At 57.2% G+C, this 121,896-nt stretch overlaps 3 protein-coding genes across 5 annotated transcripts; all 3 read left to right on the forward strand.

Annotated features, from left to right (window-relative positions):
* The first annotated feature begins 34,366 nt into the window (after positions 1–34,366).
* EPPK1 (epiplakin 1) lies at positions 34,367–61,477 on the forward strand. The gene is made up of 6 exons (XM_065751510.1): positions 34,367–44,221; positions 54,168–54,361; positions 54,671–54,771; positions 57,541–57,652; positions 57,826–58,015; positions 58,198–61,477. Exons 1-6 carry the CDS (start codon positions 34,432–34,434, stop codon positions 61,368–61,370), a joined length of 13,560 nt encoding a protein of 4,519 aa, XP_065607582.1. The 5' UTR covers positions 34,367–34,431; the 3' UTR covers positions 61,371–61,477.
* Positions 61,478–72,218: 10,741 nt separating this feature from the next.
* NRBP2 (nuclear receptor binding protein 2) lies at positions 72,219–91,993 on the forward strand. Of its 2 annotated transcripts, none has more exons than XM_065751507.1 (18): positions 72,219–72,380; positions 81,050–81,172; positions 81,346–81,447; positions 81,865–81,954; positions 82,254–82,294; positions 82,370–82,464; positions 83,080–83,103; positions 83,341–83,424; positions 83,920–83,975; positions 84,333–84,428; positions 85,422–85,554; positions 85,674–85,776; positions 85,906–85,956; positions 86,132–86,267; positions 89,851–89,904; positions 90,266–90,329; positions 91,131–91,186; positions 91,900–91,993. In XM_065751507.1, the coding sequence occupies exons 1-18, from the start codon at positions 72,264–72,266 to the stop codon at positions 91,966–91,968; spliced, it is 1,494 nt and encodes a 497-aa protein (XP_065607579.1). In that variant the 5' UTR covers positions 72,219–72,263; the 3' UTR covers positions 91,969–91,993. The 2 variants fall into 2 exon arrangements, with proteins under 2 accessions (XP_065607579.1, XP_065607580.1); XM_065751508.1 differs by having other exon boundaries at positions 81,346–81,441.
* A 4,033-nt stretch (positions 91,994–96,026) lies between these two features.
* On the forward strand, positions 96,027–120,995 carry PUF60 (poly(U) binding splicing factor 60). 2 transcript variants are annotated; one of them, XM_065751505.1, is made up of 11 exons: positions 96,027–96,093; positions 104,309–104,404; positions 105,980–106,069; positions 107,093–107,143; positions 111,116–111,277; positions 111,725–111,817; positions 112,667–112,880; positions 113,276–113,466; positions 117,657–117,792; positions 118,256–118,491; positions 120,563–120,995. In XM_065751505.1, the coding sequence occupies exons 1-11, from the start codon at positions 96,067–96,069 to the stop codon at positions 120,860–120,862; spliced, it is 1,596 nt and encodes a 531-aa protein (XP_065607577.1). In that variant the 5' UTR covers positions 96,027–96,066; the 3' UTR covers positions 120,863–120,995. The 2 variants fall into 2 exon arrangements, with proteins under 2 accessions (XP_065607577.1, XP_065607578.1); XM_065751506.1 differs by lacking the exon at positions 107,093–107,143.
* Positions 120,996–121,896: the final 901 nt, after the last annotated feature.

The raw sequence follows: 121,896 nt of genomic DNA on the forward strand, positions 1-121,896 counted from the left end.
GTGCTGTGCTGTTATGGATGATACATTTTGGGACAGCATGGTCGCTTGAGCTCGCAGCATTCCTCCAGGGGAATGGTGCGTGCAGAGAGAAGAAGAACATGTACTTGATTTAGCAACCAGAACAAGATCAAGAAAAGTAAAATGTTATACCGCGTAGGTCTTAGTGTACTTAAGTGATAATGTGTAACTAATCAAAGTTTTGTGTGGAATGCATTATGTAATCTAAAACTAACCAATCAGAAAGCACACATCATGAGTGGTGTGCATGATCTTTGTAAGAAAATACTATATAATAGGTACCAATTTAATAATAAATTTGAAGCTTGCTCACATTGAGTATGTGTATGCTTCCCCACGTCACTCTGGGTTAACCTTGGCTAAACGCGGCAAACACCTTGGTTTGCAACACTGTGCTGTGCTGTGCAGTGCTGTGCAGTGCTCTGCAGTGCTGTGCTGTGCTGTGCTGTGCAGTGCAGTGCAGTGCTGTGCAGTGCAGTGCTGTGCTGTGCAGTGCAGTGCTGTGCTGTGCAGTGCTGTGCTGTGCAGTGCAGTGCAGTGCTGTGCAGTGCAGTGCTGTGCTGTGCAGTGCTGTGCTGTGCAGTGCTGTGCTGTGCTGTGCTGTGCTGTGCAGTGCTGTGCTGTGCTGTGCTGTGCTGTGCAGTGCTGTGCTGTGCTGTGCTGTGCTGTGCAGTGCTGTGCAGTGCTGTGCTGTGCTGTGCAGTGCTGTGCTGTGCTGTGCAGTGCTGTGCTGTGCTGTGCAGTGCTGTGCTGTGCTGTGCTGTGCTGTGCTGTGCTGTGCTGTGCAGTGCTGTGCTGTGCAGTGCTGTGCTGTGCTGTGCAGTGCTGTGCTGTAAAAGTGCTGTGCAGTGCAGTGCTGTGCAGTGCTGTGCTGTAAAAGTGCTGTGCTGTGCTGTGCTGTGCTGTGCTGTGCTGTGCTGTGCAGTGCAGTGCTGTGCTGTAAAAGTGCTGTGCAGTGCAGTGCTGTGCTGTGCAGTGCTGTGCTGTGCTGTGCAGTGCTGTGCTGTGCTGTGCAGTGCAGTGCTGTGCAGTGCTGTGCTGTAAAAGTGCTGTGCTGTGCTGTGCTGTGCTGTGCTGTGCAGTGCAGTGCAGTGCTGTGCTGTGCTGTGATGTGCAGTGCAGTGCAGTGCTGTGCTGTGCTGTGCTGTGCAGTGCTGTGCTGTGCTGTGCTGTGCTGTGCAGTGCTGTGCTGTGCTGTGCAGTGCTGTGCTGTGCTGTGCTGTGCTGTGCAGTGCTGTGCTGTGCAGTGCAGTGCTGTGCTGTGCTGTGCAGTGCTGTGCTGTGCAGTGCAGTGCTGTGCTGTGCTGTGCAGTGCTGTGCTGTGCTGTGCAGTGCTGTGCTGTGCAGTGCAGTGCTGTGCAGTGCTGTGCTGTGCTGTGCTGTGCAGTGCTGTGCTGTGCAGTGCAGTGCTGTGCTGTGCTGTGCTGTGCTGTGCTGTGCTGTGCAGTGCAGTGCTGTGCTGTGCTGTGCAGTGCTGTGCTGTGCTGTGCTGTGCTGTGCTGTGCTGTGCTGTGCTGTGCTGTGCAGTGCAGTGCTGTGCTGTGCTGTGCAGTGCTGTGCTGTGCTGTGCTGTGCTGTGCTGTGCTGTGCTGTGCTGTGCTGTGCTGTGCAGTGCTGTGCTGTGCTGTGCAGTGCTGTGCTGTGCAGTGCAGTGCTGTGCTGTGCTGTGCAGTGCAGTGCTGTGCTGTGCTGTGCTGTGCAGTGCAGTGCTGTGCAGTGCTGTGCTGTGCTGTGCAGTGCTGTGCAGTGCAGTGCTGTGCTGTGCTGTGCAGTGCAGTGCTGTGCTGTGCTGTGCTGTGCTTTGCAGTGCTGTGCAGTGCAGTGCTGTGCTGTGCTGTGCAGTGCTGTGCAGTGCAGTGCTGTGCTGTGCTGTGCTGTGCAGTGCTGTGCAGTGCTGTGCTGTTATGGATGATACATTTTGGGACAGCATGGTCGCTTGAGCTCGCAGCATTCCTCCAGGGGAATGGTGCGTGCAGAGAGAAGAAGAACATGTACTTGATTTAGCAACCAGAACAAGATCAAGAAAAGTAAAATGTTATACCGCGTAGGTCTTAGTGTACTTAAGTGATAATGTGTAACTAATCAAAGTTTTGTGTGGAATGCATTATGTAATCTAAAACTAACCAATCAGAAAGCACACATCATGAGTGGTGTGCATGATCTTTGTAAGAAAATACTATATAATAGGTACCAATTTAATAATAAATTTGAAGCTTGCTCACATTGAGTATGTGTATGCTTCCCCACGTCACTCTGGGTTAACCTTGGCTAAACGCGGCAAACACCTTGGTTTGCAACACTGTGCTGTGCTGTGCAGTGCTCTGCAGTGCTGTGCTGTGCTGTGCTGTGCTGTGCAGTGCTGTGCTGTGCTGTGCTGTGCTGTGCAGTGCTGTGCAGTGCTGTGCTGTGCTGTGCAGTGCTGTGCTGTGCTGTGCAGTGCTGTGCTGTGCTGTGCTGTGCTGTGCTGTGCTGTGCTGTGCAGTGCTGTGCTGTGCAGTGCTGTGCTGTGCTGTGCAGTGCTGTGCTGTAAAAGTGCTGTGCAGTGCAGTGCTGTGCAGTGCTGTGCTGTAAAAGTGCTGTGCTGTGCTGTGCTGTGCTGTGCTGTGCTGTGCTGTGCAGTGCAGTGCTGTGCTGTGCAGTGCTGTGCAGTGCTGTGCAGTGCTGTGCTGTGCTGTGCTGTGCTGTGCAGTGCAGTGCTGTGCAGTGCTGTGCTGTAAAAGTGCTGTGCTGTGCTGTGCTGTGCTGTGCAGTGCTGTGCTGTGCTGTGCAGTGCAGTGCTGTGCAGTGCTGTGCTGTAAAAGTGCTGTGCTGTGCTGTGCTGTGCTGTGCTGTGCAGTGCAGTGCAGTGCTGTGCTGTGCTGTGCTGTGCAGTGCAGTGCAGTGCTGTGCTGTGCTGTGCTGTGCTGTGCAGTGCAGTGCTGTGCTGTGCTGTGCTGTGCTGTGCTGTGCTGTGCTGTGCAGTGCTGTGCTGTGCAGTGCAGTGCTGTGCTGTGCTGTGCTGTGCAGTGCTGTGCTGTGCTGTGCTGTGCTGTGCTGTGCAGTGCTGTGCTGTGCTGTGCTGTGCTGTGCTGTGCTGTGCTGTGCAGTGCAGTGCTGTGCAGTGCTGTGCTGTGCAGTGCTGTGCAGTGCTGTGCTGTGCTGTGCTGTGCTGTGCTGTGCTGTGCAGTGCTGTGCTGTGCAGTGCTGTGCTGTGCAGTGCTGTGCTGTGCTGTGCAGTGCTGTGCTGTAAAAGTGCTGTGCAGTGCAGTGCTGTGCAGTGCTGTGCTGTAAAAGTGCTGTGCTGTGCTGTGCTGTGCTGTGCTGTGCTGTGCAGTGCTGTGCTGTGCAGTGCTGTGCTGTGCTGTGCAGTGCTGTGCAGTGCAGTGCTGTGCTGTGCTGTGCTGTGCAGTGCAGTGCTGTGCTGTGCTGTGCAGTGCAGTGCTGTGCTGTGCTGTGCAGTGCTGTGCTGTGCAGTGCAGTGCTGTGCTGTGCTGTGCTGTGCAGTGCAGTGCTGTGCAGTGCTGTGCTGTGCAGTGCAGTGCTGTGCTGTGCTGTGCAGTGCTGTGCTGTGCTGTGCAGTGCAGTGCTGTGCAGTGCTGTGCTGTAAAAGTGCTGTGCTGTGCTGTGCAGTGCTGTGCTGTGCTGTGCAGTGCTGTGCTGTGCTGTGCTTTGCAGTGCAGTGCAGTGCTGTGCTGTGCTGTGCTGTGCAGTGCTGTGCTGTGCTGTGCTGTGCTGTGCTGTGCAGTGCTGTGCTGTGCTGTGCAGTGCTGTGCTGTGCTGTGCTGTGCTGTGCTGTGCAGTGCTGTGCTGTGCTGTGCTGTGCTGTGCTGTGCAGTGCTGTGCTGTGCAGTGCTGTGCTGTGCTGTGCAGTGCTGTGCAGTGCTGTGCTGTGCAGTGCTGTGCTGTGCAGTGCTGTGCTGTGCTGTGCAGTGCTGTGCAGTGCTGTGCTGTGCAGTGCTGTGCAGTGCTGTGCTGTGCTGTGCAGTGCTGTGCAGTGCTGTGCAGTGCTGTGCTGTGCAGTGCTGTGCAGTGCTGTGCAGTGCTGTGCTGTGCTGTGCAGTGCTGTGCAGTGCAGTGCTGTGCTGTGCTGTGCTGTGCAGTGCTGTGCAGTGCTGTGCTGTGCAGTGCTGTGCAGTGCTGTGCAGTGCTGTGCTGTGCTGTGCAGTGCTGTGCAGTGCAGTGCTGTGCTGTGCAGTGCAGTGCTGTGCTGTGCAGTGCTGTGCTGTGCAGTGCTGTGCAGTGCTGTGCAGTGCAGTGCTGTGCTGTGCAGTGCTGTGCTGTGCTGTGCAGTGCAGTGCTGTGCTGTGCAGTGCTGTGCTGTGCAGTGCTGTGCTGTGCTGTGCTGTGCTGTGCTGTGCTGTGCAGTGCTGTGCAGTGCTGTGCTGTGCAGTGCTGTGCTGTGCAGTGCTGTGCTGTGCTGTGCAGTGCTGTGCAGTGCTGTGCTGTGCAGTGCTGTGCAGTGCAGTGCTGTGCTGTGCAGTGCTGTGCAGTGCTGTGCAGTGCTGTGCTGTGCTGTGCAGTGCTGTGCAGTGCAGTGCTGTGCTGTGCAGTGCAGTGCTGTGCTGTGCAGTGCTGTGCTGTGCAGTGCTGTGCTGTGCTGTGCAGTGCTGTGCAGTGCTGTGCTGTGCAGTGCTGTGCAGTGCTTGTGCTGTGCTGTGCTGTGCTGTGCTGTGCAGTGCTGTGCTGTGCTGTGCTGTGCTGTGCAGTGCTGTGCTGTGCAGTGCTGTGCTGTGCAGTGCTGTGCAGTGCTGTGCTGTGCTGTGCAGTGCTGTGCTGTGCAGTGCTGTGCTGTGCTGTGCAGTGCTGTGCTGTGCTGTGCTGTGCTGTGCAGTGCTGTGCAGTGCTGTGCAGTGCTGTGCTGTGCTGTGCTGTGCAGTGCTGTGCTGTGCTGTGCAGTGCTGTGCTGTGTAGTGCTGTGCTGTGCTGTGCAGTGCTGTGCAGTGCTGTGCTGTGCAGTGCTGTGCTGTGCTGTGCAGTGCTGTGCTGTGCAGTGCAGTGCTGTGCAGTGCTGTGCAGTGCTGTGCTGTGCTGTGCTGTGCTGTGCAGTGCTGTGCTGTGCTGTGCAGTGCTGTGCAGTGCTGTGCTGTGCTGTGCTGTGCTGTGCAGTGCTGTGCTGTGCAGTGCTGTGCTGTGCTGTGCTGTGCTGTGCAGTGCTGTGCTGTGCAGTGCTGTGCAGTGCTGTGCTGTGCTGTGCTGTGCAGTGCTGTGCAGTGCTGTGCTGTGCAGTGCTGTGCAGTGCTGTGCTGTGCTGTGCTGTGCTGTGCTGTGCAGTGCTGTGCAGTGCTGTGCTGTGCAGTGCTGTGCTGTGCTGTGCTGTGCTGTGCTGTGCTGTGCAGTGCTGTGCTGTGCTGTGCAGTGCTGTGCAGTGCTGTGCAGTGCTGTGCTGTGCAGTGCTGTGCTGTGCTGTGCAGTGCTGTGCAGTGCTGTGCAGTGCTGTGCAGTGCTGTGCTGTGCTGTGCTGTGCTGTGCTGTGCAGTGCTGTGCTGTGCAGTGCTGTGCTGTGCTGTGCAGTGCTGTGCAGTGCTGTGCTGTGCTGTGCAGTGCTGTGCTGTGCTGTGCAGTGCTGTGCAGTGCTGTGCAGTGCTGTGCAGTGCTGTGCTGTGCAGTGCTGTGCTGTGCAGTGCTGTGCAGTGCTGTGCAGTGCTGTGCAGTGCTGTGCTGTGCTGTGCTGTGCTGTGCTGTGCAGTGCTGTGCTGTGCAGTGCTGTGCAGTGCTGTGCTGTGCTGTGCAGTGCTGTGCTGTGCAGTGCTGTGCTGTGCTGTGCAGTGCTGTGCAGTGCTGTGCTGTGCAGTGCTGTGCTGTGCAGTGCTGTGCTGTGCTGTGCTGTGCTGTGCTGTGCTGTGCAGTGCTGTGCAGTGCTGTGCTGTGCTGTGCAGTGCTGTGCAGTGCTGTGCTGTGCAGTGCTGTGCTGTGCAGTGCTGTGCTGTGCAGTGCTGTGCTGTGCAGTGCTGTGCAGTGCTGTGCTGTGCTGTGCAGTGCTGTGCAGTGCTGTGCTGTAAAAGTGCTGTGCAGTGCTGTGCTGTGCTGTGCTGTGCTGTGCAGTGCTGTGCTGTGCTGTGCTGTGCTGTGCTGTGCAGTGCTGTGCAGTGCTGTGCTGTGCTGTGCAGTGCTGTGCAGTGCAGTGCTGTGCTGTGCTGTGCTGTGCAGTGCTGTGCAGTGCTGTGCTGTGCAGTGCTGTGCTGTGCAGTGCTGTGCTGTGCAGTGCTGTGCTGTGCAGTGCTGTGCAGTGCTGTGCTGTGCTGTGCAGTGCTGTGCAGTGCTGTGCTGTAAAAGTGCTGTGCAGTGCTGTGCTGTGCTGTGCTGTGCTGTGCAGTGCTGTGCTGTGCTGTGCTGTGCTGTGCTGTGCTGTGCTGTGCAGTGCTGTGCTGTGCTGTGCTGTGCTGTGCTGTGCTGTGCAGTGCTGTGCTGTGCTGTGCTGTGCTGTGCTGTGCTGTGCTGTGCTGTGCAGTGCTGTGCTGTGCTGTGCTGTGCAGTGCTGTGCTGTGCTGTGCTGTGCTGTGCTGTGCTGTGCTGTGCAGTGCTGTGCTGTGCAGTGCTGTGCTGTGCTGTGCAGTGCTGTGCAGTGCTGTGCTGTGCAGTGCTGTGCTGTGCAGTGCTGTGCTGTGCTGTGCAGTGCTGTGCAGTGCTGTGCTGTGCAGTGCTGTGCAGTGCTGTGCTGTGCTGTGCAGTGCTGTGCAGTGCTGTGCTGTGCTGTGCTGTGCTGTGCAGTGCTGTGCTGTGCAGTGCTGTGCTGTGCAGTGCTGTGCAGTGCTGTGCAGTGCTGTGCTGTGCTGTGCAGTGCTGTGCTGTGCAGTGCAGTGCTGTGCAGTGCTGTGCTGTAAAAGTGCTGTGCTGTGCTGTGCTGTGCTGTGCTGTGCAGTGCAGTGCAGTGCTGTGCTGTGCTGTGCTGTGCTGTGCTGTGCTGTGCTGTGCAGTGCTGTGCAGTGCTGTGCTGTAAAAGTGCTGTGCAGTGCTGTGCTGTGCTGTGCTGTGCAGTGCTGTGCTGTGCAGTGCTGTGCTGTGCTGTAAAAGTGCTGTGCAGTGCTGTGCTGTGCTGTGCTGTGCAGTGCTGTGCTGTAAAAGTGCTGTGCTGTGCTGTGCTGTGCTGTGCTGTGCTGTGCAGTGCTGTGCTGTGCAGTGCTGTGCTGTGCTGTGCTGTGCAGTGCTGTGCTGTGCTGTGCAGTGCAGTGCTGTGCTGTGCTGTGCAGTGCTGTGCTGTGCAGTGCTGTGCTGTGCTGTGCAGTGCTGTGCAGTGCTGTGCTGTGCTGTGCAGTGCAGTGCTGTGCTGTAAAAGTGCTGTGCAGTGCAGTGCTGTGCAGTGCTGTGCTGTGCTGTGCTGTGCTGTGCTGTGCTGTGCAGTGCAGTGCTGTGCTGTAAAAGTGCTGTGCAGTGCAGTGCTGTGCAGTGCTGTGCTGTGCTGTGCTGTGCTTTGCAGTGCTGTGCAGTGCTGTGCTGTGCTGTGCAGTGCTGTGCTGTGCTGTGCAGTGCAGTGCTGTGCAGTGCTGTGCTGTGCTGTGCTGTGCAGTCCTGTGCAGTGCTGTGCTGTGCTGTGCAGTGCAGTGCAGTGCTGTGCTGTGCTGTGCTGTGCAGTGCTGTGCTGTGCTGTGCTGTGCTGTGCTGTGCTGTGCTGTGCTGTGCAGTGCTGTGCTGTGCTGTGCAGTGCTGTGCTGTGCTGTGCTGTGCTGTGCTGTGCTGTGCTGTGCAGTGCTGTGCTGTGCTGTGCTGTGCTGTGCTGTGCTGTAAAGTGCTGTGCAGTGCAGTGCTGTGCAGTGCTGTGCTGTAAAAGTGCTGTGCTGTGCTGTGCTGTGCTGTGCTGTGCTGTGCTGTGCTGTGCTGTGCTGTGCAGTGCTGTGCTGTGCTGTGCTGTGCAGTGCTGTGCTGTGCTGTGCAGTGCTGTGCTGTGCTGTGCAGTGCAGTGCTGTGCAGTGCTGTGCTGAAAAGTGCTGTGCTGTGCAGTGCTGTGCTGTGCTGTGCAGTGCTGTGCAGTGCTGTGCTGTGCTGTGCAGTGCAGTGCTGTGCTGTAAAAGTGCTGTGCAGTGCAGTGCTGTGCAGTGCTGTGCTGTGCTGTGCTGTGCTGTGCTGTGCTGTGCAGTGCAGTGCTGTGCTGTAAAAGTGCTGTGCAGTGCAGTGCTGTGCAGTGCTGTGCTGTGCTGTGCTGTGCTTTGCAGTGCTGTGCAGTGCTGTGCTGTGCTGTGCAGTGCTGTGCTGTGCTGTGCAGTGCAGTGCTGTGCTGTAAAAGTGCTGTGCAGTGCAGTGCTGTGCAGTGCTGTGCTGTAAAAGTGCTGTGCAGTGCTGTGCTGTGCTGTGCTGTGCTGTGCAGTGCTGTGCAGTGCTGTGCTGTGCAGTGCTGTGCAGTGCTGTGCTGTGCTGTGCTGTGCTGTGCTGTGCTGTGCTGTGCAGTGCTGTGCTGTAAAAGTGCTGTGCAGTGCTGTGCAGTGCTGTGCTGTAAAAGTGCTGTGCTGTGCTGTGCAGTGCTGTGCTGTGCTGTGCAGTGCAGTGCTGTGCTGTGCTGTGCAGTGCTGTGCTGTGCTGTGCTGTGCAGTGCTGTGCTGTGCTGTGCAGTGCTGTGCTGTGCTGTGCTGTGCTGTGCTGTGCTGTGCAGTGCTGTGCTGTGCAGTGCTGTGCAGTGCTGTGCTGTGCTGTGCTGTGCTGTGCTGTGCTGTGCTGTGCTGTAAAAGTGCTGTGCTGTGCAGTGCTGTGCTGTGCTGTGCAGTGCTGTGCAGTGCTGTGCTGTGCTGTGCAGTGCAGTGCTGTGCTGTAAAAGTGCTGTGCAGTGCAGTGCTGTGCAGTGCTGTGCTGTGCTGTGCTGTGCTGTGCTGTGCTGTGCAGTGCAGTGCTGTGCTGTAAAAGTGCTGTGCAGTGCAGTGCTGTGCAGTGCTGTGCTGTGCTGTGCTGTGCTTTGCAGTGCTGTGCAGTGCTGTGCTGTGCTGTGCAGTGCTGTGCTGTGCTGTGCAGTGCAGTGCTGTGCTGTAAAAGTGCTGTGCAGTGCAGTGCTGTGCAGTGCTGTGCTGTAAAAGTGCTGTGCAGTGCTGTGCTGTGCTGTGCTGTGCTGTGCAGTGCTGTGCAGTGCTGTGCTGTGCTGTGCTGTGCTGTGCTGTGCAGTGCTGTGCAGTGCTGTGCTGTGCTGTGCTGTGCTGTGCAGTGCTGTGCAGTGCTGTGCTGTGCTGTGCAGTGCAGTGCTGTGCAGTGCAGTGCTGTGCTGTGCTGTGCTGTGCAGTGCTGTGCCTGTGCAGTGCTGTGCTGTAAAAGTGCTGTGCAGTGCAGTGCTGTGCAGTGCTGTGCTGTAAAAGTGCTGTGCTGTGCTGTGCTGTGCTGTGCAGTGCTGTGCTGTGCTGTGCAGTGCTGTGCTGTGCTGTGCTGTGCAGTGCTGTGCTGTGCTGTGCTGTGCTGTGCTGTGCAGTGCTGTGCAGTGCTGTGCAGTGCTGTGCTGTGCAGTGCTGTGCTGTGCTGTGCTGTGCTGTGCAGTGCTGTGCAGTGCTGTGCAGTGCTGTGCTGTGCTGTGCTGTGCTGTGCTGTGCAGTGCAGTGCAGTGCTGTGCTGTGCTGTGCAGTGCTGTGCTGTGCAGTGCTGTGCTGTGCTGTGCTGTGCTGTGCTGTGCTGTGCTGTGCAGTGCAGTGCTGTGCAGTGCTGTGCTGTGCTGTGCAGTGCAGTGCTGTGCTGTGCTGTGCTGTGCTGTGCTGTGCTGTGCTGTGCAGTGCTGTGCTGTGCTGTGCTGTGCTGTGCTGTGCTGTGCTGTGCTGTGCAGTGCAGTGCTGTGCTGTGCTGTGCTGTGCTGTGCAGTGCTGTGCTGTGCTGTGCTGTGCTGTGCAGTGCTGTGCTGTGCTGTGCTGTGCAGTGATGTGCTGTGCTGTGCAGTGCTGTGCTGTGCTGTGCAGTGCTGTGCTGTGCTGTGCTGTGCTGTGCAGTGCTGTGCTGTGCTGTGCTGTGCAGTGCTGTGCTGTGCTGTGCTGTGCTGTGCTGTGCTGTGCTGTGCAGTGCTGTGCTGTGCAGTGCTGTGCTGTGCAGTGCTGTGCTGTGCTGTGCAGTGCTGTGCTGTAAAAGTGCTGTGCAGTGCAGTGCTGTGCAGTGCTGTGCTGTAAAAGTGCTGTGCTGTGCAGTGCTGTGCTGTGCAGTGCAGTGCTGTGCTGTACAGTGCTGTGCTGTGCTGTGCAGTGCTGTGCTGTGCTGTGCAGTGCAGTGCTGTGCAGTGCTGTGCTGTAAAAGTGCTGTGCTGTGCTGTGCTGTAAAAGTGCTGTGCAGTGCAGTGCAGTGCTGTGCTGTGCTGTGCTGTGCAGTGCAGTGCAGTGCTGTGCTGTGCTGTGCTGTGCTGTGCTGTGCAGTGCTGTGCTGTTCTGTGCTGTGCAGTGCTGTGCTGTGCTGTGCTGTGCTGTGCTGTGCAGTGCTGTGCTGTGCTGTGCTGTGCAGTGCTGTGCTGTGCTGTGCTGTGCTGTGCTGTGCAGTGCTGTGCTGTAAAAGTGCTGTGCAGTGCAGTGCTGTGCAGTGCTGTGCTGTAAAAGTGCTGTGCTGTGCTGTGCTGTGCTGTGCTGTGCTGTGCTGTGCTGTGCAGTGCAGTGCTGTGCTGTGCAGTGCTGTGCTGTGCTGTGCTGTGCTGTGCTGTGCTGTGCAGTGCAGTGCTGTGCTGTGCTGTGCTGTGCTGTGCAGTGCAGTGCTGTGCTGTGCTGTGCAGTGCTGTGCTGTGCAGTGCAGTGCTGTGCTGTGCTGTGCAGTGCAGTGCTGTGCTGTGCTGTGCTGTGCTGTGCAGTGCAGTGCTGTGCAGTGCTGTGCTGTGCAGTGCAGTGCAGTGCTGTGCTGTGCTGTGCAGTGCTGTGCTGTGCTGTGCAGTGCAGTGCTGTGCAGTGCTGTGCTGTAAAAGTGCTGTGCTGTGCTGTGCAGTGCTGTGCTGTGCAGTGCTGTGCTGTGCTGTGCTGTGCAGTGCAGTGCAGTGCTGTGCTGTGCTGTGCTGTGCAGTGCTGTGCTGTGCTGTGCTGTGCTGTGCAGTGCTGTGCTGTGCTGTGCTGTGCAGTGCAGTGCAGTGCTGTGCTGTGCTGTGCTGTGCTGTGCTGTGCTGTGCAGTGCAGTGCTGTGCAGTGCTGTGCTGTAAAAGTGCTGTGCTGTGCTGTGCAGTGCTGTGCTGTGCAGTGCTGTGCTGTGCTGTGCTGTGCAGTGCAGTGCAGTGCTGTGCTGTGCTGTGCTGTGCAGTGCTGTGCTGTGCTGTGCTGTGCAGTGCAGTGCTGTGCTGTGCTGTGCTGTGCAGTGCAGTGCTGTGCTGTGCAGTGCTGTGCTGTGCTGTGCTGTGCTGTGCTGTGCAGTGCAGTGCTGTGCTGTGCTGTGCAGTGCAGTGCTGTGCAGTGCAGTGCTGTGCAGTGCTGTGCTGTGCTGTGCTGTGCTGTGCAGTGCTGTGCAGTGCTGTGCAGTGCTGTGCTGTGCTGTGCTGTGCAGTGCTGTGCTGTGCTGTGCAGTGCTGTGCTGTGCTGTGCTGTGCTGTGCTGTACAGTGCTGTGCTGTGCTGTGCAGTGCAGTGCAGTGCAGTGCTGTGCAGTGCAGTGCAGTGCAGTGCTGTGCAGTGCAGTGCTGTGCTGTGCAGTGCTGTGCTGTGCTGTGCTGTGCTGTGCTGTGCAGTGCTGTGCTGTGCAGTGCTGTGCAGTGCTGTGCAATGCTGTGCTGTGCTGTGCTGTGCTGTGCTGTGCAGTGCTGTGCAGTGCTGTGCTGTGCTGTGCTGTGCTGTAAAAGTGCTGTGCTGTGCTGTGCAGTGCTGTGCTGTGCTGTGCTGTGCTGTGCTGTGCTGTGCAGTGCTGTGCAGTGCTGTGCTGTGCTGTGCTGTGCAGTGCACTGCTGTGCAGTGCTGTGCTGTGCAGTGCTGTGCAGTGCTGTGCTGTGCAGTGCTGTGCAGTGCTGTGCTGTGCTGTGCAGTGCTGTGCTGTGCTGTGCTGTGCTGTGCTGTGCTGTACTGTGCTGTGCAGTGCTGTGCTGTGCTGTGCTGTGCTGTGCTGTGCAGTGCTGTGCAGTGCTGTGCAGTGCTGTGCTGTGCAGTGCTGTGCTGTGCTGTGCTGTGCAGTGCTGTGCTGTGCTGTGCTGAGCTGTGCAGTGCAGTGCTGTGCTGTGCAGTGCTGTGCTGTGCAGTGCAGTGCTGTGCTGTGCAGTGCTGTGCTGTGCTGTGCTGTGCAGTGCAGTGCTGTGCAGTGCTGTGCAGTGCTGTGCTGTGCTGTACTGTGCTGTGCAGTGCTGTGCAGTGCAGTGCTGTGCTGTGCTGTGCAGTGCTGTGCTGTGCTGTGCAGTGCAGTGCTGTGCAGTGCTGTGCTGTGCTGTGCTGTGCTGTACTGTGCTGTGCAGTGCTGTGCTGTGCTGTGCTGTGCTGTGCAGTGCTGTGCTGTGCTGTGCTGTGCAGTGCAGTGCTGTGCTGTGCTGTGCTGTGCTGTGCTGTGCAGTGCAGTGCTGTGCAGTGCTGTGCAGTGCAGTGCTGTGCAGTGCTGTGCAGTGCTGTGCTGTGCAGTGCTGTGCAGTGCTGTGCTGTGCTGTGCAGTGCTGTGCTGTGCTGTGCAGTGCTGTGCTGTGCTGTGCTGTGCTGTGCAGTGCTGTGCAGTGCTGTGCTGTGCTGTGCAGTGCTGTGCTGTGCTGTGCTGTGCAGTGCTGTGCAGTGCAGTGCTGTGCTGTGCTGTGCTGTGCTGTGCTGTGCAGTGCTGTGCTGTGCTGTGCTGTGCTGTGCTGTGCAGTGCTGTGCTGTGCTGTGCTGTGCTGTGCAGTGCTGTGCTGTGCTGTGCAGTGCTGTGCTGTAAAAGTGCTGTGCAGTGCAGTGCTGTGCAGTGCTGTGCTGTAAAAGTGCTGTGCTGTGCTGTGCTGTGCTGTGCTGTGCTGTGCAGTGCTGTGCTGTGCTGTGCAGTGCTGTGCTGTGCTGTGCAGTGCAGTGCTGTGCAGTGCTGTGCTGTGCTGTGCAGTGCTGTGCTGTGCTGTGCAGTGCAGTGCTGTGCAGTGCTGTGCTGTAAAAGTGCTGTGCTGTGCTGTGCTGTGCTGTGCTGTGCAGTGCAGTGCAGTGCTGTGCTGTGCTGTGCAGTGCTGTGCAGTGCTGTGCTGTGCTGTGCAGTGCAGTGCTGTGCTGTAAAAGTGCTGTGCAGTGCAGTGCTGTGCAGTGCTGTGCTGTGCTGTGCTGTGCTGTGCTGTGCTGTGCAGTGCAGTGCTGTGCTGTAAAAGTGCTGTGCAGTGCAGTGCTGTGCAGTGCTGTGCTGTGCTGTGCTGTGCTTTGCAGTGCTGTGCAGTGCTGTGCTGTGCTGTGCAGTGCTGTGCTGTGCTGTGCAGTGCAGTGCTGTGCTGTAAAAGTGCTGTGCAGTGCAGTGCTGTGCAGTGCTGTGCTGTAAAAGTGCTGTGCAGTGCTGTGCTGTGCTGTGCTGTGCTGTGCTGTGCAGTGCTGTGCAGTGCTGTGCTGTGCAGTGCTGTGCTGTGCTGTGCAGTGCTGTGCTGTGCTGTGCAGTGCTGTGCTGTGCTGTGCTGTGCTGTGCTGTGCTGTGCAGTGCTGTGCTGTGCTGTGCAGTGCTGTGCTGTGCTGTGCTGTGCAGTGCTGTGCTGTGCTGTGCAGTGCTGTGCTGTAAAAGTGCTGTGCAGTGCAGTGCTGTGCAGTGCTGTGCTGTAAAAGTGCTGTGCTGTGCTGTGCTGTGCTGTGCTGTGCTGTGCAGTGCAGTGCTGTGCTGTGCAGTGCTGTGTTGTGCTGTGCAGTGCTGTGCTGTAAAAGTGCTGTGCAGTGCAGTGCTGTGCAGTGCTGTGCTGTAAAAGTGCTGTGCTGTGCTGTGCTGTGCTGTGCTGTGCTGTGCTGTGCTGTGCAGTGCTGTGCTGTGCTGTGCTGTGCAGTGCTGTGCTGTGCTGTGCAGTGCTGTGCAGTGCTGTGCTGTGCAGTGCTGTGTTGTGCTGTGCAGTGCTGTGCTGTAAAAGTGCTGTGCAGTGCAGTGCTGTGCAGTGCTGTGCTGTAAAAGTGCTGTGCTGTGCTGTGCTGTGCTGTGCTGTGCTGTGCAGTGCTGTGCTGTAAAAGTGCTGTGCAGTGCAGTGCTGTGCAGTGCTGTGCTGTAAAAGTGCTGTGCTGTGCTGTGCTGTGCTGTGCTGTGCAGTGCAGTGCTGTGCTGTGCAGTGCTGTGTTGTGCTGTGCAGTGCTGTGCTGTAAAAGTGCTGTGCAGTGCAGTGCTGTGCAGTGCTGTGCTGTAAAAGTGCTGTGCTGTGCTGTGCTGTGCTGTGCTGTGCTGTGCTGTGCAGTGCTGTGCTGTGCTGTGCTGTGCAGTGCTGTGCTGTGCTGTGCAGTGCTGTGCTGTGCTGTGCTGTGCTGTGCTGTGCTGTGCTGTGCAGTGCTGTGCTGTGCAGTGCTGTGCTGTGCTGTGCAGTGCTGTGCTGTGCTGTGCTGTGCTGTGCTGTGCTGTGCAGTGCTGTGCTGTGCTGTGCAGTGCTGTGCTGTGCTGTGCTGTGCTGTGCTGTGCAGTGCTGTGCAGTGCTGTGCTGTGCTGTGCAGTGCTGTGCTGTGCAGTGCTGTGCTGTGCTGTGCTGTGCTGTGCTGTGCTGTGCAGTGCAGTGCTGTGCTGTGCTGTGCTGTGCTGTGCTGTGCAGTGCTGTGCAGTGCTGTGCTGTGCTGTGCAGTGCTGTGCTGTGCAGTGCTGTGCAGTGCTGTGCTGTGCTGTGCTGTGCTGTGCTGTGCAGTGCTGTGCAGTGCTGTGCTGTGCTGTGCAGTGCAGTGCTGTGCAGTGCTGTGCAGTGCTGTGCTGTGCTGTGCTGTGCTGTGCTGTGCTGTGCAGTGCTGTGCTGTGCTGTGCAGTGCTGTGCTGTGCTGTGCTGTGCAGTGCTGTGCTGTGCTGTGCAGTGCTGTGCTGTAAAAGTGCTGTGCAGTGCAGTGCTGTGCAGTGCTGTGCTGTAAAAGTGCTGTGCTGTGCTGTGCTGTGCTGTGCTGTGCTGTGCAGTGCTGTGCTGTGCTGTGCAGTGCTGTGCTGTGCTGTGCAGTGCTGTGCTGTGCTGTGCAGTGCAGTGCTGTGCAGTGCTGTGCTGTGCAGTGCAGTGCTGTGCTGTGCTGTGCAGTGCTGTGCAGTGCTGTGCTGTGCTGTGCAGTGCTGTGCTGTGCTGTGCAGTGCAGTGCTGTGCAGTGCTGTGCTGTGCAGTGCAGTGCTGTGCTGTGCTGTGCAGTGCTGTGCTGTGCTGTGCAGTGCTGTGCTGTGCTGTGCAGTGCAGTGCTGTGCAGTGCTGTGCTGTAAAAGTGCTGTGCTGTGCTGTGCAGTGCTGTGCTGTGCTGTGCAGTGCTGTGCTGTGCTGTGCTGTGCAGTGCAGTGCAGTGCTGTGCTGTGCTGTGCTGTGCAGTGCTGTGCTGTGCTGTGCTGTGCTGTGCAGTGCTGTGCTGTGCTGTGCAGTGCTGTGCTCTGCTGTGCTGTGCTGTGCAGTGCTGTGCTGTGCTGTGCTGTGCTGTGCTGTGCTGTGCAGTGCAGTGCAGTGCAGTGCTGTGCAGTGCTGTGCTGTGCTGTGCAGTGCAGTGCTGTGCAGTGCAGTGCTGTGCTGTGCTGTGCTGTGCTGTGCTGTGCTGTGCTGTGCTGTGCAGTGCAGTGCTGTGCTGTGCTGTGCTGTGCTGTGCTGTGCTGTGCTGTGCAGTGCTGTGCTGTGCTGTGCTGTGCTGTGCTGTGCTGTGCTTTGCAGTGCTGTGCAGTGCAGTGCTGTGCTGTGCTGTGCTGTGCAGTGCTGTGCTGTGCTGTGCTGTGCTGTGCAGTGCTGTGCTGTGCTGTGCTGTGCAGTGCTGTGCAGTGCAGTGCTGTGCTTTGCAGTGCTGTGCAGTGCAGTGCTGTGCTGTGCTGTGCTGTGCAGTGCTGTGCAGTGCTGTGCTGTTATGGATGATACATTTTGGGACAGCATGGTCGCTTGAGCTCGCAGCATTCCTCCAGGGGAATGGTGCGTGCAGAGAGAAGAAGAACATGTACTTGATTTAGCAACCAGAACAAGATCAAGAAAAGTAAAATGTTATACCGCGTAGGTCTTAGTGTACTTAAGTGATAATGTGTAACTAATCAAAGTTTTGTGTGGAATGCATTATGTAATCTAAAACTAACCAATCAGAAAGCACACATCATGAGTGGTGTGCATGATCTTTGTAAGAAAATACTATATAATAGGTACCAATTTAATAATAAATTTGAAGCTTGCTCACATTGAGTATGTGTATGCTTCCCCACGTCACTCTGGGTTAACCTTGGCTAAACGCGGCAAACACCTTGGTTTGCAACACTGTGCTGTGCTGTGCAGTGCTCTGCAGTGCTGTGCTGTGCTGTGCTGTGCAGTGCAGTGCAGTGCTGTGCAGTGCAGTGCTGTGCTGTGCAGTGCAGTGCTGTGCTGTGCAGTGCTGTGCTGTGCAGTGCAGTGCAGTGCTGTGCAGTGCAGTGCTGTGCTGTGCAGTGCTGTGCTGTGCAGTGCTGTGCTGTGCTGTGCTGTGCTGTGCAGTGCTGTGCTGTGCTGTGCTGTGCTGTGCAGTGCTGTGCTGTGCTGTGCTGTGCTGTGCAGTGCTGTGCAGTGCTGTGCTGTGCTGTGCAGTGCTGTGCTGTGCTGTGCAGTGCTGTGCTGTGCTGTGCAGTGCTGTGCTGTGCTGTGCTGTGCTGTGCTGTGCTGTGCTGTGCAGTGCTGTGCTGTGCAGTGCTGTGCTGTGCAGTGCTGTGCTGTGCTGTGCAGTGCTGTGCTGTAAAAGTGCTGTGCAGTGCAGTGCTGTGCAGTGCTGTGCTGTAAAAGTGCTGTGCTGTGCTGTGCTGTGCTGTGCTGTGCTGTGCTGTGCTGTGCAGTGCAGTGCTGTGCTGTAAAAGTGCTGTGCAGTGCAGTGCTGTGCTGTGCAGTGCTGTGCTGTGCTGTGCAGTGCTGTGCTGTGCTGTGCAGTGCAGTGCTGTGCAGTGCTGTGCTGTAAAAGTGCTGTGCTGTGCTGTGCTGTGCTGTGCTGTGCAGTGCAGTGCAGTGCTGTGCTGTGCTGTGATGTGCAGTGCAGTGCAGTGCTGTGCTGTGCTGTGCTGTGCAGTGCTGTGCTGTGCTGTGCTGTGCTGTGCTGTGCTGTGCTGTGCTGTGCTGTGCAGTGCAGTGCTGTGCTGTGCTGTGCAGTGCTGTGCTGTGCTGTGCAGTGCAGTGCTGTGCAGTGCTGTGCTGTAAAAGTGCTGTGCTGTGCTGTGCTGTGCTGTGCTGTGCTGTGCAGTGCAGTGCTGTGCTGTGCAGTGCTGTGCTGTGCTGTGCTGTGCTGTGCTGTGCAGTGCAGTGCTGTGCTGTGCTGTGCAGTGCTGTGCTGTGCAGTGCAGTGCTGTGCTGTGCTGTGCAGTGCTGTGCTGTGCTGTGCTGTGCAGTGCTGTGCTGTGCTGTGCAGTGCAGTGCTGTGCAGTGCTGTGCTGTGCTGTGCAGTGCTGTGCTGTGCTGTGCTGTGCTGTGCTGTGCAGTGCTGTGCTGTGCTGTGCTGTGCTGTGCTGTGCTGTGCTGTGCTGTGCTGTGCAGTGCTGTGCTGTGCTGTGCTGTGCTGTGCTGTGCTGTGCAGTGCTGTGCTGTGCTGTGCAGTGCTGTGCTGTGCTGTGCTGTGCTGTGCTGTGCTGTGCTGTGCTGTGCTGTGCTGTGCAGTGCTGTGCTGTGCTGTGCAGTGCTGTGCTGTGCAGTGCAGTGCTGTGCTGTGCTGTGCAGTGCAGTGCTGTGCTGTGCTGTGCTGTGCAGTGCAGTGCTGTGCAGTGCTGTGCTGTGCAGTGCAGTGCTGTGCTGTGCTGTGCAGTGCTGTGCTGTGCTGTGCAGTGCAGTGCTGTGCAGTGCTGTGCTGTAAAAGTGCTGTGCTGTGCTGTGCAGTGCTGTGCTGTGCTGTGCTGTGCAGTGCAGTGCAGTGCTGTGCTGTGCTGTGCAGTGCTGTGCAGTGCTGTGCTGTTATGGATGATACATTTTGGGACAGCATGGTCGCTTGAGCTCGCAGCATTCCTCCAGGGGAATGGTGCGTGCAGAGAGAAGAAGAACATGTACTTGATTTAGCAACCAGAACAAGATCAAGAAAAGTAAAATGTTATACCGCGTAGGTCTTAGTGTACTTAAGTGATAATGTGTAACTAATCAAAGTTTTGTGTGGAATGCATTATGTAATCTAAAACTAACCAATCAGAAAGCACACATCATGAGTGGTGTGCATGATCTTTGTAAGAAAATACTATATAATAGGTACCAATTTAATAATAAATTTGAAGCTTGCTCACATTGAGTATGTGTATGCTTCCCCACGTCACTCTGGGTTAACCTTGGCTAAACGCGGCAAACACCTTGGTTTGCAACACTGTGCTGTGCTGTGCAGTGCTCTGCAGTGCTGTGCTGTGCTGTGCTGTGCTGTGCAGTGCTGTGCTGTGCTGTGCTGTGCTGTGCAGTGCTGTGCTGTGCTGTGCTGTGCAGTGCTGTGCAGTGCTGTGCAGTGCTGTGCTGTGCTGTGCTGTGCAGTGCTGTGCTGTGCTGTGCAGTGCAGTGCTGTGCTGTGCAGTGCTGTGCTGTGCAGTGCTGTGCAGTGCTGTGCAGTGCTGTGCTGTGCAATGCTGTGCAGTGCTGTGCTGTGCTGTGCTGTGCAGTGCTGTGCTGTGCTGTGCTGTGCTGTGCTGTGCAGTGCTGTGCTGTGCAGTGCTGTGCAGTGCTGTGCAGTGCTGTGCTGTGCAGTGCAGTGCTGTGCTGTGCAGTGCTGTGCTGTGCTGTGCTGTGCTGTGCTGTGCTGTGCTGTGCAGTGCAGTGCTGTGCAGTGCTGTGCTGTGCTGTGCAGTGCAGTGCTGTGCTGTGCAGTGCAGTGCTGTGCTGTGCAGTGCTGTGCAGTGCTGTGCTGTGCTGTGCTGTGCTGTGCAGTGCAGTGCTGTGCAGTGCTGTGCTGTGCTGTGCAGTGCAGTGCTGTGCTGTGCTGTGCTGTGCTGTGCAGTGCTGTGCAGTGCTGTGCTGTGCAGTGCTGTGCAGTGCAGTGCTGTGCTGTGCTGTGCTGTGCAGTCCTGTGCAGTGCTGTGCTGTGCTGTGCAGTGCAGTGCAGTGCTGTGCTGTGCTGTGCTGTGCAGTGCTGTGCTGTGCTGTGCTGTGCTGTGCTGTGCTGTGCAGTGCTGTGCTGTGCTGTGCAGTGCTGTGCTGTGCTGTGCTGTGCTGTGCTGTGCTGTGCTGTGCAGTGCTGTGCTGTGCAGTGCTGTGCTGTGCTGTGCTGTGCAGTGCTGTGCTGTGCTGTGCAGTGCTGTGCTGTGCTGTGCTGTGCAGTGCTGTGCTGTGCTGTGCAGTGCAGTGCTGTGCAGTGCTGTGCTGTAAAAGTGCTGTGCTGTGCTGTGCTGTGCTGTGCTGTGCAGTGCAGTGCAGTGCTGTGCTGTGCTGTGCTGTGCTGTGCTGTGCTGTGCTGTGCAGTGCTGTGCAGTGCTGTGCTGTGCTGTGCTGTGCTGTGCTGTGCAGTGCAGTGCTGTGCAGTGCAGTGCTGTGCTGTGCTGTGCTGTGCAGTGCTGTGCAGTGCTGTGCTGTGCAGTGCTGTGCTGTGCTGTGCAGTGCTGTGCTGTAAAAGTGCTGTGCAGTGCAGTGCTGTGCAGTGCTGTGCTGTAAAAGTGCTGTGCTGTGCTGTGCTGTGCTGTGCTGTGCTGTGCAGTGCTGTGCTGTGCTGTGCAGTGCTGTGCTGTGCTGTGCTGTGCTGTGCTGTGCAGTGCTGTGCAGTGCTGTGCTGTGCTGTGCTGTGCTGTGCTGTGCTGTGCAGTGCTGTGCTGTGCAGTGCAGTGCTGTGCTGTGCTGTGCTGTGCTGTGCAGTGCTGTGCAGTGCTTTGCAGTGCTGTGCTGTGCTGTGCAGTGCTGTGCTGTAAAAGTGCTGTGCTGTGCTGTGCTGTGCAGTGCTGTGCTGTGCTTTGCAGTGCAGTGCTGTGCAGTGCAGTGCTGTGCTGTGCTGTGCTGTGCAGTGCTGTGCAGTGCTGTGCTGTGCTGTGCTGTGCAGTGCTGTGCAGTGCTGTGCTGTGCAGTGCTGTGCAGTGCTGTGCTGTGCTGTGCTGTGCTGTGCTGTAAAAGTGCTGTGCAGTGCAGTGCTGTGCAGTGCTGTGCTGTAAAAGTGCTGTGCTGTGCTGTGCTGTGCTGTGCTGTGCTGTGCTGTGCAGTGCTGTGCTGTGCAGTGCTGTGCTGTGCTGTGCAGTGCTGTGCTGTGCTGTGCAGTGCAGTGCTGTGCTGTGCTGTGCTGTGCTGTGCTGTGCAGTGCTGTGCAGTGCTGTGCTGTGCTGTGCAGTGCTGTGCTGTGCTGTGCTGTGCAGTGCTGTGCTGTGCTGTGCTGTGCTGTGCAGTGCTGTGCTGTGCTGTGCAGTGCTGTGCTGTGCTGTGCTGTGCTGTGCTGTGCTGTGCTGTGCAGTGCTGTGCTGTGCAGTGCTGTGCTGTGCAGTGCTGTGCTGTGCTGTGCAGTGCTGTGCTGTAAAAGTGCTGTGCAGTGCAGTGCTGTGCAGTGCTGTGCTGTAAAAGTGCTGTGCTGTGCTGTGCTGTGCTGTGCTGTGCTGTGCAGTGCAGTGCAGTGCTGTGCAGTGCTGTGCTGTGCAGTGCTGTGCTGTGCTGTGCTGTGCTGTGCTGTGCAGTGCAGTGCAGTGCTGTGCTGTGCTGTGCTGTGCAGTGCTGTGCTGTGCTGTGCTGTGCTGTGCAGTGCTGTGCTGTGCTGTGCAGTGCTGTGCTGTGCTGTGCTGTGCTGTGCTGTGCTGTGCTGTGCTGTGCAGTGCTGTGCTGTGCAGTGCTGTGCTGTGCTGTGCAGTGCTGTGCAGTGCAGTGCTGTGCAGTGCTGTGCTGTAAAAGTGCTGTGCTGTGCTGTGCTGTGCTGTGCTGTGCTGTGCAGTGCAGTGCTGTGCTGTGCAGTGCTGTGCTGTGCTGTGCAGTGCTGTGCTGTGCTGTGCTGTGCTGTGCTGTGCAGTGCAGTGCTGTGCTGTGCTGTGCTGTGCTGTGCTGTGCAGTGCTGTGCAGTGCTGTGCTGTGCTGTGCAGTGCTGTGCTGTGCTGTGCTGTGCTGTGCTGTGCTGTGCAGTGCTGTGCAGTGCTGTGCTGTGCTGTGCAGTGCTGTGCTGTGCTGTGCAGTGCAGTGCTGTGCAGTGCTGTGCTGTGCTGTGCTGTGCTGTGCTGTGCTGTGCTGTGCAGTGCAGTGCAGTGCTGTGCTGTGCTGTGCTGTGCTGTGCAGTGCTGTGCAGTGCAGTGCTGTGCAGTGCAGTGCTGTGCAGTGCTGTGCTGTGCTGTGCTGTGCTGTGCAGTGCTGTGCAGTGCTGTGCAGTGCTGTGCTGTGCTGTGCTGTGCAGTGCTGTGCTGTGCTGTGCAGTGCAGTGCTGTGCTGTGCTGTGCTGTGCTGTGCTGTGCTGTGCTGTGCAGTGCTGTGCTGTGCTGTGCTGTGCTGTGCTGTGCTGTGCTGTGCAGTGCTGTGCTTTGCTGTGCAGTGCAGTGCTGTGCAGTGCAGTGCTGTGCTGTGCTGTGCTGTGCTGTGCTGTGCTGTGCTGTGCAGTGCTGTGCTGTGCTGTGCTGTGCTGTGCAGTGCTGTGCTGTGCTGTGCAGTGCTGTGCAGTGCAGTGCTGTGCTGTGCTGTGCTGTGCAGTGCTGTGCTGTGCTGTGCAGTGCTGTGCAGTGCAGTGCTGTGCTGTGCTGTGCAGTGCAGTGCTGTGCTGTGCTGTGCTGTGCTTTGCAGTGCTGTGCAGTGCAGTGCTGTGCTGTGCTGTGCAGTGCTGTGCAGTGCAGTGCTGTGCTGTGCTGTGCTGTGCAGTGCTGTGCAGTGCTGTGCTGTTATGGATGATACATTTTGGGACAGCATGGTCGCTTGAGCTCGCAGCATTCCTCCAGGGGAATGGTGCGTGCAGAGAGAAGAAGAACATGTACTTGATTTAGCAACCAGAACAAGATCAAGAAAAGTAAAATGTTATACCGCGTAGGTCTTAGTGTACTTAAGTGATAATGTGTAACTAATCAAAGTTTTGTGTGGAATGCATTATGTAATCTAAAACTAACCAATCAGAAAGCACACATCATGAGTGGTGTGCATGATCTTTGTAAGAAAATACTATATAATAGGTACCAATTTAATAATAAATTTGAAGCTTGCTCACATTGAGTATGTGTATGCTTCCCCACGTCACTCTGGGTTAACCTTGGCTAAACGCGGCAAACACCTTGGTTTGCAACACTGTGCTGTGCTGTGCAGTGCTCTGCAGTGCTGTGCTGTGCTGTGCTGTGCTGTGCAGTGCTGTGCTGTGCTGTGCTGTGCTGTGCAGTGCTGTGCAGTGCTGTGCTGTGCTGTGCAGTGCTGTGCTGTGCTGTGCAGTGCTGTGCTGTGCTGTGCTGTGCTGTGCTGTGCTGTGCTGTGCAGTGCTGTGCTGTGCAGTGCTGTGCTGTGCTGTGCAGTGCTGTGCTGTAAAAGTGCTGTGCAGTGCAGTGCTGTGCAGTGCTGTGCTGTAAAAGTGCTGTGCTGTGCTGTGCTGTGCTGTGCTGTGCTGTGCAGTGCAGTGCTGTGCTGTGCAGTGCTGTGCAGTGCTGTGCAGTGCTGTGCTGTGCTGTGCTGTGCTGTGCAGTGCAGTGCTGTGCAGTGCTGTGCTGTAAAAGTGCTGTGCTGTGCTGTGCTGTGCTGTGCAGTGCTGTGCTGTGCTGTGCAGTGCAGTGCTGTGCAGTGCTGTGCTGTAAAAGTGCTGTGCTGTGCTGTGCTGTGCTGTGCTGTGCAGTGCAGTGCAGTGCTGTGCTGTGCTGTGCTGTGCAGTGCAGTGCAGTGCTGTGCTGTGCTGTGCTGTGCTGTGCAGTGCAGTGCTGTGCTGTGCTGTGCTGTGCTGTGCTGTGCTGTGCAGTGCTGTGCTGTGCAGTGCAGTGCTGTGCTGTGCTGTGCTGTGCAGTGCTGTGCTGTGCTGTGCTGTGCTGTGCTGTGCAGTGCTGTGCTGTGCTGTGCTGTGCTGTGCTGTGCTGTGCAGTGCAGTGCTGTGCAGTGCTGTGCTGTGCTGTGCTGTGCTGTGCAGTGCTGTGCTGTGCTGTGCTGTGCTGTGCTGTGCTGTGCAGTGCTGTGCTGTGCAGTGCTGTGCTGTGCAGTGCTGTGCTGTGCTGTGCAGTGCTGTGCTGTAAAAGTGCTGTGCAGTGCAGTGCTGTGCAGTGCTGTGCTGTAAAAGTGCTGTGCTGTGCTGTGCTGTGCTGTGCTGTGCTGTGCAGTGCAGTGCTGTGCTGTGCAGTGCTGTGCTGTGCTGTGCAGTGCTGTGCAGTGCAGTGCTGTGCTGTGCTGTGCAGTGCAGTGCTGTGCAGTGCTGTGCTGTGCAGTGCAGTGCTGTGCTGTGCTGTGCAGTGCTGTGCTGTGCTGTGCAGTGCAGTGCTGTGCAGTGCTGTGCTGTAAAAGTGCTGTGCTGTGCTGTGCAGTGCTGTGCTGTGCTGTGCAGTGCTGTGCTGTGCTGTGCTTTGCAGTGCAGTGCAGTGCTGTGCTGTGCTGTGCTGTGCAGTGCTGTGCTGTGCTGTGCTGTGCTGTGCTGTGCAGTGCTGTGCTGTGCTGTGCAGTGCTGTGCTGTGCTGTGCTGTGCTGTGCTGTGCAGTGCTGTGCTGTGCTGTGCTGTGCTGTGCTGTGCAGTGCAGTGCTGTGCTGTGCTGTGCTGTGCTGTGCTGTGCTGTGCTGTGCAGTGCTGTGCTGTGCTGTGCTGTGCTGTGCTGTGCTGTGCAGTGCTGTGCTGTGCTGTGCTGTGCTGTGCTGTGCTGTGCAGTGCAGTGCTGTGCTGTGCTGTGCTGTGCTGTGCTGTGCAGTGCTGTGCTGTGCTGTGCTGTGCTGTGCTGTGCTGTGCAGTGCAGTGCTGTGCTGTGCTGTGCTGTGCTGTGCAGTGCTGTGCAGTGCAGTGCTGTGCTTTGCAGTGCTGTGCAGTGCAGTGCTGTGCTGTGCTGTGCTGTGCAGTGCTGTGCAGTGCTGTGCTGTTATGGATGATACATTTTGGGACAGCATGGTCGCTTGAGCTCGCAGCATTCCTCCAGGGGAATGGTGCGTGCAGAGAGAAGAAGAACATGTACTTGATTTAGCAACCAGAACAAGATCAAGAAAAGTAAAATGTTATACCGCGTAGGTCTTAGTGTACTTAAGTGATAATGTGTAACTAATCAAAGTTTTGTGTGGAATGCATTATGTAATCTAAAACTAACCAATCAGAAAGCACACATCATGAGTGGTGTGCATGATCTTTGTAAGAAAATACTATATAATAGGTACCAATTTAATAATAAATTTGAAGCTTGCTCACATTGAGTATGTGTATGCTTCCCCACGTCACTCTGGGTTAACCTTGGCTAAACGCGGCAAACACCTTGGTTTGCAACACTGTGCTGTGCTGTGCAGTGCTCTGCAGTGCTGTGCTGTGCTGTGCTGTGCAGTGCAGTGCTGTGCAGTGCAGTGCTGTGCTGTGCAGTGCTGTGCTGTGCAGTGCAGTGCAGTGCTGTGCAGTGCAGTGCTGTGCAGTGCTGTGCTGTGCTGTGCAGTGCAGTGCTGTGCTGTGCTGTGCTGTGCTGTGCAGTGCTGTGCAGTGCTGTGCTGTGCTGTGCAGTGCTGTGCTGTGCTGTGCTGTGCTGTGCTGTGCTGTGCAGTGCTGTGCAGTGCTGTGCTGTGCTGTGCAGTGCACTGCTGTGCAGTGCTGTGCTGTGCAGTGCTGTGCTGTGCTGTGCTGTGCTGTGCAGTGCTGTGCTGTGCTGTGCAGTGCTGTGCAGTGCTGTGCAGTGCAGTGCAGTGCTGTGCTGTGCTGTGTTGTGCTGTGCAGTGCTGTGCTGTGCAGTGCTGTGCAGTGCTGTGCAGTGCAGTGCTGTGCAGTGCAGTGCTGTGCTGTGCTGTGCTGTGCTGTGCTGTGCTGTGCAGTGCAGTGCTGTGCTGTGCTGTGCAGTGCAGTGCTGTGCAGTGCTGTGCTGTGCTGTGCTGTGCTGTGCTGTGCTGTGCTGTGCTGTGCAGTGCTGTGCTGTGCTGTGCTGTGCTGTGCTGTGCTGTGCTGTGCTTTGCAGTGCTGTGCAGTGCAGTGCTGTGCTGTGCTGTGCAGTGCAGTGCTGTGCTGTGCTGTGCTGTTATGGATGATACATTTTGGGACAGCATGGTCGCTTGAGCTCGCAGCATTCCTCCAGGGGAATGGTGCGTGCAGAGAGAAGAAGAACATGTACTTGATTTAGCAACCAGAACAAGATCAAGAAAAGTAAAATGTTATACCGCGTAGGTCTTAGTGTACTTAAGTGATAATGTGTAACTAATCAAAGTTTTGTGTGGAATGCATTATGTAATCTAAAACTAACCAATCAGAAAGCACACATCATGAGTGGTGTGCATGATCTTTGTAAGAAAATACTATATAATAGGTACCAATTTAATAATAAATTTGAAGCTTGCTCACATTGAGTATGTGTATGCTTCCCCACGTCACTCTGGGTTAACCTTGGCTAAACGCGGCAAACACCTTGGTTTGCAACACTGTGCTGTGCTGTGCAGTGCTCTGCAGTGCTGTGCTGTGCTGTGCTGTGCTGTGCAGTGCTGTGCTGTGCTGTGCTGTGCTGTGCAGTGCTGTGCAGTGCTGTGCTGTGCTGTGCAGTGCTGTGCTGTGCTGTGCTGTGCTGTGCTGTGCTGTGCAGTGCTGTGCTGTGCAGTGCTGTGCTGTGCAGTGCTGTGCTGTGCTGTGCTGTGCAGTGCTGTGCAGTGCTGTGCTGTAAAAGTGCTGTGCTGTGCTGTGCTGTGCTGTGCTGTGCAGTGCAGTGCAGTGCTGTGCTGTGCTGTGCTGTGCAGTGCAGTGCAGTGCTGTGCTGTGCTGTGCTGTGCAGTGCTGTGCTGTGCTGTGCTGTGCTGTGCAGTGCTGTGCTGTGCTGTGCAGTGCTGTGCTGTGCTGTGCTGTGCTGTGCTGTGCTGTGCAGTGCTGTGCTGTGCAGTGCTGTGCTGTGCAGTGCTGTGCTGTGCTGTGCAGTGCTGTGCTGTAAAAGTGCTGTGCAGTGCAGTGCTGTGCAGTGCTGTGCTGTAAAAGTGCTGTGCTGTGCTGTGCTGTGCTGTGCTGTGCTGTGCAGTGCAGTGCTGTGCTGTGCAGTGCTGTGCTGTGCTGTGCAGTGCTGTGCAGTGCAGTGCTGTGCTGTGCTGTGCTGTGCAGTGCAGTGCTGTGCTGTGCTGTGCAGTGCAGTGCTGTGCTGTGCTGTGCAGTGCTGTGCTGTGCAGTGCAGTGCTGTGCTGTGCTGTGCAGTGCAGTGCTGTGCTGTGCTGTGCTGTGCAGTGCAGTGCTGTGCAGTGCTGTGCTGTGCAGTGCAGTGCTGTGCTGTGCTGTGCAGTGCTGTGCTGTGCTGTGCAGTGCAGTGCTGTGCAGTGCTGTGCTGTAAAAGTGCTGTGCTGTGCTGTGCAGTGCTGTGCTGTGCTGTGCAGTGCTGTGCTGTGCTGTGCTTTGCAGTGCAGTGCAGTGCTGTGCTGTGCTGTGCTGTGCAGTGCTGTGCTGTGCTGTGCTGTGCTGTGCAGTGCTGTGCTGTGCTGTGCAGTGCTGTGCTGTGCTGTGCTGTGCTGTGCTGTGCAGTGCAGTGCTGTGCTGTGCAGTGCTGTGCTGTGCTGTACTGTGCTGTGCAGTGCTGTGCAGTGCAGTGCTGTGCTGTGCTGTGCAGTGCTGTGCTGTGCTGTGCTGTGCTGTGCTGTGCAGTGCAGTGCTGTGCTGTGCTGTGCAGTGCAGTGCTGTGCAGTGCAGTGCTGTGCAGTGCTGTGCTGTGCTGTGCTGTGCTGTGCAGTGCTGTGCAGTGCTGTGCAGTGCTGTGCTGTGCTGTGCTGTGCAGTGCTGTGCTGTGCTGTGCAGTGCAGTGCTGTGCTGTGCTGTGCTGTGCTGTGCTGTGCTGTGCAGTGCTGTGCTGTGCTGTGCTGTGCTGTGCTGTGCTGTGCAGTGCAGTGCTGTGCTGTGCTGTGCAGTGCAGTGCTGTGCAGTGCAGTGCTGTGCTGTGCTGTGCTGTGCTGTGCTGTGCAGTGCAGTGCTGTGCTGTGCTGTGCTGTGCTGTGCTGTGCTGTGCTGTGCTGTGCTGTGCAGTGCTGTGCTGTGCTGTGCTGTGCTGTGCTGTGCAGTGCAGTGCTGTGCTGTGCTGTGCAGTGCAGTGCTGTGCTGTGCAGTGCTGTGCTGTGCTGTGCTGTGCTGTGCTGTGCTGTGCAGTGCAGTGCTGTGCTGTGCTGTGCTGTGCTGTGCAGTGCTGTGCAGTGCAGTGCTGTGCTTTGCAGTGCTGTGCAGTGCAGTGCTGTGCTGTGCTGTGCTGTGCAGTGCTGTGCAGTGCTGTGCTGTTATGGATGATACATTTTGGGACAGCATGGTCGCTTGAGCTCGCAGCATTCCTCCAGGGGAATGGTGCGTGCAGAGAGAAGAAGAACATGTACTTGATTTAGCAACCAGAACAAGATCAAGAAAAGTAAAATGTTATACCGCGTAGGTCTTAGTGTACTTAAGTGATAATGTGTAACTAATCAAAGTTTTGTGTGGAATGCATTATGTAATCTAAAACTAACCAATCAGAAAGCACACATCATGAGTGGTGTGCATGATCTTTGTAAGAAAATACTATATAATAGGTACCAATTTAATAATAAATTTGAAGCTTGCTCACATTGAGTATGTGTATGCTTCCCCACGTCACTCTGGGTTAACCTTGGCTAAACGCGGCAAACACCTTGGTTTGCAACACTGTGCTGTGCTGTGCAGTGCTCTGCAGTGCTGTGCTGTGCTGTGCTGTGCTGTGCAGTGCTGTGCTGTGCTGTGCAGTGCTGTGCAGTGCAGTGCTGTGCTGTGCAGTGCAGTGCTGTGCTGTGCAGTGCTGTGCTGTGCAGTGCTGTGCTGTGCAGTGCAGTGCTGTGCTGTGCAGTGCAGTGCTGTGCTGTGCTGTGCTGTGCTGTGCTGTGCAGTGCAGTGCTGTGCAGTGCTGTGCTGTGCTGTGCAGTGCAGTGCTGTGCTGTGCTGTGCTGTGCTGTGCAGTGCTGTGCAGTGCTGTGCTGTGCTGTGCAGTGCTGTGCTGTGCTGTGCTGTGCTGTGCTGTGCTGTGCAGTGCTGTGCAGTGCTGTGCTGTGCTGTGCAGTGCACTGCTGTGCAATGCTGTGCTGTGCAGTGCTGTGCTGTGCTGTGCTGTGCTGTGCTGTGCAGTGCTGTGCAGTGCACTGCTGTGCAGTGCTGTGCTGTGCAGTGCTGTGCAGTGCTGTGCTGTGCAGTGCTGTGCAGTGCTGTGCTGTGCTGTGCAGTGCTGTGCTGTGCTGTGCAGTGCTGTGCAGTGCAGTGCTGTGCTGTGCTGTGCTGTGCTGTGCTGTGCAGTGCTGTGCTGTGCTGTGCTGTGCTCTGCTGTGCTGTGCTGTAAAAGTGCTGTGCTGTGCTGTGCAGTGCTGTGCTGTGCAGTGCTGTGCAGTGCAGTGCTGTGCTGTGCTGTGCTGTAAAAGTGCTGTGCTGTGCTGTGCAGTGCTGTGCTGTGCTGTGCTGTGCAGTGCAGTGCTGTGCTGTGCTGTGCTGTGCTGTGCTGTGCTGTGCTGTGCTGTGCAGTGCTGTGCTGTAAAAGTGCTGTGCTGTGCTGTGCAGTGCTGTGCTGTGCAGTGCTGTGCAGTGCTGTGCTGTGCTGTGCTGTGCTGTGCTGTGCTGTGCAGTGCTGTGCAGTGCTGTGCTGTGCAGTGCTGTGCTGTGCAGTGCTGTGCAGTGCTGTGCTGTGCTGTGCAGTGCTGTGCTGTGCAGTGCTGTGCTGTGCTGTGCTGTGCTGTGCAGTGCTGTGCTGTGCTGTGCTGTGCTGTGCTGTGCTGTGCTGTGCTGTGCAGTGCAGTGCTGTGCTGTGCTGTGCTGTGCTGTGCTGTGCAGTGCAGTGCTGTGCAGTGCTGTGCTGTGCTGTGCAGTGCAGTGCTGTGCTGTGCTGTGCTGTGCTGTGCAGTGCTGTGCAGTGCTGTGCTGTGCTGTGCAGTGCTGTGCTGTGCTGTGCTGTGCTGTGCTGTGCTGTGCAGTGCTGTGCAGTGCTGTGCTGTGCTGTGCAGTGCACTGCTGTGCAATGCTGTGCTGTGCAGTGCTGTGCTGTGCTGTGCTGTGCTGTGCTGTGCAGTGCTGTGCAGTGCACTGCTGTGCAGTGCTGTGCTGTGCAGTGCTGTGCAGTGCTGTGCTGTGCAGTGCTGTGCAGTGCTGTGCTGTGCTGTGCAGTGCTGTGCTGTGCTGTGCAGTGCTGTGCAGTGCAGTGCTGTGCTGTGCTGTGCTGTGCTGTGCTGTGCAGTGCTGTGCTGTGCTGTGCTGTGCTCTGCTGTGCTGTGCTGTAAAAGTGCTGTGCTGTGCTGTGCAGTGCTGTGCTGTGCAGTGCTGTGCAGTGCAGTGCTGTGCTGTGCTGTGCTGTAAAAGTGCTGTGCTGTGCTGTGCAGTGCTGTGCTGTGCTGTGCTGTGCAGTGCAGTGCTGTGCTGTGCTGTGCTGTGCTGTGCTGTGCTGTGCTGTGCTGTGCTGTAAAAGTGCTGTGCTGTGCTGTGCAGTGCTGTGCTGTGCAGTGCTGTGCTGTGCTGTGCTGTGCTGTGCTGTGCTGTGCTGTGCAGTGCTGTGCAGTGCTGTGCTGTGCAGTGCTGTGCTGTGCAGTGCTGTGCAGTGCAGTGCTGTGCTGTGCTGTGCTGTAAAAGTGCTGTGCTGTGCTGTGCAGTGCTGTGCTGTGCTGTGCTGTGCTGTGCTGTGCAGTGCTGTGCTGTGCTGTGCAGTGCTGTGCTGTGCAGTGCTGTGCAGTGCTGTGCTGTGCCCGTCCCAGTCTCTGCGGCACCTTTTCTGCTCTGGGTGCTGTTGGCAGTTCTGTCCTCTGTGCCCCTTCTGCTCCTCTGCCTGGAACATGGGGTGGGGCTGGGTCGGAGCGTCACCCAACGCCCACAGCACCAGCCCCGCGACGTGCAGAGTCCCCATCCCATCCCATCCCATCCCATCCCATCCCATCCCATCCCATCCCATCCCATCCCATCCCATCCCACCCCATCCCATAGTTCCCTTCCCTTCCTATACTTCCCACCCCACACCCTCCTTGCAGACAATGGGTACTGCCCCCTGTCCCCATTCCCACGTGGGGCAGCCACCCTGCGTGGGTCCCGGTCCCTCCTCAATGCCGTTGACCCTAAAACCGCCTCCGTGTGGGTCAGCGCCGGGAAGAGCCGGGGTGGGGGCGGGGAATGGGGGGGGGGACGGGTGTGGGTCCCATCCCCACGGCCGCCGCTCCCCGTGGGGCCGCGCGCCCACCCCACCCGGCGTGGGCCAAGCCCGGGAGTTGCGCAGTGCATTCCTGCACCGTGGAAACACCGTCCACGCCCCGGGGGGGCGGACCCACGCGCCCGCGAACCGCCGGCGCTGTGTGGGGGTTCATTGGCATCCACGAGGCGTCTCTGCCCCACTGCGGCCCCACACTGCGGCCCTGACAGCCCTACTCCAGCCCCACGGTGCGTCCCTGCCCCACCGTGGCCCCACACAACATCCCTGCCCCACTGCGGCCCCACACAGCATCCCAGCCCCACTGCAGCCCCACACAGCTTCCCTGCCCCACTGTGGCCCCACACACCATCCCTCACTGCCCCACACATCATCCCAGCCCCACGGAACACTCAGCCCCACTGCAGCCCCACACAGCACCCTGTGCTGTGCTGTGCTGTCTTATGCCATGCTGTGCCATGTCATGCCGTGCTGTGCCATGCCGTGCTGTGCCATGCTGTGCCATGCCATGCCGTGCTGTGCCATACCATGCTGTGTCATGCCGTGCTGTGCCATGCCGTGCTGTGCCATGCTGTGCCATGCCATGCCGTGCTGTGCCATACCATGCTGTGCCATGCCATGCTGTGCCATGCCATGCCATGCTGTGCCATGCCATGCTGTGCTGTGCCATGCTGTGCTGTGCCATGCCGTGCTGTGCCAACGCCGCGGGCTCGGGCCGTGCGTGGATACGGGCATCCCTCCAGACAACACACTCCCACGCGGCACAAACACTTCTCCATCCCTCCCCCCCTCCCTCACTCCTTCCCCATCCCCCCCCCCCTCCGCCCTTCTCCTCCTCCTCCTCCCTCGTCCGGGTGGGAGTCGCCATGGGGTGGGGTCCCCCTCTCTGTGGGGTCCCCCCCAGCAGTGTCACACCCCCAGAGTGAACACCGCGGGGTGGAGGGAGGGGGGGGAGAGCTGCGGGGGGAGGGGTGTGGGGCCGCTGTGGGGTGGGGACGGGGGGGCAGCAAATCCTGGGGGGTCGGGGGTCAGGGTGAGGGATGGGGATGGGATTGGGGTTGGATTTGGGTTTGGGGTGGGTGGTCAGGGTTAGGGTTAGGGTTAGGGTTAGGATTAGGGTTAGGGTTAGGGTTGGGGTTGGGGTTGGGGTCAGGGTTAGGGTTAGGGTTAGGGGTAGGGTCAGGGTTAGGGTTGGGGTTAGGGTTGGGATCAGGGTTAGGGTTAGGGTCAGGGTTAGGGTTAGGGTTAGGGTTAGGGGTAGGGTCAGGGTTAGGGTTAGGGTTAGGGTTAGGGGTAGGGTCAGGGTTAGGGTTAGGGTTAGGGTTAGGGTTGTGTTAGGGTTAGGGTTAGGGTTGGGATTGGAAGTTGGGTTTAGGGTTGCGGTTGGTTTCAGGACCGTGGTTGGGCTTTGTTCTGGGGTTAGGGCTGGGCTTCAGAGTTGGGGTTAGGGTAGGGATCAGGGCCGGGTTTAGGGTTCTGGGGACCGTTTTTGCACTCAGGGCACCGTTGTCATGGGGTTCGGTTTCAGGTGTCCCCAGACTCCACTCCCGTGGGGCAGTGCTGGTCTGCAGCCGGACCGCGGCATCGGGGACACCTCGGGCCCGGGGTGTGGGAGCGGGGTGGGGGGGTGCGTGGGGAGGGGCTGTCCCCGTCCCTCCAGTGCGGGGTTGGGCCGCTGTGTCATCCGTGGGGGCGGGGAAGGGAAAGGTATTAAACGCGTCCCGGTGCCGGGAAGGAAACCGCGACGGGAGACAGCGGGACCGTGGGCACCTGCGGGGCGAGCCCGAGCCGGGACCGCTTCGGGCAGGTAGGAGGAGGGGACGGCACAACGCTCCGGTACCGGGCGGGGGCAGCGGCACTGATCCCGACTCCCAGGAACGCCAGGAATGCGGCACCGCCCGCACCGGGGACTGCGAGCGTGGGAGCGGTGCCACGGGGGAAGGAGTCCGTCCCCTCCACCGGGGGCTCCGAGGGGCGGTGGGACCCGGGGCGTGGGTTAGGGTTAGGGTTAGGGTCCCCGTCGTCACCCCCCCCCCGCCCCCCCTTCCAGGTCATCCCCCTACTCCCCCAGCGTTGCCCCACATCGGCCCCAACCGGCGCCCGGAGCCGTCCCCCCCACCTCCTCCGCCCCTAAAAGGCCGCTCCCCCCTCCCGGCCGGACAATCCCGTCCCCGAGCACCGCGGTCAGGGGATCCGTGGGGCGCCGTGGGGCACGGGCGGGGGGGGTGGGTGTACACGCGTGTGGCGGTGGCCGCAGGAGCAGCGGTGTGCTGCTGGGGGGCGGGCAGTGTGAGCAGCACAGAGAGCCCGAGGGATGCGTGGGGCAGTGGGCACAGCGATGGGGGGAGGGATGGCCGGGGTAATGCATCCAGCAATGCATGGAGGAACTGCGTGCACCGGTACAGGTTGGGATGAGCTGCTGGAGAGGAGGAACGAGGACAGGGACCTGGGGGTCCCGGTGGGTGACAGGTTGGCCGTGAGCACTGTGCCCTGGTGGCCAGGAAGGACAGTGGGATCCTGGGCTGCATTAAGGAGAGCGTGGCCAGCAGGTCGAGGGAGGGGATCCTCCCCCTCTGCTCTGCCCTGGTGAGGCCTCACCTGGAGCACTGTGTGCAGTTCTGGGCTCCTGGTACAAAACAGACAGGGATCTGCTGGAAAGAGTGCAGCAGAGGGATACAGAGATGATAAAGGGCGTGGAACAGCTCCTGCATGAGGAGAGGCTGAGAGAGCTGGGGCTGTTCAGCCTTGAGAAGGCTCAGAGGGGATCTGATCCGGGTTTATAAATCGGACTCGATGATCTCTGGAGGTCCCTTCCAACCCCTGTGATTCTGTGATTCTGTGAATGCCAGAGCAATGCGTGGAGCAATGCACGGAGCAATGCATTCAGCCATGCCTGGAGCAAAGCCTGGAGCAATGCAGCTTGGAGCAATGCATCCAGCTATGCACAGAGCAGTGCAGCTCAGAGCAATGCAGCTCGGAGCAATGCACCCAGCACAGTTCAGAGCAATGCAGCTCGGAGCAATGCAGCTCGGAGCAATGCAGCTCGGAGCAATGCCCCCAGCAATGCACAGAGCAATGCAGCTCGGAGCAATGCACCAAGCAACGCACCCAGCACAGCTCAGCACAGCCCTGCTCACCGTCTCCAGGTCGTGCTTTGCAGGAGCAGCTCCAGGAGCCGCCCTGCCCGGGGCGGCCCTTACTCACAGTTTCCGTGATGCTGACGTCGTGCGAGGGAAGGGAGCAGCGTCCCCCACCCCACCCCCTCTTCTCCCACCCCCCCCCTCCCCCGCCCCACTGCCTCCTCCTCCCTCCCCTCCTCCTCCCCGTGCCCGAATCGGCGGCACCGAGCGCTGCGGCATTGGGAGCACTTTCCCCCCGGGGGGATCGGCACCGCCCGCGGGCGCTGCCCCACTCCGGGTTCTCCGTTCTGGGCTACGACGTTCAAAGGATCCGAGAAGGCTCAGCCCCGGGGGGAGGGCGTGGGGCGTGCCACGGACCCGCGGGGCACGGAGCCGTGGAAGTGTTGGGTTGGAGGAGTCCTTCACCAACACACATCCGCGGGTTGCAAAGCACCCCCTCCCCCCCTGCAGCGCCCACCCCCCCCACCAGCCCACGGCCTCGGACACCTCCAGGGATGGGGCACCTCCCCCCCTCTGGGGATCCCCACCTCCCCACATCTGCCCCCCTCTGTCAGCTGACGCCCGTTCCCCCCACTTTGCACAGCAGTTTCTATTGCTCGTGCAGCCCCCCCCCCCCTCCCCCCCCTTGCCCAGCAGCTCTCCAAACACGCGTGAGCTCGGCAGCGCCCTGCAGCATCCTCACGCATCCTGCACGGAGCCAGCGCTGCAGCTCAGGGAGCAGCGTGTGCATGCTTGCAGCAGCCCTGGCTCTTCGCAGCAGACGCACGGTGCTCAGCCCGTGGCTGCTCAGCCCGCTGCCCACCAGCTGCTTCTCCTTTTCTTCCCCACACACGGCTTGCAAAAAGCGCAGAAAAGCGGATTTCTCACCCATCTCACCCTTTCTCTTCCTTGACAGAGCTGTGAGCGGGACACGGTGCGGAGGGATGGAGTGCGACGCAGTGGTGAACGGGGCGGCCCTGAACGGGACAGCCCTGAACGGTCACGCTGAGCACGGGGACGTGCCAGGAGCAAACTGCCAGGGCACGGTCCTGGGCAAGAAGAAGGCAGCAGCAGCTGGCAGGGATGCAGCAGCTGGCACGGATGCAGCAGGAGCCAGCAGGGATGCAGCAGCAGCCGGCAGGGATGCAGCAGCAGCCAGCAGGGATGCAGCAGCAGCCGGCAGGGATGCAGCAGCAGCACACAGTGGAGGTGATGCTTTGGCAGCAGCGCCTGCCAGCATTGCTGGGGTGTACGTGGAGGCTTCGAAGAAAAGGATGAGCTTTTACGATGCCACCAGAGAGCACCTGCTGAGCCTGGAGCCGGCGCTCCTCCTCCTCGAGGCGCAGGCGGCCACGGGAGGCATCGCTGATCTGGTGGGTAAGTCACGCGTGCCCGTGGCAGAGGCCGTGCAGCTGGGGCTGGTGGGGCTGGAGATGAAGGAGAGGCTGCTGGCTGCAGAGAGAGCGGCCCACGGCTTCGTGGACCCCTACACAGAGGAGCAGATCCCCCTATTCCAGGCAATGCAGAAGGAGCTGATCGGGAAGGAGCAAGGTGTGCGGCTGCTGGAGGCCCAGATGGAGACCGGGGGTCTCATCGACCCGGCCACGGGCAGGCGGCTCCGGGCAGAGGCCGCCCGTGAGAGGGGGCTGCTGGGTGAGGAGATGGAGTGGCTCCTGTCCGACGGCGGCGAGGAGAGCAAAGGGTTCCTCGACCCCAACAGCATGGAGAGGGTGAGCTACGCAGAGCTCAGGGGGCGGTGCGTGGCGGATCCAACCTCAGGGTTCCTACTGCTGCCCCTGCAGCTCACCTTGGAGGGGCTCGGAGGGCGGGTGAGCGGCACGGAGCTGCGGGACGCCGGCATCATCGGCCCCGACGTGCTCAGAGCTCTGCGGGAGGGGAAGGTCACAGCCCGGGAGGTGGCAGAGGACGACGCGGTGCAGCGGTTCCTGCGTGGCACGAGGAGCGTGGCCGGAGTGCTTCTGCCCTGTGGGGAGCGGAGGAGCCTTTACCAGGCGCTGCGGGAGCACCTCCTGCTGCCCGGCGCTGCGCTGGCGCTGCTGCAGGTGCAGGCCTCCACCGGCAGCCTGACCGACCCCATCCACAACAGGACCTTCTCCGTCGATGAGGCCGTCAGGAGCGGCCTCGTCGGCCCCGAGCTCCACGAGAAGCTGTCTTCAGCAGAGAAATCCATCAGCGGGTACAGGGACCCCCGCACCGGGGAGATGCTGTCCCTGTTTGAAGCCATGAGCAGGGGTTTCGTGGCCAGGGAGCACGGCCTCCGCCTTCTAGAGGCTCAGATGGCCACCGGAGGGGTCATCGCTCCGGGCCGCCGCTTCCGCATCCCCGCAGACACCGCGTGCCGCTGGGGGTACCTGGATGAGAGCACCCGGCAGCTCCTTGCCAGCCCCCCCGAGGACACCAAAGGGTTCTTCCAGCCCAGCTCCCAGGAGAAGCTGAGCTACGCAGAGCTGCTGGAGCGCTGCGTCACCGACCCCAGCACCGGGCTCCTGCTGCTGCCGCTCGGTGACCGAACCGAAGGAACGCGGCTCTTCCTTGACCGCCGCACCCAAACAGCTCTGGAGAGCGTGAAGGTGCCCGTGGCTTTGGGCAGGTTCAAAGGGAAGACGGTGTCCCTCTGGAAGCTCCTCTTCTCTGACTGCATGCGGGACGAGCGACGAGCCACCCTCACCCGGCAGTACCTGGAAGGAACGCTGTCCACGCAGGAGCTGGCCAAGGCCGTCCGTGCCGCTGTTGAGGAAACGGCGTCTGCGGCCAACACCACCTTCGAAGGACTGCGGGGACGCGTGACTGCCGACCAGCTCCTGAGCTCCGAAATCATCAACAAGGACCTGTTCCAGAAACTCAAGGAGGGGGAGACATCGGCCAAGGAAGTGGTCAGCATGGACACGGTCAGGAAGTACCTGGAAGGGACGGGGAGCATCGCTGGGCTGCTGCTCCCCGACTCCCAGGAGAAGATCAGCATCTACCAGGCCAAGAGGAAAGGGCTCCTGAGGCCGGGGACGTCGCTGATCCTCCTGGAGGCGCAGGCCGCCACCGGCTTCGTCATTGACCCGGCGGCCAACAAGCGCTACTCTGTGGACGAGGCATTGAGGGCAAACGTCATCGGCCCCGACGTTTACGACAAGCTGCTGTCAGCGGAGAAATCCGTCACCGGGTACCGAGACCCCTGCTCTGGGGACAAGATCTCCCTCTTCCAGGCCATGCAGAAGGAGCTGATTGTGCGGGAGCACGGCATCCGCCTGCTGGAGGCGCAGATCGCCACCGGAGGCATCATCGACCCCGTGCACAGCCACCGCATCCCCGTGGAGGTGGCCTACCGGCGCGGGTACTTGGACAAGAAGATGACCGTCATCCTGTCCGACCCCAGCGACGACACCAAGGGTTTCTTCGACCCCAACACGGAGGAGAACCTCACCTACCTGCAGCTGAAGGAGAAGTGCGTGACGGAGCCGGGCAGCGGGCTCTGCCTCCTCCCCCTGAACAGCAGGAAGCGGCAGTTTGTGGACGCTGCCACGCGAGAGCTGTTCCTCAGCTCCTGGCTGCCTGTCCGCTTCGGGCGGCTGCGCGGGGAGAGGGTCTCCGTGTGGGAGCTGCTGACCTCCGAGTATTTCAGCGAGGGACGACGCCGGGAGATCTTCAACCACTACCGGCTGAGGAAGCTCAGCCTGGAGCAGATCCGGGCCATGCTGGAGGAGGAGATGAAGAAGTGGGCTCCCGTCAAGTTCCCGGCCCTGAGGGGCAGTGTCAGCGCGTACCACCTGATGGAGACGGGCATCATTGACAGGGCCCTGCTGGAGGAGGTGCTGGAGGGCTCCGTCAGCCCCGAGGAAGTCCTGCGCATGGACTCGGTCAGAAAGTACCTCTACGGCTCCGGCAGCATCGGGGGCATCGTGCTCCAGCCCTCAAACCAGAGGATGAGCATCTACGAGGCCATGAAGCAGAACATCGTGGTACCTGGAGTAGCCCTACCGCTCCTGGAGGCCCAGGCTGCCACCGGCTTCATCATCGACCCGCTGAGCAACCAGAAGCTCCGTGTGGATGAGGCCGTCAAGGAGGGCGTCATCGGGCCAGAGGTGCATGAGAAGCTGCAGCGAGCAGAAGAGGCGGTGTCGGGGTACAAAGACCCCTTCACGGGCAGAAAGATACCCCTCTTCCAGGCGATGAAGAAGGGTCTGATTGAGGACAAGCAGGCCATGCATCTGATGGAGGTGCAGATGGCAACCGGAGGCATCATTGACCCAACCTGCGGGCACCGCGTCCCCATTGAAGCCGCCCAGAAGCGTGGCTGCCTGGATGAGGACACGAGCAGAGCCCTTTCTGAGGCCAGTGACAGCACCAGAGCCTTCTGTGTCCCAGACAGCAAGGAGAACGTGAGCTATGCCGAGCTCATCCAGCGCTGCCAGAAGGACGAGGTGTCCGGCTTCCACCTGCTGCCTCTGCTGCAGACGGTCGCTCCTGCCTACACGGATGAGCAAATCCAGCGGCTCTTCCAGGAAACCACGGTGAAGGAAAAAGGAGTCTCCCTCTGGGCGCTCATCCACTCTGGGTACTTCACCGAGGAGCAGAGGAGGGACTTCGTGGAGAGGTTCCGGGCGAAGGAAACGTCACTGCAGCAGCTGGTTGCGCTGGTGCTCGCGCTGGTTGAGGAGATGGAAATGAAAGCCCGCACCCACGTCGTGCTGGGCGGTCTGCGGGGCAGCGTCCCTGCAGTCCGGCTGCTGGAGGCCGGCATCCTCACACAGAAGCTGTTCGAAGAGCTGGCTCAGGGTGCCCGCACTCCTGAGGAGGTGGCAGAAGTGAGCGACGTGAAGAGGTACCTGCAAGGCACGGGTAACATCGCTGGGGTGCTCGTGGAGGCGTCCAAAAAGAAGATGAGTATTTACGAAGCCATGAAGAACAACCTCCTCCTGCCCGGGGCTGCCTTGAAGCTGCTGGAAGCTCAGGCAGCCACGGGGTACCTCACTGACCCCAGCACGAGCCGGAGGCTCAGCGTGAAGGATGCTGTGCGGGCGGGCGTCGTCGGCGAAGAGCTCACTGAGACACTCCTCCGCGCGGAGAGGGCGGTGGTGGGTTACACGGACCCCTACACCGGGAGCCCCATCTCCCTGTGCCAGGCGGTCAGGAAGGAGCTCGTTCCCCTGGCCGATGCTGTGCCTCTGCTGGAGGCCCAGCTGGCCACCGGAGGGGTCATCGATCCCATCCACCGCCATCACCTCCCGCTCCAGGCTGCGTACAGGTATGGCTTCTTCGACGAGGACTTGAACCAAAGCCTCGCTCAGCTGAACGATGGCACCAAGGTCTTCTTCGATCCAAACACGAAGGAAAACGTGACCTACCAGCAGCTGAAGGACCGGTGCGTCCGCGAGGCTGAGACGGGACTCTGGCTCCTTCCTCTGTCCGAAAACGCGATGTTCTGCATGGATGACCACACCGTGGAGGTGCTGAAATCTGTGACTGTCTGCATCAACGTTGGGCGCTTCAAAGGGCAGACCGTGTCCGTCTGGGACCTCCTCAACTCTGAGTACATCTCGGACAGCCGAAGGAGAGAGCTGGTGCAGAAGTACAAAGATGAGAATATGGAGGCACTGCAAGAAATCGTAACCATCGTCACCACCATCATCAAAGAGACCGAGGCACAGGGCAAGAAGTTTGCGTTCAAAGGTCTGCGGAAAAAAGTGTCCGCCAGCGATCTCTTCCGGTCCCAACTGATTGACAAAAAAACTCTCGATGAGCTCAACCAGGGGAAGAAAACAGTCAAAGAAGTCACCGAAATGGACTCTGTCCGCGTGTACCTGGAGGGCAGCAACTTCATAGCGGGGGTCCTCATCCAGCCGAGCAATGAGAAGATGAGCATCTACCAGGCCATGAGGAAGGGCATCCTGAGGCCGGGCACGGCGCTGGTGCTGCTGGAGGCGCAGGCTGCCACCGGCTACATCATCGACCCGGAGGAAAACAAGAAATTCTCCGTGGAGGAGGCTCTGAAGGTGGGTCTCATTGGGGCAGAGATTTACGAGAAGCTGCTGTCAGCCGAGAGGGCCGTCACGGGCTACGTCGACCCCTACACCAAAGCACCCATGTCCCTCTTTGAAGCCATGAACCAAGGGCTGATCGTGAAGAGCCACGGCATCCGCCTGCTGGAGGCACAGATCGCCACTGGCGGCATCATCGACCCCGTGCACAGCCACCGCGTCCCCGTGGAGGTGGCCTACCAGCGTGGGTACTTTGATGAGGAAATGAACCGGGTGCTGTCTGACCCCAGCGACGACACCAAGGGCTTCTTCGACCCCAACACGCACGAGAACCTGACCTACATGCAGCTCCTGGAGAGGTGTGTTCAGGATTCGGAGACGGGCTTGCACATGCTCCAGGTCGTGCAGGAAGGGGGAAAATACTTCTACATTGATGAGCTGACAAGACAGGTTCTGCAGTCAAAGCGTCTTCCGGTGAAGGTTGGGAGATTCAAGGACCAAACACTGTCCGTCTGGGAAATTCTCTACTCTCATTACATCCCCGAGCAGAAAAGGAAAGAACTAGTGAAGCAATACATGTGCAAGGCTCTTACTATGGAAAACCTTATAGCTCTCATCCTCAAAGTCATTGAGGATACCGAGCAGAAAGGAGAAGCCCTCAAGGTGGAAGGGCTGCGGGGTGAGGTGTCAGCGTCAGAGCTGTTCAACTCTGAGATAATCGACAAGAGAACTCTGGATCAGGTGCAGGATGGGAGCCTGACGCTCGCCAGCCTCGCCAAGAAGGATGCGGTCAGGAGGTACCTGTACGGCACCGGGTGCATCGCGGGAGTCCTGCTCCCATCAAGAAAAGAGACGATGAGCATCTACCAGGCGCTGGAGAGGGGGCTGCTGTCCGAGCAGTGTGCGCTGGGGCTGCTGGAGGCACAGGCCGCCACCGGCTTCATCATTGACCCAGTGAAGAATAAGAAGCTCTCGGTGGACGAGGCCGTCTCCTGCGGGCTGGTGGGCAGCGAGATGCACGAGAAGCTGCTGTCGGCCGAGAGGGCCGTGACAGGATACACGGATCCACAGACAGGCGCTAAGATATCCCTCTTCCAGGCCATAAGGGGTAAGGTAGCAGCCAAGGAGCACGGCGTCCGCCTGCTGGAGGCGCAGATCGCCACCGGTGGCGTCATCGACCCCGTGCACTGCCACCGCCTGCCCGTGGAGGTGGCCTACCGGCGTGGCCACCTGGACGGGGACACGTTCCTGCTGCTTTCCGATCCCGACCATGGCAGCAAAGGATTTATAGACCCAAACGTGCACGAGAAAACCAGCTACAGTCAGCTCCTGAAACGGTGCTCCACAGACAGAGACACGGGGCTGTACTTACTGCCCGTCCTGCAGAAAGAAGAGGACTATTTCCACATCGATGAGCAAACCAAGAAAGCACTGGAGTCAACGAAGGTACAGGTGTCTGTGGGGAAGTACAAAGGGAGTGAATTGTCTTTGTGGGAACTACTCTGCTCAGAGTACATCACGGAAGAGAAAAGGAAAGAACTCGTGCAAAAATATAAAGAGGAATCCCACCGCGTCATACAAAGAATCATCGACATCATCTTAAATATCATCAAAGAGAAAGAGCAGAACAGAAGCGACGTCTGGTTCCAAGGCATCAGGCAGCAAATAACAGCGTCAGAACTCCTCAGCGCACAGATAATAACAGAAGAAACCATGGAAAAACTCAAGGAAGGAAAGGAGACCGCGCAAGAAATATCACAAAAGGAGAGCGTGAGAAGATACCTGGAGGGAACGGGCAGCATTGCCGGCGTGCTGGTGCCCTCCAAGGCCGACCCCGCCAGGATGGAGAAGATGAGCATCTACCAGGCCATGTGGAAGGGCATCCTGAGGCCGGGCACGGCCCTGGTGCTGCTGGAGGCACAGGCTGCCACCGGCTTCATCCTTGACCCAGTGAAGAACAAGAAGCTGTCGGTGGATGAAGCTGTCTCCTGTGGGATGGTGGGCAGCGAGCTGCAGAAGAAACTGCTCTGCGCGGAAAAAGCTGTGACGGGATACACCCACCCGTGCACGGGACAGAAGATGTCGCTCTTCCAGGCCATGCAGAAGGAGCTGATCGTGCGGGAGCACGGCGTCCGCCTGCTGGAGGCACAGATCGCCACCGGAGGCATCATCGACCCCGTGCACAGCCACCGCATCCCCGTGGAGGTTGCCTACCAACGTGGGTACTTTGATGAGGAGATGAACCGGGTGCTGTCTGACCCCGACGACGACACCAAGGGCTTCTTCGACCCCAACACGCACGAGAACCTGACATACACGCAGCTCCTGCAGCGCTGCGTGCCCGACCCAGACACAGGGCTGCTGATGCTGCACGTGATGGACAAGGGCTCCGTCCTCTTCCAGCTGAGCGAGGATGCCCGCAAAGCCCTGCAGAGTGCCCGCACCGCCGTCAGCATGGGGCTCTTCCAGGGCCAGAGCATCTCCGTCTGGGAGCTGCTCTTCTCTCGCTACGTCCCCGAGCAACGGAGGGAGGAGCTGCTGAGGAAGTACAAGGCGGGGACACTGAGTATCCCCGAGATGACCACCCTTCTCTCCACCATCGTTTCTGAGGCCGTGAGACAGAGCCATGGTCATGCCAACTCCAGCCAGAAGAGCACGCAGCAAGAGGGTCCAACTCCTGTCCAGAACGGTGATGCCAATGCCAGCAGTTCGCAGCAGGATGGCAAGCAGCACACAGATGTGGAGCAGGACATGGAGCAGGAGCTGGAGCTGGAGCGGGCCCTGTCGTCCCACACCATTGAGCTTTCTGCAGGTGAATTCCACAACAGGAAGGTCTCTCTCTGGGAGCTCCTCTTCTCCAAGTACGTGTCCGAGGCCAAGAGGCACGCGCTGCTGCACAGAGTCCGCGCCGGCAGCCTGACGCTGGCCGAGCTGGCCAGGCTCCTGGCCGTCCTGGTCCAGGAGGCGGTGGAGCGGAGCAGCAAGGTGACGTTCCGGGGCCTGCGGCGGCAGGTGACCGCCTCGGACCTGCTGGACTCGGGCATCATCGACAAGGACACGCTGGCCGACCTGGTGCAGGGCTCCAAGACGGTGGAGCAGGTGACGCAGATGGCCTCTGTCAGGCGCTACCTGGACGGCACGGGCTGCATCGCCGGCGTGCTGGTGCCCTCCAAAGCAGACCCCGCCAAGACGGAGAAGATGAGCATCTACCAGGCCATGTGGAAGGGCATCCTGAGGCAGGGCACGGCCCTGGTGCTGCTGGAGGCACAGGCCGCCACCGGCTTCCTCGTCGACCCGCTCAGCAACCAGAAGCTCTCCGTGGACGAGGCCGTGTCCAGCGGGCTGGTGGGCAGCGAGCTGCACGAGAAGCTGCTGTCGGCCGAGAGGGCCGTCACAGGCTACACCGACCCCTACAGCGGGGAGAAGATCTCGCTCTTCCAGGCCATGCAGAAGGAGCTGATCGTGCGGGAGCACGGCGTCCGCCTGCTGGAGGCACAGATCGCCACCGGAGGCATCATCGACCCCGTGCACAGCCACCGCGTCCCTGTGGAGGTGGCCTACAGACGTGGGTACTTCGACACAGAGCTGAACCGGGTGCTGTCTGACCCCGACGATGACACCAAGGGTTTCTTCGACCCCAACACGCACGAGAACCTGACCTACATGCAGCTCCTGCAGCGCTGCGTGCCCGACCCGGACACGGGGCTGCTGATGCTGCACGTGATGGACAAGGGCTCCGTGCTCTTCCAGCTGAGCAAGGACGCCCGCAAAGCCCTGCAGAGCGCCCGCACCGCCGTCAGCGTGGGGCTCTTCCAGGGCCAGAATGTCTCCGTCTGGGAGCTGCTCTTCTCTCGCTACGTCCCCGAGCACCGGAGGGAGGAGCTGCTGAGGAAGTACAAGGCAGGGACACTGAGCATCCCCGAGATGACCACCCTTCTCTCCACCATCGTTTCTGAGGCCGTGAGACAGAGCCATGGTCATGCCAACTCCAGCCAGAAGAGCACGCAGCAAGAGGGTCCAACTCCTGTCCAGAACGGTGATGCCAATGCCAGCAGTTCGCAGCAGGATGGCAAGCAGCACACAGATGTGGAGCAGGACATGGAGCAGGAGCTGGAGCTGGAGCGGGCCCTGTCGTCCCACACCATCGAGCTTTCTGCAGGTGAATTCCACAACAGGAAGGTCTCTCTCTGGGAGCTCCTCTTCTCCAAGTATGTGTCCGAGGCCAAGAGGCACGCGCTGCTGCACAGAGTCCGCGCCGGCAGCCTGACGCTGGCCGAGCTGGCCAGGCTCCTGGCCGTCCTGGTCCAGGAGGCGGTGGAGCGGAGCAGCAAGGTGACGTTCCGGGGCCTGCGGCGGCAGGTGACCGCCTCGGACCTGCTGGACTCGGGCATCATCGACAAGGACACGCTGGCCGACCTGGTGCAGGGCTCCAAGACGGTGGAGCAGGTGACGCAGATGGCCTCAGTCAGGCGCTACCTGGACGGCACGGGCTGCATCGCCGGCGTGCTGGTGCCCTCCAAAGCAGACCCCGCCAAGACGGAGAAGATGAGCATCTACCAGGCCATGTGGAAGGGCATCCTGAGGCAGGGCACGGCCCTGGTGCTGCTGGAGGCACAGGCCGCCACCGGCTTCCTCGTCGACCCGCTCAGCAACCAGAAGCTCTCCGTGGACGAGGCCGTGTCCAGCGGGCTGGTGGGCAGCGAGCTGCACGAGAAGCTGCTGTCGGCCGAGAGGGCCGTCACGGGCTACACCGACCCCTACAGCGGGGAGAAGATCTCGCTCTTCCAGGCCATGCAGAAGGAGCTGATCGTGCGGGAGCACGGCATCCGCCTGCTGGAGGCACAGATCGCCACCGGAGGCATCATCGACCCCGTGCACAGCCACCGCGTCCCCGTGGAGGTGGCCTACCAGCGTGGGTACTTCGACACAGAGCTGAACCGGGTGCTGTCTGACCCCGACGATGACACCAAGGGTTTCTTCGACCCCAACACGCACGAGAACCTGACCTACATGCAGCTCCTGCAGCGCTGCGTGCCCGACCCGGACACGGGGCTTTATTTCCTTCATGTTTCTAGTAATTAATCTTGATGATTGCCCATTTTTTCTGTTCTTTTGCCTTGGTGAACAATTATCTCTCTGTTCATACTTGTTCTCCTCTTGCATTCTTGTCTTTTTTTTTTTTTTCCATTGACTTACCTGCTTGCTCTTATTCTCAGAGCATTTACTTTCCTTCTTTGCTTTCCTTTCTCCATGGTACTCACACATGAATTATAACTTTCAAGTGACTCATCGATGCATTACGCTTTAGCATTTGATCCTCCCACTTTTATTACGTTCCCAGAATTCATGAATCATCTTGTCTGATCTCTGCTCCTTTATGCACAGCATATTGTGCTCTTTCTGCATATATGGGCAAAAGCCTTTTACAGTATTACCTCCCGTGAGAGCTGAATTCTTGCGTTGCACCTCAAGTCTGTTCTTTGACTCAGTGAACATTTTTTCACCTCTCCGCACATCACTGACACAGCTTTAGGCTTGCAGGTGTGAAGGTTAGTGCCGGCACGGTGTCACGCTCAGGCTGGGCGCTGCTGGAGTGGCTTCTTGACCCAGCAGCCCTCACTGCCTCAGCCCACCCCCCTTTCCTGGGGCTCTCTGGTCCGCTCCCAGCTTTAGATGAGTGCTGGTTGGCCTCTCACCGTTTTGCACTCTCCCATCTCATGCTGCTCGCTTTCACAGCATCACTACCACCAAGGTTGGTTTCCCTTCCTTCAGTTCTCTTGCTCTCCAGAGAGCGCCCACAGGGAGCTGTCCTGTGGGGTTCTTGCAGGAGCTGGGGGACAGCAGTGGGTGCTGCGCTATGCTGCCATGCACCGCTCCGTGCTGCTCTGCTCTGAGCTGTGCTGCACTTTGCTGCTCTGTGCTGCGCTGCCAGCTGAGACTGGGGGCTGCCGGGAGGAGAGCTGTGCTTCTGGTGGTCCCTTCGCTCCTCTCTCGGCTCCTGCCATGCCCTGTGTTCAGCTGAGCCATCCTCCTGCCGGGTGCTGCCCATGTGCGCGCTCCCAGATCGGAGACGGCCCTGAGAGCACTGTGCTGTACAGTTCTGTGCTGAGCAACTCCACTGCTGTTTAATAAAAGGAAACTTCCACTCCTCAGATGCATTGCCTTTGGATATTTGCCATCATTATCCCAGTTACACTGTGGAAAATCAAGTTTTCTCTGTTGTCTTTAGAGCTGATAGTCATCTGGTAGAGCTGGCAGGGGTTGGAACGTTGAGGCGCTGTGTTGAGGAGCGTGTCTGGGTGAGAACAGTCAGTGTCGGGCACACGATTGGACTGGGGGATCTCAGAGGCCTTTTCCAACCTCGGGGATTCAGTGATTCTACAGCTCCAACCCAAACCTTTCCATGAGTCTACGTAGGAAGGGGGGTGAGCACTGAAATGTGGGCTCCACGCAGACAGATAAGAACCAAACCCTTCATGATGGTCCTCGCAGGAGCAGTCCCAGTGCCATGCAGAGGTCACACAGCAAAGCAGAGGCGCCGCTCTGTGAAGTCAGTTAAGTTGTACACCTTTAGGCAAAGGAGAGGGCAGAACCGGCGCCGCTCAAATATGGTGCAAACCAGCACTGAGAAAAAGAAATGAGAAAAATAAGAGGAGCTTAAGCAATTAAAATGGTGTTTAAACAGAGTGTGGAAGAAAAGGAGTAAACCAACATAAATACAATAGGGAAACGGGGCTGAGGAACTGGAGCAGTGTAATGCTCCGCTCATCGCGGCCTCAGCAGGAGGAGCTCACCAGGAGCTGCTGTGGATGCCAAGGGTAGCTTGGGCAGCGGTGGGCAGCACTGGTGGCAGAGGGACGGCAGCACTGGATGATCCTCGAGGTCTTTTCTGATTCTACAATCCTAGGATTCAAAAGGGAAAAGGAGAAGGGAAAGGCAAGGCAGTGGGGCTCCTCTCAGCGAGGGAGGGCCCGTGCTGGGAGCAGGGATGCTGAACACACGTAGATATGGGTTGGGAAGCTCTGGACAGGGAAGGAGCAGATGATGGCACTGAATGGTTTGGCGTGGTAAGGACACGTGCCAGCTGTAAAGGCTGCAGGAGAGAGGAGGATAAAGGCAGCAGGTGATGTTCAGCAGAGATATAAAGGCGCAAGAGGGGTGAAGCAGCCCCACAGGTCGCACACATGGCACTGAGCTGTTGGTGTTCAGCAGCAAGAGATGCAAAGGCGTGCTCACTGTGTGCTCAGCAGGAGTTGGAAAGGCTCAAAGGCGTAGGTCTGATTGTAGATTTTTGTGACTTTGTCCTTTTTTTAAATAGATAACAAATTGGAAGAAGCGTCCCAGCCTCGCAGCTGCACAGTGAATAGATATACAGTTAACAGAATAAGCAGTTCAAATAGCATGGTCGTCAGGATGTGTAACAGGAAAGATTATCGTGGTGGAAGGGAATAATCAAAAATAGATAAAAAGTTCACAAGGGGAAACGGCCACAAACTGAAGCATGGGAAGCTGTGCACCAACGTGCGTGGGGACTTCTTCCCAGTGCACTGACGGAGCACTGGAGCTGCACACAGAGGTGGTGGGGTCTCCTTCTGTGCCTGGACGCCGAGCTGTGCACCCTGGGCTGGGAGCTGCTCGGCAGGGGGGTGGGCTCCATGGTCTCCAGAGCTCCCTTCCAATCTTCAGTGATTCTGCATCCCAGGATCACAGCAGAAGAACTCCAAAAGGAGCAATCTCCAGAAAGAGACCCTTCCCCAGTGGTGGTCAGCCCTTAAATGGGGTCTGGGAGAGACAGAGCCACACTCCAACTTCTGGTCACACAGATGAGTGGGGTCTCTAGGAGAGATGGAGCCAGGCTCCACCCCTTCTGGTCACACGGGTGCATTGCCTCCCCCTGTGCTCCCATGGCTGACTCAGTGCCTCAGGTGATCAGTCAGTTCAGGCCATGATTCAACTGTTCCCAAACAACTGCCCAACACCGAAGCCCACATTCACCAGCACCATCTGCATGGCTCCAGGACCTGACCTGGCCCTCTCCACGTGGACTGGTATGATCCTGCTCGCCACCCTCAGCCTCAAAAAAGAGAGCACACAGTAATTAAAATGAATAATTACACACTACAGCCATGAAGAAGAGCAGTACACGCTCTGTGGCCACACGATGCTTCCGACCAGAGAGCCCTAAGAGGAAGCAGGATGGGAAACGTGTGACCACAGAATCACAGAACACGGAATCACCAAGGTCAGAGAAGGCCTGTAATCTCATCTTGTCCAACCATTCACCCATCACCAATAGCTCTCACCAAACCATGTCCCTTCACATGATGACCAAACATACCTTGAACACCTCCGGGGTCACTGACTCCACCACCTCCCTGGGCAGCCCATTCCAGTGCCTGACCACTCTTTCAGAGTAGCAGTATTTCCTAACGTCCAGCCTGAATCTCCCCTGGCACAGCTTGAAGCCATTCCCTCTCGTCCTGTCACTAGCCACATGAGAGAAGAGGCCGACCCCCAGCTCACTACAACCTCCCTTCAGGTAGCTATACAGAGCAATAAGGTCTCCCCTGAGCCTTCTCCACACTGATCAATCCCAGCTCCCTCAGCCGCTCCTCATTGTGCTCCAGACCCCTCCCCAGTTTTGTTGCCCTTCTCTGAACACGCTACAGGGCCTCAATGTCCTTCTTGCAGTGAGGGGCCCAAAACTGAACACAGTACTCGAGGTGCGGCCGTACCAGAGCTGAGAACGGGGGGATGATCACCTCCCTGCTCCTGCTGGCAGCGTTGTTTCTGATGCAACCACCCATGGGCCCATCAGCCACCACCACCAGGCTCCGGGTTCGAGGGCTGCCAACGCAGGGCTGCACGTTTGCAGCACAGTGGGTGTCCTGGAACGTTGAGGTGTTGTACTGGGGGACTTGGTTTATTAGGAAATATTGGTGGTAGGTTGGACCGGTTGAGCTTGGAGGTCCTTTCCAACCTCAGCTGTTCTATGATTGTATGATTCTATGATTCTCCTGGCTGCACTGGGTCCCAAATCCCACCCCCTCAGCCATCCTGCTGCCCCTGCAGCCCCTCTGCCCCTGGCCCCATCGCAGGGAGAATCGTGGTCTCTTCCAGTGCTGCTCTACCACAAATGCTGGGCAAAGCCAACTGACCATCCAGCAGGCAGAGAGCTGGGGCTGTCTGAGCCCGCAGAACATCCAGCCCAAACAATGGCCCCATCCAACGGCCTCATCCAATGACCCCATCCAACGGCCTCATCCAATGACCCCATCCAACGGCCCCATCCAATGGTCTCATCCAATGGCCCCATCCAACAGCCCCAACCAATGGCCTCATCCAATGGCCCCATCCAATGGCTTCATCCAATGGCCCCATCCAACGGCCCCATCCAATGGTCTCATCCAACAGCCCCATCCAACGGCCTCATCCAATTGCCCCAACCAATGGCCCCATCCAACGGCCCCATCCAAGGACCCCAATGAACAGCCCCATCCAATGGCCCCAACCAACGGCCCTTCAGCACATTTGAGGACCACAGGATGACAGAGTTGGAAGGAGCCTTTCAGACCACGTACTTCCGCCCCCCAGCTGTAGGCAGGGACACCTCCCATCAGACCAGGCTGCTCACGGCCCCATCCAGCCTGGCCTTGGGTGCCTGCAGGGAGGGGGCACCCCCAGCCTCGCTGGGCAGCCTGCTCCAGCGTCTCACCACCCTCACAGTAATGATTTTCTTTCTAAGATCTAGCCTGTATCTCCCCTCTTTCAATTCAGAGCCACTTCCCCTCATCCTGTCGCTTCCTGCCCTTATAAAAAGTCCCACCCCAGCTGTCCTGTAGGCCCCTTCAGGTACTGGAAGAGCTATAAGGTCCCCACGGAGCCTTCTCTTCTCCAGGCTGAATGTCCGCAGCTCTCTTGGCCTGTCCCCTTAGGGGAGGTGCTCCGTTCTCTGATCACCATTGTGGCCCTCCTCTGGACCCACCCCAGCAGCCCCACGCCCTTCTGGTGTTGGGGTCCCCAGGATCAGACGCGGTGCTCCGGGTGGGATCGCAGAAGAGCAGAGCAGGAGCAGCCCATGAGAGCGTGTGCCTCCTGCTGTGCCCGGAGCTGCAGAGCAAACTGTGGTGCCAGGACAGGGGTGGGAAGATGGGAGATAAGAGACTTCTGTGGAAAGGGCGCGGGAAGCGGCTGCCAGCACCACCCCGCTCTCATGGCACCGTGGGACAGGGACCTGCAGCACTGGTGCATCTCCCGCTGATCCGCATCGCACGTCTACAGGAAAGGCACTTGAGAGCTTTGTTCCCACACAGCTCAGCGTTGTGCAATCGCTTATCTCCCAGACAGAATAGAAAGGGTTTTTGTCTGCTCTGTTTGCCCACAGCTGCTGCTCGTGCCCATCCCTCAAGGGCCGGGCTTGGCCGGCTCTGAGTGCGTTTCAAAGAGCTTCAGAATTGCAGAACATCCTGAGCTGTGGGGACGGACCCGCAGGGACAGAATGGCTTCAGCTGGAGGGGGGTCCCAGCCCCACTGCAGGATCACAGAATCATTAAGGTCGGGGAGGACCTCTAAGATCCCCAACCCATCCCACTGCACCCACGGGCCACATCTCCACGGTTCTGGGACACTGCCCGAGATGGGGACCGAGTGAGGCTGAGCAGGAGCAGCGGGGGCACCCCCAGATGAGGGGGCACCCCCAGGCGAGGGGACGCTCCCCGGAACCCACACTGCAGCTTCACACATCCCCAGGGGCCCTGAGCTGCCCGGTGCAAGAGCTCCACCGTGTGCCACTTTCCGCAGACGTACAGGGCACCGATACACGTTGGGGATGAAAAGCTGGCGGAAAGGAGCTCTGCCAGAAGGAATTGGGGGTCCTGGTGGGCAGTGGTTGATCACGAGCCGGCAGCGTGCCCTGGTTGCCAAGGACTGATGGGACCCTGGGGTGCCAGGACTGGTGGGACACTGCACCGAGCACGGCCAGCAGGGCACGGGGGTTCTCCTCCCCTGTGCTCTGCCTTGGGGGATCACAGCTGGAGCACTGTGCTCAGTCCAGGGCAGGCTGGAAACTGGTGAGAGCCTGGCAGGGGGCTGCAGAGATTGGGGGGGGGGGGGACTGGAGCACCTCCTGGTGGGACCAGGCTGAGAGCCCTGGGGCTGTGCACCTGGGGGGGAGGAGGCTGAGTGGGATCTGATTGGTGCTGACCGATATCGGTGGCTGGAGTCAGGAGAACTGGGCCAGGTCGGGCTGGAGGACCTCCAGAGATCCCCTTCAATCCCTACATGGCTGCGATGCAGAGCACCCCATGCTGGGGAGGAGAGGCTGCAAAGCTGCCCGGTGGAAAGGGAGCTCGGTGTGCTGATGGACACAGGGCGGAATATGAGCCGGCAGTGGGCACAGGTGGCAAGGAAGGCCGATGGCATCCTGGCCTGGATCAGGAATGGGGTGCTGAGCAGCACTGGGAAGTCATCCTGCCCCTGTGCTCGGCGCTGCCGAGGCCTCACCTCGAGTGCTGTGCTCAGTGCTGGGCACCTCAGTACGGAAAGGACACGGAGGTGCTGGAGCAGCTCCAACGAAGGGCAGCGAGGCTGGGAAGGGCTTGGAGAGTGTGCCCTACGAGGAGAGGCTGAAGGAGCTGGGGCTGGTTGGTGTGGGGAAGAGGAGGTGAGGGGAGACCTCACTGCTCCCTTCCAGTACCTGAAAGGTGACGGCAGTGAGAGCGGGGTTGGGCTCTGCTCACTGCTGACAGTGACAGGACGAGGGGACACGGCCTCCCATGGCACCAGGGTAAGTTTAGGTTGGAGATCAGGAGCCCCTTCTGTACAGAGGGGTCGTTCAGCACCGGGATGGGCTCCGCAGGGACGCGGTGCAGTCACCATCCCTGGGTGCGTTCAAAACCCGTTTGGATGCGGTGCAAAATGTGAAGTTGCCGCATTTGGGCTTGGAAACCGAAACGGGAACTGCAGCTCAAGCCCAAACCCTCTGAGGGTGCACAACGTACACGAGGTACAGTGTCCAGGGAAGGACAGCGCGGGTGGAGCTGTCAGCGTTGCTCAGTGAGGATGCTGCCTTCCCGGTTGTCTGGGGGCTCCATCCTTGGGCCGTCCCTTGCTAAAGGAAGAATGCTGCACTCCTGCCACTGAGATGGACCACACCACACGCCTCTGGACCAGCCCGGAGGAGCAGGGGGATCTCCGAGATACCTGCAGGACTCGGGGCAGATGGGGAGCAGGCAGAGGAGCAGCTGGCTTGTGATGCCAGCGTCTCTGGGTAAGGGGCTGGTGCTGCTCCCAGGCAGCAGACGGACACGGAGCCCTCTTTAAACCTCAGGGCGGATGGGGAGGTCCAGGAGCAGCGGGGAGGGATGGAGGCAGGGCTGAGGTCGGCACAGCTGCACGCGGACAGGCAGTGCTGCAGTGCTCCAGCCCGGAGGAGCAGAGCTGCACGCGCTCCGGACGGCCGCTGCGAGTGCCCCGGGGCTCTGCAGGAAGCAAATCGCCCAAAGGCTGGAAAAGAAAAAGCGTCATCACATCTTGGATATGGGCTGAAGAGGAAGGAGCGACGAGCATGGTTAAATGCTCTGCCCTCATCCGGAAGGGCGACCTAGTTAACGAGGAAATGGGACACAGGCGGGGCACCGTCAGTTCTGAGGGATTCAGCCCCCGGGATCCTGCAGGTGGTGACGTTGGGCACCTGGCTGCCCCACGCAGGTCCACACGTCCTGCAGGAGAAGGAGTCGTGCCCCGCAATGTGATGCGCAGCTGGAGCCGGAGCCCGGGCTGTGCTGCTGCGAAATAAACCGTAACCGCTGCTCTGATGAGCGCAAAGCGACGCAGCTCTGAGGGAAGGCACCGACTGCAGCACCCAGAGCCGGGTGTCCCCATGAGCTGGGAGGCTCTGGGTGGTGGTCCGGAGTCACCGGGACCACTCAGGGGAGCACCCCGTGTGGCTGCACGGGGAGTGCAAGGGCACCCACACAGGGCAGCATCATGCTGCCTAATGCTGCCCTTGGGCAGGCTAGTGCCCAGAGCTCAGAGCAGGGCACGGAGGGGACCGTTTGCAGCCCTTATACCCAACTGGGTGGATGGGGGGAGAGCAGTGGATGTGGTCTGCCTTGATTTCAGCAAGGCACTGTGTCCCACGGCGTCCTTATAACGAAGCTGAGGAAGTGCAGAATAGATGAGTGGATGGCGAGGTGGGCTGCGAGCTGGCAGGGCTCAGTGGGCTGTGGTTGGCGGCACAGAGTGTGGTTGGAGTGCTGGACTCAGCAGTGATCCTCAGGGGTCGGTGCTGGGTCCAGTCCCGTTCAACATCTCCATCAGTGACCAGGATGAGGGAACAGAGTCTGCCCTCAGCACTTTGCTGATGGTACGAAGCTGGGAGGGGGGGCTGACACAGCTGAGGGCTGCGCTGCCATTCAGAGAGACCTGGACAGGGTGGGAGCTGGGAGGAAAGGAGTCGGATGAGGTTTAACACAGCAAGTGTGGAGTCTTGCACCTGGGGAGGAGGAACTGCGTGCACCGGTACAGGTTGGGATGAGCTGCTGGAGAGGAGGAACGAGGACAGGGACCTGGGGGTCCTGGTGGGTGACAGGTTGGCCGTGAGCACTGTGCCCTGGTGGCCAGGAAGGACAGTGGGATCCTGGGCTGCATTAAGGAGAGCGTGGCCAGCAGGTCGAGGGAGGGGATCCTCCCCCTCTGCTCTGCCCTGGTGAGGCCTCACCTGGAGCACTGTGTGCAGTTCTGGGCTCCTGGTGCAAAACAGACAGGGATCTGCTGGAAAGAGTGCAGCAGAGGGATATGAAGATGATAAAGAGCGTGGAACAGCTCCTGCATGAGGAGAGGCTGAGAGAGCTGGGGCTGTTCAGCCTTGAGAAGGCTCAGAGGGGATCTGGCCCACGTCTAGCTGTAGGTGCTGTGTAAGGAACAGCTTCTGGGGTGGGAGTAAAGGCAGCAGATCCGGGTCCTGCTCCATCCCCACGCACTGGGACCCCCCCCCCCCCAGGTGCACTCGGTGGAGTGGCTGCGGTGACTCAGAGGGAAATGCTCCGTGTGCTGCTCAGCCAGTCCGGCGAGCACCCACGCAGGCAGGAATGTGCACCCACAGCAGCACCCCGGGGAAGGAAGGGCAGGGGCAGGGAGCACCTCTGTGCGGGGCAGCACCTCACGCACACCCACACGGGGACGGGGGCACACACACAGCCACGCAGCTGCACGCAGAGGTTCACACGCGGGTGTGAGCTGTGTGAGCACGTGTGTGCATGCTCTCCTCCACGCTGTCAGATGTGCACATACGTTTGAGCTGCATGCAGCCTGATGGGGCACGGCCCGGCCGTGGGGCGGCTCCCCAGCTCCGCTCAGCCCAGTGCTGGGTGCACCCCTCACCCCCTGCCCCATTGCATCCCACACCAGCGAGCAGATGAGCGGGCACCCCGGGCCCCCCAGGCAGGTGCTGGCCTGGGACTGTGCTGGCTGCCCTGCTCCCCAGAGAGGCTGCGGAGCATCCTGCTTGGAGATCTTCAAACACTGCCTGGATTTGGTCCATGTTCACCTGCTCCGACTGACCCCCCTGGAGGAGGGGTCCCTGCCGACCTCTGGGGTCCTGTGATCCCATTGTTCTGAGGGGTGTCTGTCCCGGAGCACCTCCATCCCCAAGGGCCACCCCACTCCATCAGACAGAAGGATCTCTGTTCCAGCTCACTGGAGCAGGTTGTCCAGAGAGGTTGTGGATGCCCCATTCCTGGAGGCACTCAAGGCAAGGCTGGATGTGGCCCTATGGATGCTATGGGGTCACTGTGGGCTCTCTATGGGGTCTCTGTGGGGCTCTACAGGGTCACTATGGGGCTGTAGGATGCCCCATCCCTGGAGGGAGGCACTCAAGCCAAGGCTGCAGGTGGCTCTGGGCAGCCTGGTTTGTGCTTGGGTGACTCTGCCCGCAGCACAGGGGTTGGAAGGAGATGTCCTCGGAGATCCTTTTCAGCCCGGGCCATTCTGTGCTGACTCTATGTTTCTATGATCTCCAGTGCCTGCGTGGTTCCAGTTCCAGCCCCACTGGAGGATGAGCTCGACCTCCGTCCCCCACGGGGAGCGGGGACAGCCACGGGAGGTGGCTGCAGCTGAGGGTGCCCCAGCTGAGGGGCTGAGCCAGGGCAGACTAAATGAGCCCAGACCCATAGGGAGCTCCGGGACATTGGGATCCCACCACCAGGAGATGGTGGTAGCGCAGCCCCGAAGCAGCACTGTGCCCCAGCGCCCACCACAGCCATCACTCACTCGAGCTCCTTCCACGGCCACATCCCACATCTCACAGCACCCGTTCCTGTCCCTCTGCCCCAGTCTGTCCCCCCCAACCCGGGCTCCTGGGGCAGGGGCAGCTGCAGCACTGCCGAGGCATCCCCACGTCACAGCAGTCGGGCGTATTTTGGCCGGGCTCGTGGCACGGGGCTGGGCCCGCGTGTCAACCCCTGGGGCGGGGAAGCGGAGGATTTAAATTGGGTGCCTGCCTCGGCTGCTCATCCTTCCTGAGAGGCAGCGGGAGGAGGAGGAGGAAGAGGAGGAGGAGGAGGAAGAGGAGAAGGAGGACCGCAACCCAGCAGGGAGCAACAGCTCGGGACCAGTGTCCTGCAGGTAGGATGCAGCCTATTTTGGGGGTGGACCGGGACTAGTGGGCAGCCCGGTATGGCTCTGGTGCAGGGTGCACTGGGGCCACTGCACAGACCAGTGCAGCTCCGGCGTTGCGCACTCAGTGCAGATCCCAGGGGCTTGCAAAGGGACACAGAGACCTCGCCTCTGCCGCTGCCATCAGCTGAAGCCACGGGGTGGGTGAGCAGGAGGGCTCCAGGTACGGCACTGTCCTTGTAGGAAGAGTCAAAGTGATGCAGTGGCTCCACGGATGGAGCAGGAGCTCCACGCAACGTGCTTTGTGTCAGGACACCAGGACGGGACCTTGCTGAGCCCGTAGGACAGAGCAGGGTGCTGGGAGCCCGCGGTGGGGCTGCGAGCACCAGGGTGCAGGCAGGGTGCAGGGCCACTGCTCACCCCAGCCAGAAAACCGCTTCCACCGGAGCCTGGAGCTGCTGCCACAGCCACAGAGGACAGCAGCCCCTGCCCCGGGAGCTGCGTCTGCAGCCCAGCCCCAGCAGGGCTGATTAGAGACGGGCTAATGACAGCCTGCTCTTGGGCAACGTCCTCCCCGTATAGGGTGTTCACACGGCATCCGTGTCCTACATAGGTGTCGCCCGCTCCAGGGTGTGACACCGACTCTGAGTGCTGAGGTGGCACGACCGGCCCTCACCTCCGGGGGGGCTCAGCTGTGGGGAGGTGGCTCTTCGGGGCCTGGGTTGGGGGTGGGCTGCAGCCCCTTGGCCAGAGGGAGCCCGGAGCCACGGGTGGCTGATGCGGGGATGCAGCGTTCCAGCGCCTCGATCCACCTCCAGCAGCATCAATCCAATATGTAAATGGATCGAAAGCAATGACTCAGAGACTTTTGGACCAGTTCGGTAAACAGTCAGGAGATTAAGCCGTGTCCTTGATAATGACACTTATCATTAACGTCAGTCACTGCAGCTTTATGGGAGATGGGTGTTCCCGGATAAATGCGAGTTCTGTTTTTGCCGCGTTTACGACACCCGTGGCCTTCTCACCACTTCAGCTGGGGATGCTGAAAGCCTACGGAGCTCTCAGAAGAGACTGCACTGCAGGGATCCCTCCAGAAATGCTGAACGGACCCAAAATGCGTTCAGCTTGGGAAATCACTGCGCGGAAAACAGGGGTTCATAGGTTCATAAGGTTGGAAAGGCCCTACAAGATCATCTAGTCCAACCATCCTCCTATCGCTATCCCTACCCAACTCCTAAATCAAATCCCTTAGCACCTCATCTAAACGCTTCTTGAACAGCGCTAGGGATGGTGCCTCAACCACCTCCCTAGGCAGGCCATCCCAGGGCCTGACCACTCCTTCAGAGACAAAATGCTTCCTCAGGTCTCATCTAAATCTTCCCCGGCGCAACTTGTGGCCATTCCCTCTCGTCCTGTCGTTATTTATCAGGGAGAAGAGGCCCACCCCCTCCTCACCACAACCCCCCTTCAGGAAGTGGGAGAGTGCACTAAGGTCTCCTCTGAGCCTCCTCTTCTCCACCCCAACCCATCCCAGCTCCCTCAGCCGCTCCTCATTGTGCTCCAGACCCCTCCCCAGTTTTGTTGCCCTTCTCTGAACACGCTCCAGGGCCTCCATGTCCTTCTTGTAGTGAGGAGCCCCAAACTGAACACAGTACTCGAGGTGCGGCCGTACCAGAGCTGAGTGCAGGGGGATGATCACCTCCCTGCTCCTGCTGGCTGCACTATTTCTAATCCAGGCCAGGATGCCGTTGGCCTTCTTGGCCACCTGGGCACACTGCCGGCTCATGTTGAGCCGAGCATCCACCAACACCCCCAGGTCCTTTTCCTCTCTCCATTCTTCAAGCCATTCTGCCCCAAGCCTATAGCATTGCATGGGGTTATTGTGGCCAAAGTGCAGGACCCGGCACTTGGTCTTATTGAACCTCATCCCATTGAGCTCAGCCCAGCTGTTCAGCCTATCCAGATCCCTCTGAAGGGCCTCCCTACCCTCAGGCAGTTTGACACATCCTCCCAACTTGGTGTCATCTGCAGACTTACTGAGGGTACACTCAATTCCCTCATCTAGGTCATCAATAAAGATATTAAACAAGATGGGCCCCAAAACTGACCCTTGGGGGACACCACTCATAACGGGACGCCAGCTGGACTTAACTCCATCAACCACTACCCTCTGGGCACGGCCCTCCAGCCAGTTCTCCACCCAGAGAAGAGTGACCCTGTCCAGGGGCTGCCACAGGAACTGGGGCCTCATCCCCCATCCTTCCCCCATCGTCTGCTTCCAGCTCAGGATGGAAATGAAGCTCTGGGCTGCAGGGGCCCGTGGTCTGACTCTGTACAGCGCTGAAGAGCAAAAGCCGTGGTCCTCCAGAACAGCTCAGGCAGTGCTATGGGGGTCCGGGCTGGGGGCTGCATTCCTCCATGAAGGGCATCACGAAGCTGAGACTTGTCGCACTCATTGCAAAGCGTCTGAGTGAAGGGGAGAGCCCCCGCACGTGGCTCCTGCAGCAGCTTTCTGCCCTTAGCCCACTGTGACTCTATTAGATACGCATGTGTGACTGCAGATGTCCTTTCATCTCTGTAACAATTAGCTAAAAACGAAGGTTGATGGCTCACTCCACTCCTCCCCTCCCCCCCCCTTTTCCTGCAGCCCAGGGGCTACAAAATTGCTCCCCTGCAAGAGCTGCTCCCCTAAATAACTGCAGAGAGCACCCCCTGCCCCACTGAAGGGTGAGCACATGGCCAGACCAGTCCTCCCAGTGACCCTGCCCTCGTCCCCAGGCTCTGGAACTGGTTGGAATGGTCCCGGGGTGGTGGCTGGCACGGGCCACCCAACCCTCCCTCCGACCATCTCCGGGTGCAGTTCAGAGCCAGCGTGGGCCACCAGACCGCTGTGAGTGTGCCTGTGGCACCAGCCCTCGGTTTAGGAGGTCAGGAGAGAATAACAGGATGCAAGATGGGGCCCTGAGGCCTCCGAGTGAGCAGAAACCCGGGCACACCTCATCCACAGCAAACCCTAGAGAAGATCTCTGCTAGTTCAGGCTCTGCTGCATGGTCTCTCACCAGCCCCCAGCACCCATCTGTCACCAGCACCGGATCGTGGCCCACGTCACACCGGGGTGCTCTGAGATCGTGGGGCAGGAGGATCTCTACGGCCCTGGGCTGGGCTGTGCCCACAACCCGTGGTGTCCCAATGCACCCACAGCCCACCAGTGCGAAGCCAGGCAGTGTGATGGGGACGAGGGGATGAGGGCAGGTGACACACCACGCTGGCCAGCACCTGTCTGCAGCAGGATAGCTGCTGCTGGCAGCGATGCCAGGAGGTCAGCACTGCTTCTTGGCATCACCTCTGCTGTAAATCCGCCGAGCCCAGGGCAGCGCAGTGGCCAGGGAGAGGTGAGCAGGGGCTGTGCTCCCGTTGGTGCCCTGTGCCCAAAGCAAGCAGCAGCGGTGTCATTCGGGAGCTGAAGAGCTCTCGGAGGCCAAAGATCCAAGGGCCCAGGGGACCCAGCAGCTCCTCTGAGGACTCAGAGTGGGGCCGTGTTATCCATGCTGCCCCCTGCTTCCCATTGGACTACCAGGCGGCTTCTCCTTGCTCGCACCACGAGGACCCTGTGTCTCACCAGGTCTTTTCTTTCTCTCTTGCCAGACCAACACGGTGCTCCGCAGCAGCACGGAGCCGGAAGATGAGTGGAGCCCTTCAGAACAATCCGAGCAACACGGGAATGAGCCTGATGGCGAGCAGTCGCACAGAGGTGTGTGGGGGTGGGAGTCACTTCATAGCGGGTGTCTTCATCCAGGCGAAGAACAAGAAGATGAGCATCTACGACGCCATGATCAGGGGAATCCTGACGCCGGGCACAGCCCTGGTGCTGCTGGAGGCACAGGCCGCCTCGGGGCTCCTCACCGACCCCACGAGCAACACAAAGCTGTCGGTGAAAGAGGCATTGAGCGCGGGGCTCATCGGCAGAGATTTCTATGAGAAGCTGCTGTCAGCAGAGGGAGCCGTGAGCGGATACACGGAGCCGTACACAGGACGCAAGATCTCCCTCTTCCAGGCCATGAAGAAGGAGTTCATTGTGAAGGAGCACGCCGTCCGCCTGCTGGAGGCACAGATCGCCACCGGAGGCATCATCGACCCCGTGCACAGCCACCGCGTCCCCGTGGAGGTGGCCCACCAGCGTGGGTACTTGGATGAGGAGATGTGCCAGTTCCTTCTGAACCCGAAGCATCGAACAAAAAGCTGTTTCGACCCCAACACGCACGAGAACCTGACGTACACGCAGCTCCTGCAGCGCTGCGTGCCCGACCCGGACACGGGGCTGCTGATGCTGCACGTGATGGACAAGGGCTCCGTGCTCTTCCAGCTGAGCAAGGACGCCCGCAAAGCCCTGCAGAGCGCCCGCACCGCCGTCAGCGTGGGGCTCTTCCAGGGCCAGAGTGTCTCCGTCTGGGAGCTGCTCTTCTCTCGCTACGTCCCCGAGCACCGGAGGGAGGAGCTGCTGAGGAAGTACAAGGCGGGGACGGTGACCATTCCAGAGATGGTCGTCATCCTCACCACCATCATCACCAGCGTAGAAGAGGGAAACAGAGACCTGAGCTCATCCGCAGCAACACCCAACTGTGAGATCGGGGAGTCGCAGCCGGTACAGGATACGCGTTGCCAGGAGCAGCAGTTGAGAAAGTCTTTAAAGTCTACAACTGTCTATGTCACTGCCGGTGAGTTCCAGGGACAAAATGTCTCCTTGCTGGACCTGCTCTTTTCCAGACACGTCCCTCAAGAGGAGCGGCAGGAGCTGCTGGAGCTGTACAGGGCAGGGATACTGAGCGCAGAGCAGGTGGCCAGTGCCGTCTCCGCCGTGATAAACAACACAGAAACTGCAAATATCACAGCCACAGCAAACGCTGGGAATCCACACAGGGTGGTGTCAAGGGCAGAGGAAAATGGAGACGGTTGTTCAACGCAAGACAATGTCTTGAGGTCTACGGCCATTGTCATGCCGGCTGGCGAGTTCTCCGTGTGGGATCTGCTCTCCTCTGACTACATCCCTGAGGAGAAAAGGCAGGAGCTCCTGGAGCTGTACCACGGAGGGGTACTGACCCTGCAGCAAGTGATAACTGTTGTCACCACTCTCATTAAGAAAAAGGAATCTACAGGCAGGAAATTCCGAATTAAGGCAAAGGATTCCAGCAAAGACACCGCGCCAGCAGCGGGAGAGGAGGAAGAGGATGCCTCCAAAGAGGAACCATGGGAAACAGCCCTGAAAACTACAGCCGTCGACATGGAGGTCGGAGAGTTTCAGGGCCACAAGGTCTCCGTGTGGGACCTGCTCCACTCCAAGTACATCCCCGAGGAGAACAGGAAGGAGCTGCTGGAGCTGTACCAGGCAGGAGAGCTAACCCTTGAGCAGGTGAAAACCGTCGTCAGCACCATCGTGGCCAAGACAGAGGCAGCAAAGGCGGAGCACTCAGCACACGTGAGTGGTCCAAGCGCAGAGACAGCCGTCACGGAAGCAGAGCGCATCCACCGCCTGCAGGAGGACAGCACCTGGGAAGAAACCCTGAAGGCCACCACGGTTGAGATGGCAGAGGATGAGCTCCAGGGGAGGCAAGTCTCCGTGTGGGACCTGCTCTCCTCTGACTACATCCCTGAGGACAAAAGGCAGGAGCTCCTGGAGCTGTACCATGCCGGGACACTGCCCTTGGAGGGCTTAACAACTGTTGTCACCACTCTGATTGAGAAAAAAATGTCTACAGGCAGGAAATTCCGAATTACAGTGAAGAATTCCAGCAAAGACACTGCGCCAGCAGCGGGAGAGGAGGAAGAGGATGCCTCCAAAGAGGAACCATGGGAAACAGCCCTGAAAACTACAGCCGTCGACATGGAGGTCGGAGAGTTTCAGGGCCACAAGGTCTCCGTGTGGGACCTGCTCCATTCCAAGTACATCCCCGAGGAGAACAGGAAGGAGCTGCTGGAGCTGTACCAGGCAGGAGAGCTAACCCTTGAGCAGGTGAAAACCGTCGTCAGCACCATCGTGGCCAAGACAGAGGCAGCAAAGGCGGAGCACTCAGCACACGTGAGTGGTCCAAGCGCAGAGACGGCCGTCACGGAAGCGGAGCGCATCCGCCGCCTGCAGGAGGACAGCACCTGGGAAGAAACCCTGAAGGCCACCACGGTTGAGATGGCAGAGGATGAGCTCCAGGAGGGGCGAGCCTCCGTGTGGGACCTGCTCTCCTCTGACTACATCTCCAAGGACCGAAGGCAGGAGCTCCTGGAGCTGTACCGTGCCGGGACACTCAGCACTGAGCAACTCGTCAGGGCTCTCAGCAGCATCGTGACAGACAGCAGAGAAAGACATCTTGCAGCCCTTCCCCAGCAGACGGTGGATCTCCTCCAGTCTGAGGGCTCCTACATTACCTGTGGGCAGTTTCAGGAGCAGAGGGTGTCGGTGTGGGAGCTCCTCTCCACCAAGCAGGTCTCCGAGTACAAACGAGAAGCGTGTCTCGACATTTACGGCACGGGAGGGCTGACAGTGAACAAGATCACCATCACCACCACCGTCGTCACAGGCACACAGGGAAAGAAGAGACACCACCACCAAGACCAGTAGCACCAGTCACCCAGAGGAGGAGCGAGCTCTGCCTCGTGGGGAAAATGCCACCTGGACCAGTGAGAGCTGGCTCAGCACGAGATAGTGGTGTTGAACCGGCGTGCAGAATGAGGCTGTGCCTGGTTAAACTCCTTCCTGTCTCAACCACTGCTTCCCTGAGATTTTTTTTTTCCCAGTGGAGCATTGCTGGGGGGTTCTGGGGAGGGCGAGGGAAGGTTTGGTGCGTGCAGCTTTCTGTGGAGCCACATGAGCGCTGATAAAGGACAGGGAAATGCGTGGCCGGTACCCACAGCAGATGGGTCAGAGACCACCAGCAGTGGGAGCAGGCAGAAACCTGCTGGAGAGGAGTAACGAGGACAGGGACCTGGGGGTCCTGGTGGGTGACAGGTTGGCCGTGAGCACTGTGCCCTGGTGGCCAGGAAGGACAGTGGGATCCTGGGCTGCATTAAGGAGAGCGTGGCCAGCAGGTCGAGGGAGGGGATCCTCCCCCTCTGCTCTGCCCTGGTGAGGCCTCACCTGGAGCACTGTGTGCAGTTCTGGGCTCCTGGTACAAAACAGACAGGGATCTGCTGGAAAGAGTGCAGCAGAGGGATATGAAGATGATAAAGGGCGTGGAACAGCTCCTGCATGAGGAGAGGCTGAGAGAGCTGGGGCTGTTCAGCCTTGAGGAGGCTCAGAGGGGATCTGATCCACGGCTGTCAATATCTGAGCAGCGGGAGGCAAAGGCACGAGGCCGGACTCTTCTCAGCAGTGTGTGGCCATAGGACGAGGGGAAACGGCCACAAACTGAAGCGTGGGAAGCTGTGCACCAATGTGCGTGGGGACTTCTTCCCAGTGCAGTGACGGAGCACTGGAGCTGCACACAGAGGTGGTGGGGTCTCCTTCTGTGCCTGGACGCCGAGCTGTGCACCCTGGGCTGGGAGCTGCTCGGCAGGGGGGTGGGCTCCATGGTCTCCAGGGGTCCCTTCCAACCCCTACAGCTCTGTGATTCTGTAAAACCCCAAAGCAGGAGCCAGGGGCAGCACAACTGCCAGCTATGAAAGAGTGCAGAGGGGCAGACCACCTCTGCCCAGGACAGCTGGGACCCCAGCCTGGCTGAGGGGAGAGCAGTGGGGGCAGCACTGTGGCCACCTGCGAGCCACTTCACCCCGAGCCGTCCTTCGGCCCCACTGAGGCTGTGGGAATCTGCAGGGCTGCTGGAGTGAGGTGGGAATGGGTTTCTGTTGCAGTGGCTCTGCTGCTGTCAGCTCCTGGGTGCACTCACGGGAGCCAAGAGCAATCAGGGCCAAGGGCTCACAGAATCATAGAACTGTTGGGGCTGGAAGGGACCTTTAGAGGCCATCTAATCCAACTCCTCTGCAATGAACAGGAACACCCAGAGCTCCATCAGGGGCTCAGCACTCCGTTCAGCTGAACTGGAATGTCTCCAGGGGTGGGACATCTGCCACCTCTCTGGGCAACCTCTGCCAGTGCTTCTCTACCCTCAGCATAAAGAACTTTTCCCCGATATAAAATCTAAATATCCCCTCTTTTAATGTGAAACCATTTCCCCTCATCCTACCACAACAGTTCTTGCTAAAGAGTCTGTCCCCTTCTTCTTTAGCACCATAGAATTGTTAGGGTTGGAAAAGACCTCCAAGATCCCCACGTCCAACCCCACCCCGTCCCACTGTGCCCACTGACCACGTCCCTCAGCCACATCTTCATGGTTCTTGAACGTCTGCAGGGACGGTGACTGCACCACTGCCCTGGGCAGCTCTACCACTGCATGACCACTCTGTCAGAGAAGAAATGTTCCCTAATATCCAACCCGACCCTCATCCGAAGCAATGTGAGGCCATCATCTCTCATCCTATCCCCTGGGAGCAAAGGCCGATCCCCACCTCACTGAGATCTCCTTTCATGGAGGCATAGAGAGCAGTGATGTCCCTCCTGAGCCTGGGGATGTCTCAGAGCAGGGCAGAGCTCACAAGTGCCAGGGCATCGAGGAGAGGAAGCACCCATGGGAGCACCCCCACACTGCCCAGTGCTGCACCGAGCCCACACGTGGGCACAACCACAGCATGAGCATGAGTGCATGCAGACACCGTGTGTGTGTGTGTGTGTGTGCGTGTGTGTGCGTCACCACCACAGGTGTACGAATGTGTGTCCATGTCCCCTGTAACAGGGCGGTGAGTGACACAGAGCTCACGCCATGTCTGCGTGGATGTGACACTGAGTGTGACACCGCTGCTGCTCCCTGATGGCACAGCAGGCCTCAGCTGGGCCTCAGTGGGACCAATCCCTCATCTGGGCCTCAATGGGGTCAGTCCCTGATCTGGGCCTCAGTGGGGTCGGCCCCTCAGCTGGGTCTCAGTGGGGTCAGTCCCTAATCTGAGCCCCAGTGGGGTCAGCCCCTCATCTGGGCCTCAGTGGGACCAAACCCTCATCTGGGCCCCAGTGGGACCAGTCCCCCATATGGGCCTCAGTGGGACCAAACCCTCAGCTAGGCCTCAGTGAGGCTGATCCCACAGTGGGACCAATCCCTCATCTGGGCCTCAATGGGGTCAGTCCCTGATCTGGGCCTCAGTGGGGTCAGCCCCTCAGCTGGGCCTCAGTGGGACCAAACCCTCATCTGGGCCCCAGTGGGACCAGTCCCCCATATGGGCCTCAGTGGGACCAAACCCTCATCTGGGCCCCAGTGGGACCAGTCCCCCATATGGGCCTCAGTGGGACCAAACCCTCATCTGGGCCCCAGTGGGACCAGTCCCCCATATGGGCCTCAGAGGGAACAAACCCTCAGCTAGGCCTCAGTGGGTCTGATCCCACAGTGGGACCAATCCCTCATCTGGGCCCCAGTGGGGTCAGCCCCTTATCTGGGCCTCAGTGGGGTCAGCCCCTCAGCTGGGTCTCAGTGGGGTCAGTCCCTCAGCCTCATGCAGACCCCCACGCAGGCCCTGTAGGGGGACTGCAGGGGGACTGTGCCCTGTAAGTCAGACTATCAGCAGGACCCTCAGCAGGACCAGGCCCTCTGCCTCTGCCTGCCCCACAGAGAGGACTCAGCCAGCACTCAGCCCCCCACAGCCAGGCAGGGTCGAAGCTGGACCTTCAGACCACAAACTCGCAGCCGCCCTATTGCCACTGTCCTGGGCTGGAGCTGCTCCTCATGTGTTCCCAGCTCTGCAGTGTCAGCCCCTCTGCAAAGCCAGGCCGGGCATGGCAGGGTTCTGTCAGCCCGAACCCGGGCTGTGCGGCTCCTCCCAGCCTCTGGTGGACATACCCTGGGTCAACACACCCGCACCGCTCAGCAGCCCGACGTGTGCACGCACCCCAAAGCCCTGCAGGATCCCACAGACGAAGGTCCCTGCGTCACGGGTCCCTGCATCCAAGCCCCAAATGGGGCACCCGTGGGGTCTCTGCCGCCCAGTGGGTCCCCGTGGTTCCCTGCTCAAGCCATCCCAGTGTGCACCGGTGAGGCCAGGAGCTGCGGGAGCACATGATCGATAACGACCCTGGGGGCTCAATGGGGTCAGATGGGGTCCACCCAAGGGTGCTGAGGGAGCTGGCAGAGGTGATTGCCGAGCCACTTTCTGCCATCTATCAGCATTCCTGGTTATCTGGAGAGGTCCCACAAGATTGGAGGCTTGCCAATGTGACTCCCATCTACAAGAAAGGCCGTAAGGAAGACCCGGGGAACTACAGTTATGGAGCAGATGATATTGAGGGAGATCACACGACATGTGCATGGCAATAAAGGGATCAGACCCAGCCAGCACGGGTTCACCAGGGGCAGGTCGTGCTTGTCCAACCTCATCTCCTTATATGACTGGGTGACCAGACAGGTAGATGAGGGAAAGGCTGTTGATGTAGTCTACCTGGACTTCAGCAAGGCCTTTGACACGGTCTCCCACAGTATTCTCCTGAGGAAACTGGCAGCCCGTGGTGTGGACAGGTTCACTCTTCTCTGGGTGGAGAACTGGCTGGAGGGCCGTGCCCAGAGGGTGGTGGTTAATGGAGTTAAGTCCAGCTGGCGTCCTGTTACGAGTGGTGTCCCCCAAGGGTCAGTTTTGGGGCCCATCTTGTTTAATATCTTTATTGATGACCTAGACGAGGGAATTGAGTGTACCCTCAGTAAGTTTGCAGATGACACAAAGCTGGGAGGATGTGTCAAACTGCCTGAGGGTAGGGAGGCCCTTCAGAGGGATTTGGATAGGCTGAACAGCTGGGCTGAGCTCAATGGGATGAGGTTCAATAAGACCAAGTGCCGGGTGCTGCACTTTGGCCACAATAACCCCATGCAATGCTATAGGCTTGGGGCAGAATGGCTTGAAGAATGGAGAGAGGAAAAGGACCTGGGGGTGTTGGTTGATGCTCGGCTCAACATGAGCCGGCAGTGTGCCCAGGTGGCCAAGAAGGCCAACGGCATCCTGGCCTGGATTAGAAATAGTGTAGCCAGCAGGAGCAGGGAGGTGATCATCCCCCTGTACTCAGCTCCCAAGTACTGTGTTCAGTTTTGGGCCCCTCACTACAAGAAGGACATGGAGGCCCTGGAGCGTGTTCAGAGAAGGGCAACAACACTGGGGAGGGGTCTGGAGCACAATGAGGAGCGGCTGAGGGAGCTGGGATGGGTTGGGGTGGAGAAGAGGAGGCTCAGAGGAGACCTTAGTGCACTCTCCCACTTCCTGAAGGGGGGTTGTGGTGAGGAGGGGGTGGGCCTCTTCTCCCTGATAAATAACGACAGGACGAGAGGGAATGGCCACAAGTTGCGCCGGGGAAGATTGAGATGAGATTTGAGGAGGAATTTTGTCTCTGAAGGAGTGGTCAGGCCCTGGGATGGCCTGCCTAGGGAGGTGGGTGAGGCACCGTCCCTAGCGCTGCTCAAGAAGCGTTTAGATGAGGTGCTGAGGGATTGGATTTAGTAGTTGGGTAGGGATAGTGATAGGAGGATGGTTGGACTAGATGATCTTGTAGGTCCTTTCCAACCTTATGAACCTATGAACCTATGAACCTATGAACCTATGAACCTGTGGCTGGGGAGCGCAGCCCGACCAAGTGCTGCTGTATTGTGCTGTGCTACGCTGCTCAGTACACACATCCCTTGGCTGGCGCTGCATGGCACACACAGATCCCCTCTTCTCCCTGCACCAGAACGTGCCACAGGTTCAGGTGGGACCAAGGGACATTGCCAGCTGTCAGAGTACGGTGGGCAGGAGCTCCAAAAGGAGCCGGTGCCAGTCCCTGCCCCAGCCTGTCCCGTGGGCCAGGGGGGCTCCAGATGGCTTCCCCGGATTCCCACGTTTCCAGAAAAGAAGCAGAAATGAAAACAGGACACTGTGCAAGGAGAGATCTGCATACGTTTGCATAGTTATGAACCAGTTGCATAACGGAATGCTTCTGAACGGCATCTGAACACTCTCTGGAGGCAATGGGGAAAGAAAGGGTCCGGCAGACAGGAGCTGCTGCCCAGTCCCAGTGGGGAAATGGCACCACAGGGGAGGGCTGGGGAGCTTCTGTTTGCTGGGAGGAGATGGGCTTCGGGAGCAGAAGCCCCAGCACGTCAGCACTGCGCCCATGGGTCAGGCCGAGCCGCAGCCACAAGCAGGGAGGCAGCAGCACACCCACAGCACGGGCAGCTTTCCCCTCTCTGGTGGCTTATCCCCACCGTGTGGGCCACAGACCCCACGAGTGTGCCCTCGGGTGTGAACCCACTCACCCCACTGCCTCCACGAGAGCACACCGACCCAACGTGGGCAGCGTGCCTGCTCCCTGCCCCCACGGCAGCTCCCCATAGAGACCCTCAACGTGGGGCCGAGCTCGTTGCCACCTCCCCTCCCAGCAGCCAGAAGGGACCGACGTCGTCTGTATGCAGAGCCCATCCATCGGTCGGAGCAGATCTGCTGCTGCTCCGCTGCTGTGCGCTGATAAACCACCCCGAGCATCCTTATCACCTCACTGCTCTCCCTGTGTGTTATCACTGCTCCCCTCTCCTCTCTGCTCTGCCTCGGCCACCTCGCCTGCTCTGCTCTGCACCTCTCCTACACCGGTGCGCTTTTCGGCTGCAGTCTGCACCGCTGCTGGGGCTGCTGGTCGCGTGCAGGCCTTTTCCTCCTCCCCACTCCCAATCCAGGCTCCTGCAGCATGGCACGAGCACTTATTTGGTGAGTGCAGGGCGTGACTTTGCATTTTGTACCACTCCATTTCCTCCCGTGGCCCCCGAGAGCTGCTCCAGCCCTCACCTGCTGGCCGAGCTCACTGTCTCACACCCGATATCGTGCCAAACACGGGAGAGCAAAGTGACCTCCTCCCTCTGCAGCGGCACAAAACCGGGGGGTGAGCATCAGCATCCCGGGCTGCCCCCCCGCCCCTCCTCCCCCCCAACTTTGGTCTCCTCCTCCAGAGGTGAACACAGCATCATCTTTAAGCTCAGTTACTTTCTCCCAGTGAAAGAAATCGGAGAAGAACAAGGATGAGAAGATATCGTTTACGATGAAATCCCGGCTTAATTTTCCACTTAACTGGTTCTACTTCTTTTTTCTGGTCGAAAAAAAAAAAAAAAAGAGTGTTTAAAAGCAGCTCTGACGCACCCTTATCTCCTTCCTGCGGTCCCAGGGTGGGACCACCTCCCCCACGTCCCCCTGGGCCGGAGCATCCCAGGTGCAGCAGGCACCTGCCCTTCTCTCCCCTACGCGAGGTGGGGGTGCTCAGGCTGCACCGCACTGCACCGACTGACCCAGCACCTATGGGTGCTGCTCCAATGCACCCTCCAGGGCCAGAGTCGCCAGGCCGGGCAGGGCAGAGGCTGTGCCTCGGGACGGGACGTGCAGGGGAGGCTGCGAGGTGTGGGGTGCGCTGCCCCTCTGCTCACCCCGCTCTGCTCACCCACGGGGTCTCGGATGCTGCAGTTTCGGCCCTGAGCTCACTGAGCAGGGCAGCGCGTGCCCCCCATCCAGCGCAGCCCCACGCTTTGCATCCAGCTCTGCCCCTCTGCACGGAGCGCGGCCACGGGCGCTGCTCCGCTTTCCTCCCATGGAAACACTCGTGGAGAGCCGGGGACGTGCTCCCTGCACCGCAGGAGCTGCCAGGAAAGGGCACAGCTGCACTTCGACCTTACAGAGCGTGCGGCCTTCCCAGCTCCATGGGGCACAGCACAGCCCCCCCAGCTCCATGGGGCACAGCTCTGACCCTACAGCTCCATGGGACACAGCTCTGATCCTACAGCCCCCCCAGCTCCATGGGGCACAGCACTGACCCTACAGCCCCCCCAGCTCCATGGGACACAGCTCTGATCCTACAGCCCCCCCAGCTCCATGGGGCACAGCACTGATCCTACAGCCCCCCCAGCTCCATGGGGCACAGCTCTGATCCTACAGCCCCCCCAGCTCCATGGGACACAGCACAGCCCCCCCAGCTCCATGGGGCACAGCTCTGACCCTACAGCCCCCCCAGCTCCATGGGACACAGCTCTGATCCTACAGCCTCCCCAGCTCCATGGGACACAGCTCTAATCCTACAGCCCCCTCAGCTCCATGGGGCACAACTGTGATCCTGCAGCCCCCCCAGCTCCATGGGGCACAGCACAGCCCCCCCAGCTCCATGGGGCACAGCTCTGACCCTACAGCCCCCATAGCTCCATGGGGCACAGCTCTGATCCTACATGGGGCACAGCTCTGATCCTACAGCCCCCCCAGCCCCATGGGGCACAGCACAGCCCCCCCAACTCCATGGGGCACAGCACTGATCCTACAGCCCCCCCAGCTCCATGGGACACAGCTGTGATCCTGCAGCCCCCCCAGCTCCATGGGGCACAGCACAACCCCCCCAGCTCCATGGGGGGGGGGCTTGCCCGCTCCCAAAGTCTGTCTGCCACCTGGGCTGACCCTTACACTGTGACAAAGTGCGTGTTGTGCAAAAGCACGCGGCGTCACCGCGTCCCAGCCCCGTCCTTCGCGTGGATAAACACACATGGAAAGCAGAGGGGCCCCGAGCAGCCAGGAGGGACAGAGGGAGGGAGGGGGTCCCAACCTCAGTGCTGCCCATGCTGGCACTGCTGGAGCCCCAGAGTGGGAGGGAGGGTCCCGGGTGCAGCGCTGCATTTCACTGCAGAGCTGGTGGAGCGCTCTGGAGAGGAGTGCACGTTTTCCAACCCTGAGAGGGGCTCACAGATCCCCAGGGCACACACGAGACACAGAATGGCAGAGGGAGGTGGGAGGGACCCCCAGGGGTCACCCACTGGAGGCCCCAGCCCAAGAGGGGCACCGTCAGTGCACGTTAAACACCACCAGGAGCTCCTGCCCCACCGCTCGTGGCTGCACAGTGACCCATTGGGACTGGCACTCTGAAGCAGCTTCCAGATCTCCTCACTCCTCCATCCAAACCGTGGCTGGAAGCACAGCAGTGCAGTTGCAACCCATGTCCTCGGGGCAGCAGTGCCCCGAGACGTCCGACCAACCTGGGCCCGGGGACGGGCAGGAAACGAAAAGCATGCAGCTAATGCCTGGAGGAGGACGGGCAGGACAGATGTCGTGGAGAGATGATTGAAAGGCGTACAAAAGGATGGGGCACTGAGGGTAAGGGGTGGAGAGAGAGGCAGTGGGTGGGCTGTGCCGAGCAGTGACGGGCGGTGGTGGTCCTGGGGAGGATCTCTGCAGCAGGAGCACCCACTGACCCCGTGCCAGCTCTGCTGCCATGGCGTCAGCTCCGTCCCACCACGAGCGCTCCAAAAGCCGGGGTTGGAAATCCAGGAACTCCGCAGCCCGCGCTGCCAGAGGGGATTTACATTCCTCAAAGGATCTCAAGGATTTGTGCGGCAGCCACCCGTGGGTGAGGAGCACGGCTGGTCCGGGACACGGACCGAGAAAACAGCCGAGCAAGAGCAAGAGCAAAACCTACCCACCCCAGGAAACAGCAGGGAGCAGAATCATCACACCATCACAGGTTCACACAGCTGAAGGGAGCTCTGGAGACCATGGAGCCCACCCCCCTGCCGGGCAGCTCCCAGCCCAGGGATCTTCTGCTGCCTCACTCTGAGCTCCTCCAGCTTCCCAAGGCTCCACCTGCGGCCTCTCTGCAGTGAATACCACCCCTTCTGTTTCGCCCCACATTTCCAGGGAGACCCCCCTGAGACCCCCGCTCCCCCCCCCATCCCTCTGCTCTTCGTATCCTCCCTCCAGGTTCTCGCCTGCCGCCTTTTTGGGCTCTGGTTTTTTGCCTCCAGTCAAAGCCTCTTGCAGCTTGGCCAGCCAGCGTGCTGTGGATTTGTGGGGTGCTTGGCCCGCGCTGGGGCTGAGCTTCCCCTTGGGGGGACAGACGCAGGTAGGAGGGGCTCCGGGGCACAGTGCGTGCTCCCATCTGACCCCAGCCCTTCTATTCCCCGTGCTTATTCCCAGCTGGACTTTTCCACTCTGATAAGAGCCTGTGACATCCTTCTTTCAACACCTCCAGGGTCGGTGACCCCACCACCTCCCCGTGCAGCCCATCCCGGCACTCAGAGGAGAAATGCTTCCTAACATCCAGCCTGAATCTGCCCTGCTGCAGCTTGAGGCCATTCCCTCTCGTCCCATCGCTAATTACAAGAGAGCAGAGGCCGACCCCCAGCTCAGCACCACCTCCTTCAGGCCGACCCCCAGCTCAGCACCACCCCCTTCAGGCCGTTGCAGAGAGCAGTGAGGTCTCCCCTGAGCCCAGATCCCTCTGTAGGGCCTCGCTGCCCCCAGGGACCACTGATGGCCACATCCCCATGACCGGCAGCAGGGGGGCACCACCGGGACAGTGTTCTGCAGCCACGAGGTGGTGGCAGCACCCACGGGGTGGGGGTGACACCCGGAGATGCCACCAGCGGCCACAGCCCCTCGTGGGTAAGCCCAGCACGAGTGGGGAGAGGGAACGTCTCCCAAAACAGCAACCGGGCAGCAGGGGTGGGGAGCCAGCAGGGTGGGACAAATAATGAGAACGTGCTGAAAGAAACCAGAAAGGCCAGAAAGACAAACAGCGAGCGAGCCAGGAACCGAGAGAGGAATGAAGGCAGCTGAGTGGTTCAAGCTGCGGAGCTCCGGGGCGGGCGTGAGGCCCTCTGCCCCCCAGCACGGGGAGGTCCTGGGCTCCGGTTTGTGCCCGGCACTGATGCAGGGACCCCACCGAGAGGGGATGGGGTGGGGGGCGGCGGAGGTGGGGCAAGGAGGGGCTGGAAGGGGTGGGGATGGCCCCGCGGTGTTGTGGCATTTCTACGGCTTGGCCTTGGTGCTCTCTGCTGGGTTTTTATTGCTGTTAACGCTCCTTTGTTTTCTCCTTTAAATTTGGAAATTGCCCGGAGAGCCGTGGAGACCCCATCCCTGGAGGTGCAGGAGGATGGGGCCCTGGGCAGCCTGAGCTGGTGGGGGGCAGCCTGCCCACGGCGGGGGTTGGAGCTCAGTGGTCCTCAAGGTCCCTTGCAACCCCACCGAGCTGCGTTTCTGTGACTCCACGAAGTCCCGGTGCCGGAGTCCGGCCGCGCGTCGGCACACCGCATCCACACCTCTCAAGTGCAGAGATACGGATCGGATTTCAGCTCGAGCATTAGGACAAAGCTCTTCTCCAGAAGAGCGGTCGGGCATTGGGGCGGGCTGCCAAGGGAGGTGGGCGAGTCCCCGAGCCTGGGGGCGCTCCGGAACCGGGGGGATGTGGCACTTGGGGACGCGCTCAGTGGGCACGGTGGGGCGGGCTGGGGTTGGACGCGGGGACGGACCTCGGACGTCTGTTCCAACCCCAACGATCCCGCGATTCCCAGCCCTGGGGCGGGAGCTGTGCGGGACGGCCCCTCCTCTCCCCGTGGGGCGGTCCGTGTGCGGTCCGTGTGCGGCCCCACGTCGGAGCGGGGAGGGAGGGGGGGGGGGGGGGGCTGAGCCCGATCCGTCCACCTCGGAGCGGTGCGGTGCGGGGATGGCGGTGCCGGAGCCCGACGCGCGTTTGTCGCAGGAGAAGGAGGAGGAGAGCGAGGAGGAGAGCGAGATCCTGGAGGAGAGCCCGTGCGGGCGATGGCAGAAACGCCGCGAGCAGGTGGGGGTCGGGAGCAGCCCCCGGGTGCGGGCGGTGCTGCGGGATCCGCCGGAGGGCGGTGCGGGAGCGGGGACGTGCGGAGGGAGCGCGGTGCGGAGCGGGGCTCGGCGTGCTGCGGGGCGGGCAGCTCCGGGCCGCGGTGCTCCGTGTCCCCGCAGCGCGGTATCCGCGGGTGGATCCCGGGGCACCGCTGTGGCCGCCGCTCCCGGGCCGTGGGATCCGGTTCGTCCTCACCGGAGGAGCGCTTTGGGCCGCCGCAGCCCATCCTCCCGCTCGGGGCCCCGCGGAGTCCTCACGCAGTGCCCACTCCGCGTCCCACGGAGCTCCGGCGTCAGCTCGCGGCCCCTCTCTCCCCGCGCCGTGCGATGTCCCCTGGAGCCCGAGTCCTCCCTGCCCCCATCGGGGCGCACCGGAGCGGGGGTAAATCCTCGCCTCGGGCGGAGGTGGGACGGCGAAAAGGGCCCAACCCGCAGTAATCCCGCTCTGAACGTCCTGCTAATGGTCCCGGGCGGGCTGCCCGGCGTCTGGGGGTCCCTTGATCGGAGTCAGAGATCAGAGAGACGTTCAGGTTGGAGAAGACGTCCGAGGTCACCAAGTCCGCCCTCCGACCCATCACCGCTGCGCCCATGGACCGCGTCCCGAAACACTCACAGACTCAGGAAGGTTGGAGGACGCTTCTGAGAACCCCACATCCAACCTCAGCCCGTCCCCACCGTCCCCACAGACCGTGTCCCCACGTGCCCCACCTCCACGGTTTTTGGACACCCCCAGGGACGCTGACTCCACCACTTCCCTGTTCCGGCCTCGTCCCAGTCTGAGGCACGGCTCAGCTGCCCCTCCCGTGTCCCACCCCACGCCCGTGGGTCACGGGTCTGCCTCTCCCCACCGCCACTACATCACATCAAAGCCTCGCAGGGGCTTTGCCAGGGGCCCGACGCACACTGCAGCATCCCATTGGGTGCTGGGTGCATGCTGCTGGGTGCTGGGTGTGCTGCTGGGTGCTGGGTGCATGCTGCTGGGTGCTGGGTGCATGCTGCTGGGTGCTGGGTGTGCTGCTGGGTGCTGGGTGTGCTGCTGGGTGCTGGGTGCATGCTGCTGGGTGCTGGGTGCGTGCTGCTGGGTGCTGGGTGTGCTGCTGGGTGCTGGGTGCATGCTGCTGGGTGCTGGGTGCGTGCTGCTGGGTGCTGGGTGTGCTGCTGGGTGCTGGGTGCATGCTGCTGGGTGCATGCTGCTGGGTGCTGGGTGCGTGCTGCTGGGTGCTGGGTGTGCTGCTGGGTGCATGCTGCTGGGTGCATGCTGCTGGGTGCTGGGCGTGCTGCTGGGTGCTGAGCATGCTGCTGGCTGCATGTTGTTGGCTTCTGGGTGCTGGGTGCATGGTGCTGGGGGCACGTTTCTGTTCTGGGTGTGCCATGCTGTGCTGGATGCATGGTGCTGTGCTGTGCTGTGCTGTGTGTATGGTGCTGTGCTGGTGCAGTGCTGGACCCAGAGTGATGGGAGAGCCCTGCTCCGGAGTCCGTGCTCAGGAGGGGTGCAGCGATAAAGTCCCCTTCTCCTCCCCTCCCCTCCCCCCCCTGCTCTCCCCGCCGGGTGCTGCAGACATTTCCATTTCAGAAGGCACGGGCTTGTTTGCAGCACGGCAAAGCCTGGCAGGTTTGGAGGGGCTTGAAGAAAAGACCTCAAAAATCATGGAGTCCAACCACGACTCAGCCACGCCGCCCTCACTCTAACAGCCCTCTGCTCAACCACGGCCCTGAGCACCGCAGCCAAACGGGTTTTGAACGCACCCAGGGATGGTGACTGCACCGCGTCCCTGCGGAGCCCATCCCGGTGCTGAACGACCCCTCTGTACAGAAGGGGCTCCTGATCTCCAACCTAAACTTACCCTGGTGCCATGGGAGGCCGTGTCCCCTCGTCCTGTCACTGTCAGCAGTGAGCAGAGCCCAACCCCGCTCTCACTGCCGTCACCTTTCAGGTACTGGAAGGGAGCAGTGAGGTCTCCCCTCACCTCCTCTTCCCCACACCAACCAGCCCCAGCTCCTTCAGCCTCTCCTCGTAGGGCACACTCTCCAAGCCCTTCCCAGCCTCGCTGCCCTTCGTTGGAGCTGCTCCAGCACCTCCGTGTCCTTTCCGTACTGAGGTGCCCAGCACTGAGCACAGCACTCGAGGTGAGGCCTCGGCAGCGCCGAGCACAGGGGCAGGATGACTTCCCAGTGCTGCTCAGCACCCCATTCCTGATCCAGGCCAGGATGCCATCGGCCTTCCTTGCCACCTGTGCCCACTGCCGGCTCATATTCCGCCCTGTGTCCATCAGCACACCGAGCTCCCTTTCCATCGGGCAGCTTTGCAGCCTCTCCTCCTCCCCAGACCTGTAGTGCTGCCTGGTGTTGTTGTGACCAACATGAAGGACCCGACACTTGGCCCTATTGAAACTCGTAGAGTTTATACTGGGGTGCTGCTTTTGCAAACACATATCCATGGGGAAGGGGCTGCTGCCCCCTCCGCCCCACGGCGCCCATCGCTGCCTCTGCTCTCTGTTCGGTAAAGCGTTACTGCCCTTTGGTGGAGGGTTAATGACTGAACGGACAGAGGGCCCTGGACTCTGAGCTCTGGCTCACCTCTAAACCCAGCAGGAGGGAAAAAGGGGAAAAAGAAACAGGAGGAGAGAAAGAAACAGGAGGAGAAAGCAGGAGAAAGACGTCTGCAAAGTGGGGCAGCGTCGCCGTGGCTCCCCAAAGACCCCAAAATTTAACAGGACGCAGGGAAATAACCCTACCCATCCGCGTGCAGCGAGGCACTGCACCTTCCCCATGCTCTGGAGGCTGCAGGGAGGGTAAGCAGCTCCGTGATGTGTTGTGCTGGAAAGCCTCCAGGTACTCAGTGTTTGCCACCGGAGCTATTTCTGACTGCCACGCTGCCGCCAGCCCTCCTGGCAGCGAGGGCTCGGGGCTGCTTTGCTGTGCTTTGTTTTTCCACGGCCGAGGAGCCTGGAGGACGGGGCTCCTTCTTCACACACCGTCTGTGTTTCCCTTCCCCCACGTTTTGGGACATCTGGGGGCAGTTTGTTTATCTCTTGGGCACCCGGCAGCACGCAGAGCCCAGCGAGCAGGCAGCTCCGTGGCACTGCAGTGCTCTGTGCTCAGCTGGAGGTGTAAGCATCCCGGGGCTGAACGGAGCTGTTTGTTGGCAGGGGATGGCACAGCTCACCCATGGGTGACCTCTGCTGGCAGGCTGTCCTCCTCCTCATCCCCTCCCAGTCCGTGTGGGTGATGCGCAGAGGCGGTTCTGCGTTGGTTTCAGGGCTGCCTTCCGTGCAGCTTTCCCCCTCCCCAGGATCCCTTATTCCTCCCCAGCCGCAACAATCCCACTCCTTGTTCTCAGCTGCCTGGGGAAGGTGGCTGCAGGAACGTGTCCTTCCTCCTGCTTTATTTCCACCCCTTTTCTCCACCAGAACAACGCTGGCAGCTGTGTGCTCCTCGCTGCCCATCTGCTCCCGTCCTCACCGCGTCCCAGACACACGCAGCTCTGTGCTCCCCAACCCACACGCCAAGGAGGGCTGCTAAAATGACCAGGGCTCTCCGTGTTCTGTGCCTTCCTGTTTTTCCCAGGCTTGTTTTTGCACGCAGGTAATTTTGGTGCCCACGTGCGTAGGAGCCGCGCGGCTGTGCCCCTCAGGTGCCCCTCCTCTCCTTCCTTGCTGTGCCCCGATGCAGCCGTGGCACAGCACGCCCTCGGGAGCTTCGTTTCGTGTTCAGGGCAGAAGCGCGGCGGCACTCTGCAGGTTCACCTGTGGTTGGAGCTGTATGCTCACAGCGAGAGTGAAAATGCCCTCCCCGCACACTTTATGGGGCTCTGTGATCTGCAAGGACCCTGTGATCTGAAAGGACCCTGCCAATCTGACCATCCCATGGCTTTGTGATCTGCAAGGACCCTGTAATCTGCAAGGACCCTGCCAATCTGACCATCCCATGGCTCTGTGGTCTGCAAGGACCCTGCCAATCTGACCATCCTGTGGCTCTGTGGTCTGCAAGGACCCTGCCAACCCAACCATCCCATGGCTCTGTGGTCTGCAGGGACCCTGAGATCTGTAAGGACCCTGCCAATCTGACCATCCCATGGCTCTGTGGTCTGCAAGGACCCTGCCAACCCAACCATCCTTTGGCTCTGTGATCTGTACGAATCCTGCCAACCCAACCATCCCATAGCTCTGTGATCTGGAAGGACCCTGCCAACCCAACCATCCCTTGGCTCTGTGATCTGTAAGGACTCTGCCAACCCAACCATCCCTTGGCTCTGTGATCTGGAAGGACCCTGCCAACCCAACCATCCCTTGGCTCTGTGATCTGGAAGGACCCTGCCAACCCAACCATCCCTTGGCTCTGTGATGATTCTGATTCCTTTGCCCTTCAGGAGTACGTCCTCTGCCCTGGAGCTCCAGCCAGCCCTTGCCTCCAGCCTGCAGCATTGTGCCTGGCTCTTATCTGAGCAGTGGAAAAATACTTCTGTGCCCTCCCAGCAGTGGAACAGAGGTCGGGGATCCCAGGGTTTGCTGCAGGCCGAGAAGGAAGGGCAGGCTTGAGCGTGGAGAGAAGGGCACCCGGCCCCCGCTGCTCCTGAGCTGGTTGGGTTGATGGTTGGGCTGGGTGATCTTAGAGGGCTTTTCCAACCTCAGTGATGGTGTGATTCTGAGAGCGGGCTTGGAGGGGATGTGTTGGGGTTGGGCTCCGTGATCCTGAAGGGCTTCTCCAACTCCAATGGTTTTGTGATTCTCGCTTCTGCCCGTGGTTCTGCCACCTCTCTCCTCTTTGAGGTCCCCCTGTGCGGGACAGGGGTTGTTCACCGGCACCCAACCCTTCCTCTCCATCCGTGCTCAGTGTTAAGCCGTGGCAGATCTCACGGTGACTGCGCATGGCACTCTTCCCCCCGGGCTCAGCTGAGTCCTGCAGCTGGCAGCACGTTCACCCTCCGCACCGCCGGCTCCGGACTCGTACCGAGGGCTTGTTTTTGTGAGAGCCAGATCAAATGCTTCACGGGGATCAAAATATTTTCCATCTCATGTGTTCCCTTCACCTGCCCATTGTGTAACACGATCACGCAGAGAAAACAGGTTTATCTGGCAGCTCAGATCCCTCGTCCTGGGCTGTTGTGCTGCGCAGCGCAGGCAGCAGTGGGTGGATGTCAGCCCGCTGGTTTCTGCTGCCAGGTGAGCTCACACATCGCTCCCTGGGGCAGAGGGGGCTCAGGGGAGACCCTCACCGCTCTCTCCCACCCCCCAAAATGAGGTTGGAGTGGGGGGGGGGGTGGGCCTCTGTACCCAGGGAACAGCATCGGGATGAGAGCGGATGGCCTCGCACTGCTCCAGGGGAGGGTCACGTTGGATACTGGGAACTATTTCGTCTCAAGAAGTGGGAACAGCTGCCCAGGGCAGTGGGGGAGTCGCTCCCAGTCCTGGGAGGTGTTCCCGGACCGTGGAGATGTGGCACTTGAGGGTCGTGCTCAGTGGGCACGGTGGGATGGTTGGGGGTGGACGTGGGGATCTTGCTCCAGCTGCGCTCCGCATGCAGCCCGTGCTGTCCGTCATCAGGGAGCTGAGATGGGCAGCGCAGCTGTCCGTGTGGCTCAGCCATCTGAGCTCCTCTTTCTTTTCCCTCTTGCATAGTTTGAAGGATCATTTCCATGTTCCCTCTCCCCCAGCCCCAAAGCACCACACTGCGTCCCTGCATGTGCTGCTCAGGGAGCACAAGAGGTGCCCCCACGCAGCTCTGTGCCAACCGTAACCCCAACAGAGTCTCAAAAACCCACACTCAGCTTTTGCTCTCTCCAGGCTGATGAGATCCCGGAGCAGAGGGGAGCGTTGGGATTTGCTCTGCTCTCTGGGGCACAGCATTCCCTGCTCAGCCCCAGGAAATCCCGGCGGTGTCAGGAGGAGCCGGGCGAGCTGTGCCCGCTGTGAGCATCGCCTGCGTGTTCCCCCGTGCCTGCAGCTGGGCTTCAGCTCCGTGGCGTGGGGCTGGGACCTGTGGCACAGCAGATGCCCGTGGTCAGCAAACAGCAGAGGCACGTAGTGCTCCTGCACAGCTGCTGTTGGCGAGCTTTGTTCTGTGCCCACCCTGCAGCCCCCTGCCCTGGGGAGCCCAGCGTGGTGACGTGACCCTGTGCTGCTCGGGCTGAGCGCTGAGGTTTTGCTCTGCTCAGTTGCTTTGGAGACAAAACAGTGAAGCTGTGCCAGATTTTGGAAGTGCTTTGGGTAGAGTTTCTGCAAGTGGGAGATGCGGCACTGGTGAGGCTGCACGGGCAGAGAACAGCTGGAGAAGGGAGCAGACAACAACAAGACACGGGGAGCAGGGGATGGAGAGGAGGAGGCTGAGGGCTGACCCCATCACTGCAGGGACCTGAAGGGAGGTTGCGGTGGAGGGGTTCACAGAATCACAGAATTGGAGGGGTTGGAAGGGACCTCTAGAGATCTCTGTTTGCAGGTGGAAGGTGATGGGATGCGAGGAAGCAGCTTCAGGTGGCACCGGGGGGGGGGTTGGGTCGGATCAGCATCTCTGCACGGAGTGGGGGGTGGGCTTGGATGAGCGTTCCCAGCCCTCCTGATACTCCATCCTCCTTGGACTTCCCCCAAGGCCGTGGTACTCCCATTACCAAACCTTTCTGTCTGCTGTTTCAGCCTCCGTAACGTGAGAAGCACAAAAGGAGCGATTTATTGTAAGATGCAATCTGATCTATGGTAAACCTCCACTTACCCGTCCCCACGGTCTCCCCACACCTCCCCAGCTCCTGCCAGGGCCTTGCTGCAAGGAACCCGAGCACTGAATTTCCCGGTCGGGTGCAGGAGGAGTTTTGCCCTCAGTGCACAGAGCTGATGGGGGTGAGGTCGCAGCGGTGACCGTGGCCGCTCCTTCTGCCCTCTGCCATCACAGACAGCAGTTATTTATTGCTGCAGCCGAGGAGCTCAGTGCGTGGGGCTGCTGCTCGGTGCAAGTCCTGCTGCCATGCAGCACACAGACTCCAAGATCATACAGCTGTGTAATGGGATGCGTTGGAAGGGCCCTTAAAGACCACAAAACCGCGGACTGGTTGAGCTGGAAGGGGGTGGGGAAGGCAGTGGGGTGGGTGCCCCCCCAGCTCACACTGCTCAGGGCCCCCTCCGCAGCTTTGAGCTCCTCCAGGGATGGGGCACCCACTCTTCTCTGGGCAGCAGTGCCAGGGCCGCACCGCCTCGGGAGAAGTGATCTCCCCTTTACATCCAACCCGAATGTCCCTTCTTTTACCTTAAAGCCATTCCCCCCCCCCCTCCCCCCCCCCCTCCCCCCATCCTTGCAGACTGCACGGGGTCCTGGCAGCTCGTGCCAGCTGGCTGCACCGTGTGGCACGCGGAGCCCGAGAGCACGGGGAGAGAGGAATAGAAGCACTTTGTGCCTCGGCAGCAGGAACTGGGCCACGAGTGCCCATCTGTTCCCTGCCAACGAGCTGGGGCTGCTGCACGCTCCCCGCAGTGCCTGTGCCCACGAGCTGCCCCGTGCCACGGCGTCCGAGCCCCGAGCAGCAGCAGAACAATCCCGCATTCATCCGCCTGTGGGGCTCCGCGCCACGATGGATGCTGCAGGGGGAGGGGGCTGCGGGAGAGCTCGTGTGTGGGGGTACTCAGAGCGGTCTGAACCCCGCACACAGAGTTGGAAGGGACCTGTAAAGGCCGGCTGGCCCAACTGCCCTGCGCCGGGCAGGGACATCTGCTGGTGCAGCCCAGGGTATGGTTGGCTCACGGGGTTCCTGCGGGCGCAGCCAGGTCTCTGTGGATGCCATCCCGTCCTTCTGTTGGGGCGGCCGCGCCCCACAGCTTGGTGTCATCCTCACACTCGCTGAGGGTGCCCTCAGTGCCACTGCTCACGTCGCTGATGAAGAGCACCGTCCCAGGACTGACCCCCGGGGGACACCACTCATCACTCATCTCCATCCATCAAGGCACTGACCACCGCTCTCCGGACACAAACAGTTCCTCATCCATCCATCAAATCCACATCTTTCCAGTTCGGAGAGAAGGATGTTGATGACGTGAGGGGCCTTGCTGAAGCGCAGGCAGACGTGGCGGCACTGCTGCAGCGGGGTGCTGGGTGTGCTTCACAGCTGTGGTGATGGCAGAGCTGCTGTCTGTGGGGTTACAGCTCAGGAGTGAGAGCTCATCAGATGTACCCCGGGGCACGGGTTGGCCACAGTCAGCCTGGGGTGCTGGCAAGGATGACGTTATGCCTTCAGTCGGTCTGGACCTTCCGGCCTGCTCTGTCCATTGTAAGCGTGTTCATCCGCTCAGAGCGTGGGACGTGGGGTCCACATGGGGTCTGTTCTGGAGCTGGGTGGCAGGGGGCTGTCACGGTGGCATCCTGCTGTGCTGGGAGCTGCTCCCAGTGTCTGGCACCGTTCTGCACCCTCGTGTCCTAAGGGTCTGAGCCCCCAGGAATGGGAGTCCTGAGGGCTGTGTGGGGCAGGCAGTGGGTTGGGGGCTCCTCATGCCCCAGCCTGAGCCTCCTGTGGGCAGGGATCCTTATCAGGGGTAGGAGATCCATCCACATCCATGTAGTGCATCATCTTGTTCCGTGTGTGACTGTCAGTGGGGTGGGGGCTGCGGGCAGGGCACGCTCATGGGCGGCCTCACGAATGCTTGTGCCTTGCAGGTGAATCAGGGGAACATGCCGGGCATCCAGAGCACCTTCCTCGCCATGGACACGGAGGAAGGAGTGGAGGTGGTGTGGAATGAGCTGCTCTTCACTGACAAGAAGGCCTTCAAAGCACACGAGGTAATCACCCCTCATGGTGGGCCCACATGTGCCCACAGCCCCCTGTGTCTTCTGTATCCCCAAAACAGCTTTCCCCTGACCTGGAGCTGCTCCCTACCTTCCCCTGCTCTCCGTGGTGTCCTGTCGTGTCCCCGAGCTGCCACCTCATCTGTCCTCTCCCTCTCCGCACACAGGAGAAGATCAAGACCATGTTTGAGCAGCTGGTGCTGGTGGACCACCCCAACATCGTGAAGCTCCATAAATACTGGCTGGATGTGAAGGACTCGAAGGCACGGGTAGGGGGATGGGTAGGGGGATGGGTGGGGTCAGATGCCGGGCTGGGAGGGGTGGCGGTGGGATCCTGGGGTCCCCTGCTCACCCTGCTCCCAGGGCTCCCCTTCTTCAGGTTGGAAGTGAGGAGGAATTTCTTCTCTGAAACTGCTCAGGCGTTGGCGCGGGCTGCCCAGGGGAGTGGAGGAGCCACCGTCCACGGAGGTGTTTAAGAACAGATGTGGCATTTCAGGGCACGGTTTAGTGGGCATGGTGGGATGGGTTGGCAGTCAGACTCGATGACCTCGGAGGTCTTTTCCAACCTCGGTGATCCTGTGGTCCCCCAGGACACCTCGGCAGCGCTGCTCACCCTCAGCCTCACGCGGTGCAGCACATGAGCTGGGCAAGGGGGGCAGGAAACTGACACCTCTGTCCCCTCCCAGGTCATTTTCATCACAGAATATGTGTCGTCGGGGAGCCTGAAACAGTTCCTGAAGAAAACCAAGAAAAACCACAAGGCCATGAACGCCAGGGTAGGTTCCCTATGAGCACGTCAGGGCATCCACGTGAGGGGAGCAGCTCTGTGCCTGGTGTGTCTGTCCACGCTCCCATTGGGTTTTGGTGCCCTGCAGAGCTCTGTGTGACAGCGAGGATGGCACCACCGAGGTTCTCAGCTCGGATGGTGTTCGTTGAGTAATGACTGGAAAAGAGACCGTTGCAACTCATCCTTGAGCAGTGGTCCCCGCAGGGCTAGAGAGGGGCTGGGTTCCCAGCTGCTGGGGGATAGGCAGGGCCTGGTTTGTCTGATGGAGAGCTCTGGTTTCTGCCCTAGGCCTGGAAGCGTTGGTGCACCCAGATCCTGTCTGCTCTCAGGTGAGTTCCCTGCGTCGGCCGTGCTGCTGTGGGCTGGGTCGGGCAGCGTGCTCAGGGCAGCTGTGTGCCCCCCAGCTTCCTCCACTCCTGTGAGCCCCCCATCATCCACGGCAACCTCACCAGTGACACCATCTTCATCCAGCACAACGGGCTCATCAAGATCGGCTCCGGTAGGACGCGGCCCCGCAGCTCTGGGGCTGTGAATGGGGTGGGCGGTGGGGAGCTGTGGGGAGGGGGTAAGAGCTGAGGGTCCCCTGAGGGGTCACTGAGCTTCACATGTGTGCAGCAGCCCTGCAGCAGAGAAGGAAATGGGGATGCTGGCCAACATCTGGCTGACCATGAGCCGGCAGCGTGTCCAGGTGGCCAAGAAGACCAATGGCATCCTGGGTGGTATGAGAAGTAGTGCAGGCAGCAGGAGAGGGGCGGCAACCTCTCCGTACTGCAGTGGTGAGGCTGTGCTCGAGTGCTGTGCTCAGTGTTGGGCTTCTCACTAAAGGAAGACACCCAGGCCCTGGAATGTGTCTTAAAATGCTTGGTCAAAAATGGGCACGGGCTGCCCAGTGGTGGGGTCACCATCCCGGCGGGTGTTCCAGAGCCCTGGAGATTGGGGACATGGTTTGTGGGCACGGTGGGGACGGACTGGGGTTGGACTCGATGGGCTTAGTGGCCTTGTCCAAGCTCAGTGATTCCAGGGCTCTGAGGTGTAGCATTACCTTGTCTTCTGTTTGTGTCCCCTGCTCTGCACCTCCTCGCTTGTCTCCTTTGGGATCGCCGCTGACTGGCAGTGTGGCACAGGGTGTTTGCAAACGGTGAGTGTCCCTCTGCTCCCTCTGCAGCACATCCATCCCGTCCCCGGGTGCGTGATGTCCCCCGTGGGCACCAGGGAGTGATGCTGGGGCCGCAAGCAGGGGGAGAACGGCCACTGCTGAGGCATCTCCTGGGGGAGTGGTGCCACGCTGGTGTCTGCTCGGGCAGGGCAATGCTCCCAAGTCCCATCTGTGCTCACTGCAGAGCTGTGGCTCACATTATTTCTCATTGCCCCGCAGCCCTTCCCGATGATCTGCGGAGCCCCATCCGGATCGAGAGGGAGGAGCTGCGCAATCTGCATTTCTTTCCCCCGGAATACGGCCGTGAGTGGGGCTCGGTTTGCGGGGGGGCTGTGGGAGGGGTGCGGTGCAGTGTGTGGCTGCTGCAGCTCTGCAGCGTGGGGCCTTCAGGACTGAGCTCTCAGCCACGAGATCTTGCGACTGTGATAGCTGTGCTATCGCACAGCAGTGGGCTGAGCATTGGGTTTCGGTGGCTCGGGACGAGGTCTCAGCACACGACTGCGGATCGCTGTCTGAAAAGCCATAGCTCAGCAGCGTGGGAAGCGTCACTGTGAGTGGGAAAAAGGAGCAAGGAGTCCTCGTGCCAAATGCACACGCAGAGTGTGAGCCCCATCTTGAGTCTTCTGAGTCAATGAGAAGGGTTTGAGTAGAGCTCTGGGTGCTGGCATAGTGAAGCGGGCACGGACAGGATTGTCTGGGGATAGGGGTCCATAGGTGGGGAGGGATGTAGGTTGCTCCTGGTGAGGGGTAGGAGTCCCAGTACAGCTGGGCTGATGGGCTGCTGGTTTGGTTCTGCAGAGAAGACCGACGGGACCGCTGTGGACATCTTCTCATTTGGGATGTGTGCACTGGAGGTACGGAGCTGGAGAGCCTGGGAATCTGCGGGACCCCCACTGATGGGGCAGGGCAGTGCCCAGTGGAGCCTGCTGGCTGCCCGGGAGCTCCCCACACCTGGCTGTGAGCTGTGGGTGGAGGTGGAGCCACTACTGCTGGGTCCAGCAGAGCATCCACTGCTGCTCTGGCCCAACCTCCATGGGCTGTGTCACCCCCAGGGAGGGGGAGCACATGGGAAAGGGACAAACGGTGCTGCTCTGAGGGGGGATGTGGGGCCATTAGTGTTGCCTGTGCAGCACTGGGGTAGAGAAGTGGGCCCCGAGAACCGAGCCAGGGCTTGGCTGCCTGCAGACACGACTGTGCTCCTCCTTTTCCAGATGGCAGTGCTGGAGATCCAGACCAACGGCGACACGCGGGTCTCGGAGGAGGCCATCATGCGGGCACGGCATTCTCTGGATGATCCCAACATGAGGGTGAGTGCGAGCAGCTGAACTGTGGGATGGAGCCTCTGCGATGCAGCTGGACCCACAGCTTTCAGGTGGCACTGGAGCAACCTCCCGGGAGCAGTGGGCAGCAGTTTGTCAGGCTGGAGGACACCGGGGTCCTTCCTCCTCAGCTGATCACGAGGTGTTGTCCCCACACGTTGTCCCACGGGGGCCAGCAATGAGGCTGGGTGCCAGATCCCAGAAGGTGCACACGTGTGCATGCTCTGTAGAGAAGTACCTGGGGGTCCCGGTGGCCAGCAGGCTGACCATGAGCCAGCAGTGTGCCCTGGTGGCCAAGAAGACTGATGGGACCCCGGGGTACATCGCACAGAGTGTGGTTAGCAGGGCAGGGAAGTGCTCTCCACCTCTGCTCTGCCCTGGGGAGTGCACAGCTGGAGCCCAGGGCAGGGCTCCCCAGTTTGAGGCAGACAGGGAGCAGAGCCCAGCAGAGGGCTGCAGAGATGGGAGGGGGCTGGAACATCCCCTGATGGAAACAGGCTGAGAACATGGAGAAGAGAAGGCCAAGAGGGGATCTGAGAAATGCTTATCAGTGTCTGAACGACAGGGCTTGATGAGAATCATAGTATCATAGGGGTTGGAAGGGAACTCAAGAGATCATCGAATCCAGCCCCCCTGCCAAAGCAGGTTCCCTACACCGGGTCTCACGGGTAGAAGACAGGGCAGACTGAAGTGTCCAGTGCAGGGCTCAGCCAGCAAAGTGCAGACAGCAGCGTGCATCTTTTGTTTCTCTCTGTGCTCATCCCGAAAACATTCCAACAACTCCCCACATCCTCTTGTGTGATTCCAGAATCCTCCCAGGCATCCTATGAGGTAGGGTAGGATGGGAGGTGTTGGCCTGAACTTGCACCGGGGGAGCTTCAGGTTGGATATTAGGAACCAATTCTTCTCCAAAAGAGCTATCAAGGAATAGACACGGAATGGGACTTTGCCTCCAGTCCGTGCTCTGTGTTTGATCCTCAGGAGTTCATTCTGTCGTGCCTGACCCTCAATCCTGACAAGCGGCCGACGGCCAACAGCCTGCTCTTCCACCGCGTGCTCTTCGAGGTCCATTCCCTGAAGCTGCTGGCAGCACACTGCTTCATCAACAACCAGTGTGAGTAACAGGAGACAGTGCCCTGCCCCACTGAGCTTGTGCTCCTGGCCCAGCGGAGCTGGGGGGATGGAGGAGCCCAGGGTGAATGGCAGTGATGCCCCTCTCTGGCTCTGCCCTAGATCTGATGCCGGAGAACGTGGTGGAGGAGAAGATAAAAGAGCTGGACCTGAACATGGTGATGGCAGAGATCCGGCGTGAGGGTCGGCCTGGAGCACAGTGGAGGTGAGGGTTTGGAACTCAAGAAGGTGTGAGGCCAGGATCTGCATCCACCCTGACCACGCTGTCAGCACGGCAGCCCTTCCTGCTGCTCTCCTCCGCTCCCGCAGTGACATTCCCATCCTTCCCTCCCAGGTACTCCGAGGTCTCGTTCCTGGAGCTCGACAAATTCCTAGAAGATGTCAGGTGGGTTGTGGGCACGTCCCCAGACCCCATCACATGGAGCGTCCCACGGGCAGGACCACGCTCAGTTGCTCATTTGAGGCCCTCTGTGGCTCGCCACGGGGACGAGCAGACCTTCACCGGGGCAGCAGGAGGACAGGGCTCAGTTGGCTGTGTCCTCTCTCTGTGTCCGTACCAGGAATGGGATATACCCTCTGATGAACTTCGCTGTTTCCAGACCCCATGCCCTCCCACGGGCACTCTCTCAGCCCCCAGAGGACCCTCAGAAAGCCAAGACCCCCACTCCGGAGACCTTTGATGTGGAGACCAGGAAGGTAAGGTCAGGCCAGGAACAACCAGAGTGGGCATTGGAGCAGGAAAGTGGTGGGGTCCCCATCCCTGGAGGTGTTCAAGAACTGTGGAGATGTGGCACTTGGGGACGTGGTCAGTGGGCACGGTGGGGATGGGTTGGGGTTGGACGTGGGGATCTTGGAGCTATTTTCCAACCTTAATCGTCTGACGATTCCGTGAGTGGGGATGATGGGGTTGGGTTGACAGTTGGGCTTGATATTCTCAGAGGTCTTTTCCAACCTTAATGATTCCATGATTCTGTAGGACGGTGTCCTGAACCCTTTCAGCTCTGATTTTCAGTGATTCTGTGGTGGCAGCTTAGTTTTAAAGTCTTCTTTCACGATTTCCTGTGTTATGAGTGTCCTGGAGTCAGTTTCAGGTGCCAGGAGTTGGCTCTGTGAGATGATCTCTGTCTCCCAAGTTCTTGGGTTTCACTCAGCGTCTCTGATCCTGTGTTTGTCCAAGGGTTATTTGCAGGAAGGGTGGGCGCAGTGGCTCTGACAGCACTCTGAAATGCTGAATCCACTTCTTGTCTCAGGAGCAGGTTCCTGGGATTAATCACTGCTGCATGACCCAAATTTGGTATCCAGTGCTGGGTCTCACTCTGCCATGCAGTTGCTCAGGTGGGGAGGAACATCAGGAGTCCAACAGGGTCTTGAACTCCTCCAGGCATGGAGATTCAATAACCTCTGTGGGCCCCTGGTCCACTGTTTGACCATCCTCACCATGGAAAAGGATTTCCTTGGGTCAAATGCAGAACGTCCCCGTCTCAGTCTGTCCCTTCTCTCCTTTCCCTCTGCAAAGAGCCTGGTTCCTCCATCCTCTCAGCACCCAGATATGGGCATGCTGCCATCGGGCTCCCCCAGAGCAGAGCAGGTCCTGCTCCCTCTGCCTCCCCTCCCAGTGCTTCAGCCCTGCATCGTTCTGCCACCTCTCCGTTGAGCTCGCTCTATTTTATCCACGTCTTCTGTCGGAGGCCCCAAACTGGGGGCAGTACGGGCACTTTGCTGACACATTGGGCACAGGTCTGTGTGCCCTTCTGTTTCTTAAAACAACATTCTGTTCCCTGCATGGGGTATTTCCCTGCACTGATGCTATCAAGTCATTGGTCATCGATCGCCTATGGCGCTGTCTTTGTGGGTGTTATGAATGCAACTTCGTGCTGAAATCATGCTAAAAATGCTACGTAGGCCCCAACGTCGTTCTCATTCCTGCAGGGTACTGTGAAAGGCCTCCTTCAAAGTGTCTGTGCCAGCAGCTCCATCGTGTCTGGAGAAGCAGCTCTCAGAGCACTTACCTTATGGTTTATTCATAGTGCTCTGTGCTTATTTTTAGAGAGTGCTGCACTGCTCGGTCGGATGTGTTGGAGGAATGGAAATGTAAACCCAAGCATTTATGTCATCTCCCCCTTTGCATTTGCTGGATGCTACGTTTTCATCCAGTGCCCCAGTTCTGGAAGTGCATGGCCTGGCTAACCGGCGTGCTCAGCAGCTGGTTAAAAAACACACATGGATTTTACTCCATCGCCAGGGGAGTAGCGACCTCAGAGCTTCATTTCATGAAAACTTGCATCTGGACAAACCTGCAAGTGCCAGGGGAGTGCGACTGCAGCGCTGACCGCTGTGGGAGGCGGCAGCAGGATTCCCAGCAGACACCATGGACAAAGCTGGGGGCAGCCAGCCCCTGAGCAGCATTTCTGAGCACAGGAGGAGCATACCTGTGGGCTTTTAAATAGCAGCGCATTTCAGCCACATTGTTAGTGCCATGCAGAGGGTGCTGGTGCTGCTGGTCGCATGGCCTCCATCCAAAAAGTGTTGCGGGACAGTCAAGAACCCGTGTTGCTGAGTGGGAGTGATGATGGGAGTGGAAAGTTTCCAGCCTCTTTAGGCTTCCTAAATGCACTGCAGGGAGATATTTCCTCACTCTGTTATGAACCTGTGTGGGACAGAGTGCTTTCTAGGTTGCTGTAGAACTTTTGAGGTAGCATCGTGGTCCTGTGTGGATGAGTGAGGCTGGATGTTAGGAAACATCCCACCTCCAAAGAGCGGTCATGCAGTGGCTCAGCTGCCCAGAGAGGTGGGGGAGTCGCCGTCCCTGGAGGTGTTCAAGAGCTGTGGAGACGTGGCATTTGGAGACGTGGTCAGCGGGCACGGTGGGAGGGGCTGGGGTTGGCCGTGGGGATCTTGGAGGTCTTTTCCAACCGTAATGGTTCAGTGTCTCAGCTTGGGCTGGCAGGAGTCGCAGTCAGGGTCTCTGCACGACGCAGATATATCCAAAGAGCTTTGAACAATGGGTTGTGTGCTTTCACTTGGAATGGCAGTTGAGGCTCGATGTCCAACCTCTCTCCTCAAGCAGTTTGCCTGGACCATATGTCCACGTCATCCCGTTGGATGTTCCTGCAGCCCACACCACTCGTGGGCTCACCTCTTTGGTATGAGGTCGCAGAGCAGCCAGGCTGGGGAAGGTGGCAGAGGGCAGTCAGGAGCGCGTGGAGTGAGGTGGTGGTCTGCAGGCGTCGGAGCTCAGCAGCCTGATGGAGGCCTCCATCCCCACTGCTCCACTTAGCAAGCTGAAGAGGTGTGAGAAGCAGAAGAAGAGATGAGAAAGAGAAGTGAGAGGGAGAGGAGATAAGAGAGGCAGTGCTGACGTGTGGGTCCTGCACAGCTCACAGCTCAGCCGTCACCTTCCATGCTTCAGAGCCAAACAGTTGAGCTGCATCAAAACTGCAAGGCCAGCTCCAGGAGATGAGGGCTGATGGAAATGCCCATTTCAGAGGGTGCCCAGCTGCCTTCTGCTGCAGCTCAGGGTGAGAACTCACTGTGCTTCCCCAGAGCACTGCTTTCTTCAGCAGCCAAATGCCATCCGCCCTTCATTCCCCGAGACTGCTAAGGTCTGTTTGAACGCAGCAGACTGTGAATCAAACTGCATGGGGTGAGATATCATCAGTGTTCTCGGTGGTATGTGCAGGATGTGGGGCAGCTGGGGGCAGTTTTGGACATAAAGGATCTCAGGCACCCACCTTGGGCGTGTGGTCATGCTGGAGCTTGAAGCTGACCTATGAATAAAAAGCCGCATTGATCCGACTAACCCGAATGTGCTGCAGAGTTTCCAAAAGGAACTTCACTTCATTCCAATAATATTTGACATTTGGGTTTTGTTTGTTGTCTGATTTAAGAATTTGTCATCCCTCGGGGACACAAACACTGAGTTAAAGCTCAGCACTAAGATGTAACCAAGACTTAGGGCAGGGCCTGAAGGGGAAACCCTCCCTGACAAATGAAGCAGAGGAATTCCTCCTGATGTAATGCTGCCCCAGAACTGCATCTCCTACAGCGCTCCCACCCAACCCTTCATCAGCTGATGACAGTTTGTAACTGGGTGTTGGGCTCAACAAACCCTCAGCTGTTCTTCTGAGACAGCTCCTGGAGATGTGGGCAGAGGAGGTCAGGCTGGTAGCTGGGTTTTAAGTAGGATTTTGAGGGCCATGCTTGGAAAACAGGAGCAAAGCAGAGCTGGGGGAGTTCGAGGGGCTGTGTCCAGGCTGACGCTCACTTTGGCCTCTTCCAGGTGGTGCAGATGCAATGCAACTTGGAGCTGAACGAGGACAAGACTCAGTGGCATGTGAGTGCACAGCCCCACCAGAATGCAGAGTGGGATCTGCTCTCTGCACCATGGCACAGCTTGGTCTCAGTTTGCTGCAGCACCCAAAGGACCTGCTTTTCTTTCTGGAACCAAAGAAGCCCAAAGAAGAGCAAAGCCAACAGACCCCTCTGCTACAGCAGTCCACGATGTCTTTGTCTGGACACCTCTTAGCTCTGCTTCTTTCTAGTTTAACAGAGAGAGCATCCCTCTGAGTCACCCAAACTATGCCCCAAAGACGTGTTGGCATTGACCAGCACCCCCTGCCCGCCCTGCCAGCAGCTTCCAGCACTGATACTGTCTCCTACAGATGAATGTACAGAGCTCTCTCTTCTCTCTGCAGCTCACGCTCCTGCTGATCCTGGAGGACAAGCTGCACCGACAGCTGAGCTACGACTTGCTGCCCAGTAGGTCTCCTTGCTTCTTGTGCATGAAGCGTTGCCCTGTAGTCCTGGCCAGGTTCAGGGTTAGGGTTAGGCACAGATTGTGCTTGCACTCCGCTTTTCTCTCCTTCTTGTGCTGGGAGAGCGGACCAAACTTCACATTCGTGTGGCACCATTCTTGTCCCCTTTGGCATGTGGTGCTGACCTGCAGCTGAAGTGAATTTTGCGAGCCCCGTGGCCAGGAGCATGCACGTAACCCAGAGATGTGTGACTGGGGCAATAGCGGTGAATGAGTGACCTCTTTCCCTTTTCCCAGCTCTGGGGCGGTCTCCACAACACCTTCCAAAGAGCTGCTGCACTCTTCTCTAGGGGGACCCCATGGGTCTGGGAAAGGGCACTTCTGGGGCCTGTCCAATGCAGCAGCTCCTTCCTAAGGTGTGCAGGAGACCTCTGCAGGCTGAACAGCTGAGTCCCTTGCAGACGGCACAAAAACACCAAGCTTGGAAACTGTTGCTTGGGATTTGCTGCTCCACCAGCTCCTCGTGTTCCCACCTGCAGGAGGTGGCCTGCTTCCTTTTCATGCCGAGCCAAAGCAAAGCAAAGAGCTCACAGTGACCCAGTGCCAAGGCGCTGTGCTGTGTGCGATGTGGGGCTGGAGCTCAGTCCTGCCTGGGGCCGTGATCAGCTCTCACTCACTGCTCACTCTGCTCTGTGGGCCCCAGCAATGAGCAATGAGGGGCCGTGCTGCGGGCTGGAGAGGTGTGCTTTGCTGGGAGAGGAGGAGCTGAGATGCACCGGTGTTCTCACTGTCCCCTCTCTCTGCAGCTGATAACTCCAAGGACCTTGCCACAGAGCTGGTGCACTACGGGTTCATCCACGAGGTAAGACTGCTTGTACGCCGTGCCATCGTCCGTGTGCACGCACTGTGCACTGCAGCAGCACGTTTCCTCATGCCATATTCCCCATCTGCAGCCAGGAGCACCCACATGGCCCAGGCTGCCCTTGCAGCGAGTGACCTTGTTTGATTATTTTGGGCTCCGCACGTTGCTGATGCTGTTTTGAAGGGACAGCCATCTAGTGATGACAGGGTCACCACGCTCACTGCATCAACTCACTGAGTTTCTGAACGTGAAAACCTGAGCGGTGCCGGGGAAAAGCAGCCACCAGCCACCAGCCCGTGTTGCTCCCAGGTCACTTTGCAGATTTCTCCCTGTCAGAAGTGACGTACACCAGCAGTGCACTTCCAGGCTCCCCCTTGGTGTCTGCAGATTGTCCCAAGGGGGAATGCAGAGCTGTGCAGTCGTTGGGACAGAGAAGACAAGTCAGGAATGCAGGGGCTGTAGGCAAAGTGTTGAAGTGGTTCTCATTCTGGGCATTGACATCAGACAAGGAAAGGGTTAGCTTCACTTGGTGAAAAATACATGTGAGTGTGCCCAGGGGAAAAAAAATATATATATATTTAGACTTCCTTCTTTTCTTCATCTGAGCACAGCAACTGCACAGCTCGGAACTGAAACACCAGAGTGCTTTCTCCTGCGTGCTGGAAAAAGCATGGCAAACTAATCTGTTGGCTTGCTTTTTCTTCTATATTTAGGATGACTGTGAGAAGCTGGCTAACTTCCTGGAAAATGCCTTCCACAAGCACCGGTTTCCTCCCCTGTGAGTCACCTCTGGGGCAGCGGGGTCCCTGCGCTATGGGGACGGGCACGTAACCCAGCAAGGAGCGACCGTGGGCTCTGGAACCAACTCCTCCAGCCGGGCCACTCCAGGCTGAATCTTTGCAGTCCATGAGAGGTGTACGCCTTTGTTGTGGCATGGAAAGACAACAGCAAGTGGAACAGCAACCGGCAAACACAAGGAACGGCCTCTGCACGAGCACGTGCTCTGCCCCTACTCCTGAAGCAGCAATGCAGGGGGAGTTGGAGGGCACGGGCTGACAGTGTTTGTGAAGATGTGGAGCTGCTGCAAGAGTCCCACAGACCGATAAATTTGCTTCCGGGAGCGATAAGCTTTTCTCACTGCGGGTCCTAAGCTCTTTATTTTTCCCTCTTTGCCAGCTGGTGATGGGTGCAGAAGAGAGGAAAGCTCCAGCACAGTTTCCAGTCTGCCACGCTCCATTCTTTATCTCCAGTTCCTGCTGTTCTGTTAAGGTTTCCCGAGCGCAGATAACCACTGTGATGCCTTTCAATTAGAAGTCCACGTCTTGTGAACTGGACTTGGCATGGCAGGAGAAGAAACTGTGGAAATCCAAACCCACCAGCTGGATCCCAAGGCGGGGAACAGCAGAAATATCACCGGTGCTGATCAGAACCTTTTTCACTTCCCTGTTCGTCTCCCGGCCTTCAAAAATCCCATGGCATCTTCAGGGGAAAAAGCCCTGTGTCTCTTCCTTCCCTGCGTGCTTGCAACTTCATCGCTTGTGTGGAGAAACGCTGCTGAAAACTGCCAACAGAAATGGTTTGTGCAGCAGGAGCTGTGCTGCGCTCCGTGCTGCTGTGCTGTGCTGTGGGCAGCCCTGCTGCTGGGCTGTGCTGTGCCAACTCCTCCGTTGCCTGCGTCGTGCTTTGCAGTGTTGCAGCAGCTGTACGAGCTGGGCTGGGTCTGCCCTGCTAGGACGCTGTGCTGAGCTGTCAGTGGTGCTGTGTTCTCCCAGCTGCGCTGCGCTGTGCCAGCTTGACAGAAACTGACAAATCAATAAAGCCATTGCAAGCAGCTTATCTCATCCGAGGAGCTGGTCTGCTGAGCGAGCACTCAGTGATTTCTTTGCCACTCTTACAGGTGAGAGGAGTGAAATAGCTTCCTTGAGTTCAACAAAGTCAGGTAAATTGGATAGAGAAGCAAGCCACAGGAAAAACAGCATTCAGCTGCATGATGCAGAAACTGCTTTGTCCAGAACAAGCTTGCACTTGCCTTTGCAAACTAAGAAATGCCTTCATACACCAGCTGCTGCTTCCCTGATGAGCCACTGAGCTCTTTGTTAGCACATTTCACTATATTACAACTCGGCTTGAGTGATGGATCTCCCTCCTGCTGGCTGCACTCAGCAGTTATAAGTTCATTAGCTGGCAGCCACAGGATGTTTCACGCACGTGACAAGCAGCAGTCACAGAGTCACAGAAGATCTGGGGTTGGTGAGGAGCATTCAAGGTCCAGCCACCCTGTGCGCTCCTCCAGCCCAGGGCTGGGCTGTCCAGTACCACGTACCCACGTCCAGTCAGGTCTGAGAATCCCCACAGACAGAGACATCCCAGCCCCTCTGGATAACCCGTGCCAGTGTTCAGCCAACCTCACAGAAAAAAATGTTCTCCCATTTTTCAGTTTGGGCCCATTGCTGAGCATCTTGTCCCAGTGCTGTGTCCCACTGAGAAGAGCCTAGCTCCATCTTCTTGGGTTGGAAACTGGATGATCTTTAAGGCTCCTTCCAGTACAAACCATTCCATGGTTTTACAGTCTTTAAGGACCCTTCCAAGCAAACCAGTTCTGTGACTCTGTGATTCTTCACCCTCTGATCAGGCACTTGTTCACACTGGTGTCCAGCCACCCCAGCTCTCAGACTCTCCCACCGCGCATGCTCCTGGCCCTTTGCCATCTGGGCGGCCTGCGCTGGGTTCACTCCATTTCTTGGTCCCGGTGCTTTGGATGGAGCCTCACCAGAGCAGAGCAGAGGAGAGCTCTTCCCACAGTCAGCTAATGAGGCTTTCTTGGGGCAGCCCAGGTGGCCTTTGCTGCAGGAGTATTGCAGGCCTGCAGCTCGGCATCCAGCGAGACGTGCGTGGCCTTCCCTGCAGAACTATCACCAGCACAAAGATGGAAATCCTGCCCTCACGTTTGCAAGCCAGGGAAGAGTCCTGCTAGACAAGGAAGGGGATGCATCCAAGGACACATGTGTCCAAGGACTACTGGTTAGGTCTGCTCACGATGCCTGAAATTCCTGTCCATGGATCATAGCTGTGGTGTGGCACGCAGAATCACAGAATCATAGAATTACCAAGGTTGGAAAAGACCTCCGAGATCATCCAGTCCAACCGTCCACCCGTCACCCACAGAGCCCACTAAACCACGTCCCTCAGTACAACATCTGAATGTTTCTTCTCCAGGGTTGGTGACTCCACCACCTCCCCGTGCAGCCCATCCCAGCACTCAGAGGAGAAATGCTTCCTAACATCCAGCCTGAATCTGCCCTGCTGCAGCTTGAGGCCATTCCCTTTCATCCCATCACTAATTACAAGAGAGCAGAGGCCGACCCCCAGCTCAGCACCACCTCCTTCAGGTCGTTGTAGAGAGCACTGAGGTCTCCCCTGAGCTCCTCTTCTCCACACTGCCCAACCCCAGCTCTGTCAGCCTCTGCCCACAGCCCTGTGCTGCAGAGCCCTCCCAGCTTTGCTGCCCTTCCCTGCACACGCTGCAGGGCCTCCATGTGTGCACTGCAGTGAGGGCCCAACGCTGAGCACAGCACTGAGCTGCGGCCTCACAGCGCTGAGCACAGAGGGACGATGGCTTCCCTGCTCCTGCTGCCTGCACTGCAGCTCTACATCGTGTGGAGTAACTCCTAGAAGATCTGCTAGGTCTGCTAGGAGGTGTTCTGGAAGATGTAGAGTCTTCAGCAATCACACTATGTAGGAGTCCACTGAGTCTCAGTAATTCATGTCTGCCAAGTGGTTAACTGCCGGCACAGAACCACAGAAGTGCAGGGGTTAGAAGGGACCCGTGGAGACCATGGAGCCCACCCCCCTGCCGAGCAGCTCCCAGCCCAGGGTGCACAGCTCGGCGTCCAGGCACAGAAGGAGACCCCACCACCTCTGTGTGCAGCTCCAGTGCTCCACCACTGCACTGGGAAGAAGTCCCCACGCACGTTGGTGCACAGCTTCCCATGCTTCAGTTTGTGGCCGTTTCCCCTCATCCTATGGCCACACACTGCTGAGAAGAGTCCGGCCTCGTGCCTTTGCCTCCCGCTGCTCAGATATTGACAGCCGTGGATCAGATCCCCTCTGAGCCTTCTCAAGGCTGAACAGCCCCAGCTCTCTCAGCCTCTCCTCATGCAGGAGCTGTTCCACGCCCTTTATCATCTTCGTATCCCCTCATAGGTCTCTTTCTAGCAGATCCCTGTCTGTTTTGTCACTTAAGTTCAACCAGGCGCATTGGTTTTGTTTTCTGATGAACGCGTAGCACCTTTATCTGCCGTTTGGAAAGAGATAATTTGCAGTGCAAAACCTCAGCATCAGCACTTCGATGTTAAGTCTTCAGGAAGCTGTTCTAAATCGTTTATCGGGAGAACTTTAAGGCCCTGAGAAGCTCCTGTTGCACCCCTCCCCCTCGCCCTGTAACTCTTGCAGCACGGCCTTAGGGTTCTTGTGCCCATTGAAATAACTAATCACAACACCACGTCGGCCTCTCCCTGAAGGCATTTTCCCTCTGAGCAACCGCCCCTTGCGACGGTGATGTCTTTTTTGGGGCTGAGAACCGAGGGAAATGGAGCAGGGCCGGAACACTTCAGCCGTTCCAAATGGCACAGCCAGCAGTTATCGGGCGGCCGGGACCGCAGTGCGCCCTCCCCACCCCCAGGGGGCGCTCTGGGACAGCTCCGTGGCAGCGGAAGCGGAGCGAGGCTGGCGCCAACTCCGCCGCCCCGCCCGCTCCTGGAATTCTCGCGAGACGTTCTCCCTGCTACTTCTACAGGAGCTCTCGCGAGGGATTCCTCTCTCTGCGCGCCCTTGTGGGTTCTCGCGAGAGCTCCGCGCCGAACGCCGACGGGGTGGACAAGATGGCGGCCACAACGACCATCTCCTTGGTGAGTCGCGGCCTGCTCCGCGCGGCTCGGGCTAGGCCGGGCGGGCGGCTCGGCTCGCCTCGGTTCGGCTTGGCTCGGCTTCGTTCGGGCCCTCCTGCGGCTCTCCGAGGCCCGGCTGCCGCTCGGGGCCGTGTTGCTGAGCAGCCCCGGCCCCTCCTGGCGCTGGTAGCCGGGCCCGGCGGCTGTGCGGAGCGACACCTCGCGCCTGGTGCCCGCAGCTTGGTTCGGGGATTATGTTCTCGCTGTGGTCATAGGAGGCTTTTGGCAGAATATTTTCTGCCCCGTGGCCTCGTAGCGTATGGCACCGAGGTGAGGATGCGGGCTGCTGGCCGTACGTTCTGACTGGAAGCGCTCTGCGTGCCACGGGCGTTGATTGTTTTTGCGTTTGCTCTCAGTTTTTTCAGTCGTGAAACGATCCCAGCAGTGTTGGTCCTTGGAGGAGCCCGCTGTGTTTTCAGAAGGTTCTGTAGACATAATCTGAAGGGTTTGCTATTAATGCTGTATGAAACCAGAAGTCTCATTTCAGAGGTTTGCTTGTTTTTTATGTGAATGTAGTCTTAATTTCTGGAAGCCAAATGCTTCTGTACGGTTCTATTCAGCCTTTCTTGGACTAGTTTTTGTTTGTTTGTTTTGCAAAATACGGAATTGTAAATGGAACTGTGTAAAATGAAAATGTGAAGCCTCTGATGTGTTGTGCTGCTGGGGGAACCTGAGGGGTGAAAACTATACGTGTTGGGAAACTACAGAGGGCATCACAGAATTGGAGGATTGTAGGGGTTGAAAGGGAGCTCTGGAGGATCTTGAGTCCAACCCCCCTGCCGAGCAGCTCCCAGCCCAGGGTGCACAGCTCGGCGTCCAGGCACAGAAGGAGACCCCACCACCTCTGTGTGCAGCTCCAGTGCTCCGTCAGTGCACTGGGAAGAAGTCCCCACGCACATTGGTGCACAGCTTCCCATGCTTCAGTTTGTGGCCGTTTCCCCTCGTCCTATGGCCACACACTGCTGAGAAGAGTCCGGCCTCGTCCCTTTGCCTCCCGCTGCTCAGATATTGACAGCCGTGGATCAGATCCCCTCTGAGTCTTCTTTTCTCAAGGCTGAACAGCCCCAGCTCTCTCAGCCTCTCCTCATGCAGGAGCTGTTCCACGCCCTTTATCATCTTTGTATCCCTCTGCTGCACTCTTTCCAGGAATTCCTGTCTCTTATTTCTTTGTACTGGGGGTGACCATGCTGATGTACACCACCACCCCTCCAGACAGCACCTGATGCTCATAGGTTTGCATGGACCATTGTTTTCTGCTCCCTCCCTCTCATTTTCATGAAGATGTTGGATTCTTGTGAGCAGAGCTGATTCTAAAACTTACCCTTGAACCCACACAATGCTCTGTCTTTGTGAGGTGTTTCTTACAGCCCTCCTTGTTGGACTTCACAGTTGTTGATGCTCAAAATCAGGAGTAAATGCAGATGACTCAGAGTTTGATTCCTATCTTGTTTAATTAGGACTTCATTAGATTAGGAGATGAGTCAGATTAGTGCTGGCAATGAGCGTTCAAACTTGACACAGATAAGGCTGAATTTTCCTCCCGCTGTGGTGTTTCAGCCGATTGCTGTGGTGTCACTGTATGTTTTGGTGTGTGTGTGCTTTAAAGTTACAGTGTGTATGTTTTCAAAATGAAGGTAAGGTGGTAATTTTGAAACTGCAAGCCCCCACGTGGTTCTGCAGCGTGCAGGTGCAGTGGTGCTGAGGTGGCTGCAGTCACAGAGGAGGCAGTCGGGGCTGCAGTTTTGTTCATTGGACATTCCCTTACAACACAACGTGCTGCAGAGTTTCTGTGTAGATGTGTGTTTACAGCTGAAAGATGTAACACTGTAAACTAAACTCTTTGGTCCCTTTCCTACAAATCTGGCGTTTGGATTGACTCTTCTTTGGTGCAAAGCACTGTAAGCATGAGGAGTTTGTTTAATATTGTTCAAGTGCCTTCTAACCCTGAGCATTCAAGTTGAAGCTGACTTGGTAAGCTACGAGCTTTCAAGTGAATGTTCCCACTCCTAGGGCTGTTATCCTGACAGATAAAGCATTGCTTGGAGCCCAAGCAAACCCAATGAACCTACTGTTACTCTTCCAACTGGGACCAAGAGTTAAAGTTGGCTCTACTTTAAATAAAACTTAAGCTCAGTGTTGGTGCTCCTGTCCTGGGTGGCCATAGCAGCAGCAGCCAGGAGGTAGCACTACTCTGTATGTGGCCCTGCAGTGTGTGCAGAGAAGGGCAGCAAAGCTGGGAGGGCTCTGCAGCACAGGGCTGTGGGCAGAGGCTGACGGAGCTGGGGTTGGGCAGTGTGGAGCAGAGGAGCTCAGGGGAGACCTCAGTGCTCTCTACAACGACCTGAAGGAGGTGGTGCTGAGCTGGGGGTCGGCCTCTGCTCTCTTGTAATTAGTGCTGGGATGAGAGGGAATGGCCTCAAGCTGCACCAGGGCAGATTCAGGATGGATGTTAGGAAGCATTTCTCCTCTGAGTGCTGGGATGGGCTGCACAGGGATGTGATGGAGTCACCGACCCTGGAGATGTTCAAGGAGCGCTGAGACGTGTTGAGGAACATGGTTTAGTGAGGGCTATTGGTAATGGCTGGGCAGTTGGGCTGGGTGATCTCAGAGGTCTTTTCCACCACTGGTGATTCTGTGAACACTAGGAATTGGCAGCAGCAGTGCTGGGACTGGAGGGAGCACCTCAGTTCTGTGACACGTGTGGGAGATGAGGAGTGATGTGTGTGTTGTGTGTGAGTTTCTTTGTGAAGACGAATGGTCAGGCCCTGGAGCAGGCTGCCCAGGGGAGTAGTGGAGTCTCTGGAGAGGACATATATGAATATGGCACAAAGGGATTCTTAATAGTCTGCATGGTTTTATTGTGGGTTTTGTTCTGTTCTTGCTGGAAACAAGCTGGATCTGAGCATCCCTTATTTGTGTTAATTCATCAGGAAGTTAGGCGCTGCGTGTTTGCACTGGCCCATGTTCCTCATGTTAATAGCCCTTCAAATGAAGGCTGAGTTCAGGTGTCCCAGCAGCCAGTTGCCTTACGTGTGATCAGTTCCACGTTCAGCGTTGGTGCCTTTTGCTCCTTTAACTCTCCCCTCTGTGTGGGAAGGAAAACAGGCTGCTCTCTGATGCACCTGGAGAGTTAAGTTTAGTGCAGTGCCATTTCAGGGACAGTTTAGATCATGATGACTAGTTCAGAAGGCTTGAGAGCGGAGGACAAAGTGAATTCAGTTGAGACAGAGTTCTGGGGTTTTGCATCTTGGATTTTGCAGACTGCCCTGAACGGTTTTACAGCTTTAATTTCCCTGAATGCCAAATGCAGTCGATGAGCACGATGGGTCTGTGATGAGAGCATTTTCTTACCCAGCACGTTACTGTAGTGGCACAGCCCCGGGTTATCTCTGCTTTTTCTTCTCCTCCATCTGCTTTTATTTGCTCAGAGCTTCTGGTTCCATTATCCCCCACTCTTACTGCAGGCCACGCATCTCTGCTTGAGGTGCAGGCAGACACGGCGCCAAGTGGAATAAAGAGTGGCAGCATCTTTTCCTTCCTTAGCACGGTCAGTGTATGTGCAGTGCTTCTCAGGGGCTCTGCAGGGCCCGGACAGCCCCACGTGCACACGAGGCTTTTTACTTTTGAGAGCAGTGCTGTGGAAGAGTTGCTATTCATGCAGCTTTGAGTACTGCTTTTTGATGTCATTTTGTCACAAATGCTGCCTTAGCGTGGTACCCCTGTGCCCCCCCACGTGATCCCTCCCAGGTCTTGCTGTTGTTGGCTGACTTCTCACCAAGGGGCGGAGGTGATGGTCAGGAAGGCAGTTTGTGCTGTATGTGGAGGTAATGTCCAGAATGTTGTTCGTTTTAATTTCTCAGATCTGATGCAGCTAAGAGCGGTTTACCAAATGTGGTGACAAAGCATCACGAGAGCTGTTTCAGGGTTTGTGTGTGTTTGCTTTTTTTTTTTAAAGACTTTCACAGAACCACAGAGCTGTAGGGGTTGGAAGGGACCCCTGGAGACCATGGAGCCCACCCCCCTGCCGAGCAGCTCCCAGCCCAGGGTGCACAGCTCGGCGTCCAGGCACAGAAGGAGACCCCACCACCTCTGTGTGCAGCTCCAGTGCTCCGTCACTGCACTGGGAAGAAGTCCCCACGCACATTGGTGCACAGCTTCCCATGCTTCAGTTTGTGGCCGTTTCCCCTCATCCTATGGCCACACACTGCTGAGAGGAGTCCGGCCTCGTGCCTTTGCCTCCCGCTGCTCAGATATTGACAGCCGTGGATCAGATCCCCTCTGAGTCTTCTTTTCTCAAGGCTGAACAGCCCCAGCTCTCTCAGCCTCTCCTCATGCAGGAGCTGTTCCACGCCCTTTATCATCTTTGTATCCCTCTGCTGCACTCTTTCCAGCAGATCCCTGTCTGTTTTGTACCAGGAGCCCAGAACTGCACACAGTGCTCCAGGGGAGGCCTCACCAGGGCAGAGCAGAGGGGGAGGATCCCCTCCCTCGACCTGCTGGCCACGCTCTCCTTAATGCAGCCCAGGATCCCACTGTCCTTCCTGGCCACCAGGGCACAGTGCTCACAGCCAACCTGTCACCCACCAGGACCCCCAGGTCCCTGTCCTCGTTCCTCCTCTCCAGCAGCTCATCCCAACCTGTACCGGTGCACGCAGTTCCTCCTCCCCAGGTGCAAGACTCCACACTTGCTGTGTTAAACCTCATCCAACTCCTTTCCTCCCAGCTCCCACCCTGTCCAGGTCTCTGAATGGCAGCGCAGCCCTCAGCTGTGTCATCCCCCCCTCCCAGCTTCGTACCATCAGCAAAGTGCTGAGGGCAGACTCCGTTCCCTCATCCTGGTCACTGATGGAGATGTTGAACGGGACTGGACCCAGCACTGACCCCTGAGGAGCACTGCTGAGTCCAGGCCTCATGTTTTTCTATGTTGAATTCGGTGCTCTGGAAGAACAGATCGTGCTGCTAGGCAGCATTAGTGAGGTACGTTGTAGGATTTCCTTTTCTTCTTACATGGAAGAGGTGCTGCATGCACAGATGTGGGGTTACTTAAGCACTTTGGTCATATGTTGCTTCCACAGTGCTCTTAGGGGAAGCTTCTTGTTTGTTAATTCCTCTGAAAATGTCATCAGGCCTTTTCCACTTCTATCTGACTTGATCTCTTGTGCTGTTTACTTGTTGCATTTCCTAAAATAAACGAGACTGTTTTTTTTTCTCTTGTGTGTGTTTATACTTCAGAGAAGTTCTCAGCCATGCAATAAATTTCCAAGGAACGTGCCTGAACTCTTGGAGTTCAAACCACCCGAAAGGGCCGAAGCAGTGCTCGTAGCACCAGGTATACAGTTTCAATTCACCTGTTTTCAGTTCCAACGGGGGCTGTGCAGTGCTGCCTTTGGATCAGTAGTGTGCTCCTGAGCTTCCCAGTTTGAACACTGCCGTTGTTCTCATTCGTGTGTCAGCTTTTCTCTTTGCTCACTTGGTTTCACCTCAGGTCCTGTGTGTTATTTAAGGTAGCTTTGAACTTCAGTCCTCAAGGTCCAGTGAAGTAATTGCAGTTCTAGAATGTTGTGTTCAAGTGCTTGTGGAATAGGTTTTCTATGTTAGGAGGGTTTATTTTACGTCTGCTTGGTGTTTGTTATACCAGATAATGCTCACAACCCCCTTAGGGTGAACTTGTGACTGACGCAGTCAGGATTTGCTATGAAACAGGGAGTAAGAATTATGCAGGACATCTCTGAGCATCAGTGAGCTTACCCTGCAGCTCTGACTGCTTTCCCAGTAGGCAAATTGCTGCTCCTTCCAGCCCCTGCAGAGCAACAGGAGTGACCTGGGGGGGCAGCATGTGGACCTCAGTCGGTGGTACACTGGGATGAGTGGACTGGACTGGGAGAAACCTTTCAGTGGGTAAAGGAGTACTTAAATTCTTGTCTTTGTTTCTTAGGTTTTCCCCCACAGAGTTTTTGTACTGATACCACTTTGCATGCGGAGGTCCGTTCAGCCTGATGCGTGTCTGCTGCTGAATAGATGAGGATATTTGTCTGTTGTAGGAGTAGGGGTTGAGCTGGGAGAGGCCCTGAGTTGAGCTGGGAGAGGCCCTGAGTTGAGCTGGGAGAGGCCCTGAGTTGTGCTTTTGATGGATGATGCAGGCAGAGCTGATGGGAGCAGCAGGTACTGGTCTGCTGCAGCTGAGAATGCAGCCAGGGAATGAAATGGGTGGCTCCAGCTGTGGTCACATTGTCACTTCTTCCTCTGCTGCACCAATTCTGTAGGAAAGCAGTTTTTCCCACGGTGTGCTATGTCCGTGTGAATCAAAGATCAGGTCTGCACAAGAAATGAGCCAAATTCTGTTGGGGAAATGGACACGGTTCGTCTCATTGGAAGGAATCCCTATTCCAGTAGGGTGCTCTGGTTGCTGTCAGTTAGGCTGGAATGGTCCCTGCAGTAAGGCCTGCAGCAGTCCCAGCTCTCAGACTGCTTCAGGGTCAACCCAAAGTTAGGAAGAACATCTCTGGGAGCATTACCCAAAAGCATCTGAAACACCTGATGGGGGCTTCGGGGCATCCACACCTCTAGGAAGCCTCTCCTGTGCCCTCACTGCCCTCTTGGTGAAGCTTTCCCTAATGCCTGCTGCACATGTGAGCCCTGAAGGTAATGAACTGCCAGAGGATCTGGAGGGAAGGAGTGACCAGGCAACGTGGTGGCAGGCATTGGTAGCTTTGGTGCAGTGTGTGTGGCAGGGACGAGGAACTGACTGCACGCCCTGCACTGCAGGAGAAAGCAGCCTGCAGAATGGCTTTCTCCTGCATGCACTAATTAGTGGTGATCTCCTCAGAAGGAATGCGGCCCAGATTGGAAAACAAGGAGTTAGTTAATGAGCTGACTGAGCAGCAGGTGTAGCATCAGGTTTCCCCCAGATATGCTGGGGAAGGGATTAGTGCTGCACCGCCTCGAGGCGAAGATGTGCTTCCTCTGGGGCAGCGTGGGCTGATGCTGCAGAGCTCTGTGATGGTGGCTGTGATCCAGTGAGTGAGTGCTGGGATCAGAGCAGCTGCCCTCGGGGGGGGGGGTGCTCAGCTCATATTAAGGTTTGCTGCATTTGAGCTTCAGTTCTTGCAGCTCCTGTAGGTAAGCAGGCTGCAGAGGAGGCCCTGAGCTGTGGGCCCTTCTCCCACCCTTTGCAGTGGGAGGACTGGAAGGTCGTTGCCGGGGGACTGCACCTCACAATGTCTCCTGAGAGCACAGATTGTGTCATTTCCCTTTGCTGCCGTTTGCCTCTTGAACTCAGCAACTTGTGTTATTTCCATGGCAATTTTAAAACGTGTACTGAGAATAACACGGATGTAGTCGAGCTTCATGCGTGTCCAGGTGGTGTCTGTCCCTCGCTATGGGAAGAGCTGATCTGGTTTCGAGTACTGGGGTACCTGATACTGGCTTTTTTTCCCTGTGTAACAGCGTTGTTGGGGTGCCTGGAGGGCTCTTCTTGTTTTACTGGCTGAATCTGAATGGCTCTGTTTCTTTTGCTTTGTTTTCCCCCCAGAACTGCTCTCGTTTGAGAGTTCTTACATATCCTTTGCTTCTAACTGGAGAACTGAGATACCTGTCAGTAGAGATGAGCCTTAAGAGCAGCAGTGATGTGATGGTGCTCTGGGATGCCAGAGGACGTGTTGGCAATGTGTGTTGGTGGGTGCTTAGCAGGAGGGTGTAAGCCCTTGCAGTGCATGGTGGGAATAGTTGGGCAGTTAATTCACAGGGAGGGTATTAAGTTGGTGTAAAATGCCAGCATGAGCTCAGTAGATATGTAAAACACAAAGAAGGATTTCATCTGTCAGTAAGATCATGGGAAGTCAGTTCAGTAGCCCGGGAGCTTCTTCCTGGGCCCGTTCCTGTGCTGGGTGAGAGATACAGATGATGTAAGTGAATGGTGGGATTCACTTCATTTTTCTTCATTGAAAACACGATGGTTGGGGAGCAGCTCAGGTTGAGCAGCCGTGTGTTGGCACAGTGATTGCAGGGCTCTCCGTGGGAAGGGGCCGTGGTGTTTGAGAACAGATTTCAGGAAATACCAGCGGGTTCGGGGGGGCTTTGCAGCCAGTGCTGACAGATATGCTTGGTTTCTGGAGACACATAATCTGTTCAGTTTTGTGAGAGCAGTTCTTCCATGAATGCTTTTCTTTTTCCTTAGGGTACGGAGTCCATTAAGATGGAAAATGGTCAAAGCACAGCAGCTAAACTGGGGCTTCCTCCCCTTACACCGGAGCAGCAGGAAGCTCTCCAGAAAGTGAGTATATCCGACGTGATTTGTGTCCTAGCACTTCATCACTCTTGGTTTGGTTTGGTTTGACTTTTTATTTTAGTCTTGTTTGTTCAGTGGTTGCTATTTTTTGGCTGTTTTTTTGAAGCACACCTTTATTATTGATATATAAAAACAGAAGTCACCTGCCAGCAGTATGGATGTGATAATGTCTGTGCTCTGTGTGGGTTCACCTTCAACGCTGTGCCCAAGAATTACTTGTTTAATTTGCAGTTCAAAGAGTTTTTTGGAGAGCACAACATGGGATTACCCGTTGGGGCAGGAGGCGCTCCTTTTATTTTTTAATCCAAATCATAAGTAGATAACACCTTAAGACCACGTTGCAATTCTGAGCCAATATAGAACTGCCATGAAGCTCCTGTGAGGAGCAGCCTTACACCACAAGCATTAGGTTTCTGATATGCTCCAGCTATCTTTTATTTCATCCGTGCAAGAACGCATCACGAAATATCTGTTGTCCCCTTGTGCTCCTTTCCACGTGAAGAGACCCAGTAGCACACAGCGAGCACTGTCAATCCCACTGGAGCCAGTTTGTCTCGAGTGTAGGTGAGATGTCAGTCCAGTGCATAGCCTTGTTCTGGGTAGGCTTCATGTGAATGTTGCCATTGTGCTGAAGCTGCTTGTGTGTGTGTTTGGCTCACGGTGTGAAACGGCCTCGTTTCCTCTGGCTTCTCCGTAGCTGACAGATGTGAATCCCCTTGTCCATTTCCAGGTTTCCGAAGCACACGCCTCAAATCCACGGTTTAGAGCCTACTGCTCCCTGGCACCTCCCAAACACGTACAGCCATGGAAAGCAGGTGCCTGATGGGTTTTGGCTGAAAGTGTTTGTACCATGGGCATAGGCACACCTGTGGGCATTAGGTTTCCTTTGACACAAAGCCACCATTCAAACACTGCCGGGTGTAACGCTCGGGCTTTGCCAAGTTCCTAGAAGTCCTAACGAAAAAGAGAAATTAGCTTTGTGTCCATAGGTTAGGAACTGGAAAGCTGGAGCATTTCAGAGAGCGTGAGCAGTGAGTCCTTCAGATCGGAAGAGGACAGATGCAATAAGGCGAGGGAGGGGTAGTGCATAGCCAGGAGACTGGGCACGGGGATTAGGAGCCCCTTTCCCTTCTCTAGAACCTCTTTGTCCAGATGTTCTGAGTGGAAAGGATTTGAAGGAGGCTATCTGTCCTGCCCTCATCCCAGCAGGTAAGGTGCTGTGGTGGGATCTGAGGGGCAGAGGGAGGAAGAGGGGAAATACTGAGCGTGTAGTGCATGCTGCTTTCCTAACCTCGTGCCTGCTGCAGATTGAATCCATCCAGTCCTCTGCTCAAGCATTATGCTGTATTTCAGGGCTTGCAACTCCGAGATGCAGACTGAGATGTTAGTGAGCTGCTGGCTGCTGCCTAACGTACCGTGCCTTAGTGCTTAGGGCTGGAGCACCAAAAAGCACCATTGGCAGCCAGTCGTGTGGTTCTGGGGAGCTGTGGTGTGAAGTCAAACGTCGTTCCACGTTCTGTGGTATTGCCTTGTGACTACAGAGTCTGTATTTCCTCGTAGGCAAAGAAGTATGCCATGGAGCAGAGCATCAAGAGCGTGCTGGTGAAGCAAACCATCGCCCACCAGCAACAACAGCTCACCAACCTGCAGGTGAGAGGCCTTCCCAGATGCTCTTTCTGTCTTACTCTCCCCAACAAGGTGGAGTTCTTTTTACACTTAGAAGCAGAGCACAGCCCTGAGGCATGCCCGGAGCCAGGTACAAGCACTTCTATTTCCACAGTGAAATCGAAGTATACTGCCTTCAGCCCTCTAGAGAAATGCCCATTACTCACCTGTAGAAATTGACCCCCGATTTCACATTTTGAGAGAGAAAATTGCTGAGAGTTTCTCTCCTGTTAGCCGGCCAAACACTTCTTAAAACACCAGAAGCTCAAGAATTTGCTGTGGGTTTCCACTCCCGCTTCCATTTCAGGTGGTGTCTGGGGTTACTGAGATCAGTATCCTTTCACCATCTTTTCCACTAAAGGGGGAGGGCGCCCTCTCTCCTCTGTTATTGACAGTGCTGCCCTATTTCCTTCCCCTTCAACCTGGTACCCTGCCAGCCTCGCTGGGAAGTCATTGGCTGTTCCTGAAATTTAGGCTGTAAAGCTTACATCCTGGGAATGCCCCCAACCACCATTAACATCTCCCTTCTGCTGGAGATTTCAACACATCTTACGGCTTCCTGTTCAGCTGGGAAGCCCAAACTAATGGTTCTGGGGTCTCGATGTGTTTCATGAAGTGTCACTGTGGATGTGCTTGCCACATTAGGCAGCTCCGGCCTGTCAGGGCCGTGCGTGTTTCTGAGTGGCCGGTCTAGCTGAGGGGCTTCTTTTTAAATGCTGGGGGTGAATCAATGACAGTGGTTGCAGAGGTTACTATTGCCTTGAGTCCCCCCCTGGGAGAAGACCCTCCTTCCTGAGGCAGTGGCAGCAGCACAACTCCACCCTGACCTGGTGGCCTGGAATCTGCAGGGTCCCAGCGCTGGACAGTCCTTGGGACCAGGCAGTGAGGGGCAAGGAAGGAGAGGCCTCTCTCACAGGTTCCCTGTGCCGCCGCTCTGCTTGAGTTTGTACAAACAGCCGTAGTATGCTCAGCTCCAACAGACTGAACTCTGTCTTTACTGTCTTTCAGATGGCAGCAGTGACAATGGGCTTTGGAGATCCTCTCTCACCTTTACAATCGGTCAATAGACATATTCACTTCTTCTTGGGCACTTTTGTCTTAGTCAGGGTCTAGAATGGGGAAGTATGTAGCGGTGATACAATGCTCTTAATTCAACCCAGCACAACCCTCCCACTTACCCACCCGTTATGGACAAGCACAGCGAGCAGAGGCAAAGTGTAAACTCCCCAGAGGAAGACCCCGTGGGCTGGGTGCAGTCTGCTGGGACACTGGCAGTCGGGGCCCTGGAGGCAGTTGGCAAAGAAAGCTTTAGATTTCGAACAGTACTGAACACACCTGTGAAATTGTGGGAGCTGCATTTCTAGGGATGCTACAGTTCTGAGGTCCTGACCTAAAACTAACTGCCAAGGTAACTCACGAATGGGCAATTTCTTAACGAAGCAAACTGACAGCAGCAGAAGCCTGGCAGCCACCGCGCCGGGGAAGGCTGGGGCACTGTAGGTTTGCAGAACGTACTGTAGCCAAGGTGTAAGATGGTTCTCACTGTATGTACTTCCAGCCTAGGTGAATGTGGGGTGTTTCGAGTCAAGTAAAAGCATGACGAAAGTGACAGAACTGCAGAGCTGCTCAGCTAACCTGTGTCTCTTTAGTGCTGGAATTTTTTAATAAGCTATCACAAAGAACTTAATGACTCCGATTACGTGGTGTTATCCATCCCCCCCCTTTTCCCTAGACATGTTGGACAGTGGCCACTGCAGAAAGGGTCCAATAAGCCCCACTCTGCACGCAGAGGTTATTTGCAAGTAGTTTCCTTCTTGTTGGAATATAGTGTTTCTGTGTGGTGTAAAATGAACCTGGTGGCCTGTCCTCCAAAGTGAAAAACAAAAGTAAAGCTGCCTGCTTTCCCTCCTGTCACGGTAGGTAGCATGTGGGCAGGACAGCCAAGGTAAAACAGATAGATGGATGGAAGTTTGGGATGGAATAGAAGCAGGTACCTCAGTGTGAATGAACTCTGCACGGGTGGTTTCTGAACCCTTGTGCCTGAGAAACCTTTACCAGTGAATGTAGATGCTCACTTACAGCTTGAACCCCACCAGGTTTGCTTAAATTGTATAGCTCACTAATAGATGGGTGATCGATGAAAAGTATGTGCCGATAACGTAACAGGAAATGTTTAATTTCTCATTAATTAGACTCAGGGGCATGGTTGGTATCGTGAATCCTTTCCCTCAGACTGTAGGCAGTTGGAGAGTGCTGCTGATGGGCAGAACCTGGAGGCAGGAGTCTGCTCTGAATCCCTGTGCTGCAGTACAGCTCAGTGTAGTCTGGGTGTGCTGTACCCAGCAGCTGCCCGTCAGGAAGGTAGGAAATGCAAACAGGTCGTGTCCTGCTGACAAGATTCATTTCCTACATGAAGGGAGTGCAGTCTGAGCTTCCTGTTGGGAGATCTCAGTGCCTGTCATTAAAGCTTCCTGTCTGCTTAATCCTCCAAGTATTACAGCTCAAGATTTCAATGTCGCATCAGCAAGATGAGCACAATTTCCTGGCGTTGCTGTGTTAGAATTGAAGCTGGTGGTGATGGCTTTGCATCGCCTCCTGCATTTAAGAGCAGCGATCCGAGGTGACGTTTTGGCTTCTCCTTAAAACCACCTTCATCAACGCTTATCAACATTACACAGATAAAAATATTGGCTGTTGCCTGTGCGATGAAGATCACAGATGCCCTAAGCTCCATTTCGTTGATGGGCTCAGAGAGAGTGGCCAGCAAAAACAGCTCGATGTAGTTAGTGAAAGCAAACCTATTCTAGATATGAGTTTCTGACACACAGCTATATATGACATCATTCTCCTAAATTGGTGCTTCTGGGTCTTGTTAGCCAACTACATGTGCCCTTAGTCATCACGATCCAAATTCTGCCTTTGTCAGTCCAGTTTTCCAGTGTGCTCCAGATGTAGCAGTCCTAATGTGGCCCCACCTATTTTAGAGTCTGCGCAGCAGTGTGAGACGTGGGTATCCTCCTCCAGAGGTTTCTGCCACGGGGGAAGACAAATGCCATGGTTTTGCCACTGTTGCATTGGTAACTGAAAAGAAGGGAGCCCACTCTTTTTAAACATAGTCTTCAGAAGGTGGGGTTTGCCTCTGCCTGGTGCAGGGCTGCAGTGTCTTGTCCAAGAGCACTCTGAACGCTAAATTTGTCTCACGGTGCGGCAGCGTGGGTGAGGCTCTTCACTCAGGGTTGGGATGGTGGTGGTTCTGAGCCGATAAATGGGTGCACCACACAGACTGAGCAAGGGTCTGCTGATCACTGGCTTTCATGCACCAGAGCTGGGAAGGAGGTGGAGAACCTGGGAGACAACATGTCAGCTGTCCTGAGTGCGCCCTGGCTGTCCCAGTCACAGCACTGCAGAGCTGGTGACAAACCCCCTGTTTTTAATGGGGTCAAATGCTTAAAGCCAACCAAGAGGCAAATTTAATATCACTTCAGGAGCAGCAGTACGGGGTGAGAACATTCCTGTCTATAGTATCCCTGTTTCATGGAGTAACAGGAGTCGAACCTTTACCATTTGTTTCCTCCTGTGGTGAGGGAGAAGAATTCCTTCAGGTACAGTTCACGGCTACAGTCCCATGATTACCAAAGGTGAAGCACTGCCCCTTCTGTGCTGCCACGTGAGCTGTGGCATCCTCAGACACGTCAGAGCTCATTGTGCTCATGCTTGTTACAGCATTCTGAAAAGGGGGTCGCCGTAAAGGCCTTGATGGCAGACCCCTTACTGCTGGTGGTGGGGACGACGTGCTTGTCCAGCGCTCCCCACCTTTGTGCCAAGAACTGTAGTGCTGGGAAGGGAGAGGCATCAAGCTTAATGCTGCATTCACCTCCTCTGTTACAGTCCGTGGGCCTTACTGCCTTACCTTGGTCCCTGCTGTCCGTGGAGAACAGGAGCACAGCCCTGTGCACATCTCCAATGCACTGTAACTCAGTCTTGCTGATCTTAGGGAGCTGCCTCTGCAGAGATTTCCCTTCTGCCTTGGTCCCAAGACGTGCTGATAGGATGTGCTGGCCAGGCTTTAGAAGGCAATATCTTCCCAAAATAGCGTTAATTAGTAGTAGCAGTTCTAGCATTGCAAAATGGGTGGAAAGTAATTGAAGGATACTGCTTTATTGGATACCTGCTTTAAGAAATTTCTGGATTTGTCTTGTGAACAGGTTTTCAGGCATACTTAGGAGAAAATAGCACAGAGACCTTCTCTGCACCGAAACTGATAAGGGCGGAGTCTTTGGGGGCTGCACCACTATCTGAGCCAGTAACGACAGGCAGTGATAAGTACTAGCACCACACACTTAACTAAGAAGTTTCATTTAACTCTTTGATTTCTTTTTGTTTTACTTTATTTTATGTTATTTTTTGCTTTCCTTTTGAGATGTGCGGTGGAAGTGGTGCCTAGTACTGGATCTCATACTGCCTGGGGTGGGTGGAGGGGAGGAGGAGGTGTGTGATGCTCGAGGGGGTGGGGAGGAGGTTCCCAATTCCAGGTCCTTTGCTGTCCGGGAGGATGGGGGGGGAGGGAGTGAGCTGGTGGTGCCCAGTGCTGGATCTCTTGCTGCCCCGTGAGGGAGGGAGCGGGAGGGATTGCAGTAGCGTCTAGAACTGAGACCTTTGCTACCAGGAGGGGGTAAGCTGTCCTAAAATGAAGTGATTTCCTCCTCCTGCAACTGTTGCTGGAGATGTGAGCACGCTGGGGAGGGGCAGACCTTATCACTGGGGTTGGAGTTAAGGCTCCCACGGTGGCAGACCCCAGCAAAGATTTGGCTGCCCCTGGGAGTGAGCTGTACTGCTTATCCGCTCCAGCAGTCTGTGCATTGAGCAGGAAAATACTTCTTTATCACTGCGTGTGCCAGGCTGTGCTGCAGCCCAGTGAGGAGCTACTTGCTGTTGGGTCAGAGCTCCTGGGAGGGAAGGAGGAAGGGGAGGAGGTCCTGACGTCCGTGACCACCCCCTGATCTAACCAGACAGTTCTTCTTTCCAATACAGATGGCAGCTCAGAGGCAGCGCGCCTTGGCCATCATGTGTCGCGTTTATGTGGGCTCCATATACTATGAGCTGGGAGAGGACACCATTCGCCAGGCCTTTGCCCCATTTGGACCTATAAAAAGCATTGATATGTCCTGGGACTCTGTCACCATGAAGCACAAGGTTGGTTAACAGCCCCTGAGTTTTTCTTTTCTCTGAAGCCTTACGGGGTTTATCGAGGAGCAGGAGGAGCCTTTATCCTCACAGAGGGCTGCTTTAGCCCTTCAGATAAATGCAGCTGCCTCCTCTGCCTAGTTTGTTCTCGATTCTGTAGCGGAAACCAGGTGTGGTGTGCACAAGAGATGCTGAGCAGCTAGCAGCCCTGTATGCAGTGGCTTTTCTCTGCTAGGTCTCTAGGTATGGGAGGCTCTGAAAACAAAACAAGTGGCCTTGGATCTGGGCTTCAGCTTGTGATTTTCAGCTGTAATAGAAATTCCTTTCCCTTTTAAGTCTCGTTAGGCCACAATAGTAAGAACGTGGTAGGTGGGAAGGCTTGGCCGTGTCCGCTGGCACTGGTGTTGAGACAAGATGCAGCTGGCACAGTTGAACACGAGTATCTTTCTGCCCTAGGGGTTTGCCTTTGTGGAGTACGAGGTGCCTGAAGCTGCCCAGCTGGCTTTGGAGCAGATGAATTCTGTCATGCTGGGAGGAAGGAACATAAAGGTGAGCAGCAGGCGTGCTCTGAAAACTCTTTGCTCTCCTTACTGTGAGTGAAGGCTTCCTTGCCTAGAAATGCTTCCTGTAACACTGTACTGTGGAAGGATAATCTAAAGTCCGTTCCCTGACAGATCTTCATTTTTAATCCACCAAGCACACTGGCTGTTGGTCCCTTACCAGCTTGCCAATAAAAGCAAGGAACTTGCTGGCAGCTTTACACGTGCCCTCCATGAAAGTTTGAGGACAAAACCAAGGATGATTCCTGGTGCTTCGTGCATCTTTGTATACCGTGCTTGTGTGGGTGGTAGGTGCTAGTGTCAGCCTCTGCACAGCAGCGTGGGGAATTTCAAGTACCCCTCCACCCTTCAGCACAGACTAAAAGGAACAGTTGCTGTAGCTGTGTGCTTTCAGACAGTAACAGATGATCTCTAAAAGGTGTAACTTTGGAGACTGAAATTGTGGGGGGAGGTTAGTTTTTTCTGTGACGTGTTCCGTACCTTGCCTTTCTCTGATGGGTTTGTGCTGCTTCCAAGGGGTTTTAGGAGCCTTCAAAAGAGGGATATGGAAGTGCCGTGTTCTGCTTTCAGCACTGTTTTTGCTTCCTGGGAGGTCAGGGAACAAAACTGCTTATCTTGAGGGAAGCACAGGGGTGGAAGGGGGGGCAGTCAGTCCAGGCTGGTAACGCTTCTGGAATCGTAGTGCAGGTTGTGTCCCAGAGCTGAGTTTGTGATGCTGCTGATGACCTTCTGAGGGGTTATGTGGTTTGAAAAGCAAGTGGTTGTCTGAGTGCTTGCCTGCAAGTCGTGCTGCTGCCCTTCAGACTGCTCCACAGTCTGTTTGCTGTGTCCTCTGCAGGTGGGGAGACCGAGCAATATAGGACAGGCACAGCCAATCATCGACCAGCTGGCAGAGGAGGCACGGGCTTTCAACCGCATCTATGTGGCTTCTGTACATCAGGACCTGTCAGATGATGACATCAAGAGTGTGTTTGAGGCCTTCGGAAAGATCAAATCCTGCACGCTAGCCAGGGATCCCACGACAGGAAAACACAAAGGCTATGGTTTCATTGGTAAAGTGGCTCTCTGACACGTGTTCTGGGGTAAAGAAAGTCGTTGGCATTGTCCTTAATAATTTTAATTTAGAGCAAGAGTTACTGGAAACAGTGGGACAGAGAGAGGCTTGGAGCAGATACACACCTGTGTTTAGAAATCTACTTAGTAGCCAGATGGTTTTACTCGGTACCTACATGGATTAAGTGGTCTTACTGCACCTGCTGTTCTCAATGCCACCTCTGTGATCAGAGGGGTGACCTGAGCAAGCTGAGCGGTGAGGGGCTTCTTGCTGGGTCTCTCCAGTCATTTTTGTTTGTGTGTTCTTGTTTATTTATTCTTTTTACAAATACAAATCATAACTGCAGTGAGAATGCTGAGTTTAGAAGTTAAATATTCCTCCTTCTCATTGCAGAGTACGAGAAAGCACAGTCTTCTCAGGATGCTGTTTCCTCCATGAACCTCTTTGACCTTGGGGGTCAATATCTACGGGTTGGTAAAGCTGTGACTCCTCCCATGCCTCTTCTGACACCTGCCACACCAGGGGGATTACCTCCAGCAGCAGCTGTTGCTGCTGCAGCTGCGACAGCGAAGATCACAGCACAGGTGAGACACAGGCTGGAGCGACTGAGGGAAGTGGGTGGTTATTTATTGTCCCCTGCTAGAAGCTGGTGTGCACGCTCTTCCAGTCAGATGTACTGGCTAGTTTGAATGGAGGCTCTTGGCCTGGATCAGTCTGATTGCAAGACTTCACATGTAGAAGCTTGCCCAGGACGTTCATGAGTATCTGAGGAGAAGGTTTTGGGAGTGTTGGTTGATGAAAGATGCAGCGTTGTGCTCGCAGCCCAGGGAGCCAACCGTACCCGATGCTGCATCGAGAGAAGTGTGACCAGTAGGTCAGGAGAGGTGATTGTGCCTCTGCTCTGCTTGCGTGAGACTGCACCTGGAGCACTGCGTCCGGTTCTGAAGCTTCCAATGCAGGAAGGGAATGGAGATGTTGGAGCAGGTCCAGAGGAGGGCTGTGAAGATGGTCAGAGGATAGAGCACCTCCGCTACGAGGACAGGCTGAGAGAGCTGGGGCTGGAGAAGAGAAGGCTCCCAGGAGACCTTATAGCGGCCTGCCACTACCTGAAGGGTCCTTCAGGAAAGCTGGGGAGGGACTTTTTAGAAGGGCATGTAGTGACAGGAAGAGGAGAAATAGCCTTAAACTGGAAGAGAATAGATCCAGGCTAGGTACTAAAAAGAAATTCTTGAAATCATAGAATTCTAAGAGTCGGAAAGGACCTCTGAAGGCCATCTAGTCCAACTCCCCTTCAGTGAACAGGGGCTCCACAGTTTGATTGCCCAGGGCCCGATCTCACCTTGTTCCTTCCAGGCACGGGCCATCAACCGCATCCCTAGGCAGCCTGTCCCAGTGCCTCACTACTCTGTGTGAGAGATGTTTTTCCTTAGATCTAACCTAAATCTACCCTCTTTGAGCCTGAAGCCATTTCCCCTTGCTTTATCACCACAAACCCTGCTAAAAGGGGTCAGTACTTAATTTGTATAATGCAAGACATCACGACGTGCTCAGCTGGTGGGAATGGGATGTACTTTTTTGTAGGAGCAGTCCACTCATAGCTCCAGACCCTGCACTTGGGTTTATTGAAACCCCCGGGCCCACAGCTCAGCCTGTCCATTTTTTTTCCTTGCTCTTCAGTTTGACCAGCAGATCTCAGTTCAGCCACGCTGGTCTCTTTCCTTCCTTTGCTGACTTGTTACACCTGGGGATGGAGAGCTCTTGCCCTCTGAAGAAAGCTTCCGTAAGGTCTGCCAGCTCTGCTCCACACTCTTGCCCATGAGGACAGTTTCCCAGGGTGTTTTGTTGACTAACCCCCTGAAGAGCTGCAAGTTAATTTTCCTGATGTTTTGCTTCCTGATCTCCTGTCTCGTGCCCCTCTGGAGCACAAACTTGGCCATAGTGTGGCCACTGCAGCTCGGGCAGCCTCCAATCCTCATGTCACCCATCACTTCATTCGCGTTGGTGAGCAGCAGGTTTAATATTGCATCCCCCTGGTGGGGGGGAGGTTGTCCTCAGGTTGCCTTCTGGATTGCCTGCAGCTCCCCCTGCTGCTTATCCAGCAGATGTCCAGGTGCTTGAAGTCCCCAGCAGGATGAATGCTTTGCACTCACAGCACCTCCTGTAGCTGGAGGGCTTACTGTGAGGGTGGTGAGGCACTGGAACAGGTTACCTGGTGTTGTGCTTGGTGTCCCATCCCTGGAGACTTGAAAGGAGGTTGGATGAGGCTCTGAGCACCTTGATCTAGCTGTGGTGTCCCTGTACACTGCAGGGGAGCTGGACCAGATGGCCTTCAGAGGTCCCTTTCAACTCTTAAGGATTCTGTGATCCTATGAATCTTCTTCTAGGTGGGGCTTAGCAGCAGTTAGGGGAATGGTTATAGCAGAGGCCGAAAGAGTGCATCGGTGTGAACAGACAGTTGTGAAGGCAGTAATAGTTGAATGAGAACAGTGCTGTTGGAAAGACCCTTGGTTGTACAGTAACTTGCTGTTGGTGGCTTTCAGCTGTTCTGAAAGCAGGAAATGCAGTGGATCCAGCAGAACTGGATGTCAGTGCAGAGTCTAGCAGTTCTCAAAACGTACTTTGCTCAAATTGAAGCTCCCGACTGTGGCTGATACGTACTGATGGAAGATTACCTTTCAGAGTAGCTGCTGTGTCTGACTGTATTCCTTGCCTTGGGGGGTCGGGGGAGGCTGCAGGATCTCTGCCTGCGTTGCTGCAGCCCAAAAAAGCAGGGAAGCTAATCAGCAAGCTCAGCAGGAGAAAAGAAATAACAAGCAAGCACGAGAGGGAAATTTTAAGTCTGAAATGCAACTTTATCTGGAATTCATGTGCAAGCCAAGAAAGAAGGAAGCCAAGGAAGATAGGAATCTGTTTGATGAAGAAAAGCTAACATGATGCTTGTGTTTAAGGGAGCATGGAGGACTAATTCTGTGATACCTGCAGGCTCTGCTCTGAGCCCAGTGGTAGGCAAAGAGGGGAAACAAGCTTTCAAGGAAGAGCAAAATGTTAGAAGGAACAGCTAGCTCTTATATCTGAGTGTTTTAGGAAAACATCCCTGCCAAATGGGCACAACAGTAGTTTTATCAAATAAAGTTATGCTTTATAAGGAGAAACGTTTTCTGCACGCTCTGTCAACAGTTTAGGAGCTGGTGGAGACCCATAGGCACATGAGGAGCTGTTACGTGCAGGACTGGGACTGCTGGAATGAATTCTGAGGTGCTTAACCAAGTGAGAAGGGGTGGAAATGAGCTCTGCTCTCCTGGTGGAGTTACTTTGAAGCAGTCCTTAATTTATCTCTGTTCACAAAAATATTACTGATCTTACTGTACGCGCTGGGAGAAGAATGCTGATTAAATTAGCTGGTGACACAGATGAGAGGCATAATTAACGGACAGTTTAACTGTGATGTCAGAGAGGAGTGGAGAAAGAGCCATACAGAATTTACCAGTGGAGTTCAAAATACTAATACTGGGCCAAAACCCCAGAATCTTTGCGCTGATCCATCAGAACTTATAGAAGGAGGAAAGAGAAGGATGTAGATCCATGGCTGTAGTAGCCTGGAGAGCAGCAACGAGTATTGGAAATGAGGTGCCTGTTGTATCCCACAGTCCCAGCAGTTTTGTGGAAGTGTTATCATTTAACCAGATGTTTGTCTGAAGTTTGAGTTCTGGTCATCTGGAGTCAGATGTTTTTGTGGAATATGAAAGATAGAAATAGCACAGTTTGTAAGGGAAATGGAAAGTGGCGTGCAGGAAGAAACTAGGAAAGTGATGTGGTATGGCTGTAGTAGAAAAATACTGAGAAGTGCATCAGACTGCTTGAGTGCAGTTCCTATGCAGGCAAAGAAGGTAAGAAGATGGAGGGGAGAGGTGCAGGCACACAGAAGTGGTGAAACAGTTCTTTAGTGATCAAGACTGGAAGTGTGAAGAGAGTTTCCAATCACCAGAAGGGATGAAAAGCAATAGGACTTCACCAGTGAAACGTGGTGGTGGCAGAAGTGTCATTTTTCTTGTTCAGAACTTCACTGCTGTGATGGTTAAGGCCAATTCTGGTGCTGTGTTGCTGTCTGCCCTTCGAGGGCGATGACAGGAGAGATGAGGTGCTTGGTTTAAGTCAAGCTAGAGGTGTGCAGCTTTGGAAGAGAGTGCAGCCAAGCTCTCTCTTGCCCTGCCCCTTGTGCTTGCAGTAGGACTTCTGACTGCTCTATTCCTTGAGTCAGACAGATTATCTGGTGGAAGCTTCGAGAAAAACTGGAGCTGAAGGGGTTCCTCCTCAGGTCTGTCACAGGGCCACAGAGCCCTGCTTGTGTGGGATGGGAGCTCCTGGCAGTCTGCTTACAGGGATCACATTCCTTAGCATTGACAAAAAAGCTTTATTTGTGTAGGAGTTGAGCTGTTGAACAGCTCCTTGCTCTGATTGCTCTAAACAGTTGCTTGAGGAGCTCCTGAGGTCCTCTAGAGCATCAGCAGGTGGAAGCAAGTAGATGTTATCCCTCCTGAAATTGCCTGCATCTTGCAGGCTCCTGCACCTGTGTCACAGAATTGCATGGGTTGGAAGGGACCTCCAGAGATCATCGAGTCCAACCCCACCCCTGTGTGTGTGGCATCAGGTTGTTGTTTTTTTTTCCTCAGTATGTATGTATCTGGTATTAAGTGTGACAAGGGCTGAGCCTCAGCTGGATACTCCCATGCATGACTTCACGGTGCAGAGTGAACACTTGTTTTCTTTCTTGCAGGAAGCAGTGGCAGGAGCTGCAGTCCTTGGCACTTTGGCCACTCCTGGGCTGGTATCCCCAGCACTGACTCTTGCACAGCCCCTGGGGGCACTGCCACAGGCTGTAATGGCAGCACAGGCACCAGGAGTCATTACAGGTGTGTTTGCTGCTCATTTTGTCACTGGTTATAACTGTTAAAAACACAGTTCTCCACAGCTGGAGTCATCGTTAAAGAGAATTTAAAGCTAAAATCCTCTTCCCTGCCTGCCTTGTCAAGAATTGTGATTTGTGCAGCGTAGCAGAAGTTTATTGTGATATGAAATGGATACAACAGGAGCATGAGCTTCACAGCAGGGATGTATGAACTCTGAGTGAAGCTGGGATGGCTGCTACCTCGTGCAAAGCTCTGTGCTCTGTCTCACTTCAGGGCAAGTGTCTGGTGAATATACTGAGTGCCTGTGTCCTGTATGGCTTATTAAAGCTTACCCCTCCCTGGTTGTTGTTTGTGTAGAGCAAATAAAACCGTGCAGGTTTTTATGGTCCTCCTTATCAGCACTTGGTGCGTATCTGTATGTTGCCAAACATCAGTTCATCGTGCTACAAAATTTGTTCCCTTATAGGTGTCACCCCTGCCCGCCCTCCCATTCCCGTCACTATACCCCAGGTGGGAGTTGTGAATCCCATCCTGGCTAGTCCTCCAGCACTGGGCCTGATGGAGGTCAAGAAGGAGAAGGAAGAGGAGGAGGTGTTCCAGGAGTCCGAGAGGCCGGAGATGCTGAGTGAACAGGAGCACATGAGCATATCTGGCAGCAGTGCCCGTCACATGGTGATGCAGAAACTTCTTCGTAAACAGGAGGTGAGTGTAACGTGGCTGCCCTGAGCTGCTTCCAGTTGTCAGCAAGTTAGGACAGCTGACTTTGGGTCTGTCTTAATGTGACCTAGCTCTGCAGCTTCGTACGTGGTAGTGGCTTCCTGCAGCCCTCGGCTCATGTGGGATTACAAAGGCTGCAGACTCATTTTCTGCATGTGAGGGTTCTCATTCTGCCTTTGGGAACTTGTCTGAGTTTCTGTGGGAGTGCAGACGGGTCACCAGGCCACAAGAGGCTTAGTGAGGAGGTCTTTCTGATTAAACAGTGTTTGCTCAGCATCAATAAAAGGCCGTCGTGGTTTGTTTTGGCTTGTCATTAAGGAAGTGAGACTGGCACACTGTGACAGAGGCAATCTCTTCCAAGCTATCGAGTCCACCTTTTCCATACAAGGCTGTACCGTATGATGAAACTGTGAGGTGTTCATAAAATGAGATTTCACAGAGATGCCATGAGAGAAAACAGGTTTGAGTGACAGGAAAGGCCAATACATGAGAAAAATAGATTGAATTTTTAGGTCAGAAGACAGGCTGCGTTGTACCTCATCGTGTTTCTTGCTTGAGCATGACCACTGGTTTGTTCCTGCACACGACTGAGGAGGTTCCTACTCAACGTGCAAATTTCCCAGGCTTTGGCAGTGAATGGAAATTATTTCTCCTCTATGCAAAACAGGGGCAATGCTTCCATGCACTTCACAGGGGAGGCCAGATGAGTTAGCTCGGGTGTGATCTTTACTTTTCAAAGGCCAAATAATTATACGTGTCGTGAACCTTCTGACTTAGTAGGTAGCTTTTCTCTGGTAAGTGCCTTTCCCAAATTGTTCGTTTGGCCTACTTGAAAAGACATTTAGTAGTATCAAAAGAAGGGTCTTAAATCAACACAGTCCTCAGAGATGTGTAGCATTCTTTGAGCTGTACATACCCTTCTGATTGTGCTGCTTTGGGTACGCCTGAGAGGCAGTTAGGCAGATGTGTATTAAAAGAACTGGGGCAAGTGATTCTTAATTAAATGATCCCCAAACACTGTGGCCACTTGGCTATGACATCAGGCAGCCAGCAGTGGGAGGAAGGGGTGTGGTAGAGCTGGGTCTGATGCACTAAGCCATACAAGGGCCGCTCGCAGGTGGTGGAGTCTCCATCCTTGTCCATACTCAGGACCCGTGTGGGCACGGCCCTTCCCAGCCAGGTGACCTGTGGCCATCCCTTACAACATCCACAGTTCTGTGGTGCAGAGAGGAACTTATGGAGGGTACGTACCAAGGGCATGCTGCAGGCACTGCGAAAGCTTCTCATGACCCATTGCCTGATCAATACTGCTCCCTGAGCAGGGGCTGTGGGCATCAGCAATACTGTGGTGGCCAAGAAGGCCGATGGCAGCCCGGCTTGGAGCAGCAGCAGTGCAGGCAGCAGGAGCAGGGAAGCCATTGTCCCTCTGTGCTCAGGCACAGAGCTCAGGGCTCTGCAGCACAGGGCTGTGGGCAGAGGCTGACGGAGCTGGGGTTGGGCAGTGTGGAGCAGAGGAGCTCAGGGGAGACCCAGTTGCTCCCTACAACCACCTGAAGGAGGTGGTGCTGAGCTGGGGGTCGGCCTCTGCTCTCTTGTAATTAGTGCTGGGATGAGAGAGAATGGCCTCAAGCTGCAGCAGGGCAGATTCAGGCTGGATGTTAGGAAGCATTTCTCCTCTGAGTGCTGCACAGGGAGGTGGTGGAGTCACCAACCCTGGAGAAGAAACGTTCAGATGTTGTACTGAGGGACGTGGTTTAGCAGGCACTGTTGCTGATAGGTGGACAGTTGGACTGGATGATCTTGGAGGTCTTTTCCAACCTTATTGATTCTAAAAAAGCATCCGGGATGGCTCAGCTTGTTGTAGTGAGGCTATAGCTGCAGTGTAGCTGGCAGTGAATGAGATTTTGATAGCAGTTTTTGATAGCTGGGGAGAAAAGCTGTAATGTTTTCTGTAAGGATTAGGGATATTGTTGCCATTGATTTCATGTAATACATCTGTAATGACATAACACTGGGAAATGTATTAACGAGTGTGTCCCATTCCTTCTCTCTGCAGTCCACTGTGATGGTGCTTCGCAACATGGTGGATCCAAAGGACATTGATGACGACCTGGAGGGAGAAGTGACAGAAGAGTGTGGCAAATTTGGGGCCGTCAACAGGGTCATCATCTACCAGGAGAAGCAGGGAGAAGAGGAGGATGCTGAGATCATCGTCAAGATCTTTGTGGAATTCTCCATGGCCTCAGAGACTCACAAAGCCATTCAGGCTCTGAACGGGCGCTGGTTTGCTGGAAGGAAGGTGGTGGCAGAGGTGTACGACCAGGAGAGATTTGATAACAGCGACCTGTCGGCATGAACTCTGCAGGAAGGACTTGGCCCCCGACCCCTCTGCCTGTCTGTTTTTTTTAGCCACGTGTAAAGAGTGCTCCCGAGTGGGCACAGATCTCTGTGATGTACTCGTAGTTTGGATAAAAGCACCAAGAAAGGTAGCTCGTGTTTTTTATGTGTTCAAAGGGGCTGATAGCCATCAGCTGGCTCAGGTGGGAGTAGCCTCATCAGCCTGGAAGAGTGGAGCCAGAGCCTGAGGAGGGGCTGCTGCTTGCACTTGTGCCTCACGCTGTGTTCACTGCAGAAACACTCGAGTTGGGATCCTCCTGCACTTCAAGGGCTGGAACAGTGTTTCCTTCAGAAATGGGTCCTAAATGGTTGGAGTGGAGGAAGGAGGGCTCTCTGTTACACCTCGGTGCCCAGAGGAGCTGCTGAAACGCTGTGAGCTGCAATAGGGTAGAGCTTGGGCAGTGCTAGGAGGGATCCTTCCTGCTGAGGACTTGCACGTTGAGCCCCAGCACGGAGCAGAGCCCAGATGTAAACCAGCTGGATCTCTTTGGAGCGTGCACGTCCTGTTCTGCTGGCACGGTTAGCTTCAGTTTTACTGATGGGGCAGTTACTCACACTTGGTTTCATCCTTAATGTGCCACAATCAGAGTGTCAGGTCAGGCCACCAGCATCACAGCTGGGATGAAGGGGGAGAGTCATTCTGATCAAATATCCCAGTGTTAGGGACAGTAATACAGAACACGTGCTTTGCCTGAAAGAGGAATTGCCTTTTATTATTTTTTGAGGGCCTAATGTTGATGTAGTGTTTACAAATCCTGAATGCATTTATGATAGTATCTAATTAAGAATAGAATTAGCTTGTGTTAATGATTCTAAATATTCTAAGTACAGAAAGAAAGGGGGTATTGTGTTGCTATGCAAAACTGCAAAGGCAGCGTGGGGCTGAAGAAAAAAGAACGTAGAAATTGTAATAACAGAAGGATCCCAAAGGAATTTCAGAGGGGAGGTCTGAGTTGAGGCTGCTGCACGCTGCTTCTGATCGTGGAGGCACAC

This window comes from Cyrtonyx montezumae, unplaced genomic scaffold (assembly GCF_038088225.1).
Source record: "Cyrtonyx montezumae isolate F1298 unplaced genomic scaffold, pur_monq_1.0 scaffold_74, whole genome shotgun sequence".
Taxonomy (NCBI): Eukaryota; Metazoa; Chordata; class Aves; order Galliformes; family Odontophoridae; genus Cyrtonyx; species Cyrtonyx montezumae.

Coding starts and splice junctions, on each gene's coding strand:
- PUF60 (XM_065751505.1), top strand. CDS start 96,067: ATGGCGGCCACAACGACCATCTCCTTG. Junction 107,144..111,115: donor CTCTCTCACCTTTACAATCG/GTCAATAGACAT, acceptor TTTCCAATACAG/ATGGCAGCTCAGAGGCAGCG. Junction 112,881..113,275: donor CAAAGGCTATGGTTTCATTG/GTAAAGTGGCTC, acceptor TTCTCATTGCAG/AGTACGAGAAAGCACAGTCT.
- EPPK1 (XM_065751510.1), top strand. CDS start 34,432: ATGAGCTTTTACGATGCCACCAGAGAGCACCTGCTGAGCCTGGAGCCG. Junction 44,222..54,167: donor TTATTTCCTTCATGTTTCTA/GTAATTAATCTT, acceptor TATGATCTCCAG/TGCCTGCGTGGTTCCAGTTC. Junction 54,772..57,540: donor TCGGGACCAGTGTCCTGCAG/GTAGGATGCAGC, acceptor CCTCGTCCCCAG/GCTCTGGAACTGGTTGGAAT.
- NRBP2 (XM_065751507.1), top strand. CDS start 72,264: ATGGCGGTGCCGGAGCCCGACGCGCGTTTGTCGCAGGAGAAGGAGGAG. Junction 85,555..85,673: donor CTGCTTCATCAACAACCAGT/GTGAGTAACAGG, acceptor GCTCTGCCCTAG/ATCTGATGCCGGAGAACGTG. Junction 91,187..91,899: donor ACTACGGGTTCATCCACGAG/GTAAGACTGCTT, acceptor TTCTATATTTAG/GATGACTGTGAGAAGCTGGC.